The sequence below is a fragment of the Hemitrygon akajei genome, chromosome 7 (assembly GCF_048418815.1).
Source record: "Hemitrygon akajei chromosome 7, sHemAka1.3, whole genome shotgun sequence".
NCBI classification, from domain to species: domain Eukaryota; kingdom Metazoa; phylum Chordata; class Chondrichthyes; order Myliobatiformes; family Dasyatidae; genus Hemitrygon; species Hemitrygon akajei.
The window spans coordinates 76697859-76822603 of record NC_133130.1 but is presented as its reverse complement, the minus strand read 5'-3'; the positions used below and the strand labels follow the sequence as shown (position 1 = coordinate 76822603).

The 124745-nt window shown below is 40.0% G+C and overlaps 2 protein-coding genes across 2 annotated transcripts; one reads left to right on the top strand and one right to left on the bottom strand.

Moving 5' to 3' along the window:
• Positions 1 to 3290: 3290 nt before the first annotated feature.
• Positions 3291 to 75222, top strand: pcsk2 (proprotein convertase subtilisin/kexin type 2). The gene is made up of 12 exons (XM_073051257.1): positions 3291 to 3639; positions 20682 to 20786; positions 32942 to 33055; positions 35007 to 35115; positions 35466 to 35503; positions 48097 to 48173; positions 53544 to 53632; positions 58370 to 58545; positions 64534 to 64749; positions 64957 to 65057; positions 68626 to 68853; positions 74395 to 75222. Exons 1-12 carry the CDS (start codon positions 3454 to 3456, stop codon positions 74888 to 74890), a joined length of 1935 nt encoding a protein of 644 aa, XP_072907358.1. The 5' UTR covers positions 3291 to 3453; the 3' UTR covers positions 74891 to 75222.
• Positions 75223 to 78809: 3587 nt separating this feature from the next.
• LOC140730588 (filensin) lies at positions 78810 to 109210 on the bottom strand. Its single transcript, XM_073051256.1, has 7 exons — positions 108725 to 109210; positions 105143 to 105203; positions 101038 to 101133; positions 97187 to 97276; positions 92436 to 92656; positions 83959 to 84029; positions 78810 to 80235 (listed from the first exon to the last, which is right to left on the bottom strand). Exons 1-7 carry the CDS (start codon positions 109078 to 109080, stop codon positions 79346 to 79348), a joined length of 1785 nt encoding a protein of 594 aa, XP_072907357.1. The 5' UTR covers positions 109081 to 109210; the 3' UTR covers positions 78810 to 79345.
• Positions 109211 to 124745: the final 15535 nt, after the last annotated feature.

The window sequence follows — 124745 nt, the reverse complement described above, 5'->3', positions numbered from 1 at the left end:
ACTAGAGAGCAAAACCTTACATATTTGAGTTGAATCCATTCTATATTGAGTTGGAATTTATGCAAGGGCCTGTTACAAGTTGTTACTCTAAATAAAATAAAATAAATCCTATTAACTATCCAGTAAATTTAGTTTCTCACAGAGTATTGGTGTTTTTTTCATGGAACTTGTAGTGATTAAGGAGGTAAACCAAAGCATCATACTTGATACACAATTAGGAACCTATAGTAACAGCACAACTGATAACTGACCTCTTCTGTCAATCGGCTTAATGATTCGTTATTGCCCCCACCAACCCCAATTCCAGCTCATCTCCCCTTCTTTATTTGAAATAAATTAAGACCAGAACCCCATGGTAGCATTCTTGCCTCTAGATCAGAAGGTTGTTATTTTTCAAGACCAAAAGAAGGTCAAGTTGACATTCTGGTGTGTTGCTCAGAGTGTTGTTTGAGATCATAGCTCTTAGATTATGCATTAAATCAAAAAGCCAAAGCCAAAGTCAATGAAGAATATTTGATATTGCAGTGTAGGGAGCTCAGCAGCTAATCTGCGCATAGCAAACCCTCCACATAAAGCAAAGTGGAGCAAATAATTTACTTTGCTTGTGTCAGTTGAAGAACTAACATTGACAATTTCAAAGTGGAGAAGACCGTGTTCCTCTCTGGTGACTCAAGCAGATACATTTCAAAGAGCTGAGGTCTCCCCAGATTTAATAATATGATTTTCAATTTGCCAACTATCATTGGAAGGCTCATATTTGTGTCAGGAAACTCGTCCTGTGACTTACATTCAGTGAACACTTTATTAGGTACAGGGACGGAACCTGTTGTTGTCTTCTTTTGCTGTAGCACACACAAAATTTAAACATGTTGTCCATTCAGAGATGCTCTTCTACACATCACTGTTGTAACCTGTGGTTATCTGAGTTACTGTCACATTCCTGTCAGCTTGTCAGTCTGGCCATTCTCCTCTGACCTCTCTCTTTAAAAGGTATTTTTGCCCACAGAACTGCCACTCACTGGATGTGTTTTGTTTTTCACATCATCCTCTGTAAACTCTAGAGGCTGTTGTGCACAAAAACCCCAGGAGATCAGCAGTTTCTGAGATACTCAAACCACCCCATCTGGCACCAACAACCATTCCATGGTAAAAGTCACTTAGATCACATTCTTCCTCATTCTGATGTTTGGTCTGAATAACAACTGAACCCTTCGACCATGGCTGCATGCTTTTATGCATTGGGCTGCTGACACATGTTTGGCTGATTAGATAGTCACATTAATGAGCAGGTGTACCCTATTAAGTGGTCAGTTACTGTAACTAAGCTATCATATTCTCCACAAAATGCACAATTCAACAAAAAGAGGCACAAGACAAACTGCAGATGGTGATAATCTGAAGCAATACATAAAATGCTGGAAAAGGTTGATGGGTCACACAGTATATGTCAATATTTCAGGTTGAGACCCTCATAGGAACTGGAAAGAAAGAGGGGAGAAAGCCAGTATGAAGGGGTAAGGAAGTGAGGTGGAGTCAGAGTAGGGAGTGATAGTTCATCCTGGTGGGAGTAGAATGATAGGCAGATGAGGGAGGGGGAGTATGAGAAATATGAAGAAGCTGAGTGGTGCTAGGTGGAGGTGTCAAAAGACTGAAAAAAAGTGTAATTTGATAGGAGAGGGCAGAGGCCTAAAAAATAAAGGTGAGGAAGGGAACCAGGGGAAGGAATGTGTGGGTGATGGGCAGATCAAGAGGGTAGGGGAGAGGACAGAGAAGGAATGATAGTGCTAGTGGTAAAAGGGAAAACAAAGGGGGGCAGGGTAGGGGTTACTGGAAGTTAGAGAAAGTTTGGAGACTAGCAAGGTGGTATATGAGGTGCCACCCCTCTAGTCTGCATCTGGCCTCAAAGTGACATTAGAAGAGGCAATGGATAGACATGTTATTGTGGGAATGCTATAGTAGTTGCCCGTTCTACTGTGAATGTCTGCAAGAAAATGAATCTCAAGGAGGTATATGGTGGCATATACTACATACTTTGATAATAAAATTACTTAGAATTTTGAACCATGAATGGCTGGCCTTCAGGTGATCCTAGCTGTAATGGTGTCTGATACAACAATTCTTTATCATGTCAAGGTTGTAATTATATTTTTAATTTAAAATGCCCAGACATACACTGTTGTCCCGCATTCCAACCTGAAATTTAAAAAAAATTCAGTGACTCCAGTGCTAAGTAATGTTACCAGATCTTGTGTCGCCCTGCCCAAGAACAAATAAAATATTTATCATTACATTATATGTTAAAATAGAGTTGATAATAAAATTGAACCTCTACAAAAATATAAAAGGATTGAACATTAGTAGTGAAAATTCTCAATGCTGAGGAGTGTGTCTGGGGGCCAAAGCAGAAAGCGCAATACCATGTGGACGATGCCATCAAGTGACAGCGAACACTTTCTGCTTCAGAAACGCCCTACAACAGGCACCTCATTGCTCAAGAGAGGTAACACTGACACAGCCTACACTGGTTCTTCCAAATTCACTGGCAAAATGGGCAAACCAGTATCAGAATGCTCTCCGGGGTTCTAATACTTAGGATCAAGGTCCTAGTCAAGCTCAAACAGCTCCTGCGAATAGGCAATGTCATCTGCAGCCCCAGCACCAAGCTCCCAGTCTGTCACTCAGCACCTCGGGCTCTCTGACGGCAAGAGGCTAAGTGGAGAACAGAAAGCAAACTTCTTCACGAGGCTTCTCCGAAGTTTCATCATCAAACGTCATCAATACCCATCCACCCACCCAACCTCCCATCCACCCACCCACCCACCTGGCAGGCATGGCCGTCTACCTGTGACAGAGTCTGCAGATTCCCCAAAATATTCTGCCGTCACCTCAGAAGCCACAGACCTATAGGAAGGGCAGACCGCCCTCCATCCCAGCAACCCGATGAAACGAGAAGTTTGCGGTTTGGGTACACCCCCCATCCCCCCAAATGGGCTGCAAGGGCTTCGAGCCATTATGATGCCCAGTAATATCTAACATGATCTTTTTGGACAACTATTTAACCGTGTTGTGGAACAATATAAACCATGCAATTTTTTCCCTCCCTGAAATCCGTTCATGATTATTACCTCCCTGTAGTCCCACCTCCCCCTCGCTTTGAGTTGCTGGGTAATATTCTGAATGTTTAATCGCTTTGACGCGGCTGCGACGTGATCCAGTGAGAAAGCTCGGCGATTTCTTCATGAATTATAGATCAACCGGTAAAAATGCGGGCTCCTTTTAACCACCACACACAGAAGGGTTAGGCAGTCTCCTGAACTACATAGCTCCGTACTCCGCCCGGATACTCGGTCAAGCGAAATCAATAAAGTGTAGTCAGCGGCTTGGCTAACGTTTGTGTTTCATTCCTTGCTTCCTTCGTTGCGCTAACAGCCCACTGCTTTTTGCACGGAAGAGATGCAGCGGGAACATGCCAAGGATGGGGTCACGTTTGTCCTTATTTTGCTCAGTGCGATTATATTTGCAACGTCGGCGATCCACCCAAAGCTTTACACCAACCACTTCTTGGTTGAGTTGCACCGAGGCGGAGACGATATAGCCCGGCGAGTTGCTGCAGATACCGGCTTTACTGCTGTGAGAAAGGTAGGATCAGAGCTCTACTGTCAATAAAATGCACAACGTGCGTCTTGTTAGATGTAGCTGTTCCCCTGGCTCATTTATCCGATGGTATTTTGTCTGCTCGTTCTATTTTAAACCCAAAACAAAACCGTTAATCGTTTTGCTAATTAGGAGAGAGGTACAGGGATTATTTCCGACCCGAACTCGATCCCACGCTGCTTGAGGTGCTCGGGCAGAGCCGGCGGTGCCAAAGTCACAGCCTTTCGGTCAATTCTTATTCTAAAGCGAACCCGGTATTGGCGGCTGAAGAAAGTTTTATATCATAGCTTCCCAAACGGCTTCTCGACGATCGGCTCGGCATTTCAAGACGAACTGCAAAAGAGCTCACGCATTGACTATCACTCAACATGAGTGAAACCCATCAGTATTCCCTAGGTGTCAGGCTTTCAGTGTCTCGATAAGTGCACACCCCCACACCCCCATCCAAAAAAAAAACCACACGGTGCTGACTTACACTGGCGTTCCTTGCTCATTAATTTACCAGCAAACTGTCAGTGGTTAAATATCCTTCCAGGTTTACTAATCGATGCTGTGACAGTTCTTTACGTTGGGTCCCCATCAGATTTACTGTGAACAATCAAACGCGCTCACCCGTTTATCACGGCCCATATATGATTTTGTGAAGTGAGCCCAGATTCACATACGCGAGATAATAACAAAAGCTATTAGGAACACTCGGAGCATCTGTATAAAATGAACCATGTGAGACGTGATCTTGTGGCGGATTTTCAAACCAGCTGATACGGGTCATGGCCGGGGGTTGCTTTGATCAATGCTACAGCAGCAAGCACCACCTCCGCCCACTCCACCGCCCCCACCCCATCACCAAGCAGCTGCTCTTTCTTTGATGCTGTGAAACAGCAATGTGACATAAAAATAAAAGTATGAGAAATAATTCACAATGCAGGGCAGTTAAATATTTTAGCGGGTTGACTACCGCAAAGCCGACGCCGCAGTGTGACTCCGCTGCCATAGATATTCGCCAGGGTCGTACTGAATTGAGCACCCGTCATTTTTTTTTTAGCCGAAAAGCCGATTGCCGTTGGCGTGTATTGCTCACTGCCAATACAGCTCCGACAATGTATCCAGCGTCAACATACTCTAGCAAGGGCTACTGAATCCGTGTTGGAGGAAGGGGGTGTGTTGCATCAACTCTCAAGCGTAGGGTTGTGTTGGGAAATAGTCTGTTTCAGAGTCTTGATCTGGCAGTGTATTTGGTCTCATTTTGCGTTCTCCATGGTGCTGAACTTGTAATCCCTGGTTTTCTACAGCCCCGGCAGATGAAACTTGCATTCTGTAGTGTGTACATCTTTCCACTGCTGATAAAAACATGCCATTTGTCAGCAAAAGGTTACTTTGCAGGATGTCCATCTCTCTTACTTTGCCGTTGATTTTCTGTCTTCCTCGGCTTGGCATTCCAGTCCGAGCAGAAGAGATGCCTGTAAGTAAAGACAGGTCGGGACGTGACCAGTTTCAAAGTCAATCTCCTGGACCTGGGGCTTGCAATGCGAGTGGTGGTGGTAGATTTACATCTAGCCCCAGTTTCTGATGTGAAATGTTACACTGCACTGTCTATAATCACCTCATTGCCATATTGGTGCAGATTTCTTTATCATGTAGTCGATGTCATTACCGGCATTTGATAACGTTACAGTAACCATCAGAGTCGACTCCCGTTTTGTAAACTTAAGCCGCATCTGAATACTTCCTGACTTCTGTACCTAAGTTTGCTTTTCAATAACACTTTAAAATAAAAGTTCTACTCATGTTTTTAAGTGACATGTTCTCAATGTTATTGAAACATTAACTTCTGTCTTTTGTCCACACTTTATTTAAGGCTTCTCTACATTTGTGTTCTTTTGGGAGTGGTATTTAACCGAACAGCTCATGAGAACTTCTCAAGGGTAGGGTATTTCTGTGGGAACTCAAAGCTCGACTGTCTGGCAACACCTTTTGCCATTTGTGGCTGTTGTAGTAGGAGGGTACCTTTTCACACAGCCGGATACTAGGAACAGTTAAAATCATGGAGGAAGAAAGTCATCTTAGGGGCTGAAATTTATTTCAACGCTGAATAGTGTTTTTTTTTTCCTTTTAATGCCATCAATGCATCCCCCTTTCATTCGTTTCAGTGAAATAAGGAGAGAGCAACTGGCTTTACACTGGATACTGTAGTGTAGGGCTAAGACATGAGTGATCAAGGATAAGTGACTGTCCAATGTATATGCGCTTCGCTGACATTTTCGTAGGAAAAAAAGGTAAGAACGTGAAATTCTATGCCATAAGGAATAATCAATGCATGTGGTATACATTAATTCCCGACTAAATTAGATAAGAACGTAAGAATGAAAGGGAAGTGATTTTGTTACAGTGGGAGAAGTGTCCTATGGAAACACTATACTAACACAAACCTGTTGGTTTGAACGTCCTACTTTTGTGCTGCGGATTATATGTAATTCTGTTTTTTTTTAACTTAGGATCACGTGAATTGCCATTCTTTATTTTGTTCTATATATTGATTGGAATTGAATAATTCTTGAAAGAATTCTATAATCAATCAGATGTCAGGACATACCATGTGCATTTAAAAATTGTAATTCCAAATCAAAATCAATAAAAAGTTTTTTTTCTCTATTTCTCGGAAGTTTTTAGAATGTTTCCACTTTAAGTGGAGAAACAGAAAAGTTATGTATCCCGTAAAATCTGACTCTGGTATCTCAAATATTTTGAGATCCAAGTTACACTTCTGAGTTGTATTTTTGTTAGTGATCATCGTGAGTTTGGATGTAATGCTACAGTTTAAATTCAGCGATATTTCAGCATGCGATAACATAACTGTTAATTCTTATTTGCGTTTCCGGTGGTTTAGTTGTTGAGTTAACGCAGCCTTCATGAAATGGACTTTGCATCGGATATTATTTATTTCACTGTATGGTAACACAAATTCTCAAACGGGTTGGAGTCGGTAAGTATGGCACATAAATGGCAACAAGCTGACTATTGTCTGCTAACCTCACCCTAAATCACTTTCTGATAAAAACTATTCTGGTTTGTGGGCCACAAATTATTGAATATAAGCCAAAATAATTATTTTTTAAACTTTTGTTAAAAATGCAATGATCTTAAAACAATGTTAATATAGTAGGTGTAAAATGAAATATTTAAGACATGGGAGACAATTAATCCTCTGTAGTCTCTACCAGCTCTCAAAGCAATCCTATCAATTCCATTCCTCCATTTGTTATAATCTATTGTCTCTCACAAGCCCATCAATTGACCCATAATTCTACCACCTATATCTGGGATAATTTATAATGGCCAATTAACTCGTCAGCAAGCATAACTTCGGGATGTGGGAGGAAACTGGAGTGTCTACGGATAGTCATACAATTAGACTAGGAACGTGAGAACCCAAAATAGCTGGCATCCATAATTACAATTGAACCTGGGCTGCTGAATCTGTGCAGCTGCAGCACTAACTGTCCAGCCAACTGAGCCACAGCTAAGTATCAATATATGAAAATACCTACTTAGGTAACCAAATAAAATGAACAAACCAAAGTGCTACTTATAAATGGAATTGCATTATTCTTGCTTAGCTCTATGCAAATCAATATGTTTTATTTTCTTACTGAATAATTTCTATTTTCATTGAATCCCAACATTTCTATAAAATGATGATCAAGTCTAAACTCACTCCAATCTACTGTGATATACAGTGCCTAGATTACGCAATGAGCTTTAATGCTCAGTAACCACATCAAGAGTAGCCAGGCTCTGATAAAAAAAAAGCTCCCAATTGGCAGAACTGTTTCATGTGATCATTTTATTTAGAATTTATTTATTTAGAAATGCAACATGGAACAGCCCCATGAGCTGCACCACCCAGCAGCACACCTATTTAGTATTAGCCTAATCACAGGACAATTTATAATGACTGATTAATCTCCTAACCTGTAGGTCTTTAGACTGTGGGAGGAAATGAGAGCACCCAGAGGAAACCCACATGTTCACGGGGAAAATATACGGGGCCAGAATAGAACTCCAAACTCCAGAACACCCTGAACTGTAATAGCGTCATGCTAACCCCCACACTACTGTGAATTTTGGAAGGTGTAATTCGAGAACACCCATGTAAAAGGCTCAAAGTGCATTTATTTTCAAAGAATGTATGCAGTATTCAATCTGGGATTCCTCTTTCCACAGATAGCTATGTAACAAAAAAACAATAGAACTGTTCAAAGAAAGGCATCAACAACCCCCCCCCCCCACCACCACCACCACCAAACACATTGAAAAAAAAACAAATTGTGAAAACTGTCAAAAAAAAGTGAAGAAATGTAAAATACCAACCCTCAAAAGTCATCGAAAGAGTTCAGGCATAAAACACATGAAATAATTTAGCTAGCAGAAAAATCTATATATCTGAATAAACAGTTCTAATTAGAAGTATGTAATATGATAACAATGTTGCAACTTTTTGTAATAAAATTAATGCTTTGTATATTGTCTAGATATATTTTACACATTTATTAAAAACTTCAGCATGGAAGGGCATATATATTTTATGTGTTACTTTGTGGATTTCCAAATTTGATTACAATTTTTAAAAAAGCAGGTTCATGATGAAAAATAATCTTTAAAGGGAGAATTATATATAGCCAACTTGTATTGACATGGCTTTTGTACTTCAAAGAGACTAATTGGATTGCAATTTATTCTTTAATGCTTTATCTTTGTTCATTGGAATATATAAATATATCATAAAAATGGCATGTTCCAGCAGAGTTGCTAAACCACTATGTTTTAAAAAAGCTATCAGCAGCTAGTTTTGAGTTGATGTTTCTTGATCCACAAAAGAAAGACCAGGGTCTAAATGTTTTGCTTTACTTTAAAATTTTTCTCATAACACCACTGTGACCGACTGAATGATTCATTTCTGTTGGTCATTCCTGTTTTGAAATGTATTCCACAATTGCTGGCTTATATTATAGTTATCAGTCATATTATTGACCTTGATATTGAAATGATGTTCTTTTCTGCACATGTACAATGTTAGAAGTATGAAAACTGCCCCACAGATGCACAATATTCAGCAATTATTTATCTGAATTATTTATCTGGCCAGCCAGTGTCTGTTTAGAGAACAAACAAACTAATGAACCAGAATATGCTGCTATAATAATGGGAAGCAGTCAGTCTTTGCAGTTATTTTTCTGTAATATTGGAAATAACACACTCTTTCACATAAAAAGCCTGGAAGGTGCTGTCACTGGTGGTTTGCTCCTTCATGGGCTACAGTGTAAAGGACTTTTCAGATATAATGACCATGGAGTCAGTGATTTAACAATCAGTATCCTGCTTTTCTCTGCTGTAAAAATCATAGAATACTATTAAACTGGAGATTGGCTCTTAACTATGTTCCAAGTCATAATTACTGTTCAACATCCTCTCTGGCCCTGAAAATAACACTTTACTCCCTCAAAATGTAATTTAACAATTCCTGTATTTTAATTGCTAATATGTTGTTTGTGACATTCTTCAGCTAGTTTGGCTTAGTGAGCCCATTTAATGACCACAGACAAATACCCGTAGATTCAGTGTGATGCCAGAATGTGAGGAATCAATGCTTGGGAGACTGCTGAATCTCTGTGGGCAGCAGTTTTCAAATCAGTAGTGAGCACAATCTGTTTGCTTAAGACCTTGAAATCAAAGCCCTTACTTCATGTTGGGTCATTAGGGACACAGCACTCTAACCAAATCTTCTGAATTGCTATGTAAGAGTTGTAAACAAAACATATAATTGCAGCTGATTATATATTCAATATTGTACAATTAAAAAGCAGACCATGATATTAGCATTTGGAGCAAAGATTTGCAGATATTGGATTTCCAAAATTAAACACAGAAAATGTCGGGAGAATTCCAACAGGATAGTTAGCATCTAGAAATACAATCAACATTTCAGGGTAGCAAGATAGAAAAGAGAGAAGCAATTTGTGCATGTTAAATGATTTTATCCCCTCCCATCATTTTGTTACTGAATTGCTTATAGATGCTTCTGAAAGGCAACCTGAGAAAATGTATTTGATCATGCAGACAAAAAAGTTAAGGTGGTGCTAGCGATACATGGTGATGTTTTATGGACAGCTCAGAAACCTTCTACATGTACTTCTGAAGTACTATCATTGCAATCTGCAGCTTGTCATTTTCTTTTAAGAAACTTGTTTTGAACCATCTAAACAAAGTCGTGATTTTATACTCAATATTATTTATTTATTTATTGTTTGCTTTTTCTTTTTGTAGTTCATTGGGTTGTCTATTATATCCTGTGCTTCTGAAGCAGCCTCCTCTACATTGGTGAGACTGTAAATAGGGGAAGTGCCTTGACGAGCACCTTCACTCCATCCGCTGAAAGCAGAATTTCCCTGTGGCCAACCATTTTAATTCCCATCTCCTTTCACGTTCCAACATGTCGGTCCATGGCCTCTTTTGCCATGAGGAGGCCACTCACAAGGTGGAGGAGTAAAACATCATATTCCATCTAGGGAGTCTCCTACCTGTTGGCATGAACATCGATTTTTCCTTCCTTTAATTTTTTTCCCTCCCCTTTCCCTCTTCTTCTATTCGCCACTCTGGCCTCTTACCTCTTTTCCTCACCTGCCTATCAGTTCCCCATGGTCCATTCTCCTCTTCCTGATACCTTTTTTTCCAGCCCTTTACTTTTCCTACCCTCCTGGCTTCACCAATCACCTTGCTGCTAGTTCTCCTTCCCCCCCCCCCATCTTTTTATTTTGGTGTCTTCCCCCTTCCTTTCCATTCTTGAAGAAAGCACTCAGCCTGAATCATCAACTATTTAATCATTTCCATAGATGCTGCCTGACCTGAGTTCCCCCAGCTTGTCTTTGTGTTTAGTTAATCATACAGTAGACTTTTTTGTGTTTCTTTGCATTTACTGTGAATGCCCACAAAATGAATCTCAGGGTAGTATATGGTGATATATATGTACTTTGATAATAAATTTAATTTGACTTTGAACACAAAGCAAATATGCAAATATTTTAAAGAATTTTCAATACAATTTAACTTACAATGTCAAGTTTAGATATAATCTACATTTGTACATGGGATCAGGATTAAGCCATTCATCCTCCCATGAGAGTTATGGCACTCAGTAGAATCAAACTGTAGTTCACCAGCTTTGCCTTATTATCACTCAACCATTAAAAAAATCCATCATTGTCTTTAATATTTCATCTTATCCAGCACATCCAATCTTTTGGGCAAGATTTACATTACAATTTGTGCAAAATTGTGTTTTCTGTTTTTAATCCCAAAAGATCTAAATCTCACTTTAAGATTTTGCTCTCCTTTCAGGATTCCTTCACCAATGAAAAACATTATTTCCCTACATCAGTATTGTCAAATTACTCCATCGTTATAACAACTCAGTTAGATCACTGAGGTCTTCCAAAGCCAAAGGAAAACAGCTATACAATATTACACTCTAGGTCCTACAACCATACAGATGAATTTCTGCTGTCCCCTTCCAAGATCAGAATATTTCTCCTGGGATTCGATATTCAACACTGAATATAGATTCTTCAAATGGGCTCTAGTCAAAGCTCTGTAAAATTTGATGCACAAGACCATAAGACATAGGAGCAGAATTAGGCCATCTGGCTCATCGAGTGAGCTCCACCATTCAATCATGGCTGATCCTTTTTTTTCTCCTTCTCAACCCCAGATCCCAGCCTTCTCCCCATACCCTTTGATGCCATGTCCAATCAAGAACCTATCAAGAGCTTATGCCTTAAATACACCCAACAACCTGACCTCCACAGCTGCATGTACCAACAAATTCCACAAATTCACCACCCTTTGGCTAAAGAAGCAGTTTCTTGGAATTCTAAATCCTTGAAGATAAAAATCTCATTAGCCAGCTTCAGGATTATTTTTCATACAATGTACTTGTTTCTTAATGTTCTGTTTTTTTTTGTGAGTCTTATTCTTTCTACCAACATTTCAAAACTTTTCTTGTCTTAGCATTTGTCTATATTAACTCCATCTGCTTTAGTGTTATCACTCTCTAACACATCTGCCTTCCTTTAAATGTTCTCAATCCTATCGTAGAAATGGAAAATGCTGGAAATCCACAGCAGGGCAGGTAGTATCTGTGGAAACATTTAACATTTCAGGTCTAAGAACTTTCATCTGAAGAGAGAAAACAAGTTGATTGTAGCTGTAGGAAGAGGCATCAGAGGATGGATAGATATTTAATAATCCACTCAATGACTTTGTCTCAGATTAAAGATTTCAAGAACCTGCCTACATTTGGTGATAAATTGTCAGGTCCTTCATTACCAGGCATCTTAAATAGTGGATTCATGTTTGTAGTTGTTGAATCAAAAAAGTATAGTGCCTGAACCCAGAAATTTTAAAAACTGCCAATTAAATCACCTGCATTTTCCTCACACATTTTCTTTACTAACCATCCAATGATAACTATCAGATCCTGGAAAATTTTCTAACTAAATCCTATTAGTTTTCACAATTATATTTTTATTTTAAACCCTTCACTTAACATTTTATATTTTCTTGCAGTATTAGTATATTGTCTCTTTCACCATTGCAATAGTGGAAAAACGGTACATTTTAACAGTGTTCTTTTTTTAACCACCCACTCTAGATTCCTTTCTAATGGTCTTCAGTGTCTCTACCACTCATTTTCCTGTTTAATAATTTCTTCTGACATTTCTGATTGCTGTTATATGTTTTATTTTGGATCCACTTTTTGTACCACGGGATTTTGTGTTTTTATGAGTGTTTTTATTCCCTGTATTTTGCCTTTGTGTAAACCATTTTTTTTCTTGATCATTACCACCTCGTCCTTCATTTGTTGGCCAGGATTAGCATAACTACTTCAAGGCTGTGTACTGGTTTGCCATTATACTAAATAAATCTTAGAATATATACTTATATTGTATTGAGTGTTTGTTTATTAATAATTCTGTTCTCTGTAGATCTGTCAATTGTATCCCTTCAGTTTATTTTACTCAGATTTAGATGTTTTATTCAAAACTGTTATTAGCTTTAAGCATCAAGTTAATGGAAGTATGATTCTTATTAGTAAGACCTCATTAATACTGGCTGATTATTTATTTAAAGGAATGGGGGTGAGAAGGATGGGAAAGCAGAAAGGATGAATTGGTTATGGTTAGAATTGGTTTTGTAAGGTCAGAAGAGATTCCCCTGTTCTTTGTAACCCTACCAAAAGCTACAATGATCAGTTACAAGTTACAAGAAATAGTTCTGATGTGAGTATTCTTGATGACAATGAACATCTCTATTTCAAGGATCAAAATGTATTCAAATACTTTCAATGCTTTCCAATAGCCTAATTTAAAATCCAAATGATCTTGTAAAAATGTTATATATGACGTAGACAGCACACGATGTACTCAGTGATATGTCTTAGACTGAGAATCTATCACACTAATTTACATGATTTACTTATTTAGAAATTATTTGGTGTGAATTACTTGATACCTGAAAATTTAAATTTGATTAAATGGCAATCTTGGTCAATGAAGCACCATTAATTTTTTTCCCAACTCCCAGGAATGCCTTGCTGCATCATGCTTTTTAGTCCACTTTTCTATGCTATAAAAGGAACTGGCATTTAATTTACTAAATTGAGAAATGTATTTTAGAAACTAGTAGTGAAAAATCAATTACATACATATCAATAAGATGAGTCAGAATTGTAAAATAACTTATGAATGCAAAAATGCTGTGAAGGTATTTAAGATTTGTTGAGGTTTTGTAAATCTTATCACATACCTTCATTGTCTTGTGTGAATGATGCAACAATAGATAACATCAGTTAAAATCTAGGGAATACTTCAAAGCACCAAGCAGCCCCAAATCTACTTCATTATATGTGATCAGAAACCAGGAAGAGGTTAGGGCACTGCAGAAAATTGAGTTCAAGTAGCAAATGCCCAAGATCATTGGCACTTGGTTTCCCAGTCACTACACATTGCAATCTTATGAAAGGAACTGATCCCACTTACAGTGAGATGAGCATTTATGCCTCAGCTCATAATCTATTTTATCAGCTGAGCACTGTAATCAGGCCAAATCTACAGTTAACACTGGCTGAATTTAATCACTCAGCAAAATCTTGGATTTGTGCAAATTAAGAGTACATGTTGGATACTAGAAATACTGCTGCAATAATTCCAGGGCTTAATCCTTCAAGCTGGCACCCAACCTTCAACCTGTTAGGCTTTCAAAATGAGGAATGAAATGATAAAGTGTAATTTTTCTGTCACAGGAAAGACATACTGATATATGATTTGTATGCCCATCAGGCTGTAGTCCATCTTGAGTTTTGGCAAGTTCTGCATCTTGCTCCTGCCTAATTTGAGCATTCTGGCCATGAAATTCCACACTAATGTTGAGACTTGCTCCAGCTAAACTTCTGCCTAATTAAGTCACATCACGGAATGCAATCCTTGGAAGTTTGGTAGTGAGCTCTGGAGTAATGTTCTTAGAAATTGAGAAGCGCTACAAGAAGTACTTGTGAGCCAATGGACTTCTCACATAATCATGTGTCACTGCAGTTCAGCAGTGTCACAGGTATAATATACCTTTATTGACTGATGCTGTGTGCTTTGCTCTGTGGAGGGAAACAGGTTGAGTCAGATGGTGTTGCTAATGAAATGCAAGAGGGAGTCCAGTACCAACTGCGCTTTTCAGGGCCTCAGAAACTACAACAGTGTACCTAATGAGAATGTTGCTTGAGTTTGTCAGTTGACATCAATCTTATCCCGATATATGTCTCCCAGTTCTTTCCCAGTCAACCTTCATTTGCCATGTCTATATAAATTTCAGCTCATTCACTAACTTACTGCTCTGTTTCATAGACTGAGGCTTGTTGTTCATTTCTAATCTCTGTGCATGCTGACCACCGAAGGCATTTTGGGAGGGCTGAGTTAGTTTGTGACAATTGATGGATTTTAATAGTTTCATCCATGTTTCCAAATCAAAGTTCAGAAGTTCAAAGTGCATTTATTATCAAAGTATGTATACATTATACAGCCTTGAAATGAGTCTCCTGACAGGCAGCCACGAAACAAAGAAACCCAACAACAAACCCCATATATATGGAAAATATGAAGACTGTCTAACACCCAATGTGCAGAGAATAAAAACTACATCATGCCCATTAAAATAATTAAACATAGAAACATAGAAAACCTACAGCACAATACAGGCCCTTTTGCCCACCAAGCTGTGCCAAATGTGTCCTTACCCTAGAAATTACCTAGAGTTACCCACAGCCCTCTGTTTTTCAGAGCTCCATGTACCTGTCCAGGAGTCTCTTAAAATACCCTATCGTATCCACCTCTACCACTGTTGCCAACTGCCCATTCCACGCACTCACCACTCTGTGTAAAAAACTTACCCCTGACATCTCCTCTGCACCTACTTCCAAGCACCTTAAAACTGTGTCCTATTGTGTTAGCCATTTCAGCCCTGGGGAAAAGCCTCTGACTATCCACATATTCAATGCCTCTCATCATCTTATATACCTCTACCAGGTCACCTCTCATCCTCCGTTGCTCCAAGGAGAAAAGGCCGAGTTCACTCAACCTATTCTCATAAGGCATGCTCTCCAATCCAGGCAACATCCTTGTAAATCTCCTCTGCACCCTTTCTATGGTTTCCACATCCTTCCTGTAGTGAGGCGACCAGAACTGAACAGTACTGAAAGTGGGGTCTGACCAGGGTCCTATATAGCTGCAACATTACCTCTCGGCTCCTAAACTCAATCCCATGATTGATTAAGGCCAATGTACTATATGCTTTCTTAACCACAGAGTCAACCTGCGAAGCAGCCTTGAGTGTCCTATGGACTCGGACCCCAAGATCCCTCTGATCCTCCACACTGCCAAGAGTCTTACCATTAATGCTATATTCTGCCATCATAATTGACCTACCAAAATGAACCACCTCAGACTTATCTGGGTTGAACACTATCTAACACTTCTCAGCCCAGTTTTGCATCCTATTGATGTCCCGCTGTAACCTCTGACAGCCCTCCACAACAGTATCCACAACACCCCCAACCTTTGCGTCTTCAGAATGTTTACTAACCCATCTCTCCATTTCCACATCCAGGTCATTTATAAATATCACAAAGAAAAAGGGTCCCAGAACAGATCCCTGAGGCACACCACTGGTGACTGACCTCCATGCAGAATATGACCGATCTACAAGCACTCTTTGCCTTCTGTGGGCAAGCCAGTTTTGGATCCACAAAGCAATGTCCCCTTGGATCCCAAGCCTCCTTTCTTTCTCAATAAGCCTTGCATGGGGTACCTTGTCAAATGCCTTACTGAAATCCTTATACACTACATCTACTGCTCTACCTTCACCAATGAGTTCAGTCACATCCTCAAAAAATTCACTCAGGCTTGTCAGGCACGACCTGCCTTTGACAAAGCTATGCTGACTATTCCTAATCATATTATGCCTCTCCAAATGTTCATAAATCCTGCCTCTCAGGATCTTCTCCATCAACTTACCAACCACTGAAGTAAAGAATAAAATAATCCATAAAAAAGATGGTTGAATACCCAATGAGCAATGAAAAAGAATCATCATGCAAACAGTAACCACAAGCAAATAGTGTTTCTGAACTGTAGTCTTTTAATAGACTTGCATGAAGAAAAAAGAAAATTAAACAGGGAAGGAAAAATTTGCATTTCTATTGCATATTTCAACTCCTCTTTAGGACACAGCAAAGTACAGCCAGTTAGGAACCACTGAAGGTAAGATATCTCCTAAAGGTTTTGTGATCAATCTATATATTTGGTAGATTATTCCCATAAATAGTGATCGGATACAGTGATCTGAGTGAGGGATAAATATTGGTCACATCACAACAATGAGAGAGCCAACAGATCCTTAGGTTAAAGCCTTTGCCTGTGGGATTTCACTGATTGTGGATGCTCGGATGCATTTGACACCCATTAAAAGCCACAACTTCAGGTTTACTGATGCTAGTGATGAAAATCTAAGCTCTTGAAGATCTTAGGATCAAGTAACATCTGTGGAGGCAAATGGTTTAGTTAACATTTTGGGTCAAGACCCTAGATTGAGGAAGAGAAAAGATAGCCAAGCTATAGCTGTATGATGGGGTGGGATTGAGGCTTGTAGGTGACAGGTAGAACCAGATAGGGAGGGGATGATGGACAGATGGAACAATGTGTTGAAGAAAACACTGGAGAGCAAAATTCGGTGTTCATGCCATTGGGCTGTAAGCTACCCAAGCAAATTTGAGAAGTTTGCTGCTATTAAACTGGTCTGTGGATTGTGTGTCTAGAGTTCTCTAGTTCTCTATCCTAGATTTTGCTAAAAAGCTCTCTTCCAACCCAATGGCATCACCAAACAAAAGTGTCTTTCTCCTTAAAGCTTCAAATCCAAATCATGGTATTTCAACTGTGTTTTTTTATACTGGAAACCTTCTTGAAGATCTATATTTAAAGTTTCATGATTTTCTGTATGATTGAACTAATTTCAAAGAATTTGCACTGCAGTCCTAAAGCCTTATTTTTCTATAGGCACTGAAAATTTCATGTCAGGGCTGGTGGTGCTTTTGTCTCCACTGCAACTCATTTTTAAATCATTATTCTTAAGAGACATTTAATCAGATGCTTTGAGGATGTTGGAGAACTAATGGTATGGAGGCTCCAGTGCACAGTAAAAAAAGGTTGCAGAGAGCTATAGACTCAGCCAGCTCCATCACGGCCACAAGCCTCCCCACCATGAAGGATGTCTTCAAAAGGCTGTGCATCAAGAAGGCAGCATCCATCCATCTGGGACATGCCTTCTCCTCATTGTTACTAACAGCGAGGAGCTACAGAATCCTGAGGATGCACACTCAACATTGCAGGAACAGCTTCTTCCCTCTGCCATCAGATTTCAAAATGGAAAAATGAACCCATGAATACTACCTCACTAATTTCTCCCTTCCATTATTTATTTATATTTTATTGTAACTTATTACAATGTTTTATGTCCTGCACTGTACTGCAGCCACCAGTTTCACAAACACATGTCAGTAATAATAAACCTGATTTTGATACTTTGCCTGTTAATACAGGTTAGCAATGGTTTCTGCTGTCAGAGAGCCTCTAGAATTCAACCCCAAACTCTGTAGTATGTGGACTCAACTCTCCAGGTTCCTATTTTAAGAAAGATTGCCACATAGAGGCAGCAAGGTGCATTGCAGAGGAGCTGGCATAAAGTCTGCGGTGGAGCCCATGATAACAGTACTTGAGAAGCATTGGACACAATGTGGTGGGAATTGGAAGAAGCCGCAGCTGTATGATCTTGTCTACTCCTCTCTCCTCTCTCTACTGGCAATTGAAAGACCATTGCAAAGCATCATGGTGGTGTACCGCCTCTTTGGGAAGGCAAAGTATATCCAGAGTTGTCAAAATTGCTCTTCTAGCCAAAGGCAAGACCTCAATGCAACAAGAAAACAGGGGCAAAGACAGGATGAAGCACCCGGGCTAGACACAGTATAACCAACTATCATTTCTTATGAAGAATGAGCTTTCAGAACCACATTCTGAAGTGAGGTTTGGACTTCAATGCCTGCATCTGATATTTGAAAGTTATTTTGCAGTGGAGCTCAAATTCCCTTCCAGGACTCCTTAATGAACTACTGTTTCTTAAGTAGCTCAAATATAGCCTTGAGCGAGTGGTACGTTCTGTAATATGTCTTCCAAATGCTGTTTCTTTCCAGTTCCTGTGTTCCTCTGCCAGAATGATATATGGGAATACACAGAGCCTCATGGCAGGAGGCTAAGAAAGGGGAAATTAACCTCTTGTACTTAATTGGCTGAAAGGCCATTCATTGAACCCCTTCTCAGCAGTACAGCTGGTTTCCTCCACAAGAGCTGGTCTTTCAAATAAAATATTAGGACAGCCTAAGTACATGAACAAAATCTTGGTTTGCTAAGTCACACAGGCAACTTTCTGGAAGGCAGATCACAGTATGTGTCTGACTCCTGCTCCAAGTTCCAACTCTTTACACCACAGTTAAATCATGTTTTTATCTTAAATGATGCACAGATTTCACCAACTATATGAAGGACTGGATTAGAAGAAACTTGATCATCCATTGTTTTAAGATTATGGAATGCATTAGCGTATTAGGGTGGATCTATGTTAAACTGATTTTAGCAATGAAACTTCTGGCCAATTATTTAATGAACAATGTAAAAGGTTTGAGAACAAAATAGCAAAGTAGGATAGGTTTAGAGAAACAATAGAGAAGTAGAATGAATAAAATCAATCTCTTACATGAAGGAGAAAGTGACTGTGGTGATGTCAGAATAGGCTAATTTATGCGGTGTCTCCCTCCATTGTAAATATGCATGTTTCTGCTAGCAATGGGAAAGAAGAAATTTCACTCAATTGACTGAAATGGGTCAACTAAAGGGAATAAATAATTCTCTTTTTATATTAATCAAACCACTAACTTGAAATAAATTATGACAACAAATCAATACTTGGTATGGGAGAGAATAAATGATTTATTGAAACTTCACCGAGATTGAAAATTACTGAGAGCCTGGTTTATATGAGTACACCAGCAAGTGTGGGGAAATCTTGGTTAGCCAAAAGGTCATCAATCTAACACTGAGTGAGATAATATGATAACAGAAAGGAAAGAAGGATTGATCACATATCAACCTAAGGGCGAAACAGAAACAATTTCAACATTATTTTAGTCGATGCCAAGCTGTTTATTTTTCAACAGAATTAGCTGAATCTGTGAAATAGCATTTCACATGAAAAGAAGTGAAAAATTTATTAAGAGATAAAAACTATTCTCTTGTTTTATTTTAATAATTACACAGTAAACTGTTTTATGTTTAAAGTTCTGGTGCTTTATTGCTTTAACCATTCCATGGCATTGAAAGGGATTAAACTATCAGGCATGGTGAGTTGGGGATAGAACAGATACTTGTTATGTTAATAGAATAGAAGGATTTACAGATCAGATTTAAGTCTGAAAGGTTACTTTCAAAAATTTGTATGGAACCTGACCCAAAATTATCTAGTCTCTTTCAATTATGATGCACATTTTTAAAATATTATTTAGATATATTAAGGGTGATTGATCAGTTCGTGGCCTAAGGTAGGAGGAGTCAAGTTTAGAAAACCTAGCACATTTATTTTTCAACAGAGTCCCCTCCTACATTTACACACTTAGTCCAGCGGTCATGGAGCAACGGATCTTTGACCTCCAGAAAGTGTCCACAGCAGGGCTGATTGATAAGTTCATGGCCTAAGGTAGAAGGAGATGAGTTATACAGTTCTGGTTTCATGCACATGCAGGGCAATTCTTTGAGTGATTATGCAGAAAGTTTGAAGTTAATAACTCATCTCCTTCTGCCTTAGGCCATGAACTTATCAATCACCCATGCTGTGGACTAAGTATGTAAATGTAGGAGGGGACTATGTTGAAACATAAATGTGCTAAGTTTTCTGAAATTGACTCCTTCTACCTTAAGCCACAAACATATCAATCACCCCTCGTATAAGGACATTTGTTCAAAAAATTAATTGTTCTTTAGGTTTAGAATGATAAAATTAAGATAGAAATTGCAAGAAGTGTGATGTAAAGGAGTACAAGTTTATAAATTGTTCATCAGGCAGAGAGCCTAACTATTCTGCATCATGTAAATAGATCTACTGGATATTCTTTATTGTCATATGTGAAACATAATAGGAATTGTGGAAATATATTGGTATTTTCTGTACATTACTGAGTTTTTTGTACACTGGCTCCATGACTATTAGTGGACAAATCATTTAAAGTGAAAATAAGAATATGTGGAGGTTTATTTGCCATGAAGATACACTATTAATGGTTCAGGATATTCACTGTAATGCAACAGACTATTTTTTATTTAACACAGCTTCCATTCGCTGAAGGACTCTATCACTTCACTCATAGTGGCATCCCTAAGGCCAGAAAAAGACGCAGTCTTCATCACAAGTATTATCTGGAAAGAGACACAAGGGTAAGTTAATATTTTTCCATCTTTTAGCAACTTTCCCTTTGGCAATATACTCAATTAATCAGCAGGAATTTGAAAAAAGCTGTGTTTGATATCTTTCACTGATGCAAAAATTCAGAAAGGAAAATATGTGACTTGTGAAACACCCTGGTAAGCTGAAGAGTCTTATTCTTTAATTGCATTCAGGTTTAAATTAAATGAAATTTACAAATACAGTTGCGTTGTATTTATGGCTTAACTGGGTCACATCATTGCAATGACAAATGTGGAGCTATGGAAGTGACATTTTGTTACATCTGAACAGAACCTCTGTGCAATAGAGATTGACTTTTCTGCAAAGGGCCATTAGAGTGTGACTTGAATTTAGAGAAGATATTCATCTGGCTAGGATTATACCATATCTAAGCTGATAAAACTAATTGTTCTCATGCAGTATATTGAATTTGTGCAGAATGTCAAATGCATAGTAAAGAGATAGTAGCAAATTGAAGAAACACATAAATTGATCTGAATAGATGTGATGTATCATTAGAAATCTACCATTTGCATCATCTGTGATGTAGGTTGTCATATTGAAAGTTATTCATTTGCAATGGCTCACACGTCACCAGGTACTCTGGCTATATTGAATAATATGCTGCAGACACTGGAAATCTGAAGTAAAATCAGAGAATGATGAAGATGACCATGTAATATACGGATCTATTTCTTTCAGAGCAATGACACCCTTCCCCTTAGCACTACATATTGATCTGTTGTCTACATATGCGCTGTTGTCTACGCATGTGCGTTGCTCTCTACTTCTCTCTCTCTCTCTCTCTCTCTCTGCAATGTGAGTACACGTTAAAGCCATCTACCGTATGCATGCTTTTATTTAATTGGAATGTAGTTGTGCACAGACACAACAATTGATGACGAGTGCAAGCCTGAATGTCAGAGAATATCACGAACTGCACCAACGGTTACGGGGATGAAACAGCAAGAGTTAAACAGCATTAGAAAGCCATTACGGATACTGACAAAGGAACATGACAGTGGCAGTGAAAGATGTGCTGAATTTAAAGTGAAAGTAACATGCCGATGGCTTCAGTCGGGAAGGTTGACAAACTTGATAGCACTATTGAAGGCTGGAAGTCAGATGTTGAGGAGGTGGAACTGTATTGTAATGTAACCGACATGGAGAAGCAAAAGGAAGTCCCTAAACTTCTTAGCTTAATGGCCCAAGAATGTACAGTCTCTTATGCAAATTAGTAACCCCTGCAAAGCAAGCAAGCAATGAATTCGATGCCATTGTTACAATTTTCCAAAATCACTTGACCATTGCAGTATCATTAGAGACTGCAGAAAAGGATGTGGCAGAACTACAGAAAAGGAGGTTAGAAAATGAAATGCACAAAATGTCTCTGAATGGTGCAAAAAGCCAAAGATATTATCGATGTGGCAAATCCTCCCATAATGCAAATGACTGTTGGTTCAAAGAAACAGTGTGCAGAAAGAGTCACACGCAAGGTCACAGAGAGAGAGAGTGTGCAAGGCAGACAAAAAGCACAACTGAGGGAAAAGTCTCAAACTCAAAAATAGGCAAATGCACAAAGTTATCGAATGTAAAATAAAATCAGAAGATCAGACAACATAGAGTCTGACAAAGGAGAACTGTCATGTCTAGAACTACATAGTATAACTGAAGCAGATCACAAAGTCATCTGGATCCCAATAGAAGTGTCTGGTGTAAAACTGAAAATGGAGCTGGGTATAGGGTCAGTTTTCACCATAATTCCAGAGGCTGACTACAACAGACTGTTTTCCAAGATAGCATTAGAGAAGACCTCAGTGATGCTAAAGACTTACACAGGTGAAAAGGTGTCTCCCAAAGGCAAACTGAAAGTAAAGGTGATGTATGGAGGCCAAACACAACCTCTGGAGATTTACATATTGAAAAGTGGAGAGCCAGCACTTTTCGGATGTGAATGGTTGCGAAAAATCCAACTAGACTGGCACTCAGTCAAAGCTCTATGTGTGACATCAACAGGCAACAGCAAAGATAGCACTAACCAGAGACTAGCAGAGCTGCTTAATGCTAATGAGAAGGTGTTTGAGAAGGGGATTGGTAAACACAAAGGCACAAAAGCCAGAACTGAACGATGAAACAGCAACACCTAGGTTCCATAAAGTGCACCCAGTGACTTACACACTACATCCTAAAGTGGATGCTGAACTGCAGAGCTTGGAGGCATCTGGAATTCTCTCCAAGGTTGTGTGAAGTGATTGGGCCATGCCCATTGTCCTGGTGATCAAGAAAGGGAAGGCTGGAGTAATTCACATTTGTGGGAATTTCAATGTGAGCATCAACCCGATGCTGCGTAATGTGCAGTATCCCCTGCGAGGAATAGAAGACATTTTTGCATCTTTAGCAGGCAGGGAGAAGTTTTTAAAGATTGACTTGTCACAAACTTATCTGCAAATGGAGACTGAGGAGTCAAGTGGAAATTCCTCACAGTCAGCACTTACAGGGGACTGTTCCAGTATAATTGTCTTGTCTTTGGTGTTGCATCAGCTTCAGCAATTTGGCAAAGAGCAATGGACCAGGTGCTCCAAGATATTTCAGGAACGCAATGTTACCTTGTTGACAGAATCTTGACTGGCAAAAGTGATGAAGAGCACCTCCAGAACCTTGGTAAAGTACTTACCAAGCTGAGTGAATATGGTCTACACATGATGAGAGAGAAACGTGAGTTTTCTAAGAGTGAAATCACACATTGTGGACATGTCACTGACAAGCACGGGTTACATAAGTGACAAGAGAAGATTGAAGCAGTGCTAAAAGCACCAAACTGGAAAATGTATCACAACTCAGATCATGCTTGAGCCTTGTAAACTACTACCACCAGTTTCTCCCAAACATTGCTATAGTGCTGCACCCATTGAATGCACTGTTACAGACAGGAGCAAAAAGGGAATGGTCAGAAAGATGTGAAAAAGCATTCAAGGAAACAAAGAGACTAATGACATCTGATGAACTGCTCACCCATTATAACCCATCCCTGCCCATCAGACTGGCATGCAATGCCTTATGATATTGGAGACATTTTGTCACTCACTATGAAAGATGGATCTGAATGCCTGATTGCATTTGCTTTAGGTTTACCGATGAGCACAGAAAACAACTATGCACAGATCGACCCAGGGGCCCTTAGTCTAGCATGGGGAATAATGAAGTTCCATAAGTTTACACTAGTGACAGATCATCAGCCCCTTGTGTCCATTTTCAATCACAAGGGAATTCCAGTGATGACTGCTACCCAGTTACAATATTGGGCACTATTCCTAGGAACCCACTCTAGAGTTCAAGGGTACAAAACAACACAGTAATGCTGATGGCTTGTCATGTCTTCCACTATTGGCAACTGAAGTAGAAAAGTCTTCATTCTGTGACCCAGCAGAAGTGTTCCACACTACTTTGGTGGACCAGTTGCCAGTAACAAATTCTGAAATACAACGGGAAACAAGGAGTGACCCAACTTTGTCAAAAGTCTATGAAATCACCATGCAAGGATGGCCAGCCCATGGTAACCTGATGTTTCCAGAGCTCTCAGCAAGATGAGATCAACTGTTGGTATGTCAAAGAATGCTGATGTGTGGACCTGGTGTTGTGGTTCCCTCTCAACTGCACACCATAGTGCTGAAAATCTACTTGAAGGACACCTGGGTACCGTCAAGATGAAGAGTCTTGCCCACAGCTCCGTGTGGTGGCCGGGAATAGATGGACAGATTGAAGACTTGGCCAAAAGCTGTTTGGGATGCCAAGAAGTTCAAAATGCACCCCACAGGCGCCGTTACACCCATGGGAGTGTCCATCGTCACCGTGGCAAAGAGTACGTATTGACTTTCTTGAGCCGCTTATGGATTCCATGTTTTTGATTGCTGTGGATGCTCATTCAAAGTGGCTGGAGGTTATACCAATGAAGTCAACTATGTCAGCAAAGACTGTCTCCACCCTGAGGACTATCTTCACCAGAAATGGCTTACCCAAACAAATTGTGAGTGATAACGACCACAATACATGTCAGAACAATTCTGACTGTTCATGAAAAAAAATGGCATCAGACATTTCAAGTAAGTTCTTTACCACCCAGCAACGAATGGGTTAGCTGAAGTGTTTATCCAAACCTTCAAGAAGTCCATTAAAGTGATAGACAAGGAGGATATTTATCTACAGCACAAGGTGGACAACTTCCATAACACTTAAACGCTCTTGATCTTTTCAATGATTTCAGGTTCCCTGGCCCTCATCATCTTACTTTTACTATTTTTGTCCAATCCCTGTACACCTCCATCTTCCACCAGGAAGGCCTCAAAGCCCTCTCTTTCTTTCTGGACTCCAGACCTAACCAGTTCCCCTCCACCACCATACTCTTCCACCTAGTGGAACTTTCTATAGTTTTTCCTTTGGCTCTTTGTGCTTCATTCAAACAGAAGGTGTAGCCATGGACACTCACATAAGTCCCAGCTATGCCTGCCTGTTTGTCAACTACGTGGAACAGTCTATGTTCCGAGCTTACACTAGTGACTGTCCCGCACTTTTCCTACATTACATCGACAACTGCATTGGTGCTGCTTTCTGCATCCGTGCTGAACTCGTTGACTTCATCCACTTTGCCTCCAGCTTTCACCCTGTCCTCAAATTTACCTGGTCCATTTCTGATACCTCCCTCCCCTTTCTCAATCTCACTGTCTCTATCTCTGGATGCAGCTTATCAACTGATGTCTATTATAAACCCACAGATTCTTTCAGCTATCTGGACTATACCTCATTCCACCCTGTTACAGCACAGGGTCCAACACATAATTCTCTGAAACTTCTGCCACCTCCAACTGGATCCCACCACCAAACACATCTTTCCCTCCCACACATTTTCTGCTTTCCGCAGGGATCGCTCCCTACGTGACTCCCTTGTCCATTCATCTCTCCCCACTGATATCCCTCCTGGCACTCATCCTTGCAAGCCGAACAAGTGCTACAACTGACCCTGAACCTCCTCCCTCTCTACCACTCAGGACCCCAAACAGTTCTTCCAGGTGAGGCGACACTTTACCTGTGAGTCTTTCGGGGTCACCTACTGTGCTCGGTGCTTCCCGGCGTGGCTTCTTGTTATATCGGTGAGACCCAACGTAAATTGGGAGATCACTTCACCGAGCGCCTACACTCTGCCTGCCAGAAAAAGTGGGATCTCCCAGTGGCCACCCATTTTAATTCCACTTCCCATTCCCATTCTGATATGTCTGTCCATGGCTTCCGCTGCTGTTGTGATGAGGGCACACTCAGGTTGGAGGAACAACATTTTATATATTGCCTGGGTAGCATCCAACCTGATGGCATGAACTTTGATTTCTCAAACTTCCAGTCATGCCCCCACCCCCACTTCACCATTTCCCATCCCTTTTTCCCTCTTTCGCCTTATCTCCTTACCTGCCCATCGCCTCCCTCTGGTGCTCCTCCCTTTCTTCTGTCTCTTTCCCCAGTCAACTTCCCAGCTCTTTACTTCATCCCTCACCCTTCATGTTTCACCTATCACCTTGTATTTCTCTCTCCACTCCCCCTACCTTTTAAATCTACTCCTCAGATTTTTTTCTCCAGTCCTGCCGAAGGGTCTCAGCCCAAAATGTCGACTGTACTCTTTTCCATAAATGCTGCCTGTTCTGCTGAGTTCCTCCAGCAATTTCTGTGTGTTGCTTGGATTTCCAGAATCTGCAGATTCTCTCTTATTCATGATTGGACAATTCTCGTTTTGTGTATCGGAACTCAGTTCATGCAAAGACAAATCAAACACCGGCAATGCTGTTCATGAACAGGAATCTGAGATCTCACATAGACCTCCTGAAACCAGATCTATGGAGGGAAGTGCAGAATAAACAGTTCAGCTGGTTAAGTGAAGCAGCAAGGAGCTTCATGATTGGACAGGAATTCCTAGCGCATGACTACTGAGAAGACAAGTTGACACCTGGTACAAAAGCTACAAGAACTGGACCATTGATGTACTCAGTGGATGTTGGAGGTCAGACATAGAGTTTACATGTGGACTAGATACTGGATGCTCAACCAAAGGACACACCTGAGTCGATTGCATCCAACAAGACAGATATATTACAGTCAGCTGACTTACCTCTCAGTGATGAAGTCACTGACAACAATGTGACACCTGAAAGTGACAATGTTGTCTTAGACAAGACACCTACCAAACCTGATGCCATTCCACAGGTCCAGAGGTGCTAGTCTCTCTCTCTCTCTCTAACCTCCTTTACTTGATGAAGTTTCACAAAACTTCCAGAAATATGCTCGACCAGCACTGGCATTACCAACTATCGTGCAGCTTAGCCATCTTTGAGGAGACAGGCTGAAGCATTTACTGAGATGAAGCCAGACATAAATTGCTGTGTTTTTCAGACAGAATTAGATTGTATAGAAGAACAGATTACATCAAATCTTAATTTAATTCTATACTCAGAAGCAAAACTAAACTTAAGGAAGTCACCATTCAGACCCAATTGCCAACCATCCATACCTTTTTCTGCTGAGAAGGCTGATTCTGTTTCTTCAGCTGTGGGCTTAAGTGGAATGATTTTTGCTTAAACCAGGTTGCTTCCAAATCTTAGGAATAGGAGGACATTATTTAGCTTCACTAAGCATGTTCTTCCACTTAAATGGATTGTTGCTCATCCATTTTTTATCTCAAGGCACATCCCAGTTGTACCCTTTGCTTGCTAAATTCTGCTGTCCTAATCTTAAATAATTTATTGTGCTAACATCTACTGTTTATTGCAAAAGGAACTGTTTCCTGATCTCATTTGAATGGCCTTCCTCTGTGAATTCTTTCTCTCTGAATTTGCTTCTTTCTCTCTGAATGTTTCCCCTATAGAGTGATTCAGTGGTACACACAACAATGGCTCACACAAGTGATCTGTACTGGTTTCTCTGATGCCTTGGAAGAGCAATATTTCCCTATGCACAGCTTGGAAATAGCAATTGCAGGTCTTGTGTGGAATTATGGCAGTCCAAAGCCATATGTGATATCTGACCTTGCCTCTATCACAACCTCCCATGGCCTGTTTGGGCTGGTATAGGATGAGCATTACATGCCTCTGGGGGACAGTTGCACATTGTGCCCCTGAGAGGAGGGCACCTAAGGCAGAGATGATAAAAATTGGTACACTATAAAATCAAAGAAGTTTATGTTAAACATGAATGTCCTTAGGATCATACTGAAGTGAAATTTACATTTCTGGGACTTCTGAGTAGTGGAGTCTTGTTAGTGATTGGCAATTTAAGTAATACAAGATCACCCATTGAATAACCCCTTCATTCATTGCCTTGGCTAGTTATGGATTCTCTGTGTTTGTGTGCAGATTTTCATAGAACTTCTAGGTAGCAATGAATTTTTTTCCCATCCTCCAGTGTTCTTGTCTTGTCTTGTTTTGTCCATACTGCACCAACCACCACCATTGGGCTATAAACGTGCAGGAGCAGTGTGTGGCTAAGTGCCTTGCTCAAGGACACACACGCTGCCTCGGCTGAGGCTCGAACTAACGACCTTCAGATCGCTAACCCAAAGCCTTAACCACTTGGCCACGTGCCAACACTTCTTCTTAATGTGTTTGTCTTTTAAAAGAGAACATCTCCAATTATTCTAGTGTTTGAGTGATGGGAATGTGTATTTAAAAGATAGTTTCTGGACCGTAAATACGGTTATTTGTCTTATCTGATGTTCATCATTTTCCAATTCTTTAAATTTTCCAATTTTCCTGAAGCCACTGACTTCTTGATAGGAACCAAGGAGATGTACAGTTCAGTATTTCCATAGTGATTTGGGATATATGTTTGAATCTTCATAATGGAAGTCAGCTATTTCAGGTAACAACCTCACCTTCTCCTAACTTCCAGACATGCTAACTCACCCACTTCCTTACTTCCTTACTTTTGGCACTCATTGTTTAATAAAATTGGAAATTTCAGAAATTCTCATTCCCTGAGAAGATGTGTTGTCACCTCCCTATTGACTGATTATTTACATAACATAAATGAATAAAGAAAGAACCATTGGAACATACAATTTTGTTGTGCAGACTTGAATTCTGTTCTGCAAAGCTGCAAGCTTATTAGAAGGAAAATATTTTCCACTAAATCTGTATGCCAGCTCTGGAAACTTCTTCACCATTATAAAAGTTTTTGTTTGAATACATCAGTTTACACAAAAGCAAAAAAAAAACAGAATGATTCAGTCTCTTCATAGTAAAGTGGCTGAAGCAAAACTACAAACCCGTGGACTGCAAATGGATTATGTTGGATTGGTAAATGAGTAATTGGAAGCAATACAATACACACTTTGATTTTTGAATGTAGTGTGGCTCATGCAAGTTAAATTTCTGTTTTGCAATAGTCAATAAACTTGAATGCTTACTTCATTTGAAGTAGAAGATTAACAATGTGATCATGATGCAATATTAAGGATACCTTTTCCACATCACTAGGCAACATGGAAAAATTCAATAACATTGTCTTATCCATTCTAAAATATTTTATTTTTCTTATCACAATCAAATATTTTCTGATAAATGGGTGCTCCTGATAAAAATGAAAATTGGATGCCAATTCTTTTAATATAAAAAAGAAAGTACTGGAAATTTGTCAGTGAACTATCTTCAACCTGAAACATTAGTTATATTTGTCTTCCCTCTGATGTTGTCTGACCGACTGACTGTTTTAGCATTTTCTGTTTTTACCTTGATTTACAGCATTTGTAGTTTTTTTGATTTGTCAATTCTTTTAGTTTCATTCAGTGCCTAAAGAGAACTGACACCAGAGATCCATTAAACTTTGTTGACAAAAGGACATGATGAGATAGCATCAGCAAAAGCTGCACGCAAGTATATAGTAACCCCTCTACACACAGGTATTCTTTTATGACACAGGTAGAGTTCACAGGCAGGTTGTCGCATCCGTCTTCACATTACCACTCTTGCTCAACCGGCCCTCCTAAAGCAGCCTGCCCACTGCAGACAGACATGGGAGCATTCACTTTCCTCATTCCTCCACATTAAAGCAAAGTGAGCAGGTGAGCCCTGGATTCCCGCAATGATTCTCTGAAAGTTGTATTAAACAAAGAGTAGGAAAAAATAATGAGGGCAATGCGGAGAAGCTTTAGGGATATGGTAACGTGAAGAGATTGGACAAGATTGGGGAAGACATGGTAAGTGTACAAAATGCAGAAAATTGTGAGATCATCCATCCTGGTATGAAAGATAGAAAGCTGGAATATTTTTTTAAAATAGCAACAGTTTAAGAAATGTTGGTGTTTAGAGGAAAGTGGGTACCCTTGAACACACCAATAACTGGGAATTAACATAGGTTCAGCTAGTAATAATGAACACTAATTTTATGTTCCTCTTTACAAGAAGATTTGATGCAAAGTTCAAAGTTCAGATAACATTTATTATCAAAGTATGTATACCATATACAGTCTTGAGATTCATCTTCTTGCAGGCAGCCACAAAAGAAAGAAACATAATAGAATTCATGATAAACCCTACACCATAAAGACAGTCCAACATACAATGTGCGAGAAGGAAAGAAGAAATAATGCAAATGATAAAAAAGAGCCAACAATCCGCAGAGTCCCCAAAAGTACACCCGCAGCCACAGGGCTAGTTCAGCGTTGCAGCCGACCCAGGAGCTGCGGGCCACAGCCACGGAGCCAGTTCCGCGCTGAGGCGAGTGCCCATGGCTGCAGGCTACAGCTGCAGAGGTAGCTCAGCACTGAGGTGAGTAAAGCCTCCGTGAGTGGGTAGCTGAACACTGCTTCGTCCTTTGCCCTCGGCCTCAACACCTTAATCTTTTTAATCTGGCACAGGGTTTAAATCGGCCAAACATCAGTTTGTCATCTACTCTTGGGGCAGGGCAACTTCACTTCAGTGCAGCTGAGAGATGCAGTCTGGCCCCCAAGTCCACTCCAGCAACGGCCACTGCGGCTGCACCTGCGTTCTCGAGAGTCCAGTTCACCGAATCCTTCAGGATACTACAAAAACACCAGGTTGTTCAGACAGTTCAAAAGCATACCTCCTAATGGAAAGTTACAGGCTGGAGAATGCAGTGATCATAGTTCCAAAAAGTTATATTTAGTAGAAATGTTAATAGTTTTGTTGGCTGCCTGCAAAGCATCACCATGTCTTGCTGTCTTATTTATTCATGAATAAAGGGTCCTCACTCTAAGTACAAAAGGCCCTGCTGAGACTGTACCTGGAATATTGTTTCTTGACTTGGTCACGCTGACTAAAGGATGATATACTGTACTTGAGATGGAGGCGTGGAGCTAAGATTAATCAGATTGATTCCTGGAATTGTGGGCTTGATATATGAGGATTGGAACTGTTACAGCAGATTTGCATCAATATTGGAAATCTGATTCAGAATCTGAATCGAGTTTATTATCACTGACATGTGTTGTGAAACTTGTTGCTTTGTGGCAGCAATACTGTGCAATGCATAAAAAGTTACTACAAGTTACGATCAGACATATATTAAAAATACATAAATAGCGCAAAAAGAGAACAAAAAGTGATGTCGTGTTCATGGATTCATAGTCTGTTCGGAGATCTGATTGTGGAGGGGAGGAAGCTGTTTCTCAAAAGTTGAGTGTGTATCTTCAGGCTCCTTTACCTCCTCCCTGACAGTAGCAATGAGAAGAGGGCATGTCCTGGTTGGTAAGAGTCCGTAGCGACGGATGCCGCTTTTCTGAGGCGTTGCCTATTGAAGGTGTCCTTGATGGTGGGAAGTTAGTGTCCATGATGGAGCTAGCTGGGTTTACAACACTCTACAGCTTTTTCTGATCCTGTGCGGTGGCCCATCCCATACCAAACAGTGATGAAACCAAGTAAAAATGCTCTCCACGGTACATACATGGAAATTTGCTATGGATTGGGATTGATTATATTAACCTGGTGCAGCTGGTGGAATAAAACAACATTCCTCTTATTGGTTCAGTAAAACATCACGGCCAATTAAAACTGATATTTTCATTTTGCTCTTGTCTGTGAATCTGTTTACATTTGTAAGGAGAAACTGTGTGTAGTGGCAGAAGGGACAGTATCCTGAAGTAGAAGCAGAAAAGATGAAGTAAAAGGAATTTTCCAGACAATTAGTGACCATGTTTGTTAACACACTGCCTTACTATATGGTGCAAACAGATTCAATAATAGCTTTCAAAACAGAAATGGGTAAGTGTTTGAACGACAGAATTTTTACTGGAATTTGAGAGAATGTGCAGAAGTGGGATTATTTTTACAAGTTGCTGCCACGGTGACAATGGACTGTCCTACCAAAGGATAACTAATTTTGATAATAATTGTTTTTCTGAGCACCTAGCAGGCTTCTTTGTTAATCAAACTTTGCATCTCATCGCACTCATAATATTGAATTGGTGCCTTTAATAATGATACAATATTAAAATAAAACAATTTGGATTTAGAGTGTTTTTAATGTAGAGGGGCATCCCAAGGCACTCCTAAAGATTATATTTGAAGAGAAAATTGTTAATGTGAGCTGAACCTGTTTCTGGTTGAGGTAGAAGTGACTTAATGAAAAATGAGAAAGTATTTGGTTAATGTGATTCATTGGACTAATGGAGGTAAGGGAGGGGTTTGGTGGAAAGGAATTCCCAAAAATTCTAATCCATCTCCCCCCCCACACAATCACTCATCCCTACCCATCCATTCTCCCACTTCCACACCCCCCACACACATATAAACGCACACCAAACCAGCATAGGTTTTTATCTGCATATATCTTCAATTCTGCCAGAAAATTGAGTGGTTTTTAGATGAAATGACAAAAGCACGTATTATCACATAAAAATACTGTATGAAAGCTGAATGGACAACAGGCTATTTTTCCTTTCTAATGTTGTTGATGCATTCATATGATAAATGCTCTGAATATTTGTTTAATTATGTTGAAAGTGTATCAGGAAATATTTTTTCCCTGAATCCTGCTCAGATTTTGTACTTGTGCAATGAAAATTATCAGTTAGAACATTTTAATTTATATTTCTGTGAGCCTTTTACCCATACTAAAATATATAGATTTGCTCATGTACATTGTTTACTTGCAGGTAAAACATGTCATACAGCAAGAAGGTTTTAACAGAAAGAAGCGAGGATATCGTAGCATCAATGAAATTGGTATCACGATGAATGATCCTTTGTTTTCAAAACAATGGTATCTTGTAAGCAACATTTGATTTTCATACATTTGGTGTTAGTGTGCAAACACTGGAGAGAGTGTATGTAATTACAGCTAATATAGATGATACTGGAACAATGATATTCTATAGCTGTAAAGGATTAAAAGGGTGCGTTCCCTTCCTCTTGATAAATAAATGCTGACATGTGAGCTAATGGAGGCCTTTAAAATAGTGAAGCTTTTGACAAACAGGACAGGAACAATTATTTCAAAATGGGAATGATCAAACTATGGCCACTGATATACAAAAATACTAAATGTCAGATAGAGATTTCAGAGGAAATTATTTATTAACCCAGAGAATGATTAGATTGTGGGATTCATCTCCGCAGGCAGTAGGTGAGACAAATAAGATGGATGCTTTTTAAGCACAGGGGAGGAGCGATGAGTGAGTTATGCTGGTAAGAGGAAAGATGGAGTGAGGCATGCATGGAGCTTAAATATTTGATTCATTTTAGTTATCAAAACTGAAATGAAGCTTATGTATTCAGTGGAATGATATGCTATTTTAGCAAAGGTATTAAAATAATAAAGCTGCTGACTATTGACACTGACCAAGGAATTAATTTATCATGTGTAGCTCTGTCTTGCAATGCTTGGGGAAACGTGCTCTTCCTTTTCTGGTCTTTTGCATTTAATCAAATCGGTCATGTTTTCCTGGCATCAAGACCCCCAGCTCCAAAAAATCCCTCCCTAAATCTCTGCAAAAACATCATTCTTTACTTATTTAAGATGCTCCTTTCTAGATGGTCACGGCATCCCAATATCACTCTATGTGCCTCGGTGTCAAACTTTGTTTTGCTATGCTCTTTGTGACATTTCTACGATTTTGTGATTCTATGATTTTGCTCTGTTAGAGATGACATGTAAATACAGGTTGCTGTTGTTGTTATAGCAACCCAAGTGGATGGGGAGGTGCCAATACTTCACCTTGTCTTCGTTGCTGAAAGCTTTCTGAACATGAGAAATGCTATGTCACTCCAAGGGGACTAAACATTTTCTCATTAGGATATGAATAAAATCATTATCAGGACAATATAATTAATTGATAACAAAGGGAAAAACTTAAGTTTGTATCGTCCATTGCATTGTGGTTGATTATGTGTGGGCATTCAAGAAACATAGGAATGATGACATCATTCAGCCTCTTCTTACTGATCTGTCTTTGAGTTGACCTGTTCACTTGTGTTTGGTGATATCTCCCTAGACTCACAAAAATCAGCTGATGTACCATAATTTTATAATTTTCAATTGATGGATGTTCTTTCTGGAGAAAAAATCCTGTGACTTGGGGGGGGGGGGTGGGGGAGGCAGCTGATGGGAAGATGGGCAAGATAATGACAGAACCAAGAGAGATTTGGCTGCAAGCTCCTTGCGCTTTCTACTAGTACTGATATTTCCCCATGCCACCCCCATGTCTTCTTAGAAGAAAACTTTGTTCCTTATGCATTCGTAAATTCCTTCATCTGAATTGTTGAAAGTAATACTGAATTGAAATTCCTGAAGTTGTACCATACCATTATCGCTTGCTTGACATTAAGTGGGTAAACATAAAAAAGTATGTTGGTAACTTAATTTCTGTGGGGGAATAAAATGATCATCCTAACTGAAGGAATTATTGCTTCAAATGCAAATTGCTACTCGGAACCCTCAGCAGGTCAGGCAGCGTATGTGGACAGAGAATCAGAGTTAAAGTTTTAGTCAACACAAGTGATGAAGAGAAAGAAGAAATAAAATGCTGGTTAGGTTAGTGTGAAGATATTTTACTAGCGGCATTTTTTTAGTTGTGGGGTAAAAGCAACAAGTAACTGCTGATTATCCAGACATTCACACTCATAACTTATGCTGGTTAAGTAGGTTTGAAGTCAAAGTACAATGTCTAAAAACGTCTGGTGTCAATAATAAAACATGCTCAATTGTTTTTCTTGAATTAGGTCAACACTGGCCAAATAGATGGAACTCCTGGGTTAGACCTTAATGTAGCTGAGGCTTGGAAAATGGGTTATACTGGGAAAGGAGTAACCATAGCAATCATGGATGATGGTAAGAACTGAGAATCTTTCTTGACAGTATGCACTTACAAGTATATCCATGTGTTTTTTCTTCATCTTTTCCTACATGATGCATTTTTGTGGAGGAAATTTAGCGTTTCTGCATTTTTGTCCTGTTGCCAGCTAATCAAACACTAATTGTATTCCGGCTTAAAGTTATCCCTAAACCCACTTTCTACTGAAGTGATTATATAAGCAGTTTTCTCTGCTAGAAGTTGTTACTGCAACTATGCAAATATGCTGCATTTACCGTGGCTTTGCAATCTCAGAATCAGAATTAGGTTTATTATGATGAACTCAGTTTTCAAGTGTTTGTTTAACCTGTTTATTGGTTTAATGCAGGGATTGACTACTTGCACCCAGATCTTGCAGAAAACTATGTAAGTATGCATTAGGTTTCTCTTTTGGGCTTATAATTTATTTTGTTAAGAAATGTAGATGCAGAGATAAATGTCACAATTAATAAGATGTGAAGCATGATTGATTTACTCAGCCAGGGAAAAAATACTCCTGATATAGTAGCTTGGCAGGACTCCCAAAGTTTCATTGATATACAGAATGTTTTAAAAAAGGAATAATTTATAACTAGAAGAGACTCCATCTGTTGTTAGTAAAGATGTGCTTATTTTTACTAAGCGGACTCAGATTGGAGATCTCTGGTGCTAAAATGTCATAGCGGATAAATTCTTACTCACTTGCACGACCATGCAGATTGACCATTAGAACTGCAGCAACTAGCATTTAAATAGAAAGCTAGATAAGCACATGAGGAAGAAAGAAATAGAAGTTTCTGGTAATAAGTTAGATGAATGGAGCAGTGTAGAGCTTAAAATAACTTTGATCAACTGGTCTGAATTGCCTGCTTCTGTGCTGTTGACTCTGAGTAATGATAACTACAGTGTTATAGCCCTGTTGCTGTTTTCAGTCAAAGCTTATGGAGTGCGACGGCTGTTACAACTCTATTTAAACACTTCGATTGTCTGAGAAAATGCATTGATTTGTTAACTCTTACATGTTATGTCTAGCAGGGACCCAGATCACTAAAGTTATGGAATTTTTAGAATTTAAGTGCAAACTGTGGCTTCCAGGTATTGTTTAAAGCTTATATTTCTTGATGTGGCAGGTGAAGCTGCCTTTTAATTGAAATAATTTTGGCCATGTCAGACATGACATTCTCCATGACTGGGACATTAAATCCATTTACCAGTCTTGATCATTCCCAGCGTTCAATGCCAAGGAGAATCCTATCCCCTTTCCTTTGCCAGGATTGTTAAAAAAATCTCCAGACCATGAGAATTATTCTTTACAATAATCTATTGGAGTTGACTGCTGAGATTGCTTACATATGCAAGCTTTTCACTGTATTCAATAGTAAAGTTGTTTTAAATATAAGATCAGGAGAATGGCATTCAATACTTGTGGCAGTTCTTTCTTGGTGAAACTGCATCTTAATTCATGACACTTCCCTTACAAAAATCTCAGCTGGAAAATATTAAATTGACCCCCAGCTGCAACAATTTCATTCAACGCAGGAGTCCCTTCCAGTGCTTACTGAGAATACGTAGTGCAGAAAGCACAGAAACAGACCACTTGGCTCAATTAGTCTGTGCTGACAGTTATGCCATACCAATGCTCCACCCATCTAAATCTATCAGCATGAACCGAATGGCTCGTAAATTTGTGGAATTAGCTTGGTTGCAGCTACTGGAAGTGTTTGTTAAAGAAATGTTCATAAGCAAGCATTCAAACTTAAGTATAAGTTTAAGCTTATTGTCATTTAACTTTCTATATACACACAGCTAAATGAAGCATCATTCCTCTGAGCTGTTATCATGGTTTTGTTTAAGTTCCAGAAACAGTATTTTAGAATGGCTGTTTGCTAGCATTAAAATCGCCCAGTTTTTGAATTGAATTGAATTGACTTTATTACTTACATCCTTCATATACATGAGGAGTAAAAATCTTTATGTTACGCCTCTGTCTAAATGTGCAATTTATAGTCATTTGTAATAATTAGTATGTACAACAGGACAGTAAAAAGATGGTTAAATATGAGCAGTCAATATGACATAGAAATGCTAGCATTTCTAGCATTTCTAGCGTTGTGCTAGCATGAATTAAGCAGTCTGATGGCCTGGTGGAAGAAGCTGTCCTGGAGCCTGTTGGTCCTGGCTTTTATGTTGTGGTACCATTTCCCAGATGGTAGCAGCTGGAACAATTTGTGGTTGGGGTGACTTGGATCCCCATTGATCCTTTGGGCCCTTCTGTCTTTGTACATGTCCTGAATATTGGGGAGTTCACATCTTCAGATGTGCTGGGCTATCTGCACCACCCTCTGCAGAGTCCTGTGATTGAGGGAAGTACAGTTCACATACCAGGCAGTGATGCAACCATGCAATTGTGCCCCTGTAGAAAGCTCTTAGGATTTAGGGGCCCATACCAAACTTCTTCAATCGTCTGAGCCGTCAAGCCGCTGTGTACAGACCACTTGAGATCCTTGGTGATGTTTATGCCAAGGAACTTAAAGCTGTTCACCCTCTCAACCCCCAATCCCCAGTGGAATAAACAAGCTTTAAATATTTATCGTTTCAACTGACAGGAAGCTGACAGTAACTCAAATAACTACATGTCGCAGTAGTGGTGTGCAGAAAAGCATCTGTGAATGCTCAACACATCGAACCTTGAAGTGGGTGAGTTACAGCAGCAGAAGGCCATGTAAATACACCCAGTGCCCAGTTAATTAGGTATAGGGGATCCCTAATAAAGTGGCCATTGAATGTAAATGCCATGAAAATCAGTTGTTTGCACCAGCAGCACAATACAAGATGGGGTTACGTATCAGTTAGCACAAACTTAAGTTGCATGCAGTAATTTATACATAATTTGCAAGACTGCAAAATAAACAACAAAGTAAGCATAACATGACTGCGTGCATGACTGAGTGAGAGAGAAAAAGAAATGAAGTCTGAGGTAGTGTTAGGGTTTTTTAGGTCTGTCCAAGAACCTGATGGCAGTGGTTAAGAGCCTATTCCTGCACCTTGAGATTTGGGTCTTTGGGCTCCTGTACCTTCTGCCTGGTGGCAGTGTTGAGAAGAGGACATGCCCAGATGGTGGGGTTCTCTGATAGTAGATGCCAACTTCCTGAGGCATCACCTCTTGTAGATATCCTCGATGGTGGGGGTGTTGTACCCATAATGGAGCTGGTTGAGTCCAACTCTCCCGGGAGCCTATTGCAATTGTAACATGTCAAGAGATTACAAAATCAAAATCACTAGAGTCAGACTTGAAATACTGCAAATCAGAATACTGCTTCCTGTGTGTACAGTGTTACTGCTGCTAATGTACTTAAGGAGGTGCTAGTATCTATTGGCACAAAGACTGCAATTTAATTTATATTTCATGATGAATAATGACAGGCAGTTTTGTATTGTTGGAGCCACTGAATTATTATAACCAGCAGACATTTTCAAAAATAACATACAAGCAAAGTCCAACTCTGCTTCAGCCGCCACAATGAACAAAATTGTAAATGACTACCCAGATATTTTGATTGCATTATCCAACAAAAACAATCTGATGCCATTTGATTTTAAAATAGTTTCTCCCAAAATAGCTTTGAGAAAAATTTTGCTTGCAACATGGAGTTTCTTCTGAAAGAGTATCAGATTAACTTCTGAGTATGAAGCATCATTTGTACTGAGACGTATAGCCCTAGGCTTATCAGAAGCAAACATTGATGGTGGTGAGGATTTTTTCCAAAGATATTTTGCACTCTCAATTCCATCTTAAGCAGAAAGCTTTTGTTCCTTTGATAGAACAATATTACATTTGTTTCATAAAGTACTATATTGGCCTTTCCCATATCTTAGAGAAATTTAAGTTAAATGAAAATATTAACAGCCTGTGCATTCAACAAAACAAAACAGATGTTCAGAAAATAATATATGTGATTTCCTTCTTGAGTCAGGAGGAAATTAATGTCTGATCACATGGAAGCATTGTTGATTAATTTTCTGGTTGGATTATTTGTTTCATAGCAGATGCATTGCTGGTAATAGGTAAAAAGAAAGCACTAGTGCCTCAAAGTCCAGAGATTATGGGTGGAAGACCTGTATAACTTCAAAGCTGGCTGTGCACTGCAGTACACAGGGAGTGCTGCAATGTCTGAGGTGATTTCCCTCAGATGAGATGTTAAAACCAATAATGTGATTGTATTGCCATGTGGATGTAAATGTCCCAATATTATTTTAAAGCTGGCAGGCATTAGGTTTAGTGGTCCGGACATTGTGCATTTCTTAATCTACGCTGATAAAATAGGTTTATCGAAATTTACTGTGAGTGAATCAGAGGTCATTCATTCATATTACGATTGCATTTTGAATAGCTTCCTGTACCCAGCAGGGTAACAGGCCATTATTAGATCTTGTATTTGGTAATAAGTCAGAGTTAATGAGTAATATCAGTAGGTAGTACTCTAGTGGTCATGATAGTCTAATATCATAGGAAATGCTGGAGACTGTACTTAGAGTCTTAAATGCAAACTGAACTAATTGAATTTGCATGTAAAGTGGATTGGTTAAGAGAGATTGGAAAATTAACTTGAAACAATGAAACAGAGCAACAGTCATTTTAAATAAAAAGTAAACAACAACAATAATTTAAAGATTACATCATAATTTCATAATTCTCAATTAATACTGTATATATTGTACCAACAAATCTTATTGGGCCTATATATATCCCAAAGTACATTGCCTGGTCACCCCAACAAGGCCAAAAGGTTGAAAAAGAGAAGGACAACTAGGACCACCTTCAAAAAAAGTAAACAGGTCTGAATAGGTGAATGAGGAGCCATTTCCCTATAGTCTGCTGCAGGAAAACTCTTAGCCAAAGGCCTCATTGTCCACTTCATCGCATGTTCAAAGACCTGCTCTCCAATTCTCACTCTGGATTTTGGCTGCTTAGAGCTACCTGGATGTAACTTGTTGGATAGATAAGGTGCAATAATAAAATTAGTTTAACTTGACTTTCAAAAGTCATTTGTTGTATCGTGCATCTGAAGGATAAATGGGATTGGGATTAAAAGCATGGCTAAAAATGATTAATGGACAGAAAACAGAGAAAGAATAAATTAATGATATCTAAGTTGCGTGATGCTCTCAGCGTCAGTGTACCACACACATCAGTGTTAGAACGTGAGCTATATTAATGATTGATGAAGATATTGATAATAATATATCAAAATCTGCCGATGTTGCAATGATAGGAGCGAAATGAGAAAGGTAGAAGATTATATTTAGCAGGAAAGGAATGGGCAGATGAAGTATAACATGGGGAAGTATGAAACAAATCACTTTGGGGATTTACTGGTACGCAGAAGGACCTGGATACCTTAGTTCATGAAATACAGAAAATTAACTTTCAAAGATAGCAAAGAATAAAGAAGGCATGTATAGGTTTGTTTTTAATGCAAGTTGGAGAACAAAAGTAAGGAAGGAATACAGCATTTCTTCATGGCTTTAGCAAGACCACAACTGTAATACTACACTTAGTTGCACCCTCCACATCGAAGGCAAGATACACTTGCCTTGAAAAAAGTACACAGAAATTTCTCTAGATTGATTCCTAAGATTAAGGTTTATCCTCAGGTAGAAGCATGGAAATTCCATTACAGTATATTATTTTACATTGACCATGTACTAATACAATTATTTCCTAATTCTCATGACCTTGCTTCATTGACAATATAAACACACACCTTGTGAAACCAACAGCAAGGAGAGGTGAGCTGATTTCTGTTTTATTATCTTGACATGAATCAGATTGAAGTACAAGGCAAAGTGATAATTCGTACATGTTTTAGAGTTTCACTTTATAAATTGACAAAGTGTTAGAAAAATAAAGGCAGGTTGCACCAGGGATTGTTAAATGCATTCAATGATTTTCCTACTAATTTGATCAGGGAGCTAAAACTCCTCCAGGCTCTGGTAGTGCAGCAGAAATAGCAGATTCATATGTTGCTTTTGTCATATTAAAATTCATATTACCCTGGACACAAAGCTGTTGTTGAAGAGAATTCTTAATCTGCTAACAGCTGAATCATATTGAATAACTCCAGGGGGACTGGCTGAGGAAGAGGGATGGAGCAATAGATTTTCTTTTGCACTTGACACTTGAACTTCTTCTGTTCAAGCAGTAAGCAAAGAGATAAAATGTCTGATGTTAAAAGTAAACTGCTCTGCTGCATAGCATGATCATAGACGGACAAAAGAAATTCACTGCAGCTTCATTCCATGCATAGGAGACTGCTCCATTCCTTCAGCTTTGTAAAATTCATGGATATGGAACATTTATCAGGCTTCACTCCCAAATACTTATTCTCTTGCATCTCCTGTCAAATGAAAAGAAACTATGTGGAAAAAATGCAGCTGAGCCAGCAGCAATGATATTTCAGGTTGTGCTTCCACTAAATTCTGTGCTACAAAAACGTGCTTTTCACATGGCAGCCCTAATGGCCCATTTAGCAATTATAAATTTTCCTCCCATGTTCTGGATTCCTCCCATAGGGCAATTGTTTCTCTATGTCTGCCCTGCTGAATCTCAGCCTCATTCAGGCACCTCAATTACCCTGAAATCTTCTGAAATCCAGCTATAAAACAATTCTCATAATTTAAGCTTTAAAACCATGATCACATTCTGGTAATGTTTATTGTCCAGACACCATGGCCAATTTAGTTCTCTTGAGGTGAGATACCCCCAGTAAAATTTAGGAAGCTTCCTGACATTTGAATTCCAGCATCTTTAGATAATAACCATCAGTTCATCAGTCTATTCAAAAAATTTTCTTTTAACCAGTACATCTACATTGAGATAGTTTATGTGACTAGACACCTATATCACTTCACATCTCCAATGTCCCTAGTGTATCCACATTCAGTGCACATTCTGTTTTGACGTTCATAGAAATATCGTGCAAGAACACAGTCTTTTTCTATTCATCGCTGTACTAATGAGAGTCCAGTAAGAATAAAATGAAGAAAGACACGTAAACTCAGTGGCCACTTTATTAAATACACCTGCTTGTTAATGCAAATATTTCATGTGGCAGCAACTCATTGCATAAAAGCATGCAGACATGGCAAGAGGTTTAGTTGCTGCTCAGACTGAAATTCGAAAGAAATGTGATCCAGGCGACTTTGACCGCGGAATGAATGTTGACACCAGACACATAGTCTGAGTATCTCAGAAACTACTGAATCTTCTGGGATTTTCATGCACAGCAGTCTATAGAGTTTACAGAGAACAAAAAAACACCTAGTGAGCGGCAGTTCTGTGGGCGAAAATGCCTTTGTTAATGACATAAGTCAGAGGAGAATGGCCAGACAGGTTCAAGCGGACAGGAAGTGAACAATAACTCAAACAATCACATTACATCAGTAGTGTGCAGAAGAGCACCTCTGAATGCACAACACATCAAACTTGGAAGTGGATGGGCTATAGCTGCAGAAGAACACCAACACATACTCACTGACCACATTATTGGGTACAGGAGGTACCTAATAAAGTGGCCACTGAGTGTATTTGCAGAATACATTTTGCTACTTTGAAAAATTCCCAAGTGCTCTGTAGCCAATGGATTACTTTATTCCTGATAAAAAGGGGAGATGGGTGGGAGGAGCAGGGAACCAGGCAGTAAAGGATATCCAGATTTTCTTGGTGGGGTTCAAGGACGTACATTTTCTCTGCCATTAAGAAATTAAATAGGCCACTGTTTCAGCCCTGGTATTTAACTGACCTCAGGGGACAACATAGAAAATGAACTATTTTTCTCAAGCAACACTACCATTTAGAGGCTTAGGAAATCCATGGGGGACAGCATTACGATACCAGCATGAAGCTTTCAAAACAGCTAAAACATCTCTGTGATGCTTAAAAGCTGGTGGCCTGCTCTCACATAATTTAGACTGATGTACATTTACTTAATGTGCTTCATTATTCCAATAGCCAGAATGTTTTAGAGATGGTTAATTGAAAATTTCAGTTTTTTTAGTTGTCCAAGAATATCATTTTTGCAATTTGTTAATGAGCCCTGGATGAGCCAAGAGATTCTGCTGAGGGCTACATTTGTGGTGTTCAGGGCTGGTAATATGGGAATGTAATAAAGGTCTGAGTATGACCTCTGGAAAGCCATCTCACATGCAAAGTGGCAACTCCAGTCAAAACTTCAATTGCAGAATGATGTTTGACAGCTGTAGCTTGATGTCCACAAGTTCCTAGAAAGCAAAACCAAGCAACATAAATGACAAACAAGAGAAAATTGGCAGACTCTGGAAATCCAAGCAACACACACAAAACCTTGGAGGAACTCAGCAGGCCAGGCAGCATCTACGGAAAAGAGTACAGTCGACATGTTGGGTCAAGATCATTTCATCAAGGTTTCAATCCTTGGTGAGCTCAATGCCTTTTGTGCTTGTTTGGACCAACAGAACGTGTAAGCACCTTTATGAACATCCAGAACTCCTGATGACCCTGTGATTTTAGTCTCTGAGGCTGAAAGGAGCATACCCTTTGGGAGGCTGAATCTATGGAAAGCATCTGGCCCAGATGAGTAATTTTCTGAGTTCTGAAGACCTGTGCTAATCAACTGGCTGAAGAGTCTAGGGATAACTTCGACCTCTCACTTCAGCAGTTTGAGGTACCTTCCTACTCAAACAGGCTTCAATCATGCCACTGTCCAAGACGGCTGTGGTAACTTTCCTCAATGCCCGTCGTCCAGTAGCACTTACATTCATTGTGGTGAACTGCTTTGAGAGATTGGTCATGATGCATATCAACTCCTGGCTGAGGAATGACCTGGATCCACTCTGATTTGCCTACCGTCACAGCAGGTAAACAGTAGATGCCATTTCATTGGTCCTCACTCAGCGCTGGAACACTCGTACAATGAAGATGCATACATCAGGATGCTCATCATTGACCACAGCTCAGCATTCAACACAATAATCCTCTCAAAACTAATCTGGTAGAATGATGCCACAACAACAACAACATTTCACTCAATATCATAGAAACATAGAAAACCTACAGCACAATACAGGTCCTTCAGCCCACAAAGCTGTGCTGTACATGTCCTTACTTAAGAACTACCTAGGCTTACCCATAACCCTATATTTTTCTAAGCTCCATGTATCTATCCAGGAGCCTCTTAAAAGACTCTATAGTTTCCACCTCCACCACCGCCGGTGGCAGCCTATTCCACGCACTCACCACTCTCTGCATAAAAAACTTACCCTTGGCATCTCCTCCGTATCTTAAAACTGTGCCCTCTCGTGCTAGCCATTTCAGCCCTGAGAAAAAGCCTCTGACTATCTACATGATCAATGGCTCTCATCATCTTATACACCTCTATCAGGTCACCTCTCATCCTCCTTCGCTTCAAGGAGAAAAGGCTGAGTTCACTCAATCTATTCTCATAAGTCATGCTCTCCAATCTAGGCAACATCCTTGTAAATCTCCTCTGCACCCTTTCTATGGTTTCCACATCCTTCCTGTAGTGAGGCGATCAGAATTGAGCACAGTACTCCAAGTGGGGTCTGACCAGGGTGCTATATAGCTGCAGCATTACCTCTCGGCTCTTAATCCCATGATTGATGAAGGCCAATACACCGTATGCACTGTAATCAGTAAAACTAAAGACTATTGACTACAGGAGGAAGAAGTCAGAAGTCCATGAGCCTGTTCTCATTGGAGGATTGGTAGTGGAGATTCCTTGGTATCAGCATATGAAGGGATCTGTTCTGGGACCAGCATGTAAGTGCCATCACAAAGAAGGCATGGCAGCACCTCTACATCCTTTGAGGTTTGAGAAGATTTGACATATCATCTAAAATTTTGACAAACTTCTATAGATGTGCAGAGGAAGGTATCCTGATTGGTTGCATCGCAGCTTGGTATGGAAACACCAGTGACCAGGAACAGAACAGTCTACAGAAAGTGGTGGATACATCACAGGCAAAGCCCTCCCCACCGGTGGGCATATTTATGAGGAGCGCTGCCACAAAAAATTAGCAACCATCATCAACGACCCCCCCCTCCCCCCAGTACCCAGGCCATGCGCTCATCCCCCATTTCCAACATTCGGAAGGAGGTACAGGAGCCTTAGGTCCCACATCACCAGGTTGAGGAACAATTAACATCAGGTTCCTAAGCCAGCAAGGATAATGTCATTCACCTCAGATCTGAACTGATTCCACGATGTACAGATTCCCTTTCAAGTAATCTACAACTCATGTTCTGAGTATTAATTATTTTGTTTTTATTTGCACCCACCATTTGCCTTCTTTGACACATTGGCTGTATGTCAGTCTTTATGTATAATTTATCATAAATTCTATTGTATTTCTTTATTTCCTTGTAAATACTTGCAAGAAAAAGAAGGCAGTATATGGTGACATATAAGAACTTTGATAATAAATTTACTTTGACTTTGAGTTTGTTTTGCAGAACTTTGGATTGTCAATCAGCATTGATTTGCACAATGAACTAGAAGTTCAGCATGTTATATATTATAACTAAGATTTAGTAGCGGTTGTGATGCTATGAGGTGTGTATGTTCAACCAAGCTATGAATATGAATGGTTTAGCTCTGATATCAGCAATGAATTACTTTGTGCAAGTCTGTGAAGTGAACATTCTTATGACGCAAAATGTGCGTTTTAAAATGCTCTCTCAAGAGTTTCTTTTCTCAAGAGATTCAAATGCATTCTTCAGCCAGGTCCTATATTTAAACTATTCCTTTAAAAAGCCAACTGATTAAAGATTATTTGTGTTATTCATGGGCTTTCTGTTGAGATTGATATTATGACTTCAACCCGTATGCTATGGAAACATCAAAAAATGAGTTATTAGTGACCCCTTTGTCTGAAGAGAGAATAATTAATTAATCCACCTTTGTGTGGAAATGTTTATATGAATATAGTATTTACTAAAATATATCTAATTCCTGCATACTTTACAGTTGCTAAAAGGTAAAATTAATGAAAGATCAAAATATTACAGACTATCAATGCTTTTTATAGTTGTTCTTCAACTGTAAAACACAAATTACATAAAAACTATTTCTGTGTTCTTCTTGAGTTTATAACTGAAGTTAAAGACTGCAAGTGCTGAAAATCTAAAATTAAAATAGAAACTATTTCTTTGAAATCTATATATTTGAACAAACTTCGGGTTATGTGCCCCAACATGGTTGGGTGCCAAATTTTCCTCGATAACCACTTCTGTGAAGCATATGCGATGATTTATAATAATAAAATTGCTATATATATTTTCATTATTGTTGGAAAATCGTTTTTTGATGAAAATACCCAGGAGGTCAGAAAGCACTAATGGAAAGAGAACTCAAATGAAGTCATTGGTTTACCAGATTCGTATCTCGGTTGCTGGATATATTGGATGGAGGTGTCCAGGGACTCACTTCATGAGGTCTACGTGGAGCTTAGGCCTTGCGTGACTTAATTTGGACAAGCTGGTGATCCAGAACAAGCGCTGCCCTTGGAAAGGCTTTGAAATCTGTGATACTTGGCCATACCTATCAGCTTTGCAGGATGCCAAAGCTGTCAAAGACTTTATATGCTCTTAATGTGCTTGAATAATCTCTGTTGCAAATTAAAATTAAAAATACTTCAAAAATAAATTGCTTTAACATTTTAAATAATTAAAGATATTAAAGAAAACAAATAGCCTAAAATAATTTAACTTACTTTGTTCCAAACATCCTATTTCCATTTAAGAGAGTGAGCTTGTATATCAAACCAACAGACGCAGGGTTGGTGGACAGATTCTTTATCTTGAACCAGGGACTTCAACAAATTCACATCTGCAGTTGGATTCCATTTGGAACGCAGCAGTGAAAGTCAGATGGAAAATTGCCAGACAGCAAATTTGAGAATTTTAGATTCACTTAGGGCTCCTCAACCAGCTGGCCGTTAATGAAGGTTTCAAAAGGAACTTCAGTCCAGTGATTCCAGTCCATGGCCTGTCGTCCAAACATTGACTAAAAGAATAAAGCTTTGCCTTCGGTCACTTGTGTTAAATGTGCATGTAAAGAAGTGGATTTTATTGTACTCCTGAAATCCTACTACAATATAAATTGCACTCGCCAAATCCCGACCGGAGCAGTTTTGACAAAGGGGCGGGTCCAGCAACGGGCTGAGTGGAGATTGACATTGGGTCGGCACACCTGAAACAAGGAAAGCTGGATGGAGAGAGAGAGCAGAAACCGAAAAAAATGGGCTCGCAAAGCACATGCACGCAACACTGCCTCTCTAGCTCTCTTTGCCTTTAAGATGCTCCTTAAAACCCAGTTATTTGAATGAGGATCCAGTTTCCAGCTCTAATATCTCCTGATATTGACTCAAATTTGGGATAATTTTACTACTATAAAGTGATTAACTCATGTTGTTTCTGCCTAAGTATGTCTTCCAGTAATAATGTTGCTCTTTAATTGCTCAAAGGCAATTACCTTAAATTGGCATTGAAGTTGACTGTTTAGTAGCAAAGGATAATGAACATTATTACAAGAAAAAATGAAATTAATTGTACTTCTACAATAGTGAACCTAAGATCAGACTGACTGTCCTTTTCCTTCCAGAACATTCATTGGCTTTTTCAACAGAACAGTAAAGATTAAATACCTGACAATGGTTTTTCCAACAGAATCTAGCAGCTGTTTCAAATTCCGTTTTGTGTATCTGTACTCATTTTCTTTCTGGAAGTCTGTAACATCTGCTGAAGTAAAACGTACTTTTATCTCTGCAAATTAAATTTATTGTAATCCTATGCAAATTTATTTCCTAACTGTGGTGGTGGGAGGGGGTCACTTACGCAAAGACCTTTTACCAGCCTGTCCTAAAAAGGTCAACTATTTTTAAGTATTTCATCCTTTTAAGCTTACATCGCTTCTCTTTTACAGAATGCAGATGCTAGCTATGACTTCAGCAGCAATGATCCCTATCCATACCCTCGCTATACAAAGGATTGGTTTAACAGGTAATGTAGAGACAACCTGCTCATTCCTGCTGATGCCAGGAAACCATTAATGGATCATTGTATGATGCATACTATACTTTGTTGCTGAACATGGTAAAAAGCTCAGTGGTGATCAATAACAGTGAAGAGCAGTATCTGTCTAGCTTTTGTTTATCATTGATTTTTTTAAACACACATTTGAACGTACTTGGTAGAATAGTTCATTATCCATTTAAGATAGCATTTCTCTGTAAGAGAGCAAGGCAATATTTTGTTCATGTTTCTTACACTCAAAATTCTTCAGTCAGTTATGGATTAATTATCTTGTAAACCTTGTTAAATTTTCTCCCATCGATTTATAAAATAAGTGAAGCCCCTTTTTACTGGGTGTCTGTGAAAATGTGGCTCGTTAACCCCTCACTAACAGCCACTGCACTCCACAGTAAGGAAACCACCCCTCTCAGGCTCTGTACGTCTAGGGTGTATACGTCTTTGGTCCTGCCAAACCCGTGATGTTGGGATGTCTCGCCCACCCAAACCCCGGTTTGTGTGAATCCTGTGTGATTTACTGCCCCCTGTAATCACCCATCAGCATGAAATAACAGAATGCACACTGCATACAATTATAGAGAAAGTGCATTTATGAACGTTAACAAAAGTGTTATTAAAGAAAAGAAAGAAAAAAACAAAAACAGCCCATTGTAATTAAACAGTCAATTGTACAGATAAGTCAGCGTTCATCTTGAAGTTGTCTGTAACTCGTGTGCTGGACTCTCAGTCTGTGTGAAAGTGTCTCAATGTCGCTGGAAATCCATTTCAAACAAATGGGTTCTCCCACCGGAGTATTGCTCCTTCCTCCTTGAAGCCATCCATCTGCACAAAGCGCCTTGTGCAACAGGGACAGCTTCCTCAGCCATCTTCCCTCCTGTCCTCTCCCAGCTCCCACCAAAAACACCTCAACCCACACCAGTGTCCATCACCAAACCCTCTGCGACCAGCATTCTCTAGAACCTTCTCCCAATTCCACCCTCCTGAGTGGATGACACACACATTCCTCAGCACCCTTTATCTTTAATGGTAGCCAGCCAGCCAGCCAGAAGAACCATTACATGATATAACCTGCAACATTAACAGTAAAACCTTTACCAGGGCCTCATATAAGCATTGCCCAAAAAGAAACACTTGCACAGATCTAAGGCAGTAGCAACAAAGATAATGCTGACTAAACAGCAATCACTAGCCAGCAAAAATGATATTTTGTGAAGAAATTTGATACAACCAAATAGTTTATAGATACCATTCAATATTTTTCACCACAGTTGCAATCCATTTTAAAACACTGTTGGAATTGAATAGTTAGTTGAGAACCTTCGCTCCATCCTCAAAAAGCAGGATTTCCCAGTGGACAAACATGTTATTTCCAATCCCCATTCCCACCTGACATGTCTGTACATGGCCTCCTCTACTGCCACGATAAGGCCACTCTTGGGTTAGAGGAGCAACACCTCATATTCCATCTGGGTTGCCTCTAAACTGATGGCATGAATATTGATTTCTCCTTCTGGTAAAAATAAATCCCTTCCATTTCCCCTTTTCTGTTCCCCATTCTGGCCTCTTAAACTCTTCTCACCTGTCAATCACCTCCCCCTGGTGCTCCTCCTCCTTCCCTTTCTCCTATGGTCCACTCTCATATCCTATCATGTTCATTCTTCTCCAGCTCTTTACCTTTTTTACATATCACCTCCCAGCTTTCTACCCCACCCCTACCCACCTGTCTTCACCTGTCACCTTCTAGCTTGCACTCCTTCCCCTTCCCACACCTTCTTAATCTGGCTTCTAGATAGATAGATAGATAGATACTTTATTCATCCCCCTGGGGAAATTCAACTTTTTTTCCAATGTCCCATACACTTGTTGTAGCAAAACTAATTACATACAATACTTAACTCAGTAAAAAAAATATGATATGCATCTAAATCACTATCTCAAAAAGCATTAATAATAGCTTTTAAAAAGTTCTTAAGTCCTGGCGGTTGAATTGTAAAGCCTAATGGCATTGGGGAGTATTGACCTCTTCATCCTGTCTGAGGAGCATTGCATCGATAGTAACCTGTCGCTGAAACTGCTTCTCTGTCTCTGGATGGTGCTATGTAGAGGATGTTCAGAGTTTTCCATAATTGACCGTAGCCTACTCAGCGCCCTTCGCTCAGCTACCGATGTTAAACTCTCCAGCACTTTGCCCATGACAGAGCCCGCCTTCCTTACCAGCTTATTAAGACGTGAGGCATCCCTCTTCTTAATGCTTCCTCCCCAACACACCACCACAAAGAAGAGGGCGCTCTCCACAACTGACCTATAGAACATCTTCAGCATCTCACTACAGACATTGAATGACGCCAACCTTCTAAGGAAGTACAGTCGACTCTGTGCCTTCCTGCACAAGGCATCTGTGTTGGCAGTCCAGTCTAGCTTCTCGTCTAACTGTACTCCCAGATACTTGTAGGTCTTAACCTGCTCCACACATTCTCCATTAATGATCACTGGCTCCATATGAGGCCTAGATCTCCTAAAGTCCACCACCATCTCCTTGGTCTTGGTGATATTGAGATGCAGGTAGTTTGAGTTGCACCATATCACAAAGTCCTGTATCAGTTTCCTATACTCCTCCTGTCCATTCCTGACATACCCCACTATGGCCGTGTCATCAGCGAACTTCTGCACATGGCATACCTCCTTCCTTTCCAGTCCTGATGAAGGGCCTTGGCCTGAAACATCGGCTATTTATTCATTTCCATAGATGCTGCCTGACCTTCTGAGTTCCTCCAGCATTTTGCATGTGCTGTTTTGAATTTCCAACATCTGTAAAATCTCGTTATGTTTAGGTATGGTCAAGCTTTTGAGTTTTGTTCAGACCAAACATCAGAATGGGGTTGAAATGTGATCTAAGTGACTTCCCTGTAGAATAATTGTTGATGCCAGATGGAGTGGTTTGAGTATCTCAGAAACACTGATCTCTTGGGGTTTTCATGCACAACAGTCTCAAGGGTTCACAGATCATTGAGTGAAAAAAACATCTAGCAAGTGGCAATTCACTGGTTAAAAACACATTGTTAATGAGAGAAGTTAGGTGAAAGGTCAGGGTGGTTCAAGGTGACATTAACTCAGACAACCATGTGTTACAACAGTGGTGTGCAGATGAACATCTCTGAAAATACAGTGTGGTGAACCTTGAGGAGGATGGCCTACAGCAGCAGAAGACCACACCAAGTTCTAATCTTAAAGCCACTTTATTAAGTCCACTGAGTGCAAGTTCACATTGTCTGTTCTCATTCTACCAATGAAAATGTAATACTTCACATTCCTTGGTATTACATTTCATTTGTCCTTTGCTCTCTATCTCCTTTAAGAACATCACAACCTTTCTCATATTTCACTGTGTTTCCAAGGTTTGTGTCTTCTGCACATTTAATTATTGTGCCTATGTACCCATGATCAAATTAGTTAAATATATTGAGGCAAGGTGTCATCTTGGTACTGACCACTGGAAATTTCACTATATATTCCCCTCCTGTACTCTCCCCTGAAAGATTCTGTAATGTGCTAACAAGCTGCCATCCACCATGTGCTGTGTTTCTCTGCTTGGTTTAATCACCTAACTATTTGAACATGCATGGAACTCTGATCTCTTCTCACACCCCCAACCCCCCTTCACCATCATGGGGGCTGTACATCTCCGTACATCTCCGTCTTTGGGTTCTAGCAATCCTTGATATCAATGTACCCAGGTCAGACCTGTTTCTCTTCTTTTTGAAATTGGACTTCCTTCAGTTGACTATTTTGACCAATAAGTAGCCTGTATCCTTTTCCATAGCCAATTAATCACTGTTTTCTAGATATTCCTCCACTAATCCTTCATTTAACCTAGCTTATCTCTCTGAACCAAATCCACCATTGTAGACCAAGGTGCTACCATACTACCTTAATAGTCTGTACGTATTGATCAAGAGCAATCTCTTCCACAAGTTTCACAAATTCCTCCTTTGCCCCTCATAATATTGCTATTTATAGACAGTTTAAAACCCTGATTTCTACCACTATATGGTTCCGCACATCTCAGCAATTTCTTTACAATTTTATTCTTCCATGTCCTGCAAGGAGGAGTGAACCTTCTTGATCTGAGCTGTTGACAAGCAATACATCAGGGAATATATCCTTCTATCAATGAAAGACCACACCAACTGGCCATACAACTATTGTGCAAATACAAAAAAAGAAGAAATAATAATAATAATAATAATAATAATAATAATAATAATAATAATAATAATAATAATAATAATAATAAACAATAAATATTGAGAACGGAAAGAGCAGTCTTTGAAAGTGAATGTATAGGTTGTGGGAATGTTTCAGTGATGGTGCAAGTGAAGTTATCCCCTTTGGTTTAGGGGCCTGATAGTTGAGGAGTAATAACTGTTCCTGAACCTGTTGAGTCCTGAGGCTCCTGTATCTTCATGCTGATAGCAGCAGCGAGAAGGGAGCATGGACTGGGTGCTGGGAGTCCCTGATGATGCATGCCATTTTCCTGCGACAATGCTGCATTTAGGTGTGCCAAATGGTGGGGAGGGCTTTACTCGTGATGGACTGGGCCGTATACACTACTTCCTGCTATCCGTATAACACTACTCAGGTGTTGTATTACATCGATGCTACTGCCTAGCTGTCCAATGGTTTTATTTATAATACGTGGTTGGCAGTTAATGGGAAAACATGTAACATACTAGCACATAATCATTGAGCGATGTTTAGTTCATAACTGATCTATTGGCATTAGTCAACAGTTTACTTACAGTGAGGAACTACTCATCTCAAACATAATCTATCTTAAATGTTATATGTCTGGGCACAATTGTTTTCTTCTTTACAATCTGATAAATTATAATGTACATTTCTTTGGTAATAATTAAGGCAGTTAGAGCGTTAATTATACTTTCTCATATTATGACCACAGGTAGATTTGGGGATTCATAAGGCCAATGGTAACTTGCCCGTCTTCCATTTCCACAGTTAAAATCCTTAATGAATAACAAATTATTAACCTCCTACTTAAATGGGTACCAATGCTTTCAAAATAACTGAGCAAAAGAAGAGCGAAAAGAGATGGACATGTGGTCCACTGTTGATGAGCAATGTACTCAGGAGTGACATCGTATTCTGAGACTGAAATGAAATTTGTTGATTCTTAACTTAAGGGAAGAGAAGTGTTGACTTTAAAAAATCTGCTGAACAGAAGGTGCCAGTGCCGTATTTATAAAGTAACTATTTTTAGAAGCAGAAAACGAACAAAGGAGGATCAATTTTGATTTGTGACTTTGGACTCTTCCTGTGCAGCCATGGGACGAGATGTGCTGGAGAAGTATCGGCTGCAGCCAATAACAATATATGTGGTGTTGGGGTGGCTTACTCCTCAAGAGTGGCAGGTATGGCATTTTCTTAAAACTAGGTTGAAGCCCTGCAATAGGGATTAAATAGAGGAACATCAGTATTACAACCAAACTGCTGATTTCATGTCTGAACAAAATGTGACATTGAGTAATCATGAGCTACATTTTTAGCAAGGTATGCTTTCCTTAATGTCTGAACGTTGGTAATATTTTTATCTGAATACATCCATGTATTCAAAAAAAGTTAAGTTGTTGTTATAATATTTTACAAATTTCATTTTGAATGTAGTTTTCGATGATTTGATATTACTCTGAACTAAAATGCAAACTGTATTACCATAGTAATATTCAATAAAAATCTACAAAGATACGACTACAAAGAACGCTCTGTCCGTTCAGGCCTCCTGAGTTGCTGTGAGATTAGATTCGAGCAATTCTATGTGGATAATTTGACACAATTGGAGACTTTGAATGCTGGAGCTGTGGGGAATAGTAATTGCTTTGTTGGTGCAATGTAATTTTGCATTGTCCATTTTTTAAAAATCCTGTCATTAGTGTACCACATGCTATGCTGGAAAAAGTAACCACGGTGGATGCCTTGCTCTTTATTTGCTATTATCATTTCCTTAGTATTTTCTGCATTATTATGTTGTATCTGCTCAGTGGGCAAATATTGCACTGTGTCTAGTAGGTAATAGATAATGTCTTCTAACTGGAACACAAATGATAATCCTGTTATCTTTATCCCTCATTAGATTCAAACTTCACTGGAAATTAAAGTCGTTACATGCAATTTCAATACATTTCTTACATAGCACAAAATTTTAAAATCTGCAAACAAACATCAAATTGCAGTACCATACTGTAAACAAGGAACTACAGAAATGTTATAAAAAGCCCATTTACTAATGTCCTTTAGTAAAGGAAATGGGGATTAAAGGTGACAGCAGGTGCACTAATAAGGTTGAATCTCTACTCTTGATCAGGAACAAAAACAAATGTATAGACCGCAATCTCCATATTGCATGAAAAATAAATGAAGATTATAAAACCATATGATTCCCAAAATATCTGTCTTTGTTCCTGGCACAAAATGGTAGTCTTGAATTATAAATCTTACAACCACCCCTGTCATCACAATGCATGCTGCATGAAAGGCTGACCTTCTGTTTCAAATACATCAAACAGAATTGGGATGTTTCATCTTCCGCATTCAGTTTGCTGTCTCTGTTATGCCACATAATATCAGTGGGAGTATTTTTAATCTATGTTGGTCTGTATCAAATTATGAGGCTAAACTAACCTAATAGCTCGCTCTGATGTTGGTGTTAAAGATTGTTCATGTGGGTTAGTTAGCCCTAAAAGTTTATTTAATTCCCAGTCAGGCGATTTTCAAGTCAGAGGTGTCTAAAGGTGTGAAACTGCTGCTGGGACAGAGAATTGCAACATTTAAGCTACCGCCAATACTATTTCATCTCAGAACTAAATAATATTGAATTTATTCACTTGTTACGAACCCCGTAACTGGGCCACTTACCAGCAAAGATAGAGAGGTCCGTTGAAGTCTGATGGTACTATTTTTAACAACATTTATTAGTAAAATACACAAAAATAATATCAATGCAAACATACAGATAATATGCATCGTCAATACTAAATCTAAAAGTGCGGGTATAATAATAATCAATAAGAAATAACTCTATCATTGTCTAGGGGATAATGTATTGTCCGATGGAAATATAAAAGTCACTCAGTTCATTCAGGCTGCAGCCTTTGGTTGGAGTCAAGAGAGATTTTTAGAAAACTTGCCGGCTTTCCTTTTTATGATTTTGATCCTTCGGAATTTCGTTGGTGTGTCCTGTTCTTTAGCTAAGCCGTTCTTCCGTGGCGAGGCCCCAATCCCAGGCAAAGGGAAAGGACGCACGCAAGCCCCCCACTGGCTGTCGCTATTAAATGCTGTCACGGGATTTCTAGCGTCTCTCCTGGTGCGTCTGAAGGGGTTGTTCCCCAGACCCTCTTTTATCCTTACTCACGGGGTCTCAGATGTCAATCAGGTTGGGATGATGCAATCCCTCAACCAGCCCACTCTGGTCACCCCCTGAGGGCTTCAATGAATAGTACAGTACTCAATACACAATTCCGTCTCCAAGAGACAATAGCCATTATCAATGGTTCCGTCTTGCTGAGGCCAGGACACATTTCAAACCCTTGTGGATTCTGCGTGTCTCTCTCTCATTTCCTGGGTCCCAGACCTGAATTAATAGCGATCTTGCGATTCTCAAAAAGGAGGGGGCTACTTTGTACCCTTCGGCCCCTCAGAGTTGTGGCACATTCGTAACACACTAATGATAAAATTGCTATGGAGTGGAAAACAATGGCAAATAATATAATACACAATTCACCTTATCAGGCAACAAAACAGAGTTAATCAAGTTCTGATGAAGGAAACTTTATGACCTCATTTCATTCTCCACAGATGCTGAATGACCAATTTTTATCCCTATCATTTTCTGTTTTATTTCAGCTTTCCTGCTTATGCAATTTTATTTTTTGCTTTTCAAACACCAATCAATTTTCCTTCTAAGCATACAGTTTACCTGGTGTTCTATATAAACTGTGTATATCGCTTTATTTAGGAACAGTGAACATGGATAATGGATACAGGAGCAAGATAAATATTTCCTTAATCCATCATTCATTGAAATTGTTAACTTTAACCTCAGAAGGTTCTCATCTACAGCCGAATTCAGATCTGCCATCCGCCCATTGAAGCAAGTTTTCTCGACCTGAAGCATTATGTCTGTTTCTCTCTCAATATGTTGCCTGAGTGTTTGCAACATTACTTGTGGTTCAGGTTTCTCCTCATCTCTGTTGTATGTGATTGACAGTGTATTCTATAATGATGAGCCAATATCAGCAGTTACTCCTGAAAATGTGTGAGTTTTTAGTATTGGAAGGTAGAGGTTTCTGTCCGAGCAGAATCAGTTCTTGTGTTAGGGCGTGACCCCCCTCACCTCCCCCCCCCCACTACCAGACATCCAGATAGCATTATCATAAATTACAGGAGTGTGACCAATCACCCAACTGTCTGCTGTGCTTTCTTGGGTTTACAGCTACTGTAAGGAGAGGAGATGAGAATCACTAGAAGCTCAATCAACTTGGCTACCAACCTGACAGAAATTGGTACTGGTGTCTCTGACACCTCTATATGATTGGGGCTTGAAAATTATTATCTTGCTCTGTTAAGCAGGATAGAGTTCATGAAATGTATCATCAAAATTTTCACAAACAAATTATTAAAGGGAAAAGATTTAAAGAGTGACCTTGTAAAGTGCACCTGCAGTTTGCTGCAGTGCAACTGGCTGTCTGACGTTATTGAAAGCCAGGGAGCAGTGGGCCGAAATACCTGGGCAAGGCTTCCAGGTCTGGATCCATCCGCTCAAGGTCAGCTGCATAAAGGCTTGTGTGGTGAACCTAATATACCTGTCTGGACACTCCTGTGGCTCCTCCCACAGACCCCTGGATAAAGGCGATTGGAGGCACTGCTCCTCCCTCAGTCTCCGAGATGCTGTGCTCCGTTTTCCTGCTAATAAAAGCCTAAGGGGGGGGGGGGTGAATGTGGTGAACTACAGACACCTGTCTGGACACGCCCCCCTGCTGACTGCTCCTGTGGCTCCTCCCACAGACCCCTGTCTGGACTGCTCCTGTGGCTCCTCCCACAGACCCCTGCTGACTGCTCCTGTGGCTCCTCCCACAGACCCCTGCTGACTGCTCCTGTGGCTCCTCCCACAGACCCCTGCTGACTGCTCCTGTGGCTCCTCCCACAGACCCCTGCTGACTGCTCCTGTGGCTCCTCCCACAGACCCCCTGCTGACTGCTCCTGTGGCTCCTCCCACAGACCCCTGCTGACTGCTCCTGTGGCTCCTCCCACAGACCCCCGCTGACTGCTCCTGTGGCTCCTCCCACAGACCCCTGCTGACTGCTCCTGTGGCTCCTCCCACAGACCCCTGCTGACTGCTCCTGTGGCTCCTCCCACAGACCCCTGCTGACTGCTCCTGTGGCTCCTCCCACTGACCCCTGCTGACAGCTCCTGTGGCTCCTCCCACAGACCCCCCGCTGACTGCTCCTGTGGCTCCTCCCACAGACCCCTGCTGACTGCTCCTGTGGCTCCTCCCACAGACCCCCTGCTGACTGCTCCTGTGGCTCCTCCCACAGACCCCTGCTGACTGCTCCTGTGGCTCCTCCCACTGACCCCTGCTGACAGCTCCTGTGGCTCCTCCCACAGACCCCCCGCTGACTGCTCCTGTGGCTCCTCCCACAGACACCTGCTGACTGCTCCTGTGGCTCCTCCCACTGACCCCCTGCTGACTGCTCCTGTGGCTCCTCCCACAGACCCCTGTATAAAGGCGATTGGAGGCACGGCTCCTCCCTCAGTCTCCAGGATGTTGTGTGATGGTCTCCGAGAGTTATTGATGGTGCATCAGCTTGCTTATCAGGGAAATGGAGTACTGCCACATGTCACCAGTCAGCTGTTGACTTTGGAAGATTCAGCTCTGAGATTCTGATTAAATCTCCCAACTATTTGCAATGCCTCCTCCTTAACTTTTTGTGATTTGTGTAAAGTTAAATCGATTAAATCTGAACTGGAAACTTTAATTTTTACATTTTTCAAAAAATGCCTATTCAGGTGCTGTGTTTCTGTTTAAGCTGTTGCTATTGCATTGAGAAATGGATTTGAAACTGTCTTTCAAATTCTCATTTAAAATCTTAAAGGCATTCGTATGCTGGACCAACCATTCATGACGGACATTATAGAAGCTTCTTCTATCAGTCACATGCCTCAAGTTATAGACATCTATAGTGCTAGTTGGGGGCCAACTGATGATGGCAAAACTGTAGATGGACCTCGTGAGCTGACTTTGCAAGCTATGGCGGATGGTGTTAATAAGGTAAGACATGGGGTTAGCGGATTTCATTGCTGAGGTCTATTTGAACTTATACAAACACAAATATGCCGATTGCCACCATAGATAAGAGGCGCAGAAAGGCCCACGGGAATAAATTTTGGAAGCAGTATAAAATGTTCAGCTACTACAATGTATTTAATGCTGTTAATGAAGTTCTGGGTGGATAATTTGTTTATTATAATGTTGCCATGTGGCAGAAATGTGTTAAGATGATATTGGTTCACCCTTCCCTGTTTTTCAGGAAAGTGATCTGAGACAAAACCTAAAAGATTATGTTGAGACAGCTGGGAAGAGTAAGATTTGAAGGCAATTGCATTCTCCCAAAGCTTTATTTTGAAAGAACCATGGTTTGCTTTAATCTGCAGAATTACCACACCTAGTTATATGTCACAGTAATTCTTATTCATAATATATTTCAGTGCAAATGACTGTAGAAATGGAAATTGTGCCCTAAGTGAGGTACTATAATAATCCTACAAGGGTATCTGACTTGCCTTAGAGTGCTGCGGATAGGTATCGATTTGCCTTCTGCCACACAGTCCCTGATCCACCCTGCCAGGCCATCCATAGCCAATCTGATGCCAAGAATAAAGGAGTGTTGTGGTAGAATGGTTGCTTCAGTAGTTTTTATGTTGCTCATAGTACTAGAAGATATCTGGGCAGCCTGCAATACTTTGTAAGTAATTCTAATGCAGGTCTCCTGATATCAACAGCATAATAAATAATATATAATAAATAATAAATACAATAATAAATAATAATTATATAATAAGAAGAAGAAGAAGAAGAAAAAGAAGTAATAATACATAATAAATAATGGAGAGAAAGCAGGCAGAGGGTTCTTAGTTGGATGATCAGCCATGATCATACTGAATGACGGTGCAGGCTCGAAGGGCCGAATGGCCTACTCCTGCACCTATTTTCTATGTTTCTATAATAATTTAAATAAAAACATGTGCCCAGTTGTCCAGGTACAGTATTCCCTAACATTCATGTTGTGCAGCCTTGTGGTCCTATTTGTGTTGATTCATCTGTGTGGTGTGCTGAGGCTAAAATTAAATAACTACAGATACCAGCCTTTGTTCACATCCAATAAATGAAAAGAATAGAATGCGAGGTGCAAACAAATAATATTTTAGTATTTATTTAACTTCTCAAATGTATTAAATGGTTTGATATCTATTGAATAAGAAAGTGTTACGCCTTGTATTCAGGGGGTACTTTGTAGGATGTATGTGCAATAATTCTTTTTTGCATTTACAAGTTAGTTATGGTTCAACACCCCTGCCAAATGAATCTGAACAAGCGCAGGTTTAAGCATAGTTGTCCATGAGTTGCTGCAATGAGTGTGAAATCATTATGTTGAATGTGTTATGTTATCATTGTAAACCAGATTTGGAGATTTAATTGTTTATGTGGTGAGTCAAGATGTTGCCCTTTTTCCTGTGGCTCCTGGGCTAAAAGCCAGACAAGACAGATGGTTTGAATGTTTTGTGTTTCTGCTAGTCATGCTGATGCCAAGGGAGTTGAGCTATCTGACCAGTTCATGGGGGTTTTGCAAGACTCAGGCCCTTTTCTTCGTATGTACAAATGGAGGCAAATCAATCAATTTTTGGAGCAAGCAAGATAATCAGTCCTCCAGCATTTAGTGGAGGCATTGAATAGAGAGGTTTTGTCATATTCCCACTGTAGGCAGCTTCACACTGTTGGCTCCACAACTAAGCACATACACTATGAAAAGGATTACTGTTATCAATAATGTGAAACTAAACTTCCTCATGACTTAATCTTCAAACAGAATCTTATCATTATCAGGGTTCATTGCCTTTATTCACTGCTTTTGTGATATCTGTTTCATGGATATATTGGCTTCCACAGTGCCCACATTTCACCAGCATTGTCTGAGTCAAACTTTTGTTGCTCTGAACCTACATTACTCAATGACCCAGGGGTGGTATTCCTTGTGCTTGTTCTGGGTTTGACTGTCCTGCTCACAGCCCAACAGAGTGTGAGGTGGATGCTCCCTTTGCTTGGAGTGACTAGTTATGTAATTTTCAGGTATTTCTTGGAGCAGTCTATTTAAATATCAAAATAAAGCAACTGCCTCTCATTGGACAGAAAGTTGCCCAACATTGTACATGGACACAACCTTTAGACATCAATCTCTATTTGAGAATCCATACTAAGAGAGACGCTTGTATTATCTCAGTCTACTTTCACTCTTATTTCTTCAAAGAACTTGATCAAACATGCTCTCCCTTTTTAAACTTCATGCTAATTAACTATTATTTCCATACATCTTTCCAAACATTCAGTATTTCAATCTTCATGTTAAGCTAACAATGTAAATCAAAAGTTGATGACTGATCAAACTCAGTCCCAGTTCTACCTGTGTTTAGAGCTTGTCTGGTATAACTTGCCTTTCCATGGACTTTATTGTTAGACTCCTTTGTATTTTCTTTGAGTATACTGGGGATTTGTAAATATTATGCATTGATGCCAGCTTCCATTTTGCATCTTAAATTTGAGCATCCTTTTGACTTCTAAACACGTGCAAAAACTGGAGGAACTCAGCAGGTCAGGCAACATCCATGGAAGCGAGCAGTCAATGTATCGGGCCGAGACCCTTCATCAGGACTGAAGGAGGAGGGGGCAGGGGCCCTATAAAGAAGGTGGGGGGAGGGTGGAAGGTGCCAGGTGAAAAACTAATCAGAGGAAAGATCAAGGGATGGGGGAAGAGAAGCAGGGAGGGGATAGGCAGACCCAACGCAGAATGGGGGACCGCTTCGTCGAGCACCTCCGCTCCGTCCGCCACAACAGACAGGATCTCCTGGTTGCCACCCACTTCAACTCTGTTTCACATTTCCATTCAGATATACCCATACATGGCCTCCTCTACTGCCATGATGAGGCCAAACTCAGGTTGGAGGAGCAACACCTCATATACTGTCTGGGTAGTCTCCAGCCCCTTGGTATGAACATCGAATTCTCCAACTTCCAGTAATTCCCACCCTCTCCCTTCCCCCATCCCACTTTCACTCTGCCTCCTCTTCTAGCTGCTTATCACTTCTCTCATGATTCTGCCTTCTTCTACTACCCATAGTGCTTTCCCCTTAGATTCCTTCTTCACCTCTCCTGCCTATCCCCTCCCTGCTTCCCCTCCCCCACCCCTTGATCTTTCCTCTGATTGGTTTTTCACCCTCCCCCCACCTTCTTTATAGGGCCCCTGCCCCCTCCTCCTTCAGTCCTGACGAAGGGTCTCAGCCCGAAACATTGACTGCTCGTTTCCACAGATGCTGCCCAACCTTCTGAGTTCCTCCAGCTTGTTTGTACATGTTTATTTGACCACAGCATCTGCAGTGTACTTTGTGTTTACTTTTGACTTCTAGTAGTGCATTGTGTCAGCTGTTCAGTGCTCAGCTCTGGTTACATATTTCATACTTTCTTACCAAATAGAAGGAGGCTAATCAGCCAATAGATTTTATTCTCAATCTCATAGAAATCCCAGTTCTCTAATTCTTTCTCTGTAATGTACTCTCTCACACATGCTCATGAACAACCAACAACCCCCACCCTTCCTTTGCTTTCTCCATCTACCTGCTTATTATGTGGGTAATTGGCAGTAGAGAATTGACTTTAACAGTCAGCATTTGTATCTTTGAGATGTGGGAGGAAACTGGAGCACCTGGAATCCATGTAGTCTCAAGGAAAACCATTTACAAAATCCACAGAGGCAACACCAGAGGTCAGAATTGAACCAAAGTCCCAGAGCTGAGAACTCATACTATACATGGTGGTTTCATCTACTCATTCACTATTAGTTGTGTTTCTTCAACTACCAGTCCTCTGAGCTTCACTATCTTCTTCCTACCAGAATGCACATTTTCTCCTAGAGTACTGAGACCTGAAACAAGATTTGGCCCATGTCATTCATTACTAGGGCCTGCATTTCATTTGGTCCTCGCTGTGCTTGATTGATTTACTCAGCTTCCTTTGCCTTTTCACCTAATCTTATCACAGTCATTTAAAGTAGCTTTCCTTCTTTATATTTCTGTCATTTTAATCTGGTCATTTTATAATTTGGTTTACTGGCCCATAATCAATTTCATTTTTATTAAAGCTATTGTACTCTGACCTGTAGGGATTTAAATACGTTTTGTTGAAGGCAGACATTAAATATGTTTAATTTTAGGAAGGCCCGTATGCCCTTGCATGGTAGTATGTTCAGTGACCTGCCAAATGTTTGCAATACAGTCAGTGCGAACAAAACTGGGATTTATAATACGTGAGAAGCACATGTGGGCATTAAAGAATTTCTGGCAAATTGTCGGTAAATCTACTATCATTAATCTGCAGTTTTTTTCAACATACTGCCATTTTTGAATTCTATCCTTTTAGCAATATTTTAAAGATATTATCATTATTTTTTCTTCAAATAATCCATGGCTAATGATTTTTGTGGCCATTTTCTCTGGCATTGATATCTTCTTGTCATTTTCATCCTCAGTGCAAGATGATAACAACAGAGAGGGTAGGACCATTCAAGGATAAAGGGGAACATTTTCTTGGATTCTGAGGATGTGGATGAAGTCCTTAATAAGTATTTAACATCATATTTATTGTGGAGAAAGACATGGAGGTTATCTGTATTGTTATGGTAGGGCATTTTGAAGTAAAGGAGGATGTTGTGCTAGGTCTTTTAAAGAGCTGTAAGGTGGATAAGTGCCCAGGAACTGATGAGATATACCTAGGTTATTGAGAGAGGCAAGAGAAGAGATTGATGGTGCCTTGACCAATATCTTTGTGTCCTCTCTGGACACGATTCTTAACAGTGTTGATGAGGAGAAGGATCTTGGATCCAAGTTCATAACTCTCTGCATGTTGCCATAGTGGTTGATGAGGGTAGTTAAGAAGGCATATAGTATGTTTGCCTTTAATAGTCAAAGCACTGAGTGCAAAAGCCAGGAAGTTATGCTGCAGCTTTGTAAATATAGTTAGGCCACATCTGAAGTATTGCATACAGTTCTGGTCGCCCCATTAAAGGAAAGATATTGAAGGTTTGGAGAGGAGGTAGAAGAAGTTTACCAGGATGCTGCCTAGTGGGCATGTGCTGTAATGAGAGGCTCGACAAACTTTGGTTGTCTCCTCTGGAACTGCAGAGGTTGAGATGAGATCTCATAGTGGCTTATAAGACTATTCAAGGCATAGATAGTGGAGACAGACCAAATCTTTTTTCCCAGGGTTGAAATATCTAATAGCAGAGGGCATGCATCTCAGGTGAGAGGGGGTAATTTCAAAGAAGATGTGAGGGGCAAGTTTTTTTTACACAGAGAGTGGTGGGGGCCTGAAATGCATTGCCTGGGATGGTCGTAGAGGCAGAAACTTAGGGGACCTTTTAAGAAATGTTTAGATAGGCACATGAATGCGAGGAAAATGGAAGCATAAGGACATTGTGTAGGCAGAAGAGATTAGTTTAGTTGGCCACTTGATTACTAATTGAATTGGTTTGGCACAACATTGTGGGCCGAAAGGCCTGTTCTTGTGCTGTGGTGTTCTGTGTTCCATTACAATACAAGCAAAAGTCAGAAAATCTAGAATAGCACATTTTCCACAAACAGCGTATTACAGCCAATGAACTTCATTGATGAGCAGTTAACCATACAACATAGAATTACAGTCCCAGTTTATGCAGTGTAAGCTCCCCATCACAACAGCATAAACACCAGGTCAGTGTTTTTTAGTGGGGTTGATCAAGGGACAACCTCATTCCCAGGATACTGGGAAGAACACATCAGAATAGTGCCCTGGGATCTCTGGTGTCTCCCAGACAGGGTCTTGATCCAATGTCCCATCCAAAAGTAGTAAAGGAAGAACCTGACTGTGCACAGATCTCCTCCCGCTGTGGTGCTTTGCCTCTGTTTGATGAGCAAAGCAAGGCATTTAACCTGACAGCTGACTTCTTTGTCGTAGGGTCGGAATGGAAAGGGAAGCATTTACGTCTGGGCTTCGGGTGATGGGGGCAGCTACGATGACTGCAATTGTGATGGCTATGCATCAAGCATGTGGACCATTTCCATCAACTCTGCTATCAATGATGGGAGGACAGCACTTTATGATGAAAGCTGCTCCTCAACCCTGGCATCTACGTTCAGCAATGGCAGGAAGAGGAACCCAGAGGCCGGTGTGGTGAGCCTTGATATTATTGTTCAACTCGGGCTTCTTTGTGTAGATAGCAGCTGTTCCTTTGTTGGATTTATTTGCAAAATGCACAACTGAGAGTAATGCAGAGGCTTTTGTTGATAGCATGTATAATTGAAGACCCTTGGTATGTGAGAGATGAGCTGTTTACTTAGGTAAATGATCTAATTATTATTTTTAATTGCTTTATGAAAGGCAACGACTGATCTGTATGGGAACTGTACTCTTCGCCATTCTGGAACATCTGCCGCAGCACCAGAAGCCGCTGCTGTCTTTGCTTTGGGTTTGGAAGCTAAGTACGTAGGGATAATTATATTTACGCTGTTAAACTTACATCCCGATTAACCACTCCTCTTTTACATGACACCATATTCACTCATTTTAAAGTTCAATGAGATTCTGCAGACTGTCGTTGTGTGTATAAAAGTGCGACTTAAAACACTTTCAGTATATAAAAAGGCTTTGACATAGGATGAGGCCATTCAGCCCATGGGAGCTAGTTTCCCACTGACTCAGTTCATGGCTATACCGAATATACCATGACTACCTTTATTCAGGTTGGGTACCATAAACCTTGAAATCCCCAAACGTAAGATAATTCCATTAATCTGTTTTAAATTGCTGAACCTCACAATCAATAATATTATAACAAAAAAACTATTAGATTACCACTAAACTCTGCATGAAGGAGCTCTTCATGACATTTCTCCATTTCCTGTAAATAGCTTTGTTCCAGATTTATTGTTAAGTTTCCTTGCACTGGACTCCATTATCCATAAACATAGAACGGAACAGCAGAGGAACAATCCCTTTTGGGCCAACATGTCTGTGCTAATCATGTTGCTCGTCTAACTAATCCCACCTGCCTACATACAGTCCACCTACTTCTATTTCATTCAACTGTCTAAATGCCTCTTGAATGCTGCCATCATATCTACTTCTACCACCTCCCCTGGCAGCTGTGTAGAAAAAAATTTGCCCTGCATATCGCCTTACAGCTTTCCATCCTCACCGTAAACTCAATGCTTGACACTTCCACCCTGAGATAAAGATTCTGACTCACAAGGGCAGTTTCTCTTTAAGAAAATGCAGTTGCTGGGCTGGGCTGCAGGGAAAACTGAAATGAAGGGCACTCACCTACCATCTTCCTAGCTAACGTAGAGTCTCCTGGGAAAAAAAAATGAATGCCTCAGAGCAAGAGTGCAGTACCAGAAGGACATCAGGGACTGTAGTGTACTTTGCTTTGCAGAGACGTGGTTCACCCCCAGCATTCCAGGTTCCTCCCCCAGTGCTTCAGCCTGAAGGCTTCAGCTTCTATCGCACAGATGGGACAGCAAGGCAGAAGTTGCAGCATTTGCTTTATGATTAACTTGTTATATGCACAGACATGGAGACTCTGTGTCAGTGTGGCTTCCCCCGTGTCATCTGTTCTATCTGCTGAGGGAGTTCTCCACCGTCATCCTGGTAGTGATGAACATTCCACCCCTGGCCAACATCTGGCAGGTACTAGAGAAGCTGAGCACCTTGATCAACAGTCATAAGTCAGCTCCCCCTAACGCCTTCCCTATCATTGTGGAGACTTTAACCAGGACAACTTGGAGAAGTCTCTGACCAACTACCAGCAACATGTCACCTGTGGAACTGGAAGAGCCAACACACTGGACCATTGTTATACGACCATCAAGAATGCCTATCGTGCTATCCCATGCCTGCACTTTGGCAAGTCCAGTCACCTGGCTGTACTCCTACCCCGGGCGTACAGGCAGAGACCGAGGACTGCAGCACCAGTGGTGAGGATTGAGAAGGTGTTGTCAAAGGGAGGCAGAGGAGCATTTACAAGACTGCTTTGAATTGGTTGACAGGACCAAATTCAGGGCTTCATCTTCAGATCTGAATGAAGATGCCGAGGTTGTCACTGACTTCATCAAGACCTGTGTGGATGAGGTGTGCTTTGGAAAACATACTGGGCATACCCAAACCAGAAGCTGTGGATGAGCAAGGAGATTTGCAACCTGCTCAGATCTAAGTATAAGGCATTTAAGAACAGTGATCTGAAACTCTGGAGGGTTGTACTTGGACTTCTTCTCCTTGTGCACAACCCTAGAGGTCCTGCTTTGTAACTTTCTACCAAACTCCCTAAATTCCCTTTGTCAACTCTCACCCACCTTCCTCCTTAGATGATAGGGCCAATATGGACAATGTCTTCTGGGTACTCACCCTCCTCCTTCAGAATGCCTTGTGCACAGGTGGGCTTCGCAATGATAGTTTGGAGACAACAAAGCATTACGGAAACAAGCCAGCGTAAAAGACAAATACCGCCTCTCAGTAAACTTGTAACAATGAGATTAGTTGGTGGTAGATGGGGGAAGGGTGTGGTGAGGGGTACGTAAGGAAGGTAACAATTAATAACCAAATACAGAGTGTTCATTCAGTGGGATAATGGTACTAAAATGAATCACAGAGGCACCTTGAGCTGGCTTTCAATCTGTCACCTCCGAGATGATTGACAGTTTTGTCAATTTTTGAGGCAGCTCACGATGGAAGGTAAAGGTCAGCTCAGGTCAGAGTGCGGGCTATGAGTACTTCTGTAAATCTGGAATCAGGACACAAGGAGACCATTCAAGCTGCACTTCATTTACTTAGTTTTCTGACCTAACAACAATCGCCTCAAGTGCATTACCCATCCCCACTGAACCAGACAACCCACCACTCTCCAACCAAGAACACCTCTGTTCACTGCCTTATTGCCCAGTCCGGTTGCAACTGCTACCAACCAACTCAGGGTTTCAAATGGGGAATTGTCCACTGGTACGATAAGGCTGTTCAAATTTGCCACATGTCTGAACAGATACTCTGGACAACATAGCCACTCCAGTGACCATTTTCTACATCTGCCCCTCGAAAGAGATTTTTCTCCTACATTGTGATATCCTTTATCTTGATAAGCACAAAATTCACAAAACACATACAAAATATAGCAAATCATTCATTTTGAAAGTTACTTAAAATTGCATTACACCTGTCTTGATTTCAGGCTGTTCTAAAGTACTTAACATTAAAGATTCTATTAAAAAGAAGGATAGACAGCATGTTCTCACAATGGACAGATAATCTGTTTTATTGATGATGTTTGTGGAAAAATATTGGTCAGATCTCTCGATCTTCCCTGCACTGTCTACACAGGAAGGAGAAAGGTTTCACTTGATCATTGGAAAGCAGCACTTCCAGCAACCTTTGTACTGCGTTATTAGTTTAAAGCTTTATGTTCACATCTTGGAAGTGGATCATGCCTCCATGGCCTTGTGTCCTTCATGTCAAACCAATTCAGTAACAACTCAAACTCATTTAATTTTGCAAAATATTTTTTTTGGTAGGTTGAACCATGTTTGTTTTTCAGTTATTTCCCATTCTTACATCACTGATTATTATTAGCTATGGGTCTATTTATAAATTATATGCAGAAAATTCGTGACTGATGCTCCAGTGTAATTCTGAAGGAGCACTGCATTGCTGGAGGAGCTGCCTTTGAGCTGCAAAGTTATCTATAAATGATACTATAGTGCTATTTAGACGAAATGCAGAGTAGCCATTTCTGATGCATTTGCTAATTTCTCCCTCAGTCAAAATAGGTTATTTTATCATTAAAGCAATGCTGTTTGTGGTCTCTTGATATACAAGTTGTTTGCCTTTTTCCTTGCCTTATAACATGGGAACAACTCAAAAGTTATTTGATAGTTGCTATGTGCTTGGTGGGATCCAGTGGCTTTGAAAGTCACTGCCTAAGTTCAGTTACTTCCTTCTGATGGCTGCTTCTGACGACGGCCATGAAAACTGATACAATGTCCCCACTCTTCTGTCTTTCAGTCCAAATCTAACGTGGCGAGACATGCAACATCTGACTGTGCTGACATCCAAGCGCAATCAGCTGCACGATGATGTCCATAAATGGAGAAGAAATGGCGTGGGTCTAGAGTTCAATCACCTCTTTGGTTATGGCGTTCTTGACGCTGGAGCTATGGTGAAAATGGCCAAAGACTGGAAAACAGTTCCTGAAAGGTTCCACTGTATTGGAGGATCGATTCAAGAACCTCAGTAAGTAGTGGCCTCCTTTGTTCTGTTCCAAATGTGGTTCCATAAGATTTTAAAAACCTATTGAAACACAGCAATAAGTTTACACTTGTGTCTTCATACCAGATCCTTTTTATCATCAAGAAAAAATAACTGCTTGCTTCTTTTTACATCAATGAAACAATTACAGGTACCTCCTTTCTAATCTTCTCCACAATAAATTATTATGTAGGCAGAAATTTGCCTGAAATCTCTCTCAGCCCCTTTTATTTTATGGTCCTTTGGTACTTGAAGTTATGCTCCTATTAACTTAGACTTACTTTACTAATTCCCAACATAAAAATAAAAATTTCAGTAAGTTCATTATGAAATATTTTCAAAAGAGTACAAGCCCAATGTTCCTTATCTGCCTTCATACCCACACTTTAGCCCCTAAGGGAGCCGCAGATGACGCAGGGGTTGAATTCATCAAGTTATTGAAGTTAAAAAATTAATTGTATAAATAAGTTATGTTGAATTGTTCTATACTTAAATACTCACAACTGTGATTTCAATGTGTATCGTAGGAATGAAAATCGTGCATTGGGGCAGACAGCTGCCTACAAATTCCATTCCTTTAACGCTTCTATGGTACAGTTGACCCTGACTGTAATCAACCTCACAGAATGGTAACACTCCTCTAACAATTTTAGTGTTAAGTGACAACATGCTTGCCAAACTCATTGCCAACAACTTTTGAAAAGAGATTCAGATATGTCCCTTAATATCTTAATTTACACCTTGGCTTTGGCATGGCATTCATCATGCTGCTTTTTGATAAGTACAGTCCAGTTAGCCCTTTTCCCTCACTCTTGTACCCCTGAGCTATTTCTTACCCTTATATATTTAATTATTTTTAAAGACCTCTTTTAATCTGCTTCTACCACTCTTTCAAGCAGAGTGTCCTGGTCTTAATAACTCACTGTGAGGATATTTTTCCTGTAAACATTCAGGGTCTTGGAATCTTTAACAATTCAAGAACTAGTGATATTTTAAAGCAGACTCAAGTACACACAATGTAAAGGAAAAGACATTTGTCCAACCGAAACTTCTGGTCAAGAGGACATTGTGGTGAACTACGTATACCTGTCTGGACACGCCCCCTGCTGACTGCTCCTGTGGCTCCTCTCACAGACCCCTGTATAAAGGTGATGGAGGACTGAGCCCGGCCTCTCTGTCTCCAGGATGTAGTATGGTGGTCACTCACTGCTCGTTCCTTCTTCCAGTCAATAAAAGCCGATATCTCGCCTTTACGTCTCAGAGAGAGTTATTGATGGTGCATCAGACATGGAGCTACAGTTTCTGTCACAGTCATGGCTCAGGCTTAAACACAATAGATTCTGCAGATGATGGAAATCCAGAGCAGTATACACAAAATGCTGGAGGAATTCAGTAAGTCGGACAGCAGCTATGGAAATTAATAAACAGTCAACATTTCGGTCCAAGTCCTTTCAGTCCTGATGAAGGGTCTTGACCCAAAACATGTCTGTTGATTCATTTCCATAGAAGCTACCTGACCTACTGACTTCCTCCAGCATTTTGTGTGCGTGGCTCAGAATGAATTGTTTTTAGGTTCACACGGATGGTTTTTGGGCAAGAGAAGGGAATTAGGGGTTAGATTTTGGTTTAGGGACAGGATTGTGGGGAAATTAGAGGCCAGGCTGGAGTCTAGTACTCCACTCTGCATTTGAAGGACAATGACGCAGATGTGGGACATCCACGGTCAGATGTCAGGCCAGCAGACCAGTGAGAATGAGGGCTAGTGGCACTTCCTGGGTCAGTGAAATCAGAGTTCCATGTAGGCAGGCGGTATAAAAGACAGTGACTCTCTAGGTACGCGAATCAGTAAGACTGGAATTTGAGGCCTAGTGTTCAGGATCCAGTCATCCGCAAGTCTAGAGTTTGTGGCCTAGTATTTGGGGTCCTTATCCAGGGTCCTCCTGGGTCAGTGCCAAAGAGTGAAGTCCATTGGTCAATGGGAAGTCAGCAGAAGACTGTGTCTGTGAGTCTCTGCAAGTCCATTGGGGAAGTCGAAGCCCACTGTTTGCAAATCCACGAGTCCACAGGAAGCCGAAGGTGGCCTGTTCCGAGGGTGGAGGACTGTGTATATGCGTGGCTGAGTGGGTGGGAAGGAGGATCAGGCCTTGTTTTTCTGTTGTTCTGTTGCTTGATGTGTTCTGCCAAGCAGTGTGGGTGTGCTATATTGGCACTAGATTGCGTAGCAGCACTTCCAGACTACCCCATCACATTATTAGATTGTGTTGGTTGTTAGCGCAAATGGCACATTTCACTGTATGTTTTGACGTCTGTGTGAGAAATAAATGAATCGGAATGATTCCCTATTGTATATGTAAACGGTACATTGTGCAGAGTTTGTTGTGCATATTGCTGAGGAAGCATTTACTGTGCACAGTCCAAGAGGAATTACTGTATCCAGAATTCTGCGTAGCACTTTTCCCATAGGAAGTGGTGTAATAATCCTCTTAGTGTGCTGCTACGTGTAATGAATGATTTTAATTTCACCTCCCAAGCAGTTACCCGAGTTACATTTGCAGTGCTGAAACAGGGTGGTTAGTCTACAGTTAGACACCTTAATAACAGCTTAGGCCTCAAACTAGATTAGTTAGACTAAAAAACAGAACAAATGAAAAAAAATTGGTGGCTGAAGCAACACATTTGTTTGGTTCTAAAACTGAACTGGCATGAAGCTTTGTGTTGCACTGAAGGAGAAAGTTTCCTGCGGGTAAAGAAAAAGAACGGATTGATTGTTAGATTAACTTTAGTCACAAAGTGTTTTTTATAATAACCATTGTGACAAACCCTCTACAGTTATATTGTATTCACAGGTTTATTGTCATGATGGATGTATCTTTGACTTCTGGAATCCCAGCTAATAGTTATTTATGTGTCTGGCAGCTTTTATGCATTTGGCAGGTTTTATCAGGTAGTCCTGAAGAAGGGTTTTGGCCGAAACAATGACTGTTTATTCATTTCCATAGATGCTGCCTGACCTGCTGAGTTTCTCTAAGACATTGTGTGCGTTGCTTTGTCAGGTAGAAAATTGTCTTGGTTATCCAGTGCTAAATTTGGCGCAGTAGATTGTCAGCTACCTATTGTGTTTCCCCTCACTTGAAGGGACCAAATGGCAGGATAGTGTAAGGTAATACTCTTGCATTTGTTTAGCACTAAGCTCCAAATCTAAGTATTTATGCTGCATGTTGGTGCCTTTGGACTTACCTTAAGGTAAGTCGCAAATTTTTTCTGGGATGTGATGTGACCAGGTTTCCTTGATCATGTCTTATGAGGCAAGGATTTCAGAGATGCAATTTAAGGGGAAAAGGCTGATATTCACCTTGATACTCAATGCTAGGTCTCTCCAGAGAAATCTTAGGGGCTACTTGGTCAGAGAGGAAGAAGACTTATTCAAATCATAACAGGATGATATTTCACATGAGCTGTTTCTGGCCCATCATCTCTGTGCTGTTCCAGGTAAAGTGATCCAATTAGTTCCACTCTCCTGTTTCCCTAGAGCATTCTTGTTTTTTTTTCACCTTTTAAATATTGTACATGAAAGCCCTATAGCCATTTTGAAGTCTACTATTGAATCTTCTTCCACTGTTCTTTCAGTCAGCGCATCCTGGATTATCATTTGCTGTGCAAAAAGAAAATGTTCTCTCAATGTTTATGCACTAGTCACTTTAATTCTATAACGTCTGGTTCTGATGCACTAGAACATTCTTTATCAAACCATGGTGATACCAATAGACATTTCAATGTTTTGTTTTGCTATATTAAAGTTGCGAAAGAGAGCTGAGAGGTGGAGCAGGACAAGAGATCTTCATTCATTCAGCATCATTTCTGAACAGTAGTTGGAGAAGGATCTGCCCTGGCAAAAATGTAGAGAGCAGCTCCATGTTGTCAATGCTAAATCTGTCAGTCTGAAATGTACAAATTTCTCCATTGTAATCCTTCTGCTAATTGTGTAAGATTTCAAAGATGAATTTCTTAATCAGTTCCTTGTTAGTCAAAGTTCACAAAAATGTCCATAACTCCAGGTGGAGATATGATTTTTCCCATCAAGTTTGTAATAAAATTGTAACAGGCTTCATATTGATGAATGGTTTTCTTGTTAACTTCTTGTGTCCTTTCGCTAAGGTTATTAGTCTCCAAGTACCACTGAGCGAGAAGTACAGTAGCTTGAAATCCCACACCACCGGGTTCAAGAAAGAGCTACTTTCTTTCAACCACTCAGCCCTTGAACCTACCTGCACAACCCTGGTCACTGCCTCAGTACAGCAACACTATGACCACTTAGCGCTATAGAGGACTTGGTTTTTTCTCCCTTGTTCTAATTGTGTTCTTTCTTTATAATTCTATCCAACAATGTTTAGAAACATAGAAAACCTACAGCACAATAAGGCCCTTTGGCCCACAAAGCTGTGCCGAACATGTCCCTACCTTAGAAATTACCTCGGCTTACCCATATATGTTTCTAAGCTCCATGTACCTATCCAGGAGTCTCTTAAAAGACCCTATTGTATCCGCCTCCACCACCGTCACCCGCTGCCCATTCCATACACTCACCACTCTCTGTGTAAAAAAAAAAAACTTACCCCTGACATCTCCTCTGTACCTACTTCCGTGCACCTTAAAATTATGCCCTATTGTGTTAGCCATTTCAGCCCTCGGAAAAAGCCTCTCATCATCTTGTACGCCTCTATCAGGTCACCTCTCATCCTCCATTTAATTTCTGTCTTTCTTATGAATGTTATGTCTTTGATGTAATGTACCTGGGATTTTTCTTCTGTGCCTACATGTGCTTGAGCATATGACAGTGAACTTGTCTTTGACATTGTTAGCAGAATCGGCACTCAGAAGGACTTCTGAGGAGCAACGTGAATACTTCAGCTGTACCTTCAAGTTGTACTAATGCAGGAATCACAAAAACAGAGCCTTTGTTCTTGACAATTGTTCTGTGGAAATCATAAAACCATTATCTCTGGAAGATAGGTTCAAAGTGCACAAAATATTTGGTTAAACTACAACTATAACCAACCAATCAAATAACACCCTTGCTCTTTAGGAACATTTTTAAGGTCTTGTTCATGCTTAATGACTAAATACCTGACGTGGCTGAACTGGCCACCAAGTCAGGTGGATGCAGATTTGAATCCCACTTCAGAGATGTGAGTTCAAGAATCAAGCTGATGCTTAAAGAGAGGTGCCTTCCAAATGAGGTGGTCGATGATGAGGTGCTGAACTAAAATTCCAACATCAGCTTCAGGTATTTTTCTGGCCAATCTCCATTTTTCCAATAAAAATAATTGAAGTAGCTAAGTTGGCCACTATCACATTGTTATTTCTGGGATGTTCCTGTGTGCAAATAAGCAATGTTTCCTCTATTTAATAATTTGCACACCTTACTCATGGTGATTTGATTTAGGATGTTCCAAAGTTGGGAAGAGGGTTGTGCAAGTCTCAGTCTTCTTTTCCATAATTGTGCTTTTCTTTCTTTTATTTGCCCAGGACGATCTCATCAGAAGACAAGCTGATCCTTACAATATCAACCGATGCGTGTGAAGGGAGGGGTAATTTTGTCCGCTATCTAGAACATGTTCAAGCTGTGATAACTGTAAATGCCACTAGGAGAGGAGCCCTGAACATTAACATGACTTCGCCCATGGGCACAAAATCCATTCTGCTCAGTCAAAGGCCAAGGGATGATGACTCCAAGGTGGGTTTTGATAAGTGGCCTTTCATGACAACACATACTTGGGGAGAAGACCCCAGAGGAACTTGGGTCCTAGAACTTGGCTTTGTTGGTGACACTGTGCAGAAAGGTGTGCTCAAGGAATGGACCCTGATGTTACATGGGACTCAAAGTGCTCCTTACATAGACCAAATAGTGAATGATTACCAGTCCAAACTGGCCATGTCTAAGAAGGAGGAGTTGGAGGAAGAATTAAATGAAGCAGTGGAGAGAAGCTTGAAGAATCTGCTGAAGAAAAACTATCCTCAGTAAACACTGCATGTCAGTCTTACATCCCCCAAATCGTACATCCCAGCTGCTTTGTGATTTAAAACTACTGAAAGTAATGTTTCCTGTAGCAAAATCATCACACCTTCTCGCAATTTTAAACTCATCTGTTGTATATTGTCAGTAAATAATTAAATTTAAATGACAATTTTTTACACAGATAATGTAATTCTGCAAATTTTATGTACAGTTTGTGACACTGTAAAAGAATCTTGGTGTGTGAAATTTAAAAGTCAAATCTTGCAAGCAAAGCAGTGACAGTTTTTCTTTATATTTTTGTGGTAAATGTTTATATAAAAAGGTGTGTTTCCAATTTACAGGCAATGGTTTGAGCATATTTTTGTAGCTTACCCAAATTAAAAGCAAACTTATCTTGGCTGGCAAAAGCACTTTACATTCTGAATGGATAACACTGAGTCATACACACCCACCTCCTTCATTGCCAATTCCCTATGAAATGAGTTATTCCTCTACTATGCAATCGTACAAAATCAAGCCAATAGTGCATTAATAGATTATTATTTAATGATCAAACTTGGCACATATTGTAATTGTGGGTACCTACTTTATTTTGTGCTCTGTTATATTAAAAAGAACATAACCAAAAGTCATAACTTTGAAGATGAAAGCCTGGCTTTCTAATTGTATATGTTTGTATATTCAGCCAAAACAGTGGTATTGAATATTAGCACAGAAATTCTGCACATCATTTATAATGCACTACAAAATTGCGGGTAGATAGGGTCATAAAGAGAACTTTTGGTTCATTAAATAAGGCACTGAGTGCAGGAGTTGGGATGTTATGTTGCAAGTTGTTTAAGACATTGGTGATGCTGAATTTGGAGTATTATGTGTAGTTCTGGTCACCTACCTACAAGAAAGATATCAGTAAGCTTGAAAGAGTGCAGAGAAAATTTGCAAGGATGTTGCCGGGACTTGTGAAATAGGGTAGGGTTAAATAGATTAGGACTTTATTCCCTGCTCATGTTGGATGAGACTAAGTTATAGATATTGGTTGGAAGGTGAAATACTTAAGGGGAATTTGAGGGGGGACCTTCTTCACTCAGAGGGGTGGTGTGAGTGTGGAATGAGCTGCTAGTGAAAATAGTTATTTAAGAGTAGTTAGGATAGATACATGGAGGGTTATGGTCCAGGTGCAAGCAGATGGAACTAGACCAAAGACCAGGCCAGCACAGACTAGATGTGCCAAGGGTTCTACAAGTAAACATTATGACTCTATACACCGACCCCTGCACTTTCATATCAAATGCTATTACACTGACTTTGGTGAAAAATTTATAATTCATGCATTGCATATTTCATTGAACTAAATTCCCTTCCCTGACAAAGGGCCTAGGACGTGAATCATGAAATGTTTAACTTTATACAAGTGCTGCCTGACTTGCCGTGTTTTAATTCAAATTTCCATTACCTTGCTTGAAATAGAACAATCTCAGCAAGCATCTGGAAAGGGAAATGGAAAGGAAGCAAGCAATCCCAAACTCTTATTAACTGTAGAAGGGAACCCAACCTCACGATTCATCATTTAGAAAAATGGATCAGCTCCCTCCACCTACCTTTTTTCCATTGTCCTTTGTGCAGCAATCTCAGAGGTATGATCTTTAGTTAGCAGAGTTTCAACATTTGTTTGGGAAAGAATATTCCAGGTTTTTACTACCATTTCTGTGAAGAACTGCTTCTTAAAAGCACCACAGAATAACACAGCTCATATCTAGTTATATATCACCCCTACTGTTCTGGACTCTCTTGAGGAGAAAGGATAAGTAGAAAGAAAGAATCATCTCTTTTAAAATGCCTTAAGCTTCTTAAGTAGACCATAATCTACAGCACTCATGGTCTAGATTTGCACCCTATTCATCATATGAAACATGAATTCCCTCACTGTCAGCACTTCCTGGCTGTGTTTACCATCTACAAAATGCATTGCAGTTAGTTATCTGCATAATCTGGTGATTTTGAAATCAGCAACCTCTATCAGCAAGAAAATCGAGGGATAGGTACACAGCCACCTACTGGCTGCCATCCATGTCATTTATAATCGTAACCTGAGAATATATCTGCTTTCCTGTAATATTGTCTAAATCCTGGAACTTTTGATCCAACTGTGAGAGTCCCTTTCTAGTTTTACATATAGAGATGATGTGTTTAACACCTGTTTCTCCATTAATGCAAGCATAAGAGGTAGGCACAGGAGGTGACTACATAGTCCATTTAGCTCTCTGTGCCATTTGGCAAGTTACGGCCGAGCTTTATCCCAAACCCCCTTCTGCCTGAATTCCTTAACTCTGAAAATTAGCTTTGGTTATGGTGACAACTATGCATCCACATCTTTCTGGAGAAGAGGATTACAAAGAGCAACAAAACACGTGTTTGACGTACTAAATGCTCGACTCTTTGTCCCGTGGCCCTGCGTCCTTCGGAAGACTTTAGAAGAGTTCTCAATTGAGAGACTGGAGACAAAATATTGACACTCTGAGATGCAACTCGATTGCCATTCCTGTTACCATTATGGCAGCAAGCCTTAACTAATTGCCTTCATAAATCATCAGAAAATACTTTTTCTTTAGAGGGAAAGATTAGCTTTATTTGTCACATGCATATCGAAACATGTAGTGAATGCATCATTTGCATCAATGGATATCTAAATCTAAGGATGTTCTTCACTCCTTTACTAAACCATTCTCCAGATTTTAAATGATATGCTTACCAACTGCTATAATCTTCTTTTCTCCTGAGGACCCTTCTAGAAATAGCTAATACGTTACGCCCAATATGAGAGAAAGGAAGACTGACATTTACAGTATATAATGTTTCTCATGGTCTCAGGAAGCCACAGATATTTCACAGTCAGTTAAGTACATATATTTGAAATGTGGACAGCTTTGTAATATCAGATGACACAATATTTAATGAATTATATTAGAAATGACATTTAACAGAAAATCACGGACACCACAGTAAGAAATGCTCAACTGTTTAGCTAGCATCTGTGAAGGGATGCTATTGATGTTGTCTGTTAAGCACCTCCTATATTTTGTTTTTTATTTCATCTTTCCAGCATCTGCAGCTTTTTTTGCTTTTATATTAATGTTGGTATTAATACAGGACTACTGCAGTTCCTACCTTTTTTAAAGTTGTGAAATAAGATTTAATAAATCTTGTAAATTCACCAGGAATTTTCCCATGAGAGCTACTGGATTGGGAAAACACTGCAAACTGTTCATTTATTTCTTCAAGGAAACTTGCTATTCTTTCCAGTCTTGCATTTACAGAGTAGCTTAAGCCACTAAAACACTATTAAACCAGTGCAATTCTTTTCAAAGTGTAATTGCAGCATTAATGCAAGAAAAACAGAATCCTATTTTCAAAGCAGAATCATGCAAGAACCGATGTCATAATGGACACAGAATTTGATTTTGCAATGTTAAGTATTGGATTAACATTTGTTAATGCACAAAATAGAGCCTTGCTTCTTCAAAGTCCACATATCGAAGTGGAACACATTCATGGAACATAAACATGTACGCTTAATAATTTATTGACTGCACTTCTGTCAGTGTGGCATTTCCTTAGTACTGCAGAGAAAATGTCAATCTATACACACAATAAACTGGCCAGTGTGGAATTTTTTAAAAACGTATAATTTCAGGTTTGCATAATTTTCTTGCAATGTATTAGTATACAACCTTAATTTGATGCTATTTAACCGAAATAATCAGTTGACTTGATTTGCAATAAGGCACAAAAACATCAATCGTGCCACTAATTAAAATTAATAGAACTGAGAAATTGGAAGAGTGGAGCAAATGATCAGCTATATAGGAGCTCTGACACCAATAGATCAGAAATATAAAAGTAATGCAAATAACTTCATCAAAACAAGTAAGCCTCAACTGGTTTGATTTATTATGTTTTGTTTTACAGAACACATTGATCACTGGAAGAAATTCATTGATATTTTTATTAAGGATATTTAAAACACATAAAGCAATTAAACTTCCTAAACTGTTTCTATCACTACACTGCACACTTGACCAATTACATTAAGCCCTTTAATTGTTCTTAAGTATTCCTAGAAAAGGTCTGTTAATATAAATCCATATTTATCTTATTAAAGTAAACTTAAATTCCTTAAGGAACTAAAGGTGAATTACAACATGAAACAAGATTCTTTGAAGATATTAAACTGTGTCATCTATATTGTCTCTATATTTCCTGATGTTTTCTAAGAAAATCATCAAAAATCAGTCATTTTCATCAATAGCACTCAAAAGTTGTTAACTGCTAATCTATCTTTTGGTGCTAGTACTAACTTAATTTTTAAGAACAATTTAAAGTTTGTTGTTATAAAATTACAGTTTTTAGCTCTATTCGGCAAATTACAATTTATAAAAACATACTTATTTTAATACAAATAACTTAAAGTTTCTTTGCTTTCCTATCCTGATTTGCCTTTTCGACAGTGGTTTCAACAATTGTGGCGGTTTCTTCATAACCTTGCAGTTTATTGTCTGTAAATGTCTCAACTGCTTCAATCACTTCTATTTTTTCATAATATTTATACCTCGGCTCCTTTTGTTGCTTCTTATCTGATGGCAGTGGCTGTGTTGGCATGGTAATCCTGGGTTGTTCTGCACCATCTTTCTGTTCTTTGTGACTGCTAATAAACTTAGATCCCAAATCGTCAGGGGCACTCGGATCAGGGTGTGGCTCAGATTGCCCACTGATAGGTACTGGCTTATTATCTGAGATTTGTGAGGGTTCTGGCATTGGTTGTGGTGAAATTGGGGGTGGTGCTGGTGGTGAAAGTGGTTGCTTTTTCGGTTCTCTGTCAGCATCTGATATTTCATCATCTTGCTCTTTATCTTCAACCTTATCTTCATCTTTCTCAGTAGTGGAGTCAAATCCTTTTTCTCCATCACCATTTCCATTGTAGCTTAATGGTGTAGGTAGGTCTGGTTTGGGTTGAATGTCCATGGTACCTAGATGGTGGTCATCATCATAAGTTACGGTAACTTGACTTCTCGCAGGAACTGAGGCACAGAAGAATGGATCCGTATAACTGGCTTCACCTGTAACCAGCACACGGTGCCCTTTGGCGTAGAACTCTGCTGCAGGAACTTCTGGTTTCCTGTACTTTTTCATCCTCTCCCTCACTACATTACACAATGCATCATAAACCCTACTTATCTGTGCTCCATCTGGTACATCATCCAGGGCTACATCCCAGACTCCCTCTTTATCCTCATTATCTTCCACATTTCCAGTTTCTGAATTCTTTTCCAGCACCTTTTCTTCTTCACTGGCACCTGAGACAGGACATGTTTGCTTTTAAATTATTTCCTTGAAAATGGCTTTTGACTTGTGACATGTGACACAATGAAAAGGCACATACATAAAGATAATATAATATTGTCCTGAATATTTTACCAATTATTGAATAGCTTTAATGAATCATTTTTAAAATCAAATAAGGGTAGAACTAATAATCAAGTTAGGAATAAATCTATACTTATTTATCTAACAAAACATTACAGCTTATATTGTACTCTGTATAAAACTTACTTAAACATTAACAGGAAGACATTCGATCAATCAGAAGAAAGCTAGGCCATAAAAGACAAAGTTATGAGCATTCTATAGAGCATCTTAAAAGAAGAAGAAAAAGGTTGAGAGTGAGGAATTCCATAGCTGGAGGTATTGTTCAATCAACTAATGTTAAAGGTGAACAAAAATGAAGGAATGAAGGCACTAGAGTTGCAGAATACAGAGAGTTTTTAAACTATTTATCGGAAAGTGAATGTAAGTCTGCAGTCTCTGGGGTAGTGGATGAATAGGACTTTGTACATGTCATAATATGGGCAGCTGGGACTAGAGTGAGATCAAGTTAGTGGAATGCAAACAAGGTGACAAATTTGAATTCATTAGAATAATCAAGTTTAGAGGGGAAAAAAGTCACAGTTGACAGCTTTAGATATTGACGATCTAGAACTAGGTGGCCCATGCATTAATTTCAAAACCAGTCAATGTCATACTGCCAGTGAAAGAAGTTTAAAAGAAAACATGATATAAAATTACTATAAATAATACCAAAGTATCAAATCTAGCTTTTACACATGCAGGTGACCTCTACGGTATTATTAGAAAACTATTCATGTCACAGTTTTCCATAATGGAAACCTGATTTCCCACTGAATCCATGTTATGCGTGGAGATGTTTTCTTGAAGGATGATTGTCACCACAACATAATAATAGTACTGAGGGTGCTGATTCATGGCAGGGTGTTGTTGGGGTGGGGTGGGGAAGGATATTAGTGGCACTTAAGAGATTTGCTGTGGAAGCTGACAAGGCAGTCTCTTATGTGGCCAGCAGCTGTGTTTAAACACACAAGTGGCTGCAGATGCTGTAGTAAGGTGCACAGCTCTCCAATGTCAAAACTTTGAAAAAAAAATTAAGTTTTATATCCAGTAAAATTCCTTTGCGTGGTTTTTCAGGCTTTACAATTTGGACCTGAACTACCCGACCTGTTCCAGACATCTTGAGGGTAAGTAATATGAATAATGCTTGAGAAAAATACTGTTAGACAACAAAATGAACCTATTGTACCAAAAAAAACACATTCTCTGTGCATGCATCAAAACACGCAAAATAGAAAAGATAAAAATAGACAGAATTTGTTGGTTCTTTTATATTTTGTGTTTTTATATTTAATTTTTAGTAATAGTTTTATTATATTTTTATCAGATAAACTCCAGAAGAGTAAATATCATTACACGTCTTGGACCTTTGGATAGTAATTTGTGAATTCTGGAAAGAAGATAATGTCGGAGATACTCAGCAGTCGGGCAGTTCCTGTGAAGAGGTAAACAGAACTAAAGTTTGAGGCCTATGACAGGTCATGAACCTGAAGTTATGTTACTCTCTCCATAGATCTTGCCTGACTTGCTGGGTATTTCTCATATCTTCTGGTTTTATTGCAATTTCCCAGTATCTTACTTACTTTTAGGTGGTTCATTTGAGTGGCGAGTGACCAAATGTTTCTGAGCACTTTCTACTGTTATTTGTCATGTTGCTATCCCACCTAAACCTGAATCCTAACCTCTCTCAAATTCAGCTGTCATTATCCCCTAACACTGTGGCAGTCTCTTTTTTTGTGCTATATTCAGAGAAGTAGCTAACAGACAAAACTTGACCCCAAGCACCAAAAGGAGACATTAAGTAAAACCTTGGTCAAAGAGCAAAGTATCACAAAAAGGAGGGGGTGGAGGGAAGGAAACTTGAAGACAGGGAGTATATTCCAGTATTTGAGACATGGCTGAAGACTGCTCTGGGAGGACTTGGAAACTATGAGATGAAGTTTCATTTTTTTTCCGGGGGGGGGATGGGGGAGTCAGGAAACAAAAGGACATTATAACAGCTGGAGAGGACATGATCATTGGGGGTTTAGTTTCAAAATTTAGATCTGTAAAGACAAAGGCACTGGTTGAAGAGGAACAGGTGTGAATTTAGATCCAGGTATACATGGAGTATCAGTTCTGAAGGAGAGGCCGATGACAATTCCCTTCTCCCACTATCACCGCCTCTCACTTGCTATAAGAGAGAGCAGCATGCTAAATATAATTCACTTATATTTAAACCGATAACTGTACAGAATGCAAAGAACTCCATGAGCTCCCAACGTCAGGAAGAGCTGTGAGATATTTGGGACCCTGTATTCCCAAATATACTGTAGTTGGATGACTGCAGAGTGACAAAATGAATTGCACTGGTGAAAAAATATTTTTAATGGCTGTCCTTGAGATGGGGTTAGGACCTTTAGGGCCTCTGTTTCCAAATCTACACCTGGTCATGATGCCAGTGCAGTGAAGGTACGTACAGGAGAGAAAATTTCAAACATCTGAGGTGCAAAGGGACTTGGGAATCCTCGTGCAAGATTCCCTAAAGGGTCATTTGCAGGCTGAGTCAGTGGTGAGGAAGGCAAATGCAATGTTAGCGTTCGTTTTGAGAGGACTAGAATACGAAAGCAAGGATGTAACGTTGTGGCCTTACAAGGCATGGGTGAGGCCTCTCTTGCAGAATTCTGAACAGTTTTGGGCCCCTTATCTGAGAAAGGCAGACATCCCACCCTGCAAAAACTCATCTCAGGGAGGTAGCACCACCATTTCATGGAGGTAGCACTCCCGCCCCTGCAACCTCATATTCCCCCACCCCACCGACGATTGACCTCCAAGAGTGTGTGTAATACTTTGTTTAGTGATTTTGTCTAATCTGTAAACCAAGTTGGGTATATTCAGAAAATGTGACATTAAAATATGTACTTATGTTATATTATATTAACATGGTGTTGATTTTTTATTCTATTACAACTTTAAGGAAGTCTACAGGGAGTTTGACCTCATCATGTAAGACATCAATAGAGTAGCTCCTTAGCAGATGGCCAGCTAGTTTAAATAATGTTAGCTATGCTAATGAACGAATGACACCTGTTAAACTCACCTCAACATGTCTTTTACAGTCATTTAACCCACCATGGGCAATAGAAAAGTCACTGTTGCAAACAGGCAGCAAGCAACACTGTCATTATTTTTGAGGTCGACTGTAAAGCCCGCCCACAGAGAAAACTGATAGGTCTACTTAACACGAAGAGAGACCAATCAGGATGCTCCCTCTCGCTCTCACTCTTCCTCTCCCTCTCAAAAATAATCGATTTCCGGGATATTGTATATAATTTGCAGGCATCAGGGAGCCGCTATCAATATGTGGGAGATTCCTGGAACTTCCGGGAGAGGTGGGATGTCTGGAGAGGATGTGCTGACATTGGAGAGGGTTCAAAGGAGATTCCCAAAAATGAGTCCGGGATTGAAAGGCTTATCGTATAAAGGATGTTTGATGGCTCTGGACTGTACTCACTAGAATTTAGAAGAATGAGGGGGGATCTCATTGAAACCTATTGAATGTTGAAAGGCCTCAATAGATTATTACAGAAATATAGAGACACTGGTGGCATCTTCCTTACTAATTTTAATCTTACCTTTGCGCTCTGGAAAATCTTGTCCAAACTTGTATTGAGAACTTGTTGCCAAAGGGCTTGTGGATTCCAATCTGAAAAATGAAAAGCATCTATTTTGTCGTTGGAAAATGGCTGATACCTCCAGAGATGCAACTGAGTAGCACCTCAATCTACATAACACAATCAGGTTCCAGCTTGGCGTAAGTAGGAAGTGTGGGAACTGGATCATGGGGCTCAAACTGATGTGTTTATCATGTAATTTTAAGGATCCAATCAAATTCTACTTCGTTATTTATTTAACCAGTTCCTCTACCAGATTGTTCATATTTTCTGCTACATGAACACAAGTTGGATCTTACTCCAAAGTTGCTTCTTTTATCCTCTGTCTCGAACCCCCATAATCAAACAGGAATTCAATGGGGTGCTGTTTACAACGGCTACTAAGGACTCAACTGTAAGTATCAAAGTTTATAATGTATATAGTTCAAATTGCATTAATTGGTACAAAAAACAAAATGGGACAGAACCCCAAATTGCATATTATGAGTGGGTTCTACCTGACTGGCAGGAAACTGGGCATGGATTAAAAAGCACAATAGGCAAACAAAAAGCTCACGACAATGAAAAAAAAAACATGTTCCTGGAAACATTCAAGTTGCAGAGATTCTGTGTATATTGTAGATCCCCATAATAGAGAATGCATGGTGCTTTCTGGCAGTATTCAGGTGGTGATTATTACCTGTCATGTTATTATAGCAGTATCTTTTCTCAATTGACAAAGGGATAAATTATTGCATAGTTAGAATACCCAGCAGATAATAGTTTAAATTGTGTTCAACTAGGATCAACATGTTTATGTGAAAACAGAAATGAACATTTTATGATCCACAATTTCCTATAATCCTGAAATGCACTTACATATAACATTGTACAAGCCGTCGGCTCATGACGGTGTGTCAATTTTGATCCCAACTGTGAAGACCAAGTCATCAGCTGTATTCAAAGTTGATAGTTTCTTGATTAGTAAGGGTGTCAAAGGTTATGGGGTGAAGGCTGGAGAATGCGGTTCAGGGAGGTTATAAATCAACCATAATTGAATGGTGGAGCAGACTTGATGTGATGTATAGCCTGATTATGCTCCTATGTCATGGTCTTAACTACCTGCTTCCCCCTTATAATCTACTCTAGGCACCTACCAGGCTCTACAGAGTGAAACCTGCCCCTCACATCTTTTGTAAACTTCTTCCCCAACCTTAGAATCATGTCCTCTGGTGTTTGACATTTCTGCATCAGGGAAAATATTTTGACTGTCTACTCTATCTATATCTATACCTCTCATAATTTTAACAACTTATATCAGGTCTTCCCTCAGGCATTGATGCTCCAAGAAGGCAGCCCAAGCTTATCCAACCTTTCCTTATTGCTCATACCTTCTAATCCAGACAGCATCCTGGTAAACCTCTACAGCATCCTCTCCACATCCTTCCTTCACTGGGGTGACCAAAACTGCATGAAATACTCCAGGTGCAATGCAATGCAATTCAGTGTGCTACGTGCATGATGTGGGAGGTCAGGGACACTGATAGTGCCCCCGGCTGCTACAGCTGTGGAAAGTGTGTACAGATTCAGCTTCTGATGGAGCATGTTGCAGCACTGAAGAAAGAACTGGATGACCTCAGGTTTATCCGCGAAAACGAGGGTTTTCTGGACAGGACCTACAGTGAGGTCATTACACCGAGGATACCAGAAGAGAGAAAGGGGGCAACGATGAGGAAGGAAAGGATGCTTGAAGTACAGGAGACCCCAGGGGATGTACCTCTCATAAACAGGTTCACCCTCTTGGAAGCTGTCAGGACAGAAGATACTGCCAGTCTGAGAGGCGGACAGGTCTGCGAGCCGAAAATTGGTGCAGAGGCAGAGCCGAGGAGTCAGACATTAGGAAGAGCCGTGGTAGTAGGGGACTCCATAGTAAGAGGTACGGAAAGGGGTTTCTGTGGCAACAGGCGACATTTAAGGATGGTGTGTTGCCTCCCTGGTGCTAGGATCCAGGACATCACGGACCGATTGCAGGGAATCCTCAAGGGTGAAGGTGAACAGCCGGAAGTGGTAGTGCACGTCAACACAAATGACATCGGGAAGAAGAGGAAGGACATTCTGCAGCAGGACTTCGGAGAACTCGGAAGAAGGCTGAAAAGAAGGACTTCCAGGGTGGTTATCTCTGGTTTGCTTCCAGTTCCTCGTGCTGGAGAGGGCAGGAACAGGGAGATAATGGATCTGAATGTGTGGCTGAGGAACTGGTGCAGGAAGCAAGGATTTACATTCTTGGACCACTGGGATCTGTTTTGGGGTAGGGATGAATTGTACAAAAGGGACGGGTTGCACTTTAACAGGCGGGGGACCAGCATTCTGGCAGACAGGTTTCCCACTGCAACACGGATGTGTTTAAACTAAGTAGTGGGGGGAGAGGATGAACTGGAAATATAAGGATGGAGTTAAAGGGAAAGTGAAAATAAGAAAAGTTAAAAAGGACAACAGAATCAATGGAGTAGAAAGCTCAAGAAGAGATCATACAGTATGGCCAAGTGAAATAGGAATTGATATGAAAGTAGAGGGGAGTAACAAATTAAAAGTATTATATATGAATGCACGAAGTATAAGGAATAAAGTAGATGAGCTTGAGGCTCAGTTGGAAATTGGCAAGTACGACGTTGTGGGAATAACAGAGACATGGCTTCAAGCGGACAGGGCCTGGGAAATGAATATTTAAGGATATACATCTTATCGAAAGGACAGACTGACTGGCAGAGGGGGTGGGGTGACTCTGTTGGTGAGGAATGATATTCAGTCCCTTACCATTAGGAGGTAGTGACCATAATATGATATGTTTTAACCTACAATTTGAGAAGGAGAAGGGAAAATCAGATGTGTCAGTATTACAGTTGAACAAAGGGAACTATGGAGCTATGAGGGAGGAGTTGGCCAAAGATCAGTGGAACAATACCCTAGCAGGGAAGATGGTGGAACAACAATGGCAGGTATTTCTGGGAATAACGCAGAAGGTGCAGGATCAGTTCATTCCAAAGAGGAAGAAAGATCCTAAGGGGAGTAAGGGGCGGCCGTGGCTGACGAGGGAAGTAAAGGGCAGTATAAAAATAAAAGAGAAGAAGTATAACATAGCAAAGATGAGCGGGAAACCGGAGGACTGGGAAGCTTTTAAAGAGCAACAGAAGATAACAAAAAAGGCAATACGCCAAGAAAAAATTAGGTACAAAGGTAAACTAGCCAAGAATATAAAGGAGGATAGTAAAAGCTTCTTTAGGTATGTGAATAGCAAAAAAATAGTTAAGACCAAAATTGGGCCATTGAAGACACAAACGGGTGAATTTATTATGGGAAACAAGGAAATGGCAGACGAGTTGAACAGGTACTTTGGATCTGTCTTCACTAGGGAAGACACAAACAATCTCCCAGATGTAATAGTGGCCAAAGGAACTAGGGTAAAGGATGAACTGAAGGAAATTTATATTAGGCAAGAAACTGTGTTGGATAGACTGTTGAGTCTAAAGGCTGATAAGTCCCCGGGACCTGATGGTCTGCATCCCAGAGTTCTTAAAGAGGTGGCTCTAGAAATCGTGGACACATTGGTAATCATTTTCCAATGTTCTATAGATTCAGGAACAGTTCCTGCTGATTGGAGGGTGGCTAATGTTGTCCCACTTTTCAAGAAAGGAGGGAGAGAGAAAACAGGGAATTATAGACCGGTTAGCCTGATGTCAGTGGTGGGAAAGATGCTGGAGTCAATTATAAAAGAGGAAATTACGACACATTTGGATAGCAGTAGAAGGATCAGTCCGAGCCAGCATGGATTTATGAAGGGAAAATCATGCTTGACTGATCTTCTGGAGTTTTTTGAGGATGTAACTATGAAAATGGACAAGGGAGAGCCAGTGGATGTAGTGTACCTGGACTTCCAGAAAGCTTTTGATAAAGTCCCACATAGGAGATTAGTGGGCAAAATTAGGGCACATGGTATTGGGGGCAGAGTACTGACATAGATTGAAAATTGGCTGGCTGACAGGAAACAAAGAATAGCGATTAACGGGTCCCTTTTGGAATGACAGGCTGTGACCAGTGGAGTACCGCAAGGTTCGGTGCTGGGACCGCAGCTGTTTACAATATACATTAATGATTTAGATGAAGGGATTAAAAGTAACATTAGCAAATTTGCTGATGACACAAAGCTGGGTGGCAGTGTGAAATGACAGGAGGATGTTATGAGAATGCAGGGTGACTTGGACAGGTTGGGTGAGTGGGCAAATGTATGGCAGATGCAGTTTAATGTGGATAAATGTGAGGTTATCCACTTTGGTGGCAAGAACAGGAAGGCAGATTACTATCTAAATGGAGTCAAGTTAGGAAAAGGGGAAGTACAACGAGATCTAGGTGTTCTTGTACATCAGTCAATGAAAGCAAGCATGCAGGTATACACTGGAATTTAGAAGGATGAGAGGGGACCTGATTGATATAAGATTATTAAGGGATTGGACACGCTGGAGGCAGGAAGCATGTTCCCGCTGATGGGTGAGTCCAGAACTAGAGGCCACAGTTTAAGAATAAGGGGTAGGCCATTTAGAACAGAGATGCAGAAAAAAATTTTCACCCAGAGAGTGGTGGATATGTGGAATGCTCTGCCCCTGAAGGCAGTGGAGGCCAAGTCTCTGGATGCATTCAAGAAAGAGTTAGATAGAGCTCTTATAGATAGCGGGGTCAAGGGATATGGGGAGAGGGCAGGAACGGGGTACTGATTGTGTATGATCAGCCATGATCACAGTGAATGGCGGTGCTGGCTAGAAGGGCCGAATGGCCTACTCCTGCACCTACTGTCTATTGTGATTAAAGTTTTACACATATACAGTATGACTTTCTTACTCTTACATTCAATGCCTTTACCAATGAAGGAAAGCATGCCATATGCCTCCCTTACCATCTTATTTACTTGCGTAGTTACTTAATGAAAACAATGGTCCTGGACCTCAAGATCCCTCAGTACCTCAATGTTATTAAGGAGCCTTCTGTTAACTGTATACTTTCTCCTTTCATTTCACCTCCTAAAGTGCAACATCTTACATTTGCCCAGATTAAACTGCATCTGCCACTTCTCCGCCCGTATTGGGAATTGATCTATATCTTACTGTATTCTTTGATAGTCCTTTACACTATCCATAGCTTCACCAATCTCAGTGTCATCTGGATACTTGCTAATCCTCACAACTACATTTTCATCCAAGTCATTGATATATAATACACACAATTCCCTAGAGCAATGGGGTGGAGTTTGTTAGGTGTGTTCAGGAAGTTTTCTTGACACAACATGTAGATAAGCCTACAAGAGGAGAGGCTGTACTTGATTTGGTATTGGGAAATGAACTTGGTCAGGTGTCAGATCACTCAGTGGGAGAGCATTTTGGAGATAGTGATCATAATTCTATCTCCTTTACAATAGCATTGGAGAGAGATAGGAACAGACAAGTTAGAAAAGTGTTTAATTGAAGTCAGGGGAATTATGAGGCTATCAGGCAGGAAATTGGAGGGTTAAATTGGAAACGGATGTTCTCAGGGAAAAGCACGGAAGAAATGTGGCAAATATTCAGGGAATATTTGTGTAGAGTTCTGCATAGGAATGTTCCAATGAGTCAGGGAATTAATGGTAGGGTACAGGGACTGTGATGTACAAAGGCTATAATAAATCTAGTCAAGAAGAAAAGAAAAGCTTACAAAAGTTTCAGAGAGCTAGGTAATGTTAGAGATCTAGAAGATTATAAGGCTACTAGGAAGGCCCTTAAGAAGGAAATTAGGAGAGTCAGAAGGGGCCATGAGAAGGCCTTGGCAGGCAGAATGCAGGTAAACCCCAAGGCAAGTATGTGAAGAGCAAGAGGATAAGACGTGAAAGAATAGGACCTATCAAGTGTGACAGAGGGAAAGTGTGTATGGAACTGGAGGAAATAGCAGAGGTACTTAATGAACACTTTACTTCAGTATTCACTATGGAAAAGGATGTTAGTGATTGTAGTGATGACTTGCAGCAGACTGAAAAGCTTGAGCATGTTGATATTAAGAAAGAGGATATGCTGGAGCTTTTGGAAAGCATCAAATTGGATAAGTCGCCGGGACTGGACAAAATGTACCCCAGGCTACTGTGGGAGGTGAGGGAGGAGATTGCTGAGCCTCTGGCGAAGATCTTTGCATCATCAATGGGGACGGGAGAGGTTCCGGAGGATTGGAGGGTTGCGGACGTTGTTCCTTTATTCAAGAAAGGGAGTAGAGATAGCCCAGGAAATTATAGACCAGTGAGTCTTACCTTAGTGGTCGGTAAGTTGATGGAGAAGGTCCTGAGAGGCAGGAATTATGAACACTTGGAGAGGTATAATATGATTAGGAATAGTCAGCATGGCTTTGTAAAGGGCAGGTCATGCCTTACGAGCCTGAATGAATTTTTTGAGGATGTGACTAAACACATTGATGAAGGAAGGGCAGTAGATGTAGTGTGTATGGATTTCAGCAAGGCATTTGATAAGGTACCCCATTGAAGGCTCACTGAGAAAGTAAGGAGGCATGGGATCCAAGGGGACATTGCTTTGTGGATCCAGAACTGGCTTGCCCACAGAAGGCAAAGAGTGCTTGTAGATGGGTCATATTCTGCATGGAGGTCAGTGACCAGCAGAGTACCTCAGGGATCTGTTCTGGGACCCTTATTTTTTGCGATTTTTATAAATGACCTTGATGAGGAAGTGGAGGGATGGGTTAGTAAGTTTGCTGATGACACAAATTTGGGGGTGTTGTGGATAGTGTGGAGGGCTGTCAAAGGTTACAACAGGACATTGATAGGATGCAAAACTGGGCTGAGAAGTAGCAGATGGAGTTCAACCCAGATAAATGTGAAGTGGTTCATTTTGGTAAGTCAGATATGATGGCAGAATATAGTATTAATGGTAAGACTCTTGGCAGTGTGGACGATCAGAGGGATCTTGGGGTCTGAGTCCATAGGACGCTCAATGCAGCTGTGCAGGTTGACTCTGTGGTTAAGAAGGCCTATGGTGTATTGGCCTTCATCAATCGTGGAACTGAATTTAGGAACCAAGAGGTAATTTTGCAGCTATACAAGACCCTGGTCAGACCCCACTTAGAGCACTGTGCTCAGTACAGGAAGGATGTGGAAGCCATAGAAAGGGTGCAGAGATTTACAAAAGGACATTGCCTGGATTGGGGAGCATGCCTTATGAGAATAGGTTGAGTGAACTTGACCTTTCCTCCTTGGAGCGAAGGAGGATGAGAAGTGACCTGATAGAGGTGTATAAGATGATGAGAGGCATTGATCGTGTGGATAGTCAGAGGCTTTTTCCCAGCGCTGAAATGGTTGCCACAAGAGGACACAGGTTTAAGGTGCTTGGGAGTAGGTGCAGAGGAGATGTCAGGGGTAAGTTTTTTACTCAGAGAGTGATGAGTGTGTGGAATAGGCTGCCGGCAAGGGTGGTGGAGGTGGATATGATAGGGTCTTTTAAGATGCTTTTAGATAGGTACATGGAGCTTAGTAAAATAGAGGGCTATAGGTAAGCCTAGTAATTTCTAAGGTAGGGACATGTTCATCACAACTTTGTTGGCCGAAGGGCCTGTATTGTGCTGTATGTTTTCTATGTTTCTGTTTTTACAACTGAGTTCACAGTACTGATCCTTGTGGAACACCACTGGTCATGGACATCCAGCCAGAATAACAACCTTCCACCCCTATCCGGTTCTTCTTCTATGAACAAGCCAGTTTGGAATCCAAGCTTGCAATTCACGCTGGATCCCATACATCTTTATCTTCTGAATCAACCTACCATGAACTCACTGTAAGTAATGTCGACTGCCTTTGTCACCTCCTCAAAAAACTTGATCAAATACGTAAAGCATATTCTGCCCTGCAGAAAGCTCCCAAGCTGATCATGCTTTTCCAAATTCACCTAACTCCTATTCCTCTCCAGTGGCTTTCCTGCCACTGACGTGAGGCTCATTGGCCTATAATTACCTGGATTAGCCTTACTTCATGTCTTGAACAAAGGTGCAACATTTGTTACTTTCCAGTCCTGTGCATTTCTTTCTTTATTCTGGAATATCGTAGGCAGTCAGGCCCTGGGGACTAATCCACCTTAATGCTTTTCAAAAGACCCAACACTACCTCCCCTTAATCTCATAATGGCGCAGTATATTAGTAAGCTCCACTCTGCCTTCATTATACTCCTAAGCCTTCTCTTTGGTAAATTACAGAAAAAAAATGAGGTAAAAAAATTTGCTTCATTTTGGGGAAAGTGCAGGGAGCAGGAATAATTAGACTGGTCTTTGACAAGGCTATAATGAAACAAGTTTTCACTTTTCTAGCTTAATCTCTCTGTGACTCTGTAACTTCAACATGCTATTTAGTGAGCATTCAAAGTGAGAACCATAATAATCCAATAACCTACTGGTAATCTTCATCTGCAATGAACTGTTTGTAGCGTTCCAGCTCATTTTCCAACGATTGTTGGTATATAACAACTTGTCGACACTCATTGGCGCACATTTCCAAACTTGTCTCAGCTTCTTCTGTCTTCTTCCTCAGATCTTCAATTTGCTCATTGTATGACTGCATCTGATCCAAATAATGCCCCTCCATGTTCCTGGCTCCCTGCTCTTGCATTGCATCCTTTAAACACAATGATACGTAAATAATCATTTTTGTTATACCATAAACCATTATTTAATCAGTGTTTGTTATTGGGGCAGGTGATAACTGTTATACCAATTGTCTTCAACTCAATTGTATCACTCTCACCCTGATCAGAAGATCCTAAAAGTTATGAATAGCCCTGTAGAAACTTGTTTCAATCTATAACATGAGACTCAACTTCATGAAGTTCTCATACTAGAGATTCAAACACATTTCTATTGAGCCTTTCATGGCCTGAGGTCATCATAATGCACTTCATCATCACAAGGGTACTTTTGAAGAGCTGCCCCTTTTGTAATGCAGGCATCCAATATAGTGTCTTTCAGAAGTCATGGTATTTGGTGTAGATCCAAGGTCCTAAATGAATTCTGAGATAGACACAAAAGTTCAATAGCACTTTTCATAGAAATCTAGGAGAATTCCTTTGGTCCTCAGTCAATATTTATCCCTTTATGAAAGTGATTATTTTGTCATTATCCAATTGCCTCAAAAAGCTTTCTTGCATGAGTCATCTATTGCACTTTCTACAGCTCATCACTGAGGATCTTTCAAAATACATTTAATTGAATGTAAGCGCTTTGGAAAACCCCCAAGGCCATGAAAAGCATGAAACAGATCCATATTTCTACCTGAAAAGTAATAACATGATTCACAACACTGCATAATATGCCCTTTGAGAAAAATCTGGACTGCGTTGTTGTCACCTCACAAAATCAGCTCTTGCTCACCTTTCTTAAGGGTAAAAAGAACAAGATGTTGACATAACAAAATATTACAGCGAACCATAAAGGCACATAATAAAGCATTATCAAACATTGACCTAAATCTGATAAATTCATAATAATGATCCTAAGCTATTCCTTTTCATAAATATACTCTGTTAATTCATTATCAGGTATAAATATGAATGAAATATATTTTCTGGTATAGTATTTTCTGGGAGTGCAAAGGGTACACAAAACACAAGTTGCTGATCTTCTTTAATAGACAAAATTCCCAGGTTCCTCAAGGCCTCAGGATGGAAAGGTTTGAGACTGCTTGTTGCTCCCTTTACCTCTATGAATATTGTCAGTCATGTGGAAGGTGAGACACCCTGCTGAACCCATTGCAAGAGAGTCATAAAGCACGGCAGTAAATAAACATGTCCTTTGACCCGTCCAGTCCATGCCAAACTGCCACTAAGCCTAGTTCTGTCGACTCACTTCTGAGCCATAGCCCTTCATACCTGTCCTGACCAATTACTTACTCAAACTTCCCTTCAACGTTGAAATCGAACCAGCATCCACTACTTCGCCTGGCAGCTCTTTGCACACTCACACCACTCTCTGAGTGAAGAAGATCACACTCAGGTTCCCCTTAAAAATTTCACCTTTCACCCTTATTCTATGACCACTATTTCAAATCTCTCACAACCTCAGTGGAAAAAGCCTGACGAAGGGTCTCGTCTCAAAACGTCGACTGTACTTCTTCCTATAGATGCTGCCTGGCCTGCTGTGTTCCACTAGCATTTTGTGTGTGTTGCTATAAAAAACCTGCTTGCATTAACTCTGTCTAATCTCCTCATAATTCCATATGTCACCATCAAAGCTCCCCTCATTCTCCAATGCTCAAGGGAATGAAGTCCTAGTGTGCTCAGCCTTTCCCTAAATTCAGCTCCTCTAGTCCCAACTACATCCTTGTAAATTTTATCCATACTCTTTCAATCTTACTGATATCTTTCCTGTAGGTTGGTGAGCAGAACTACACACAGTACTCCAAATTAGGCCTCACTGACATCTTATACAACCTCAACATCACATCCCAACTCCTATACTCTGAGTATAGGATTTACATTGATTTATTAAGGCCAATATGCCAGAAGCTCTCTTAATGACCCTACCTACCCATGACTATCAAGCAATTATGGATCTGTGCACCCAGATCCCTCTATTCCACTGCATCCCTCGATGCCCTTCTGTTTACTGTATAAGCCCTGGTTTGTCCTCCCAAAGTGCAAAACCTCACACTTGTCTGCATTCAATTCCGTTAGGCATTTTCCCAGCTGGTCCAGATCATGCTGCGAATATTGATAGGCTTCCTAGAGGTCCACTACACCCCGATCTTGGTGCCATCTGCAAATTTGCTGATCCAATTTAACACATTATCATCCAGAATGTTGATAGAGATAACAAACACCAATAGACTCAGCACAGACATCTGTGACAGAACGGTAATCACAGGCCCTCAGTCAGAGAGGCAACCATGTATTACTACTCTCTGTCTTCTGCCACAAAGCCGATGTCCATTCTAATTTAATGCACACAAGATGCTGGAGGAACTCAGCAAGGCAGGCAGCATCTATGGGAAAGAGCGAAACAGTCGACATTTTGGGCCGAGACCCTTCATCAGGATGACTCTAGTTTTTGTAGCTCATCCCAAATGCCAAATAACTGGACACATCTGACCAGCCTCCCTCGTGGAATTTTGTCAAAAGCCTTCCTAAAGTCCATGTAGACAACATCTACTGCCTTTACTTCATCAACTTTCCTGGTAACCTCCTTGAAAAACTCTCTAAGACTGGCTAAGGCCAATTACTAATAAGTGCTGTACCATCTGCTCCCAGGAGCTCCAAAAACCTCAGTCTATGGGATGTAGCAATATACACTCTTTTCAGAGCAATGGCAATGTCTCCATATATATCTACATAGGTGGAGACACATTAAAAGCAGAGCCATCAATATGATAGAAGACCTTTCTTTAAAAATATGACATAGTGTTATGATCTGGAATGGGGACTTGGAAATCCTGCTGGAGGCAGATTCAATAATCATTTTAATAAATGGAATTGACTAAGAACATGAAGGGGAAAGAAATTTGGGCTTGTAAAGGATGGGCAAGAAATACTGGCCTTGTCAGCAATACCTGCCCTCTGAATAAATGAATTTAAAAAAGCAGTGTATTGTATTGCTCTTCAACAAACTGGTGATAAAATAATGGGCCAAATTGTCTCATGTGCTAAATCATCCAATGATGCTATACATAGATAGAACGCCAGAGAAGATAATCATCTTATTATTTCTTTAACAATAAGAAGGTGCTGAATAAAATATGTTATGTCAGCAGGATTCATATGGACAATTTCATATACACTCATTTCCAATTAATCTCTTTTATGCTTTTCACAAGGCATGTTGCTGTCATTCGACATAGGGGACAGAGTTTAAATAACATGGGTTAAAACTGTATTAGAACTGACCTTTCCATGGTTATAAAATGAAATCCAGATGCCATTAATGGTAGAAATTGCACTTAATCTTTATGAATGAGAGAAAAACAATATTAAAGAGGTATTTTTCCTTCTTGTAATAAAATAAATTGGAATCAATGCCCTGACCAAACTAATATGTGTAGAAGCTACTACATTCTGACAGACTGCCAAAAGATATTAACCAGTTATGCTGAATATACACAATCACTGCATATAGTCTGCAAGTTAACAGAGTAGAGGTTGATGCAGTTTGACATTGTATTTTTAAAAAGTGCCAATATGGTTGAGTTAATCTTTCAAGACCTATAAAAATTTTAAACACAAATATCAGAATTAATGGATATAGTGTCAAGTTACCTACTCATTTACCGGATGATACACATCCACACTGGGTGAAGTACCCAGGGAAGAATGAAAAAAGGAATTTATACAGGAATAAAAGTGAACAGTCTTTGTGAATAATGCACATGTCCAAAGCTTCATAGCACCATCTAGTGCATGGTTTGAAAATACAACTTTGTTTTCCAGTAACAAGAATTTGTGGTTATGATGAACCTTTAATGCAGTTAAAATCTCCAAGGGTGAAAGAAAAATTGTTGATTGACACTTCATCGCAATGCCAATGGATGCTAAAAATGGTCCCATGAGGCATTTTGAGATGCCTTCTGCATTTATGCAAACTGTTTTTCTTCAATATCTGACCCAATGCCAAGTCCATTCAAATTCTAAGGAACTTTGTTGCTCTGTGCAGACACTGCTGCTGCCCAGGATGGGAGCTGGCTGGGTTTGAACTCAGGACCACCTGCCTTGAAGTCCAGTGCTGATGCCACTACACCACCAGCCGGACCTTTAAGAAACTACAAATCATTAAATCACTTATTGGCATTAAGCCTAATGAAACTGTATGATTGCAGAGTTCCTTCACTCTAATTCCCAGATAGATTATATTTTGACTAACTCAGGTTTGCTGGTCTTATTTTACACACTAACTTAATTTTATCCTGGCCCTGTTACTCACAGGATCAGCTTCTGTAAACAAAAGCATTAACAGATGTCCTCAGCAAGACAAGGAACATCTGTGGAGCGAGAGAAATAGTTAGATTTTATAGTCCTTCCACTGCAGCTACACACATGGCAGAGATCCCAGATCTGGCCTAAGACGATAAGGTTGACAACTGTTCTGCTCAGTTAGTATTTATTCTGGACAGAGATACTGTTAAAAAGGGCATTCATTTCCATTGCCTTGGAATGCTTCATACCTCAAAGCTTAATGTGGCTGGTGAATCATAACTTGTGGGCTGGTGGACTTGCTTCAGGACATTCATGTAGCTCTGAATCTCAGCTAGATTCTGTAGAGAAGGACAGCAGAGGAAAGCATCAGAAAATTAAGCAGACTTAGCCTGAAGTAGACTTAGCCCTGTAATTTCATTCCCAAGATATAAGGACTGTTCTCAGATTAGATAGTTTAAAAGGAGAGCAGGAGAATCCTTGTGGAACTTCAGTGTCCTGTTGTTTCCCAAAACAAAACAAAAAAATTTAATTATACAAAAGCTATAGAAATTAGAACAAACTTAAATACCTTTCTAATTTTCTGCATGTCAATTATCCTGTCTATTCATCAAAGTCAGAGTAACATTTGTTATCGAAGTATTATATGTTACCATATATTACTTTCAGATTGACTATTTCAATTCCATTCCGTTTTCTGCATGGAAATAATCAGGACAAAGACAGGAGATGTGGCTGAATTAGTTAGGGCTGATGATTACACCAGGAACCTGCCTGCTCTCATTCTATCCATTGTGTTTCTATATTTCATTATGTTTCTGTTCCCTTTTACTCATCTAACCTGCTACTTTCCGTTGAAGCTTTTCACATTAACCAGCTCCAGTGGTAGTGAATTTAACACTGTAGTTACACGCTGAATGCATTTCTCTTGATTTCCTTACTAAATTTGGCTTTATTACCAATCTCCCTCCCCGTGCTGTGTTTCTCTCTTAAACCCAAGGTCCCCTTCAAAGTCCAGATTGAAATTATCTTGAAGACATCCTGAAAATTGGCACCAGTTTTACTATTTTCTTAGCTCATAATGAGGAGTTGTTTGTTAATGGAGAATCTTTGCTGCCCTGCTGTCATTGGACTACAGACTGGTGTTCTCAGCATCTAAGATGGAGTTTATTAAAAATTCAATGAGCTAAGCACTTTGATTTAGGAGCATGAGTTGTAGAATTTGCTGACCTCAATTCCTGAAGTCATGTACCGTTCTGCTACCAATGCCTTACTTTGCAATGTGTCCAGGCCCCTCATCAACCCCTGGGCTCACAACGTACTTTGGTGCATGAATAAACATTGCTTTGATTTTGAAATTCTCACTATTGGCTTTAAATGAACGAAGGATCTCACCTCATCAGTTCTCTGTAACCTCCTCCACTAGCGTAAATTGTTATGATCTCTATCTTCTTTCATTTCTGGCTTTTTTCTGCCTCCCTGGTGGTCAATTGTGCTGCTGGCTGTCAAAACCTAACATCTGGAATATCTATCTATGTATCTTAATCTCCCTGTGTAACAAAACATTTAGTCATTTATCCTGGTATCTCCTTGCATGGCCCAATGTCAAATTTACTCCTGTAAAGTGACTTGGAATGTTTCATATGAATTGAGCTACTACTGAAATGTATTATTACTTTTGTTGAACCAATGCTGGCTTTCTGATGACAGTAATATTGGTAAAACACGTGGCAGAGATCCCAGATCTGCCCTAGAACATTAAGGTTAACATCTCTGCTGCAGTTGAAAGCAGCATTTATTCCATCATTTAGACACAGATTCTGTTGAAATTTGTCAGCAGTTTTGCTGAGCATTTCTCTTCCGTATAAAAGTAGCACAATGAATAGAGCTGCTGCCTCACAGATCCAGACATCCAGGTGTAGTCATGACCTCCTATGCTGTATTAGTCAGAATCTGTGCGTGGCTGTTTGGGTTTCCCCCAATGCTGCTCTTTCCTTCAATATCCCACATTTATCTGCTTGGGGGGATAGCCGGTGCCTGTTAATTACCTCTAGAGTAGGTGGCGGGTGAGAAAAGTAAGGGACGTTAATGGCAATATGGAGAAAATTGGCTACAGTAAAATAAGGATTGATCTGTGAGCCAGTATAAACTGTATGGGCTGAATGGCCTCTTTAAACGTCATAGGAATCTTGAGGATATGCTTCCCCAGTAACGTTTTTTTGATATCTGTGGCAATTTTATTGAGGTTGAGAATGAAAAATATGACACATAAATTAAACAGCCACGAGGAGATAACAGGAAAATAACAATTTCTCCTTGGAACCGAGAACATGAAGATCTGATGTAATCTGAATTTCAAGATGATGAATGGTTTCGATGGGGCAGATATAGTCATACAAGTCAGAAACAGGTAAAACAATCAGGTGAGTGGACCAATTACTGGAGGTCATATATTTAATCCCCTTGGTAAATGATATGGAAGGAAGTGGAGAAGAATTTTTAATTTGTTGTAAGGTTGCCATGTCCTTGCTGAAAAGGTGATTGAAGTTAATTCCATAAATAGACTAAAAAGTAGTTGGATAGATATTTTTGGGAGGGAGAGCGTTTGGGAGAATGAACAAAAAGCAGAGGCAGTAGGTGTTAATTGGACAGCAAGAGGAGGTACAGACACAATAAGCTGGATGGCCTCATTCTGTCATTTTTCATGATTCTGGATCCTATATTGTTTTAAAATATTGCATCAACAGCAGTGCTTCAGAGACCTGCTGCCCACATATAGAAATTCTGCTTACTGGTGAAAAGTAAATTTCAAAAACACTCATAGCAAGTGCTGTCTCTTTTTTCTCATACATTTTCCAAAAACAAACCCTAAATTCAGAATCAATTGGGTTCAAAGGAAAACACAGAAAAATGAGGTTATTCAATATTCTTATACAGATTTTGATCTTGGTAACCATGGAATTGTAGAAGAAGGAATAACAGAAGGAAGTCTTTTAGTGCATCAAATCTGTGTCAATTCCACTGAAGATCAATCCAGCCAAACCATTTCCCCATTCTTAGCCTATATCTTGATATATTTTATCCTACTTTAAATATATGTCAACTACACTTCTGACTTGTATCCACCATCATATCAGGCAGAGAATACTCATTCTTAACTGTTTAAAAATGGTTTTCCTTAAGTTTTCACTTGTTGTTTGGTCTCTCACCTTAATTCTGTGCTCTTTTATTGTTGACTTTTTTGCTATTGATATCAGTTTCTTTTCATTTCCTTAAATTCTTTCTGTTATTAAAGATCTTCCCTCAGCCCTCTCTACTTTAAGGAAAGTACACCCAGTTCTCCATGTTATCACGTTAATTATCTTTTATTCCCTTATCATGGGCTGACCTGTGCTGTGCTGTAATGTTCTATAAGGACAACTCGAATCTTCCTGCAAACAAGAGAAAGTCTGCAGGTGCTGGAAATCCGAACAACACACACAAAATGCTGGAGGAACTCTGCAGGCCAGGCAGCATCTATGGAAAAAAGTACAGTTGATGTTTTGGGCTGAGACTTTTCTGCAGGAAGACATAGCTGCTGCTAGGCCTGCTGAGCTCCTCCAGCATTTTGTGTCTAATCTTCTTGCAAAGCTTTGCCTTCTTTCAAAAAATACTCTGCCAGAATTGGACAATTCTCCAGCTGAAGTCCAGCTAAATGCATTAAATTCTAAATAGTACCATGTGCATATTATATTCTGTTTTCAGAATTAATTTGCCCTTGTTACTGCATAACACAGCTAACATTTTGACCAAGAACAGCTTTTTATACTAGACCTTGAATCATAAATGACGTTCCCATACGATTTCATAATTCCTTTGTTAACATATTCAAGAACATTATTCCTAGGTCCCTTCTTCTTAACTTTTATTTTTAGGTTGAAAATTAGATTATATTTTTCTTTTCATTTTGCTCTCCAAGATATTTCATCTAATGCTTCTCCATGTTAAATCTCATCTGCCTTTAATCAGAGTTAATACAATAAGCCGTATTGATTATTGAGTATTTTGTTTACCAATACTGAGAGAAAATGTTAATTGCTAGAAGGATGATGCTTGAACATACCTTCATGTTTCTTTCTTTAGTAGAGTCAATGTCTTCCTTCAGGAACTGAGTACGGACCTGGAGTTCCAGATTCTTCAGTAAAGCTTCATTTGTATCCTGTGGAGAGGTCACATTTTCATGTACAGGTTTGTAGTGATCATCACTGACCAACTAGAGCTTTTCAACCTGTATAACACGATTAAACTATCTAGGTGCAGGGGGAGGGGTGTTTCTGATGGCTGGGAAGTCGGAACTAGAAGATATTATCTCAGTTTATGTTACATTGAACTAGAAGTTCTTCACCGAGTGGGTGGTAAACCTAGGAAATTCTCTCTCTGGCAGAAAGCAGTGAAGGTCAAGTCATTACTTATACTCAAGAAGGAGAGAAATATGTTTCTTAATGTTGATCAAGGAATGTGGAGAGAAAGAGGGAACTGGGTACTGAAGTGAATGATCAATTGTAGTCAGTGGAGCAATTCCAAAGGGCAGAATCGCTTACTCATGCTCCTATTTTGTATGTTTTTGATCTTTACTCTGTAATGCCTCAGTCTGTGCTATGTTCAGATTTCTTCATAACCATACAGTGCATTGTGATCAAAGTAGATGCTTACTCTGTTAACAGTATTTTCCAGACTTCTAATGGACAAACCAATTAAGGGGAGACAATAATCACGGGACTATCTAAATACACTCAGTGGCCACTTTATTAGGTACCCCTGTACAGCTGCTCGTTAATGCAAATAGCTCACCAGTCAATCACTTGGCAACAATACAATGCATAAAAGCATGCAGACATGGCTAAGAGGTTCAGTTGTTGTTCAAGCCTGTCAACAAAATGGAAAAGAAATGTGATCTAAGTGACTTTGACCATAGAATGATTGTTGGTGCCAGATGGGGTGGTTTGAGTATCTCAGAAATTGCTGATCTCCTGGGATTTATGTGCACAACAGTCTCTAATGTTTACAGAGAATGGTGTGAGAAACAGAAAAAAAAGCATACAATGAGTGGCAGTTCTGTGGGTGAAAATGCCTTGTTAATGAAAGTAGTCAGAGGAGAATGGCCAGACTGGCTCAAGGTGACAGGTAGGCAACTGTAATTTAAATAACTACACATTGCAACAGTGGTGTGCAGGAAAGCATCTCTGAACACATGTTGAACCTTGAGGTGAACATGCTATAGCAGTAGAAGACCACAAATGTACACATAGTGTATGCCTCTTAATGCTGATCAAAGGCTATGAGGAGAAAGAAGTAACTGTTTCCTGAGGTGAATGAGCAATGAAAGTCAGTTGAGCAGGTCTGAATTGCAGTATAACTTGCTCCTGCTCCAATTTTCTGTGTCTTCATTTTGACTATGTAATGCTTCAGTCTGTATTATGTACAAGAGAAAATCTGCAGATGTGGAAATCCAAGCAACACACACAAAATGGTGGAGAAATTCAAAGGCCTGGCCTGCTGAGTTCCTCCAGCATTTTGTGTGTGAGTCTGTATTAGGTTCTCATTTCTTTTTAACCATACAAAGCATCATGATCCACATATTTTCTGACTCTGTTATTAGTCTTTTCCAGACCTCTAAATGACAACCCAATTATGAGGAGGTGATGTACAGGTGGAAAAAGATTGTCTAAATATAAAAACCTGGCTTTTCAGAAGTAAAACACTTCTGTATTCAAAGACTGCCTAATGTTTAGAACTCTCTTTTGTGACCGAAAATTGATGCTGGGTCAATTGCTGATTTTAAATTAGAGACTAATAGACTTCTGTTAGAAAATCGTTAAGGGATATGCAGCACACACAGGGATATTAGATTAGGTCAGAGTTGTCATGATCTCATCAATGGTCAAGGGACTGAATCAATTGCTCCCATTCTTTTTTTTTTTGCTGTGTTCTCTCAAATCACAGGTGCTGCATTAGTAGTGCAGTAACTAGCCACTTTAGGGATTACTTTAATATGGATCCTGATTTGCTTACACGTCAGTCTGCTCCAAATCATAATATCCTATTTTAGTCTTGGCTTCAGGCAAATAATACTGCTTGCTTCAGCTTCACTTTTCATTGGAGCTTATAATATGAACTAGCATTAAATAGAATGTCTTTCTCTTTTGCTGAAAGATTTAACATAGAACATAGAACGTAGAAATCTACAGCACATTACAGGCCCTTCGGCCCACAATGTTGTGCCGACCATTTAACCTACTCTAGAAACTGCCTAGAATTTTCCTATGTATCCGCCTCTACCACCTTCGCCAGCAATGCATTCCACACACCCACCACTCACTGTGTGAAAATCTTACCTCTGACATTCCCCTGTACCTACTTCCAAGCACCATAAAACAAGGCCCCCTCATGTTAGCCATTTCAGCCCTGGGAAAATGCCTCTGACTATCCACTCTCATCATCTTATACACCTCTATCAGGTCACCCCTCTTCCTCTGTCACTCCAAGGAGAGAAGGCCGAGTTCATTCAACCTATTCTCATAAGGCATGCTCTCCAATCCAGGAAACATCCTTGTAAATCTCCTCTGCAATCTCCCTACCGTATCCACAATATAGCATCCACTTAAATGCTGTAATATTTCAAATAATTGTAAGAGTGAAGTTACTGAAAGGGCAACAGCAAGGGTAAGGTAGCTAATCAGACAAATGCTGGAGGAACTCTGAAGATCAGGCAGGGACATAAACAGTTGACGTTTTGAGCCTGGACCCTTCATCAGGGTTTTATTTATTTCTCTCCACTGGGGGTAGCCTGACTTGCTGAGTTCCTCCAGCATTTTGTTCGTGATGTCCAGCCCAGGCAGAATCTCTTGCATTATTAGTTAATCAAGCAGTCAGTTGTCATTGATTGAATTGATAAACAGAAGAGGATGCACACTGCAGGTGCAGAGCCAAAATATCATGGATATTGAAAACCGAAGGCAGGAAATGTTCAGCAAATTAGGCAGCGTCTGTGGATAAAAAAACAGGTTGATGACTGTACAGCAATTCTGTTAACATTTTTTCTGTATCTGTACTAAGCATTTACAACACCTTCTGCTTAATTAGAGATGGAGGCTTTGCTTTACATGTCATCCAAAAGACATCACTTCCACTCTCTGAGCACAGCATTACTCCACTACTGCACATCAGCCTTGCTTTTGTACTCAAGTGTGTGGAGTGAGTCTTGAGCCCATAGTGGTCTGACTGAGAGGCAGACGTGACTCAAAGAGCATTGATATTTTCCTTTGCTAATGGCCCAGTATTAAACCACAGAAGATGTTCATCATAAAGGAATCAATCAACTCTGTATTAACTTCAATTGCACATCGTTGGCATTCAGTTGCAAAGACTGGTTAACTCACTTCACTGAAGATTTCTTGCAAATCAGTAATCTTGTCTGGCAAAAAAGGGGTATTAAAGGAAAACAAACACATGTTGAGATACTGATCAGTGATTATCTCACTAAATAGCTAAACTGTCTTAAAGGTCATATGACCATATGATGTAGAGGCAAAAGGAGGCCATTTAGCATTGAGTAGGCTCAGACATTTAATCATGGCTGATTATTTTCTCCACTCAACCCGCCTACTTCTCCCCATAAGCCTTAATCCCCTCATCAATCAAAAACTCATCAATCTTTGCCTTAAATACACCCAAAGACTTGGCCTCCACAGCCTCTGGTTGTAATGAGTTCCTCAGATTCACTACACTTGGGCAGAAGGAATTCCTCTTTGCCTCTGCTCTAAAGGGACTTCTTTTTATTCTGAGGCAGTGCCTTTGGATCCCAGTCTCTCCTACTAATGGAAACATCCATTAAGGCCTCCTCTCTTCCTTGAATGTACATTCTAACCTTTGAATGTTAGCAGGCACTTTCAATTATCTGATCGAGAATATTTTGTATCACTTGCCATCAAGAATTATTTGTACTCCATTTTTTGGTGTGCAAAACTCTTGATTAATTCACTTAAGATAGAACATAGCACAAAGGTTTTGGGCTGTTCTCTTATATGATGCTGTTGGTGCCAGTATCAATTCCTGGTCAACTAATGTGTCAACTTCTTCCAGAGCAATCAGTCACCAGCTACATCCTAAAGCTTCTACAAAGATAGTTGTACTAAATTTCAGTGAATAGTAAAAGTGAAGGATTTCACCTTAATTAGGTTTGCAACACCATCCTGCAGTTTTTCATGATGTTCACATTCAGTCCTGTATCTGAAAGGACAAACAAACCTTTGAAATACAGAAAATGTACAATGCATTTGTGTTACCACTTATCAATAAGGCAGTCTTTATGTACAAAACATAATGAGGAAAACCAGAGTAATTTAAGAATGCTCTGTTTCACCTCTGTGTACAAAATCTGTTACTGTATTAAGTAGTTCATAATTCTCTTAAATTACCCCTGGCATCAAGGGAATATTTTTAAGACCATTTTTGAGTTTGGTTTCATGCAAGAACAGAAAAGATTATACAACAGATTGAAAATGGCCAATTAGGCTGAATAATAGAAGTGCAAACAGCAGAAAAGATTGAACAGACTCGGTATTGCACTGCAAGACAGGAGTAGAGCACGTAGCCCCTGAAATCCTTACCAACATTCAATAAGACTGTGGTAGATCTTTCACCTATCTTTATATCTCCATCCAAAGCTCACTCGCAATGGTTAGTAAAAATGTCTTATTTCATATTTCAAAGAAATGGTTGAACCACTTGTTGCATTTACAGAAATATTCCTAACTTTTGCCACATTTTGTTTAGAAGGATTTCCTTATTTGTTTTGAAAGATGTGACTGTAATTTATAAGCTGCGTTCCATTCTCAAACCATCAAGAATGATCTCCTCTACCCTCATACCATGAAGGATCAACTTATCCACAGCCCTCCAGATTCCAGAGAGTGCAAGTGCCATTCAAGAAGGAGATCTGAAAACTCACATTTCCCTCACACAATCAGAATGCAGCACAAATTTCTATTAAAGCTACTAACCATGAATCCATTCTCTCTTTTAATTTCATTGATTAAATGCCAGTTAACAGCTTTATTACCTTAATTGGCAGAATTGAGAGCGACAAAATGGCCTACAGGGAGATAAAGTTAGTCTTTAAACCATAAATTGTGACTGATAACTTGGATTTATTTCAATAGTGATTATAACAACCCCACTATGTCTGATACCTGCCATTAATGACAGCAGAAATATACTTCAAACTCCTGAATGTTGCCTCTTTCTGTCAAATCCCAGTGGAATAAAAGCATTCTGTAAACCTAGATAACTTTTGTTTTATTTCTCTTTTGTGCACATGAATGTCTGCCCTCTGGTGTCAGTGTAAGGCTCATGGCCATAATAAGAACAGGAAATTTTGGAACTACCTAGCTGTATTCATCTGTGGAGAGAGAGAGAGAAAAAAGAGCAAAGTTAATGTTTCAAGTCGATGCCTTTTGTCAGTGCTCAGAAATTTAGAAAATAGGCATTTCTATGCTGTGGGGAACGGAGAGTATTCAATGTAGAGAGAACAAAGGGCATCTCCACGATAAGGGTCACTAAATGACAAAAAAGATTATGATGTCAGCTGACAGAGGAAGATGAATAAAAATAGAAAAGAGAAAGTGAAAAGATGGTTTCAAATACAAGATGTCTTAAATATAGTACAGAACTCGCTGAGAGCTATATTCTCTGCACCCTGCCCAGAAAACACACAGATGAAACACATCAGTACCCTGTATCTCTTCTTGCTGGAACTGTTTTGGCACCTCACCATTTGGTGATGTTTTTCCTACACTCATTGGCTCAGTTATTATTTGCACCATGCTGTGGTATTGGCTGAGAGGGTTAGAAACTCAGCCTGCTCCATCTGCACTAGCCTCCCCACCATTGAGGACACCTTTGAAAGGTGATGCAGCCAGCATTAAGGACCCCCACAACCCAGTGCATGCCCTCTTCCCCTTTCTACCATCAGGAAGGAGGTACTGAAGACACATAGTCCATATTTTAGGAACAACTTCATCCCCTCCGCTATCTGAACAGACAATGAACCCTACCTCACTATTTTTGCTCTCCTTTTGCACTACATATACACACAGTATTCTGGAAAAGTCTTAGGCATATAAATCTATCTAGGCTGCCTGAAGATTTAGCACAGTACTGTATTTGTCAATGTGGCGCATTGAATGAGTTTCGGAATCTGGAGGGAGCAAAGGATGTTGGGAATGGTGAAGGGGGAGCGCTGTGGGACAAGTGGCAGAGAAGGAGTGCCAGGGTGGAGGTGGCAGATGCACCCAGCCCTGAGACACAGACAAGGTCATTTGACTCCAAGCAATTGGTTGATTCTTTCTTACAGAATGTCTCTCTTTTGCTTCCCATTCCCACCCCTCCTACCCTTCTCCCTTCCTACTCTCAGTCCACAATAAAGACCCATATCAGAATCAGGTTAATCGCCACTCGCCTATATCATGAAATCTCTGTTTTTTTACTGCAACAGTACAGTGGAACACATAAAATTTACTACAGTACTGTGCAAAAGTCTTGGGCACCCTAGCTATATATGTGCCTAAGTCTTTTGCACAATACTGTAAATATATAGTTTATATACTAATTGATAGTATACTTTATGTATTGCACTGTGTTGAGCAAAACAAAAATTTCACAACGTGTCAGTGATTATAAATCTTAGGGCAGAGTTAGGGCTATGGAAATCTGGGATTTCAATGAGAGATGGACTGATAATGTCCATTATCTAATCATGTTTAAATAATGTGCATCATGAGGGAGAAACAAAGAAATAATTGAAGAAGGTGAAAGAAAATCAAAATTATCATAAATAAAATTAAAGAAACATTGAACTTGGGGAGGAAAAAGCCATTTGTTGATTTAGGCTGCCATCATTAGTTAGACTAATATAATGAACCTGCTTTTGCATACTGCAGAGTTTTCCTGAATTTAGATCCCTGTGATATAATTTTCACCATGAAATAGATGAAGCATGGTCTAATCTCATCTGAGCGTGAAATGTTAAATCTGGCCTCTTAGCTGAACCTAAAAGATTCCCAGGGCAGTACTTGAGAAAGATGAAGGTAATTTTCCTTGGTGAATTGAAGAATATTATTCTTTCAATGAACATCAGTTAAAAGTGCAACAATCATTTGACTGTTACCACATTGCTGTTTATTTCAAAGTTTGGCTACCATGTTTTCCCCGTTATAATAGTACCTGCTCTTCAAAATTGGGAATTGACGATAAAACACCCTGGATGAGTTAGAAAGAATTCTACTTTCCCTTTCCTCGTGCTTTAGTATCAGACTTTCCCATTTTATTCTGGGTTTGTGCAACACATGTCTTCAATTTTAAAATAACTTTATTCACAACAGTTAAAATAAAACATCTTTCTTGTCTAAGACAGATTCCAGCCCCTGCAGTGCCTATGAAAGCCTTCCATACACTAGTGAATACTACTTCTTCTCTCGCTGGGGTACCCTGTCAAGATATTAACTTTGGAAGAGGGGCAGGCAGTCGGCTTGGATGGATGGCTCAATGCTTGGACTTGGACAGATCTCCCAACCAATTCACCCTCCACTGCACTGGGCATCTATGCATAGATGAGGCTGACTTACAAGAGGAGCAACCTCACACATTCCAAATAAGCACGATAAGTGGTCTCATTCAGACCACAAACATGCTGAACAACATTCCCTTGTTATGAAAGAATGCAGGGGCAAAGTAAAGGGACAGATCCTTACTTGGTGCGATAGTCATCCAAGGCCCGCTGGGCATCCTTCAGCTCCTGTTCTAGACAGTTAAGCTCATTGTGCAGGTCCCAGATTCTCTGCTGGTTCTGCTGAATCTGCTCAGTAAATACATCCTCAAGGCCCGCGAGCTCTCTGACCTGCCGCAGACTCTCCAGTTGCTTCCCAAGTGAGGTGTTACTTTGGTCAAAGGTTCGGGTTCGATTGACGTATCTGCTAAAGCGGATATTGAACTCTTCTAAGCTTTGCAAACCTGGCTTTGCAAGATCTGTCCCACTCCACATACTGAATGGGTCTGTTTTTCCCTCTTTTGTCTTCTCCACATCATGTAAATCACGTGCTCCAGACATACTGGGGTGCGAGGAAATGTCCACCTGCTCCACACCTGTTTGTAGGATGCTTCGTATCAGAGTAGATGCGCTCTACAGCCTCCTGCACTAGAGGGGTGCATCAACAGTATTTGAAGGGCCAGCGCACTCCAACCGGGATAAATACTTTTCAAAGCAATGCAGAGTTCCAGGCAACATGTGTATAGATGTCATTGTTTTTTCTTCCAGCAATTTTGAAATGCATTGTCCATAAATTAATCATGGATGGTCAGAGCATTTCACTGCTCACAAGTTTTAATCATGTGCCTCCACAAAAAGCTTTTATTGAAAATCCCCATTGACACACATCGTCAGCTCTTGTGGTTAAAACTTGCAAGCCAAGCCTAAATTATTTGTTTGTGGGAGAAGTGAGTGACACAATACATTGTTCAGCATTTTAGGGGCAGGATTTAGTAAACACTGAATGTTGTGCATGACTGAAGCATATTCAAAGCAGAGAATTGATGGATAAGAAAGAAATATTAAAGTTACATGGTACGTAGATCCACAATGTCAAGGGGAGCTGATGGGAGACTTTGGGGCAGAAGTAACAATAAGCACCTCCTTGACTCCTGCTTCCGAGAAGGACTTAATTACATTCTCCCAGTTTCTCTGACTCCATTGTTATCTGTTCTACTGACAAGATGTTGCAAAGCAATGCTTCTTGGATTATCTCTTTTTCCTTAATTGACCTGCCATGGTTAATAGGGCTCTCAATCAACATCTCTGCTATCACCCATGTTCCTCCCAGCTAGAGCAAGGAGCTCTAACCTTTTAATGCACCATCTTTTGTCATTTCTGTCTCTGAGATTTTACCACCAGACAAAGCTTCCCCTCCCTCAACTTCCAGCATTCTAAATGGACTGCTGTCTTACTGATTTCACGATCCATCAAAATTCTCCTTTCCATCCTATCAAGGGCGATGCATCACCTGCCCTTTTGCCTCTTCTGTTCCTACTTTCCAAAGACACAAACACTGTAACACGGGGGAAGCTATTATCCACTTCCGCACCTTCAAATTAGTGTGCTCCATTCAGGTCTCACAGTGTACTCTCCTCTACACTGGGGAAACCGAGAGTGGCTGCTTTACAGAACTCTTCTGTTTGGTTACCAGGAATGACTGTGAATAGCCAGTTTCCTTTCACTTTAATTCTCCATCTGACCCCCACTCTGACCTTCCTCTTGCAATGTTTCAACAAAGCCTATGTAAGCTCAAAGGACAGAATCTCATCTTTGTTCTGGATGCATTGTGGCCCATGGGATGCAATGATGAACTCGACAATTTTAGATAGCTATTCTTTCCTCTTTGTGTCTGAAATGGTCAGTTCTAGTGCAACGTCGTCCAGCTGTAACATTTATTCAGTTTTACTCTCTCTGCTGAGTGTTTTCTGCATTCTTTTTTAATTTCAGATTTCCAGCAGCTTCTGCATCTGCCATCTCATTGTTCCAACAATGTTTTTAGTTCTCTCTTTTGAACTCATTCATCTCTTTCTATTTATGCTCCTCCAGACAGATCAGCTATGATTAACAGGCCTTCACTTCCCACTCTTTCATGGTATAAGCATCATTTCTGTCCACTGGGCAATCTTAGTCTACACTTTATAGTAGACATTCCCTCTGTGGTCTCCATCTCCAACCCCTCTCTGCACCTCAAACTCCTCCTTTTCCTCACTTTTCAGTTCCGACATAAGGTCAACAACCTAAAACGTTACTTGTGTTGTATTTTACTGATATCTTGTACGTGTGAGGACTTGGCCACAAGCTGTGGTTTCAGCTGTTACCGTGCCAGGAGAGAGACATCAGAGCTGGTGTGCAGTTGGTGCTGCCCCCTGGGATTGCTCAACAGAAGACGTATTGTTATTGACTGCAGATCACTGCAGCATTCACGGCTAGACTATTTCACTTGCGCAGTTGTATCTTACCGATGTGTTTATGTGCTTGCTGTCTTGTATGTGCTTTGTTCCGTGTGGGTATGGGTGCTGCGTTTTTTTACCTTGGCCCTGGATTAACCTTGTCTTGTTTGTCTGTATTCATGGATATTCATGTATGGTTGAGTTACAATTAAATTTGAATTGAATTCAATATTTCTTTCTCCGCAATTGCTGCCTTACCTGACGCTATCTCCAGGAGGTTTAGGGGTTTATTTCAGATTTCACTATTCTTAATTCTGTCACTTTCAAAAACTATGATTTATGTTTTTATACATCACCTATAAGAGTTTGCCTAATGCTGGTAATGACATGGTCCTTCAATATGGATTGCAGTACAAACTTGCACTTACATAGAAACATAGAAAATAGGTGCAGGAGTAGGCCATTCGACCCTTTGAGCCTGCACCGCCATTCAGTATGATCATGGCTGATCATCCAACTCAGAACCCTGTACCTGCTTTCTCTCCATACCCCCTAATCCCTTTAGCCACAAGCGCCATATCTAACTTCCTCTTAAATATAGCCAATGAACCAGCCTCAACTGTTTCCTGTGACAGAGAATTCCACAGGTTCACCACTCTCTGTTTGAAGAAGTTTTTCCTCATCTTGGTCCTAAAAGGCTTCCTCTTTATCCTTAAACTTTAATCCCTCGTTCTGGACTTCCCCAACATCGGAAACAATCTTCCTGCATCTAGTCTGTCCAATCCCTTTAGAATTTTATACATTTCAATAAGATCCCCCCTCAATCTTCTAAATTCCAGTGAGTATAAGCCTAGTCGATCCAGTCTTTCTTCATATGAAAGTCCTGTCATCCCAGGAATCAATCTGGTGAACCTTCTCTGTACTCCCTCTATGGCAAGAATGTATTTCCTCAGATTAGGGGACCAAAACTGCACACAATATTCTAGGTGTGGTCTCACCAAGGCCTTGTACAACTGCAGTAGAACCTCCCTGCTCCTGTACTCAAATCCTTTTGCTATGAATGCCAACATACCATTTGCCTTTTTCACCGCCTGCATTACCAAATGCAAAGTATTCATAGTTCTGATGTAGGCCATCTGCTCAAATAGGCCTAGGCCAGTTTTGAACTTCCTGCTGGTCCTTCTGTTTCTGCTTAACTATACTTTTCCTGTGTGCTTTAATCTTTGATCCATAGTCACTACTTTATTGCTGACCAGTGTTATGTTATCTAAAAGTAATTACCCTTTGCCCTTCAACCCTGTCTACTGTATCTTCCCCGATTGTTATGAGCCCTTGTTTTCTGTGGGAAGAAGTTGCTGGTAGGCACTTAATATCCACAGTTCCCTTTGAATGTAATATTCAGCCACTTTTTGAACCACTGCAGCTTTTTTGGTGAGGGTACTTTCACAATGCTATTGGGTCATGAATTCCAAGTTTTAGACCCAGTAACAATGAAGGAACAACAATGTATTTCCCAGGTAGGCAAGTGTGTGACTTGGAGAGATAAGGCTCTCCCCTACACCTGATAACCTTGACCTTTGAGATATTACAATGGTCATCTATTGTTGACAGTCAGACGTTGCAAATTTGGGAGGTGTTGTTAGAGTAGCCTGGGCTAATAACTGCGATGCATTTTCTAATTAACATATTCTACGGCCACTGTATACCAGTGGTGGAGAAATTAAGTATTTATTGTAGTGGAAGGGATGGCAATCAAATGGGTTGTTTCCTCATGAGTGGAGTTTCTTAAGTTCTAAAAGACCAGGCAAATGGAGTATATTCTATCACACTTCTGGCTTCTGCCCTTCAGATGGTGGAAAAACACTGGGGAGCCAAGAGGAGAGTCATTTAAAGAGGGATGTCAAAGCCTTTGACACTCTCTCAAACCTACAATATTTTTGTGGTTGAGTCACGTGATAAATCTGTAGTCAGTGGTGACCAGCTTCTCCCTTCAGCTCATCACCCTCTCCCCTACCACACACTGACAGCATGTGGGTGTGGGGAATTTGGGAAGGGCAGTGCCATTGAAAATGCAGATGGCTATCTTGGACATAGCCATTGCCTTGCACTTGTGTGGCAAAAATGTATCTTGACACAGCCCTGAATATTCTCCATTCTATTGGAGCTTACCAAACTGAGCTGTTCTGTTCTCTTGAGTGGTGTCTCAGGTTGTGATGGAAGCAATATAATTTACAAAGTACCTGACGATGGTAAAACATGGGGGCACAGCACCGAGGAGCTGTTGTAGTGAAGTCTATGGACTGAGGTGATTGGCCCCCTCATCTTTCTTTGTGTTGATATGATCCCTGCCTCTGCAGACTCTTTGAATGCCAGTGATTATATTTTTAATTGCTTCATTTGTTGAAATGCTGTCTTAAAGTTATTATCAATTCACAGTCCTCTCATGGGTTGATGCTGAGTTGTTGCTTGGAGCCTATTTATACTGGTAGAGCATAAAAGTGACTGCTGAGCAGACAATGATTTAATGCCAATTGCCAGCACTGTTAATAACCTATTAATTTACTGATGGTTGAGAATCAGCTGATTGTGTGTTTAGATTTTTCCTGACTGCTGTGTTGATGCCAATGTTGTGGTTGTAAATAGTTGACCCAAGGCATAGTTTATCCAGAACATATCTATGGTGCTATAGTTGGATGCTGTTCCATAAATGTAGCTACACCCAGTGGATTCAGCTGTTTCCTAAATGCATTGAACTAGCTGGAGAATGAGCTTCTATGATGAGGGGCCTCAGGAGATTCCAACTTGGTTGAAATAGTGAAATGAGGAATCAGTTGGGTGTCAGGGTTCAAGTCCATTGCTCCCTGAGAGTGTCAACACAAGTAGATAGGGCAATAAAGAGGATATGCCACATGCATCTTATACTGCTATACAAAACTTCGGTTAGGCCATACATGGAGTATTGTGGCAGTTCTGTGTGGAAGACGTTCAGGAAGGACTTTGAAAGGATGCAGAAGAGGTTTATCTGAATACTGCCTGCATTAGAAGCTATGAGCTATAAGGAGAGGCTGGACAAACCGAGGCTGTTTTTTCTAGAATGTCAGAGTCTGAGACCTGATAGTTTATAAAATTATGAGAGGCAGAGAGAGGGTATTCAATTAGTCTTTTTTCCCAGGGTAGAAATGTCATGTACTCAGCACTTAAGCGAGAGAGGAGGAGTGTTTAAAGGAGGAAGTGGTGGGTGCCTGGACACACTGCTTAAGGAAGTAATGGAAACAGATATAACAGTGACATATAAGAGGCTATTAGATGGCCATATGAACATACAGGGAATGGGGGTGTATGGATCATGTACAGGCAGATGTTTAGTTTCATTTGGCATCGTGTTTAGAGCAGACATCATAGACCAAAGAGCCTGTTCTTGTGCTGTACTGTTCTATGTTACAGCTGGCAATGAAATCTATTCATACTGAAGCACAGCAGGGATTCTTGAATGAACATTTTAAACTGTTCTGAATCTATTCTACTTAAAAGGTAGATGGTGCTGTAGGCATAAAGTTATATGTATGAATAAAAGATTAGTTATTCCAATCAAACTGTTCAGAGACAAGGGCACCTGTGCAGTGTTGATGGTCTCTCTGCTTGCCACTGTCCCAGTTGAACAAGTTACCTTCTTCAGTTTGTCCAGGACCATTCCTGGTGATCTACATTGCAATCCCTCACGTGAATACTTCCAGCATCCCTGCTATCCACAGTACTTCCTCCAGATGGTATTCAAGATGGAGGATTCTTCAGTCATGGGTGGGTGGTGGGGAATAATCAGCATGTACTTTCCTTTCTCATGCTGGGCGATCCAATCAAACTTCATAATGTCCAAAGACAATGTGGAAAGCATCTAGGGCCATTCATCCCAACTATGCCAACATCTCCACAAACCTTTTCAGCTGTTAGGGCAAGAATAGCAATGATTATGAAAGAGGAATCAAGCTGCTGTTTGACTGTACTGTAGTTTGGATCTATCACTTAAGCCACGTCCCTATAAGTTTGGCAGGAGGACCTCCTGGTGTAGCTTAAGATCAATACATCCTAGCCATATCCAAATCCATTTCCTAATTCAATGCAGGTGGTGCACCTGGTTTCATTCTTAAATTTAATTGATAAATGTTACTACAACAGAGTAACTTGCTCGATGATTTCATAGGGCAGCTTGAATCAGCCACAGTGCTGTGGGCTTGCAGTTATTAATAGTCCACATAGGGTAACGACTGCATATTTCTATCCCTGAAGAACTTTAGTAAATCAGCTGCATTCGTATAACAACTTGATGGTTTCATGATCATGAATAATTTTTTTCATATTACTTGAATTTAGATTTCCTATTTGCCATGGTGGGCTTTGGACTCATGGCTCCAGACCAATGTTCCCTCTACGGTGTGCATGTGCAGACATCTTTTGCTACTAGTGCACAAAATAATTTAAACTGTGCACAAAAAGTTGTCGACCTCATTGGCATGTTAAGTATATTTCATGATCGTACACAATCACCTTTTCTGGTTTCTGATGTGGACAGTGTTGACAACATGGAGTTTGCGATAATTTGTCTGCAGATTTTAGCACAGGCTTATTTATACTGTTTTTATTGAAGAAATTATTCAGTGCACACATGTTGTTGTGTTGTCACTGGGCAAAAAATTTGCACAGCACAAGATTTTTGCGCATGCTGGCCATTACAATTTAGAGAGAACATTGTTCTGGACCACTTAATTCTGTTAAAAAAACAATGTTTTTTAAACAGTGTTTCAAATGCTGTGATACTGAAAAATAAACAATGTTGTCATATAATTGAGTGTGACAGACATTCGATGAAGAGTGAGGTTGCATTTTAGTGAGGAATATTGCCCAGTACTATCAGGAGCAAATTTAAAAATCATTTATTAAATTTTACTTCTGGGATTGGAGCATTGTGTGCAATTCTAGTCAGTACAGAAATGGTGTGATTGCACTGGAGAAGATGTAGAGGAGATTCAGCAGAGTTGCCCTGGAATGGAATGTTTCAGTTACGAGGAGATACTGCATAAATTGGGCTTGTTTGCTTTGGCATGGAAGAGTCTGAGGGGTGACTTGAGAGCTCTACTAAATTAGAAGAGACTTGGACAGAACTGATGGTGAGAAACCATTCAAAGTGTTTGGAAGTATAGTCGCAAGGATGTTTCCCAGCCTGGTTGTCATAATAATGAAGATTGATTGCCCAGACTAAAGCTGTTTTCTTTGGAATAAAATGGAGATATATAAGGTTATGAGAGGCTTCTAAAGGGTAAATGGGAAGGAACGATTTCCATTAACAGAGAAATCAGTAACTATGGGACATGGATTAAAGCAGGGATGTCAAACTCATTTTAGGTCACGGGCCGGATTGAGCAAAATGCAGCTTCATGCGGGCCGGATCAGTCGGACGCGTGCGAATTCAGCTTTCGTTGCCTCCGTTTTTTCAGCCTGCTCTCATGTGTCTCAGTCTCTGCTATAACTACAAAGTGTTTCACTTTTAAAATTCCGTTTCTTATGAAGAAGACTGCCGAGCAAGACTGCCGAATAAACACTAAATACCCTGAAAACCTGGTACCTGAATAAACTCAGCATTAGCCATATCATACGCCATAGGCGCTTCGATTACTGGGGCCAGCTTTAATAATAATTAGATATTATCTCGCGGGCCAAAGATAATTCCACCGCGGGCCGGATTTGGCCCGCGGGCCTTGAGTTTGACATATATGGATTAAGGTTAATATAGCAGAAGGATGAAAAGATAGATAAGTGTTTTTATTCAATTATCAGAGGGATCTGGAACACACTATATGAGGGGGAGGAATAAACCTTTATTGAAATTTAACATGCCTCCAGGACTATGGACCAAGAGCTTGTATTAAATTATAGCCAGAGTAGATGTTGCACTAGATGATCTTCTACTAGTGTCAGTTCCACAGAATTATAGCCCTTTCAACCAATTATGTCTTTCCTGATTATCAATTCCTATCTGTACCAATCCCATTTATTAACAATGGCTGCCCTCCAGTCATCTGGCACCACAACTGTGACTAGCAAAGATCAAAAAATCTCTGCAAGGTCCCTAGAAATCAGCTCCATAGTGTCCCATAGCAGCATGGTGCACAGCTTATCGAACTCAGGGGATTTATCCACAACTAAGCCGTCTAAAACATCTCTAATTGTAACTTGTTCTAGAATTTCACCATCCCCTCTCTGAATTCTCCACCTGTGATTTCCTTCTTATTGGTGAAGAGAGGTGAGAAGTATTCTTTTAATATTCAACTATCTTCCCAGTCTCCAAGCACAGACTGCCATTTAATGATCTTCACTCATCACCCATTTGTACCTAATACATTTATAAAATACTTTGGGATTTTCATTAATCTTGTCCACCAGTGATAATTTGTATAACCTCTTTGCTCTCCTGTGTCTGTTTTCTAAGAACAGAGCTATACTTTTTATACTCTTGAATGGCTTCCTGGCAAAAAATATACTATTGTATAATTTTGATGAAATCTCTATTGATGCTAGCCTGATATGTTATGCAGTCCTGAACTTATTTTGTTTTAATTTGTGGAATATGATAATTTGTGTTTCACTTCATTTACACCTGGAGTGTGAACTCTGCAAAGTAACTTGTATATAATTAGCATCTCATTTGTATTACATAACTATTATGTACCACTGAATGGACTTTCATAGGAGAGCAATCATAGTTTAATCAGGAAAAGTTGTTGAGTTATGATTACATCAATCTAAGAGACAGTTAAAACAAAGTTGAAGTGATTATATTGCTTTTCCAAATGCATATCCACTGCCAACAAACCTTCAAATTCTAACAAAAATCATTCTGAAAGTAATATCCCATTGCAGGGTCCAGATGCATAATGAATCAAATCTATGGCCTTCCATGACAGGTCATTGCATATATAAAAATAGGATTGTAAAGCTAAATTAAACATAAGGAAACCAGTTTGACTCTACTCAATTGCATTGGACAGGAAATATCAGTGTATTCTGGATCCTAACAAAATTAAAGCCCTTCATGATTTTGAACTTCACTATTAAATATCACTTTAATTTTTTCTGTGTTAAGAACAAGTCTCTGCATAGAATTACATTTGACCTTCTCTGGAACCACATGATAAATCTATTATAGTAATTCTAGTCAATTGTTATCCTTATATTCAAAAACAGTGGTGATTTTCTTAAATCTTTGAATATAATGGCTATTAATGAATCCAAAACATGAGAAAAACAGAAAAGCTTTCCCTGTTCAACATGTTGTTAGCTTGGCAATAGGGGGTGGGGAGACAGCAGACTGTGCTAGCAATGTCACGAGCAGCACAATGGGGCCAGCAAAGTTCACCTCCTCCAGATAATGACACTGCATCACACTTATGGGGGTTTTAAAGTTAAGGTCACTTCAACACCTTAGACAATAGAAGTTTGGATTTGTCTTTTGGATGTTGGTAACTCAGGACCATACTGTGCGAAAAATTATGCCGATTTTGAAAGCTGGTTTCTTCTTTTGAGTTTTGACATTGAATATTGTCAAAAACAAAACCTATTAAAATCTGTAGCTGCAGAAGAGAGCTTGAAGATATGATTTAATAATATGATTTGATTTAAGTTTACTTTGAAAATATTCCTTTCTCTTGGTACATTTTGAATAGCAAAGCTGAAAATGGTTTTACGTATTATATAAAAGTACCTTAGACAGTTGAAGAAGTTCAGTATTGAGAGCCCAGATCTGAAGGAGTTTCTACAGGGCACAATTGATGGTATCCTGACTGGCTGTATCATTGCCTGTTATGGGAACTGTACTTCCCTCAATCGCAGGTCTCTGCAGAGAGTGGTGCAGACAGTCCAGCACATCTGTAGATGTGAACTTCCCACTATTCAGGACATTTACAGCAACAGGTGTGTAAAGAGGGCCTGAAGGGTCACTGGGGACCCAGATCACCACAACCACAAACTGTTCCAGCTGCTACCATCTGGGAAATGGTATCACAGCATAAAACCCAGGACCAACAGGCTCTGGGACAGCTTCTTCCACCACGCCATCAGACTGATTAATTCACACTGACACAATAGTATTTCCATGAATTATTGAATGTTCTGTTGTATATCTTACTGTACATGTACTGTAAGTGATTTTATTTGTTACAATTACTATAATTTGCACCTTCAGATGGAGATGTAATGTAAAGATTTTTACTCCTCACGTATGTGAAGGATGTAAGAAATAAGGTCAATTCAGCTCAATTCAATTCAGTTCAATCAGAGTGTCCAGTTCACTCCAGTGAGTAGTTAGATTTTAAAGTGCTGAAAACTAATTTGAAATACAGATAGGCATTTGGTAGTGGTAGTAGTTAACAGTGGATGATTTCAGAAAATGGAACATACAACACAGTACAGACCCTTCAGCCCACAATGTTGTGCCAGCCTTTTAACCTACTCCAAGATCAATCCAACCGTTCCCTTCCACCCAGCCCCCTATCTTTCTTCCATCCTTCTGACTATCTAAGAGGCTCTTAAATATCCTTAATATATCTGCCTCTAGCACCACCACTAGCAGTGTGTTCCACACACTTACCACTCAGTGTACAAAAAAAAACTACCTCACATCCGCTATACTTTCTGCCAGTGACCTTAAAATTATGCCTTTTTGTATTAGGCGTAGCCTCCCTGGGAAAAAGACATTGGCTGTCCACTCTATCTGTGACTGTGTCTAAGCTTTGTTGCTGATTGCAAAGACATTGGCTGTCCACTCTATCTATTCCTCTATTTACTTACAGTGCCCACTGCTCACTGTTACTGCAGACCTCCTTCACCCACATCTCACATCTTCCATGGCAACCTATGAGGTCTTCAACCATAGTGGGCACATTTCTTAACTAACTCCAAGCTGTGTCTCTGAGTAGCCTTTGCAATCTAGAGAAAGTGTACTAGCCATATCCAACAAGACTAAAACTTGAGGGGAATGAAGCTGTGAAAGAAGCAGTGCAGTGTTTCTAAGATGCTCTAGTTTATTTGGCACTACTGCGATAAGTGAGAGCACGGCTTATCATCACCAATCTCAAAGGCAAAATTGGTCTTCCCAGAGTCGTTTATGTCTTAAAAGTGAATGTTAAAAACTTTCCTCAATCATTTACTCAAAAAATTACCAGATGTTAAATATGACTTACATTCAGTGCAAATCACAATAAACTATGCCTTCAGTTTAAATAAAGAGTAGACAGATATAGACCCTATGCACACGCTGGACCATTCATTCAGGGTGCATTGGTCACCGGGATGAAGTTCCATTAATTATGGTTATTAACAAACCTGCAAGGTGGTTCAAAAACTTAATTTCATTTGGGGTACACATATTTAAAACCTTTAATTCACTAAAATGACATGAAGTTTGGTGGTGGTGTGCTCTGTGTAGAACAGTATTTCCCAAACTTTCTGGGTTACTTCCCCTTTGTCTCTCAGACCACATCTCCAGCAACCCTTCTCCCTTTCCAGCCATTACCTACGAGCTATAAAGAATTTCAATTCATGATGCACAGTGAAAGTAGGAATTGCAAGTTCAAAAACAGCGACAAATAATTGCAGAAGATACTCTAATCTATTTAAAACCAGGAATAAAATTATTTAATTACAGTAAAAACAATTTTCATCAATTTTTTTTTTACATTAGTAGTCCAACTGTTCACTGCTTTTTCATCTTTCAATGAGATGGATAGGTGCAGTGAAATCAACTTCTCATCATCAGGCTGAATGTCACTCAGGAGTTTCAGATTCCCACCTTCAGAAATTCGCAGTTTGTTTCATTGCTTTGAAAAATGTTGGGTGACTATATTGAAACTATGCTCTAATAAATATGATTTTGGAAAGGTTACAAAGAACACCTTGACCTTTTTTTTCCCACAGTGAAGAATAGCTTTCAGAGATTTCTTACTGCAACCAAAAGTCTGAATATGATTCTTTGAAACTCTGCTTCAGTTCAAAATTATCTTGCAGTGAGATCAGTTCTTCCTCCATCCCTCCTGTTAATTTCTTGTTACAACTTTTAAGGAATGAATTTATTACCCAGTCTGGAATTTGGATTGAGAGAAAATCCCAAAATCTCTCTGACATGTCTTTATACAGCTCACCCAGGTAGGTACAGTATACTTGAAGATCATCATCTGGTGTTCTTTCCCTTCCAATTCAATCTCAGAAACTGGAAAAGGGAGCGATGGCCAATGCTTCAATTAAATAGGGTTCAGTTGGACAGAAATGTGGAGACGACTGATACCATTTTGATAAGATTCACATCATTTCCTTGCAATTAAAGACAGATTTCATTAAACTTTACAAATAGGTATGACAAATAAGCAATGCCATGCCAAATATTATTGAGTTGATTATTGAATGAAGCAATAGGTTGTTGTAGGTTAAACAGGGTGAGCAGCCTCCTTCGCTCATTGGCAGAGGAGTTGGACTTGGCACAGACCATGTTGCTGCCAGAGGCATCAGAGTCAGTGTGCAAGTACCATGTGCAGTCTAAGTACAAATAATTGTCTTAGTTGATTTTCTTTTTTTTTCTTTTTTTATTAGTTTTTTTATTAGTTTTTCAAAACATTTTACAAATTAAAAACCCCAAATCCCAATGAGGAACATTAATACAGTGCAAAATTCAGCATACAATAGCAATATGCTACAAAGGAAGAGAATTAACAAAAAAGCATCTAAATTAAAGACAAGTAAGTTTAGTATCCTCCCCAAGCCCCACAACACAAGAAAAAACAACAACTCCAGACCAACCGCAACTCAATATAGAGAGTATAAGTCAGAACAGTCAAACTCCCAGACTGTGAATACACTTAGCAACAGAGGATAATAATGCCTACTACCAGAAAAAAAAAGGGAGCTGAAAGCAAGGGACCGAAAAGAAGAAGAAGAAAAAAACAAAACCCCTAGTCAAGAGGAAGGTTATGAAAGTACTCGATAAAGGGTCCCCAGACCTTATGGAACTTTAGATCCGAATTCAGAACTGAATAATGAATTTTTTCGAGGTCCAAGCAGGCCATAATGTCGTTAAGCTATTGCGCATGAGTGGGCGGGGCAACATCTCTCCATCTAAAGAGGATCAAGCGTCTAGCCAGGAGAGAGGCAAAGGATAATATTCGGCATTTGGTTGGACCCAAACATAAATCTGTCTCGCCCCAAAAACCGAACAGAGCAATTAAGGGGTTTGGTTCTAGGCGCTGATTCAGAATACACGATAACGTAGTGAAGACATCTTTCCAGAGTTTCTCCAAACTAGGACTGAACCAGTACATATGGATGAGAGAGGCCACGCCCCTCTTGCATTTATCACAGAGCGGACTAATGCTAGGGTAGAATCGAGATAGTTTAGATTTAGACATATGGGCTCTATGAACAATCTTAAACTGTAAAAGGCAATGACGAGCACAAAGAGAGGTTGAGTTAACCGATTTGAGAACTGAGTCCCAGCTCTCCTCAGATAAGGAGATATTTAAATCCTGCTCCCAGGCCATTTTAATTTTATCCACAGGGGCCCGTCGTAAGGCTGCTAGTTTATCTCGGATAATTGATATTAAACCTTTACCTAGTGGATTGATGGAAAGAAATAGGTCCATAGCATTTTTCGCAGGCATTCAAAAGGAATATTTGAGTTAATAAGAATGGAGACTCCCCTAGCTTTAGCGGCAAAGGATGAATGAAAATGCTGGCCCGCCCACTTTGACAGAAGCCGGGAGTTATCAACACACCGGATATGAGTTTCTTGAAGGAAAGCAAGGTCAGCTTTGAGTTGTTTGATATGTGAGAATACCTTCCTCCTTTTAACAGGGTGATTCAATCCCTTTACATTCCAGCTCACGAATTTAAGTGCACTAGCCATTATCAATTACTAATGCATAAAAGGCAGCAGGCATATAAAAAGTCAAGCAGTACACTAGCAGTCTGGGAGCAGAAATGTAAACATAGATTCATAAAATCAAAACATATACGTGTCCTGAGCAATAAAGAGAAACAATAAATACAGTGAGTGATGTTGGAACTAGAAAATCCACCCCATCCACACAACCCAAAACTAGACGGCTACCAAAACAAGTAGCTAGCTCTACCAAAAAAATTAACCCAAATACCACTTCCAGATCTGTGTCATTAACAGCAGTTCCGTATAAATACTATAGCAAATAGTAACTAGTTTACGTACTAGAAAACATAACTACAGATTAGAACACCTTCTGCAGAAATATAAAACTTAATACAGAGAAAATCGGGAGAAAACCAAAACTAACCTACCCGCGAAAAATTATAGAAGAATAAAGTAAGAGAAAGGGGAAAAAAAGGTAAAAAAAAAGAAGAAAGGGAAAATTATAAATTCAAGATGAGTATTTATCAACCATTTACAGAGAGGAGAGAAAAAAATTCAGAGATTAGAAAAAAGGGTGAAGAAAAGAAAGAAAAATAAATAAATAAATATTTTTTAAAAAGGAAAAATAAATCAGCAATTAAACTGTGAACCAACAAACAGGGAGGCCTTCACTAAAGACTTCAAACCTCCAAAACAAGTTAGAGTCAGTTGTAGAACTCTGTAGATAAAGTTATACAAGAATAAAATAGATTACACACACACCAAATCCAGGGAGAGATTGTCGACAGCCCTTAGAGTTTCAATGAATAATGTCTGAATGATTCACGTAAAGTCTGAGTCCAGAAAAAAGTAATTTTACTACGAGAAGTACTTATCCACCATTTTAGGAGGTCCGATCGGGTTCCGAAGATGACTGGATAGCCGGAAGACTTGCCACAAATGCTTCAGCTTCCTTCGCTGATTTAAACCACTTGTATTTTCCAGTATTAAGCTTGATTTGTAGATCAGCAGGAGTACGAAGAGAGGGTTTAAAACCACGATCAAAAAGCACTTTCATTGTGCCTTTAAACTCAGCGCGCATCTTTAAGGTTTGGGGTGCAAAATCTTCCACAAAGCGAATGGTTGTATCCTGGAAAGAAAAAGAACCCCTGCGACGTGCCTCCACAATCAGACTGTGTTTTACCTGGTATTGATGGAAGCACAAAATTACTGGTCGCGGGCGGGAGCCCAGAATTCCGCGGGGAACGTAAACTCTGTGTGCCTGTTCGAGCTCGGGCGGGTTCGGAAGCAAATCTTTCCCGAATATCTCACAGAGAAACTTGGCGAAAAACTTCACTGTTGATCCCTGTTCGGTGGTCTCTGGTAATCCAAGAATTCTAAGATTGCAGCGTCTGCTGCGATTTTCGAGATCCACCATTTTGGAAAGGAGTTTGTTACATTTTCCCTCTAAGCTGGAACAGAGAGTCTCCAAGTATCGAACACGGCTTTCTAAATCTTCAGAAGTCGAATCGATGCGAGATAAGTGTTCAGCATGTTTGTCCACTTTATCGTTGATCCGATCCAGTTTGTCTTCCAACTGTTTGAAAGCGGTTTTGAATTCCTTTAAAATTTCGTCTCGGAGCTGACCGAGCGCAGCCAGAGTCTCGTCTGAGGGAGCCGTAGCTTCCTTTCTCCCGGATTTAGAACTCTTGCTAGACATTGTAAGTTAGATGTGTTCACAGGCAAGTATGAGATACCGAAAAAGTTCCTCATTAAGGTTTAAAAAATGGAGACATTTAGTGCAAAGATAGCGACATTAACGGAACAAAAGTTCGGAGCAGCTAAGCAATCGCCATCTTACCGGAAGTCCTCAGTTGATTTTCTTTTGATCACAA

What these genes read in the sequence shown, in the direction of transcription:
- pcsk2 (XM_073051257.1), top strand. Translation starts at nt 3,454, where the DNA reads ATGCAGCGGGAACATGCCAAGGATGGGGTCACGTTTGTCCTTATTTTG. An exon ending in CATAGCAATCATGGATGATG is followed by an intron (nt 35,116 to 35,465) that starts GTAAGAACTGAG and finishes GGTTTAATGCAG; the next exon opens with GGATTGACTACTTGCACCCA. An exon ending in TGGCGGATGGTGTTAATAAG is followed by an intron (nt 58,546 to 64,533) that starts GTAAGACATGGG and finishes TCTTTGTCGTAG; the next exon opens with GGTCGGAATGGAAAGGGAAG.
- LOC140730588 (XM_073051256.1), bottom strand. Translation starts at nt 109,080, where the DNA reads ATGTCTGGAGCACGTGATTTACATGATGTGGAGAAGACAAAAGAGGGA. An exon ending in GTGTTGCAAACCTAATTAAG is followed by an intron (nt 101,134 to 105,142) that starts GTGAAATCCTTC and finishes ACCTCTCCACAG; the next exon opens with GATACAAATGAAGCTTTACT. An exon ending in ATTGCAGATGAAGATTACCA is followed by an intron (nt 84,030 to 92,435) that starts GTAGGTTATTGG and finishes TTCATTTTTCAG; the next exon opens with ATTGGAATCCACAAGCCCTT.